Source organism: Vulpes lagopus, chromosome 11 (assembly GCF_018345385.1).
Source record: "Vulpes lagopus strain Blue_001 chromosome 11, ASM1834538v1, whole genome shotgun sequence".
Taxonomy (NCBI): Eukaryota; Metazoa; Chordata; class Mammalia; order Carnivora; family Canidae; genus Vulpes; species Vulpes lagopus.
In genome coordinates, this window is record NC_054834.1 from 75,832,198 (window position 1) to 75,952,791 (window position 120,594).

At 48.8% G+C, this 120,594-nt stretch overlaps 5 protein-coding genes, 1 long non-coding RNA gene and 2 pseudogenes across 23 annotated transcripts; 5 read left to right on the forward strand and 3 right to left on the reverse strand.

Annotated features, from left to right (window-relative positions):
* Positions 1-4,981: 4,981 nt before the first annotated feature.
* BATF2 (basic leucine zipper ATF-like transcription factor 2) lies at positions 4,982-17,895 on the forward strand. Of its 3 annotated transcripts, none has more exons than XM_041723458.1 (4): positions 4,982-5,307; positions 11,511-11,791; positions 13,075-13,176; positions 16,262-17,895. In XM_041723458.1, the coding sequence occupies exons 2-4, from the start codon at positions 11,753-11,755 to the stop codon at positions 16,934-16,936; spliced, it is 816 nt and encodes a 271-aa protein (XP_041579392.1). In that variant the 5' UTR covers positions 4,982-5,307; positions 11,511-11,752; the 3' UTR covers positions 16,937-17,895. The 3 variants fall into 3 exon arrangements, with proteins under 3 accessions (XP_041579392.1, XP_041579391.1, XP_041579393.1); XM_041723457.1 differs by having other exon boundaries at positions 4,990-5,307; positions 16,259-17,895; XM_041723459.1 differs by lacking the exon at positions 4,982-5,307 and having other exon boundaries at positions 11,777-11,791; positions 16,167-17,895.
* Positions 17,896-25,709: 7,814 nt separating this feature from the next.
* LOC121501508 lies at positions 25,710-26,158 on the reverse strand (annotated as a pseudogene).
* A 6,994-nt stretch (positions 26,159-33,152) lies between these two features.
* MAJIN (membrane anchored junction protein) lies at positions 33,153-70,748 on the forward strand. 15 transcript variants are annotated; one of them, XM_041722229.1, is made up of 12 exons: positions 35,752-35,903; positions 36,411-36,588; positions 45,351-45,468; positions 55,068-55,113; positions 62,467-62,542; positions 62,713-62,838; positions 63,673-63,704; positions 64,023-64,108; positions 65,287-65,350; positions 68,885-68,957; positions 69,895-70,012; positions 70,612-70,748. In XM_041722229.1, exons 3-12 carry the CDS (start codon positions 45,368-45,370, stop codon positions 70,655-70,657), a joined length of 768 nt encoding a protein of 255 aa, XP_041578163.1. In that variant the 5' UTR covers positions 35,752-35,903; positions 36,411-36,588; positions 45,351-45,367; the 3' UTR covers positions 70,658-70,748. The 15 variants fall into 15 exon arrangements, with proteins under 15 accessions (XP_041578171.1, XP_041578163.1, XP_041578165.1 ...); XM_041722231.1 differs by lacking the exon at positions 36,411-36,588 and adding an exon at positions 38,905-39,025; XM_041722232.1 differs by lacking the exons at positions 35,752-35,903; positions 36,411-36,588 and adding exons at positions 37,660-37,754; positions 38,905-39,025.
* LOC121471450 lies at positions 49,628-50,993 on the reverse strand (annotated as a pseudogene).
* Positions 70,749-72,909: 2,161 nt separating the features above from the next.
* On the forward strand, positions 72,910-74,433 carry GPHA2 (glycoprotein hormone subunit alpha 2). Its single transcript, XM_041722245.1, has 4 exons — positions 72,910-73,012; positions 73,535-73,657; positions 73,820-74,004; positions 74,116-74,433. The coding sequence occupies exons 1-4, from the start codon at positions 72,910-72,912 to the stop codon at positions 74,215-74,217; spliced, it is 513 nt and encodes a 170-aa protein (XP_041578179.1). The 3' UTR covers positions 74,218-74,433.
* On the reverse strand, positions 74,430-84,677 carry PPP2R5B (protein phosphatase 2 regulatory subunit B'beta). Of its 2 annotated transcripts, XM_041722227.1 has the most exons (14): positions 82,453-84,677; positions 81,526-81,981; positions 80,579-80,775; positions 79,883-79,984; positions 79,652-79,744; positions 79,392-79,522; positions 78,276-78,335; positions 78,067-78,175; positions 77,474-77,527; positions 77,351-77,401; positions 77,110-77,229; positions 76,126-76,253; positions 75,800-75,901; positions 74,430-75,220 (listed from the first exon to the last, which is right to left on the reverse strand). In XM_041722227.1, exons 2-14 carry the CDS (start codon positions 81,722-81,724, stop codon positions 75,073-75,075), a joined length of 1,494 nt encoding a protein of 497 aa, XP_041578161.1. In that variant the 5' UTR covers positions 81,725-81,981; positions 82,453-84,677; the 3' UTR covers positions 74,430-75,072. The 2 variants fall into 2 exon arrangements, with proteins under 2 accessions (XP_041578161.1, XP_041578162.1); XM_041722228.1 differs by lacking the exon at positions 81,526-81,981 and having other exon boundaries at positions 82,453-84,673.
* Positions 84,678-87,402: 2,725 nt separating this feature from the next.
* Positions 87,403-107,271, forward strand: ATG2A (autophagy related 2A). The gene is made up of 41 exons (XM_041722789.1): positions 87,403-87,682; positions 89,824-89,986; positions 90,101-90,253; positions 90,409-90,511; positions 90,914-91,049; positions 91,188-91,286; positions 91,563-91,659; positions 91,748-91,912; positions 92,019-92,159; positions 92,681-92,918; positions 93,002-93,146; positions 93,243-93,335; positions 93,766-93,924; positions 94,029-94,272; positions 94,659-94,755; positions 94,881-95,040; positions 95,688-95,830; positions 95,936-96,075; positions 96,242-96,402; positions 97,093-97,243; positions 97,338-97,537; positions 97,641-97,721; positions 97,931-98,037; positions 98,119-98,211; positions 99,216-99,286; positions 99,500-99,576; positions 100,081-100,251; positions 100,396-100,522; positions 100,609-100,820; positions 101,364-101,572; positions 101,834-101,969; positions 103,272-103,478; positions 103,676-103,777; positions 103,862-103,946; positions 104,036-104,168; positions 104,254-104,326; positions 104,534-104,616; positions 104,872-104,993; positions 105,143-105,297; positions 106,367-106,519; positions 106,599-107,271. Exons 1-41 carry the CDS (start codon positions 87,512-87,514, stop codon positions 106,833-106,835), a joined length of 5,793 nt encoding a protein of 1,930 aa, XP_041578723.1. The 5' UTR covers positions 87,403-87,511; the 3' UTR covers positions 106,836-107,271.
* A 1,227-nt stretch (positions 107,272-108,498) lies between these two features.
* LOC121501452 lies at positions 108,499-111,431 on the forward strand. The gene is made up of 2 exons (XR_005990610.1): positions 108,499-108,536; positions 108,862-111,431. It is a non-coding gene; the product is annotated as an uncharacterized LOC121501452 (long non-coding RNA).
* The last annotated feature ends 9,163 nt before the right edge of the window (positions 111,432-120,594 follow it).

Genomic DNA, 120,594 nt, shown 5'->3' on the forward strand with positions numbered 1-120,594 from the left:
CATGAAGTAAAGGTAAGTAATGTTCGTTGAAAAATCCAGATATTTATATGTACATGGGTACTTCTTACTGAGAGTCCTAGTCATGAAGGTTGAAAATCACTGCATTTTGAGGCACCTGGGTGGCCCAGCGATTGAGTGTCTGCCTTTGGCTCAGGTCATGATCCTGGGATTGAGTCCCCCATCAAGCTTCCAGTCGGAAGCCTGTTTCTCCCTCTGCCTATGTCTCTGCCTCTTTCTGTGTGTCTCGCTTGAATAAATCACTGCAATTCATTTTTTTTAATTAATTAATTTATTTTTTAAATTTTTATTTATTTATGATAGTCACAGAGAGAGAGAGAGAGGCAGAGACACAGGCAGAGGGAGAAGCAGGCTCCATGCACCGGGAGCCCGATGTGGGATTCGATTCCGGGTCTCCAGGATCGCGCCCTGGGCCAAAGGCAGGCGCCAAACCGCTGCACCACCCAGGGATCCCAATCACTGTAATTCAATTGTTAACTCCGGAGTAGGTTGAGGGAAACTTAAAATTATTACGTTAAGCAGATCTGGATCAATTCTCTTTACTACCATCACTAGTATAGAAATCCTTGTTTAAATGTCAGGATGAAAGCCCTGCCCTATGCAAGCTGTTGTAGCTTCCCAGGACCCCCAGGGTAGGATTATAATGAATAGCGATAAAAACAAACAAATAGCGTGCAAGCTCTGTGCACATTTAACTTTTGAATAGCAAATGCCTGGGAGCACCTGGGTGGCTCAGTTGATTGATTAGGTATCAAACTCTTGGTTGGGGCTCCTGTGAGATAATGTCGGCATGGAGTCTGCTTAAGATTCTTTCCCTCTCTTTCTCCCCCTCTGCCCCCCACCTCACACATGGATGCTCTCTCTCTTTCTCTAAGATAAATAGTAAATAAAATCTTTAAAAAGATAATAATTGCCTATAGCTAGAAATCTAGTCTGGAAGGTGAAGAGGAGGGGTGAAGGGGCTTTTAAAGACAAGTGCAGGGGTCTCGTGAGTGACAGGCAATGTTTTCATTTGCCCCATTTAAAGGAGGAAAGGGTGCTCTTAAGTAAAATCTTTAGGGAATACCTTTGGAAGAAAACTGGGAAAGATCTATAGAGCTGTAGCTATATATAACTGTGAATATATATATATATATATATATTCACAAGAGAGCTTTGGGAAATTGAAATACCAAAGCCTGACAGCTGTGAAACCTGCTTTCGAAGGGAGAGTTTCTTGAGGCTAAGTAAGAGGATTGTAACTTGAGGATACAGTTCTAGATGCCTTTTTAAAAGGCATATGTGTTTACCCAGTCTGGAGAGGAAATTCTGACATAATTTTAATTTTAAGAGGAACAGCCTTTCTGATTCAGCTATACATTTTGTGTATTACCTTTATAATTGTCAAAGAAAAGTAACAGAACTCTTCATCCTGGAACAACAGCAAGCAGGGGAAAAAACCTTGCTTTTTTTTTTTTTTTTTAAGACTTTGCTTTAATTAAATTGCTGTTCATTAAGCAATAAAATACTAAGTATTTTATTTATTTGCATATATAAATATCTGTTTTTAAGATATCTAGAGGACTTTTCTATTTGATTCTTCTAAAGTACAGTGTTAGTTGAGATTGTTTAAAGTTACTGTTTTGATAAGAGAAGTCTTGTTTTTCTCCCTGGTGAGATACATTTTGTCATGCATATGACAAGAGCATCAACTAGCACTTGGTGGCAGCATACCCAAGTGTAGGCTTTGTCCTACTAATTCGTAAACAAAGAACTGGAAGGTTGAGGGTGCCACCCAATCACTGGAATGGCCACGGCCTGCAGACCACAGTTCTGCGCTGGCCTGTTCTAAGACTCTCACCCCTTATCTTCCTGTAAACCTTACGTATCCAGGAAAGGCCTCGTCCTCAGTGGGTGTGTACAAGGTACTGGCCACAGCCAGATGCCTCACATGTACAAGCATCCTCGTTCCAGGCCTCAAGTGGGAGGCAGAGGAGGTATCCTCTCTGACAGATGACAAAACAAGCTGTTTACACACGCCTTTGTCATCCATCCAAGGGCACATGGCATCATCAGCCTTGTCCAGAATCTTAGGGGTGCAGGGAAGGCTTTGAAAACCTGAGCATTTCCAACAAACATGTCCACGCCCACCTCACCTGTGCCTGTGGTGTCCTCAAGAGCCAGGCTGTGCCTAGGCTTCTTGTTTCCTGGCAGGGTGAATGGGGTGGTGAGGAGCATAGTGGCTGTTCCTTTACTTGGCAACCTGAGAGGCAGGTCCACTCTTTTCACTTCATTAACAATAAACAATAAACCATTAACAGTAAACCAATAAACAATAACTCCACCTGCCCAATCACTACAGCAGCCTCTCCACCCCCCATTTTCCTATTCCTTCTCCCCAAGGCAGAGGGACTTTTTTTATCCTATGCTCAGATTTTGTCCCTCCTCTGCTCAAATCCTTCCCCTGCCTGCTGGATGCTCCCTGTATCTTCCAGAGTTAGAGCCAGAGATCTCCAGGGGCTTATAAGCTCTGCATGAGTGGCCCACGAGACTCTCTGCCCCCATCACCTACTCCTCCCCTGCCCCTATCAATCCCCCAGCACACCAGCATATTCCCACTACCCCTAACCCATTCTTTGCTGTCACCTTCCTCTCTTTGATTCTTTGTTCAAATTCCCAATGTCTCAAAAAAATTTTTTGTTGCTGTTCAAATGCCTTATTAAGGCCCACCCCAACCACACTTTTTAAAATTGAAACTCCTTGGGATGCCTGGGTGGCTCAGCGGTTAAGCGTCTGCCTTTCGCCCAGGGCGTGATCCTAGAGTCCCGGGATTGAGTCCCATGTGGGGCTCCCTGCATGGAGCCTGCTTCTCTCTCTGCCTTTATCCCTGCCCCTCTCTCTGTGTGTCTCTCACGAATAAATGAGTAAAATCTTAAAAGAAAAAATTTGAAACCCCTTAATCCCCACCCACATTCCCCAAATAATTTACTTAGCTCTGCATACCCCAAGACAGTTAAGGCCTTCTGCCAGTCCGTGTGTGTGTGTGTGTGTGTGTGTGTGTGTGTATTTTTTTTTTTTTAAGATTTTATTTATTTATTTATTCATGAGATACAGAGAGAGGGAGGCAGATACACAGGCAGAGGGAGAAGCAGACTCCATGAAGGGAGCCTGATGTGGGACTCAATCCCAGGACCCCAGGATCATGCCCCAAACCAAAGGCAGATGCTCAACCACTGAACCACCCAGGCGTCCCTGCCGGCCTATATAATTTTCTTAAGTTGTTACATTTATTCTCCCCTACCCCTCCTTCCATCCTAGGATGGAAGCTTCACAAGGACAAGGATATGGATTTTTTTCCAGTTTTATTGCAAAAAATTGACTGTATATATAATAATTCACAGTGTAAGTTTCTGGTATATAGCATGAGGGTTTGATTTATGTATCTTCCAGAGTTAATAATATCCATCTAATATCCGTCTTCTCATTTAAATACAATTTAAAAAAAAAGAAAAGGGAAAAGGAAAAAAATTCTTCCTGTGATGAGAACTCTTAGGATTTATTCTCTTAACTTGCCTATATCTCATGCAGCACTGTTAGCTATAGGTCTGGGGTCACACATTACATCCCTAGTACTTAGTTATCTTGCAACTGGAAGTTGGTATCTTTGGACCACATTCCTCCATTTCCCCCTCCCCTGATCATCCACATCTGGTATTGGATCTGGATTTTTTTAAAATGATTTTTTAAAAAATATTTTATTTAGGGGGTGCCTGGGTGGCTCAGTCGGTTGGGCATCTGCCTTCGGCTCAGGTCCTGATCTCAGGAGTCCCACATCAGAGCTCTCTGCTCATCAGGGAGTCTGCCTCCTCTGCCTCTCACCCCTGTACCCCCTCATGCTCTCTCTCTCTCAAAGAGAGACGAGCAGACTCCCTGCTGAGCAGGGAGCCTGATGAGGGGCTCAATATCAGAGCCCCAAGATCAGGACCTGAATCCAAGGCAGATGCTTAACCATCTCAGCCACCCAGGTGCCCCTATTTTTTTTTCTTTTTCTTTTTTTTTTAAATTTTTATTTATTTATGATAGTCACAGAGAGAGAGAGAGAGGCAGAGACACAGGCAGAGGGAGAAGCAGGCTCCATGCACCGGGAGCCCGATGTGGGATTCGATTCCGGGTCTCCAGGATCGCGCCCTGGGCCAAAGGCAGGCACCAAACCGCTGTGCACCCAGGGATCCCTTTTTTTTTTTTTTTTTTAATTTTTTAAATTATTATTATTTTTTTTTCTTTAAACAAATATCTCCCAGAACCTAGAGCAGGGCTGCCACATAGTAGATACTCAGTAAATATCTGCTGAGTCAAAGAGACAGAGGTGGAGGTCCATTAAGTGCTTCCTAGCTGTTATTAGCCTTGTTCTTAACTATCAGGCTTCTTGACCTCCAGACCAAGGCAGGCTTGGCCCCCACCTCTGCTGCTGAGATCTGACAGATACCAACTCCCAGACCAAGCCAACACTGAAAAGGGCATCTCCTGTGTACGTCCCTACCCCCAGTTGTGCAGCGGGGGAGCTGAGGCCTACAATGGGAGCCGGGCAGATGGCAGGGCCAGGAGAGGGCCAAGGCCTCCCGTGCCTGGATACCCACCCTCAGTTCGAAGTCCCCTTGCCTGATAGAAAGCCTCCTCTGTTGTCTCAAATGGCAGTCTCTGGCTACAAGGTGATCATCTCCCGGAAGGCCTCAGGCTGGCCCCAGCCTCCAGCCACAGCAAGAGGGGCCCAGGAAGATGGGTTATCACAGTCTTTCACTGGCTATATGGGAAAACTGGGCCCCAGGGCCTGAGTGGCTTAGATGTTGAGTGCCTGCTTTAGGCCCAGGGTGTGATCCTAGAGTCCTGGGGTCAAGTCCCACGTTGGGCTCCCTGCATGGAGCCTGCTTCTTCCTCAGCCTGTGTCTCTCTCTCTCTCTGTGTGTCTCATGAGTGAATAGATAAAATCTTAAAAAAAAAAGAAAAAAAACTGGGCCCCAGAGAGGGCACCTGGCTGCCCAAGGCCTCGTGCCTGTGGCACATGAGCTGCAGATGGATCCGGTTTTCTTGGGAGCCTTTCCTGACCATTGTTCTGCATGGGGATCCCCTTTCAGCCCAGGACCTGTGGGAGGCCCCATCTTCATAGGTGCCTCATTTTTCCCCCCTCAGACCCATAGCAGGTTTCCTCCACAGGAAGGGGGAACGTGCCTTGTCCTCCCGAGGGTACTCTGTGCCCTCATTATTTCTGCTCCGGAGCCAGGAGCCGTGAGTTGGATCCAGAGGAGTGTGAAGGTAAGAGAACCTCTCAGCCTGATTCTGCCATGTCCTTGCCCCGGGCCGAGTCCCTTCCTCTCTCCGAACCTTAATTTCCCCACAGATACAGCAAAGAGACTGGATGGCCAGTCTAGAATCTTCTGACCATGACTTGTCAAAGATCTTGGTGCCCTTGGTGCAGCACCTGGGATGGGTCAGCTAGGCAAGCACTCTCTCGTCTTCTGTTTGGGAGACACCGGCCACACTGAAGTGGGCTTTTGTGTCCTACCCCTCTCCAGCCCTCCGGGCTCTTGCTCGTGACCCTGGCTGGCTGTTTCCCTCCACCAGCCTCCAGGTAAGGCCTTCTTGCCTCTCTGAGCCTTTGTAGGAAACCACACCAAAGCCAAAATGAGGGAGAGCCATTTGAGGAGTGAAAAGCCTCCCTCAAAGGTCAAGGTGACAGTCCTTCCTCTCCAGTATCTAGGATCTTAGCAGGGTACCCAGCCTGGGCTTCTCTGCCATCTGCAGTGGACAGTGGAGTGGTGACATCACAAGGGAGAGCCAGCCAGGGACACTGGGCCAAGAGGGAACTTGCTGATGGCTGCTTTCTCTCTTTCTTTTTAAAAAATATTTTATTTTTATTTATTTTGAGAGAGAGAAAGAGTGTGTGTGTGTGTGGGGGGGGTTGGGGGAAGGGCAGAGAGAGGCAGAGAGAGAGAGAGAGAGAGAGAATTTCCAGCAGACTCCTCTCTGAGCACAGAGCCTGATGTGGGGCTTGATCCCATGATCCCAAGATCATCACCTGAGCCGAAACCATGAGTTGGACACTCAACCCACTGAGCCACCCAGTGGGTGACTGCTTTCCATATGTGGTTTCATCGAGACTGCTCTGGCAAAAGAGGGTATTATCCTCATTTTACAGACAAGGAAACTGAGACCCAAAGAAACCATGGGCCATGTCTAAGGTCGCACAGCTGGAAGTGGCAGTGCAGGGATTTGAACCTTAGACTGCCTGGGACTAGGACCACCTGGAAAACCCAGGAGCTGTGGTCACCAGGGTCACATCCTGCAGAACCCTGGGCGGCTTGCTGACTCTAGACTCTAGCACTCAGTTGTTTATTATTTATACTCCCTGACCACTTCCAAAAGTTTGAATCAGTTTCCTGGAAAGATGTGTATGTGAAAGGAATAGCCGAGAATCAGCAGCACAAGGCTTTGGGGGCAGCCGAGGGCCCGGCAGGAAGAAGGATGGACACATATAGCAGCTCCTACTAACAACCGATCAGTGACAGCGTCACAGAACCCTGGGGAAGTCACCTGGTTCCTGGGAAGCCTGGATATTTGCAGATTGCAGCTTGTGGAGCACTCACAGGGTACTGTGCTGAAGTGAAAGTCAGTCCTTTCCTCCCCCTGCCCTGGGGAGTCCCCACAATGTCACGGCCCTAATCCCTGCACAGCATTCATTTCATCTGGAGTCTTCCCCTTGCCCAGCCTCTGCTTTCTCACCCATGGGTCCCTGTGAAACAATGGAAAGAGGGTGTAGGGTCGGTGTCAGAGACACATGGGGGCATTGAGTCCATCCCACCTGGGGATGCAACTCAGCGAAGGGATATACTATAGTAGCAGCTTCCTCATATCCGAATTTGAGCCAAGGTGGTGGCATCAGCCCAGTATCCGTTCCCTCTTCTCCTGCCAACAGCCTTTGGGGGTTGCCCTTCCCTCACCCCTAGTCCCTAGGGCTGACCCTTCCTCCTAGGCTCCAGGATGGGCCGGGGACCCCAGCCTTGCCTATCTTACTTTATCTCCTGGCCACAGTAACTGATCAGGAATAGCTACATGATTTAAACCAAACCAAGTTCTGGCTCTTTGTTGGGAAAGTGGCAGAGGTGGAGGGATGCACTCTCCTCATGGTCATCTTACTAGAACAGTGAGGATGAGACACTGGCTCTTGAGGAAATTGTTTGGGCATTGTGATCCAGCTGTACATGAAGCTGGTACACTCTAGACTTGTCTGTCAGTAACTTAAGCTTGAGTTTAGATCATTTAGAAAACAAAGAATTCTCCTATTGATGATACTCCTTTATAAGCATGAGAAATTTTGAGCAATTTTCATCAAATATTAAGTGCTTCTGCTTACACATGGGCACCAACACTCTTTTCCCACAAAAAATATATTATATTGGAAAAAAAAAAGTCATCCATCATGTACTCCACCATTTTTTTTTCTTAATAATGAAATAAAATACAAGCCTTTGGTTGGGTGAACAAAAATTTATCAAATATTTATTGAGTGCCTTTGTTAGAAGTTTAACAGATGTTTATGTGACTCTCTGTTGCCGGGCACTGTTCTAGCCCTTTGCAACTACTACTTCATCAAATCCTTATATTATTATGCCCATTTGACAGAGGGGCATGAAGAGTTAAATGACTTGCCCAAGATCAAGTTCCAGGTCCCAGGATGGAGCCTGTCCACCCTCTGATGTCCTTGCTAAAGAGTTTCTTCAGTGGAAAGATCTCCCCAGTAGGAAGTGCCCTCTGGGGCCATAGACTCCCTGTCCCACCCTGCCAGCTGACCTGCTGGGTGTGTGTCTTATACCCCGGTGGGTTGTGGGCTTGTACCAGCTGAGGTTTAGCTCTTAAGTTGCAAGTGGGAAGTCGATAGCCTCAGTCCCACCAGCAGCCTCTTGGCCTCTTTCTCTGCTATACACCAGCTGAAGCTCCCCCGAGAACACCAGGCCTCAAATAAGGGGTACACAGGGTGGGGAGACCTAGAAAGAGAATCCTCATTCCTGGACATCTGGAGATCCCCAGCATCTCTCCAAACCTGGAAGGTGTGGAAAGGAACTGGGATGGGGCTTCTCCCAACCAGCTGTGTGACTGCATCCTCACTGTGCCTCAGTTTCCTCACCAGTAAAATAAGGAGGTTGGTCAAGGAGAGATCCCCCCACCCCAGGAAGCCAGGGCAGGCCCAGTAGGAATGAGTAATTCAGAAATTTCTTTACTCATCAAGAAGGCTTTTGGGGTTTCTGGCAAGCTGTCTGCAGAACTTGTATTCATTTATTCATTAGCTGAACACCTATTATGCGGAGGCAGTGTTTGAAACCCTGGGGATACTTCAGAGGGTGAGAAGGGTAATGACTTTATTGCCCAAGAGCTCACTCTGTAACTCTGGTTTAGGGAGGCCTCCCAGCCTTCACCCTTGGGGGCTGCTGGCTTTAAACTGGATGATCAGGAGCACCTGGGTGGCTCAGTGATTGAACATCTACCTTTGGCTCAGGTCATGATCCCTGGGTCCTGGGATCGAGTTCTGCATTGGGCTCCCCGCAGGAAGCCTGCTTCTCCCTTTGCCTATTGCTTTGCCTCTCTCTGTAGGTTTCTCATGAATAAATAAAATCTTAAAAAATAAAAAATAAAAAAAATAAACTGGAGGATCAGGCCCTTCCGCACTGCCTGTGGACAAGAGAGGTGTGTCCTCCCTCTAGCCCTGCCGCCTCCCTCCAGGCCACCTGGCTTTAGTCTCTCCAGGCATTAGTCTCATCACCTTCTAAGTAAGAGGTTGGACCGCATGACCCCGAAGCCTGCCCTGCCAGCATGGGAGGCTGTCCACCCCTTGGGGAAGCCATGCACAGCCATTCATGGTTAAACATTACCCATCCCGTGTCCCTCATCCCTGCCACTCCTCAGGGAGAGCAAGCCATAAACGCTGCCTCCTCCAGACTTCCTCCAGGGCTGTAGCCTCCTGAGAGGGGCCACAGGCACACTTGCTGACTGTGTCCTTTCCACCCAAAGCTAGAGTCTGCAGAGGAAAAGACGGGAGGTCCAAGCCTGGGGCTGGGGGCTGAGGTGGAGAATAATTGGGCCCTAGCCACTGGCCCCCTGCCACACAGATTCTTTTTTTCTTGGTTGTATCGTGTGTGGCTTCTCCAGATCCTTCCCTGTGGAGCTCATGGACTGGTTTAATGAGTCCCTTAGGTACCTGCCTCAGGCAAGATGACCTGGCCCTCTTGGTTTCCGAGAAACAAAAATCATCCAGAGAAATCGAGGCAGCCCACTGAATGGGGGTGCTCCACTGTAGTCTCTGCTCCCAGGCTCCTTTCAAGCAAGGAGGGCCAGGCCCAATTGTTATGCCAAATCCACCCACCTGGGCATTTAAAATGATGAGCCTTCGTTAATCCTGTGTTCCCACAAATCTCACTACTGGGAACGGATTCTAGGGGGAAGCACTTTACAATATACAAAGTGCTTCTTCTCAGCTCATTTTTTTTTAAAGATTTTATTTATTTATTCATGAGAGACACAGAAAGAGACAGAGGCAGAGACACAGGCAGAGGGAGAAGCAGGCTCCATGCAGGGAACCCGACATGGGACTCGTTCCTGAGTCTCCAGGATCATGCCCCGGGCTGAAGGTGGTGCTAAACCGCTGAGCCACTGGGGCTGCCCGACTCATTCTTTTCCATCTTCAAAACAACTTTGTAAAATGGGTACGGTCTCTTTGTCATCTACAGTGTACATGTGACAACGTTGAGGCTCCTGGTCATCGACCTTTAAGTGCCAAGTATCAAAGTCAAGTCTGACTCTAAAGCCCAGAGCAGTTGCCTGCCCAATTCTAGGCAGAATAAGCCAGTGGTCACTCTCCATGCCCTGCTCAGGACAGACATCACTAATCAATCATGGCATGGCAGATGCTGCCACTCACCTGCAGGGCTCTTTCCTAAGAAGCTCCAACGCAGCAGCTGTGAACTCCTCCACATAACATTGCAGGACACCATTACCTATCGGAAGATCACATCTACACTATTTGCCATCCCTGTGATCTCACAGCATCAGCCATGAGCCCTGAGGATTCAGGCACTATCCCCAGGTGCTCTAGTCACCAGACCACGGAACCCTGGGCACTGCACATCTAGTTACTATGTTCCAACTGGGGTTACTGGCTCCTCTGTCTCCCAAACAGATGTCCCGTCCAAGCATGGTCTCTGTTAGAGAAAACACCATGCAGGTTTGCCGGAGGTTTCAGGCCTTGCTGGGTCGTTAATAGAGGTTTTTATTAGGAAACAGTTCAGGTATACCCCAACATGTGGATAATAATATTACCATAGAGTTTAAGCTACAAAACACCACAGACATAACTGAAATCCCTGTGTGTCCCCCTTGGTGCACCCTGCCCCACACCACCACATTTTGAATTTTGTATTTCTCATTCACATGCATATTTTTAAGACTTTTATTACATATATACATATCCATATTACTAAACCCTACAGAAATGATGTTGTTCAGATCTCGTTGCAGCTTGTGATTTTCAAACAACTGGACATGACAGACTCTCAGGCATGATGCTAAGTGCACCTTTGAATTGCCCACCAGATCAAAATTGCAAATATTTGTTGAATTCTTTTTTTTTTTTAATTTATTCATTCGAGAGAGAGAGAGAGAGAGAGAGAGAGAACATAAGCAGGGTGAGCAGCAGAGGGAAAGGTAGAAACAGACTCTTTGCTGGGCAGGGAAGCCAATGCAGGGCTCCACCTCAGAACACTGGGATTGTGACCTGAGCCCTTTGCAGGTCTAGACTGCAGCCACCCAGGCGCCCCTGTTTGTTGAACTTTTATTTTGCACCAGGCATAGTTGCAAGTGCCTTGCCTGCCTCAACTCACTTCATGTTCACAACAGAATTATTTTCATCCCCACTTTATAGATTTGAAAACAAAGGCATAGAAAGGTGAAATTATGTACCCAAGTCACATAGCTTGGAAGCTGTTCTCCTAACTGCTAGACATCACTCTCTCTACTGCTGCGTGGTCTGTTGAATGAAAACACAGTAATTTATCCATCTGTTCTCCTATTTAAGGGGCATTGCTTATTTTTGCACACTCGCCTCAACATGGGCTCAGAGGGTTTGGAGGTGGTTGTATTATCTTGCTTGGTTCCTACATGAAGCTGTGAGTAGATATTTGTGCCATCCCCCTACATCCTTCAGAGATGAGGAAACTAAGACTCAGGTTGAATCACATTCTCAAAACAGCACAGCTCCAACGGGCCAGAGATGGGCTGTGAACCTGGATTCCTATAATTCCAGAGCCCAGAGGCTCTCCCATGTCCCACATGAGCCCTCGGTTCCCCATCAGCTTTGCCTCTTGGCTCTGCACCTGGCAGCCTGCCCTCCCTCCCCCAGAACACCCTCCTGGTAACAGGATTTTGGTGTCCCCTCCCCTGGCCATTCTCCCTTGTTGTTCTCCTTTCAGAGAAGGGGCCCAACCGGAAGGCCAGTTCGTGTTAGGAAATTCCAGCCACGTGAGCCAACCCGAGCCAGGGATTCTGAGCAGCCAGTGGCTTTAGAAGAAACTGAAACTGGGTTTGCTGGGGGCGGAGTGGTCACCAGGGATTTAAAAGAGCTGCCACTTCCTTGGGCCCCCAGAGGGCACTGGGAGGTCACAGTGACAGAGGGATACCTGAATCGAGCCTCTGCGCACCCCCTGCCTGAGCCATGCACCTCTGCAGGGACAATGAGCTTCTGCCCAGGACGGTGAGTACAGGGAACCAGGGACAGGGGATGAGAAGGGGCCAAATATCCCCAGTTCCCAGGCAGGGAGGGATGTGGTCAGAGCTAGTCCCTGCTCTGTACATAGAGGCGGTGTGACCGTGGGCTCCACATACCCCCTTTCTGGGCTTCAGTTTCTCCAGGTGATTGAAATGAGGGCTTTCTGGCTCTCAAATTGCATAGCCAGCCTCCAGTGTAGAATGCAGTCTCCTGAATAATGTGTCTCCTAACCCTAACCCTTCCCTCATTGCCCTTATGGGAGCATTCTCTCCCCTCCCCAAATTCTCCATCTTGGCTCCCCTTGGAGGCCCTGCTCCTCATCTAGGACCCAAAGACCAGAAGCCCACCCCTTGCTATCCACTGCAAGTCTTTCCCCCAGACTCTAGTGTCTTGGCACTTCCAGCACCTGGAATGGGCCTGTTGTGACCATGAGCAGCATAGGGTTTTCAGCCAGGGAGGTCAAGGTCTTGCCTGAGCTCCCTACAGTCAGAATACAGCCCCAGAGTGACATAGAGGAGGGGGATTTGGACTGTGACGTCTCCAACATTCTCTCTTGCCTGACCTTCCAAAACTTTGGGCATTTAGGTTAAATATTTTGTGTAAGTTTCATGGATCTCCTAATGTGGGGTCCTGGGAATCGGGAGGGCACTGCTGGGAAGCTCTGAGTCCACTCATGCATTTTTGCCTGTTTTATTTGCTCTTCTGTCCCCCTAGCTCAGCACCTGGCACATAGTAGTTGCTGAATAAATATTCATTGAGTAACTGAATATCAGCTTTGGGTCAGAGCTGAGCACGGGCTCATGGAGCTGAACCAGACCATGGCCCTACCCTTAATGATAAGCTCGTGGCTGCTTTATGGCTCGTGGCTGCTTTATGGCCCGTGAGGAAGGCACCAGTGCCTCTCAGTACAGATGAGGCAGCTGGGCTCAGAGAAGGGAGTGATTTTCCCAGAGCCAGATGGCTGCTAAGGAGAGTGTGGGTGTCAAGTCAGTTCTGTCTGCGTTCCCATTGAGCCTTTGGGCTTCTCCGTTTGTCTTTCCCCATCATGAGCTGTAAGCAGGACGTGTGGGTGAGGCAGGTGTTTCCACAAAGGTGTGCCACGCGAGCGATGCTGCATGTGGGTGCCCAGGGAGCCGCCAGAGGAGACCTCTAGGAGAAAGGAGACCTTCAGGGAATTGAACTGGGAAGGGTGTAGCTTTACAGATGGCTTGGAAATACGGTGCAAGCACCTGCCAGGACCCCTGAGCCCTCTGCCTCACACCCTGCAGGACCCTGAGGAGCATCAGAGGCTGAAGAAGAAACAGAATAACCGCGCAGCCGCCCAACGCAGCCGGCAGAAGCACACAGACAAGGCAGATGCCCTGCACCAGGTGGGGTCCTTTCCCTACCCTGTCTCCCCTTACCTGGCCTGGTCCCCTCTTCTCCATCCCTAACTCCATGTGAGCAGCTCCCCCTCCATTGCTGTATGTTTCCAGGTCACCTGAGTTTGAGAGAGGTGCTGACATGCACTGGGCTCTGGGGACACAGAGGTGTGTCTGCGGCCCAGCCCTGTACTTGAGGCGCCCCAGATCTAGGGAGAGGAGACAAGCATGCACCTTATGAGAAACTGGTTCAGGTTAAGATGGGCTGGCTTTAGAGTCCCAGCCGTGGCACTTGTAGCTACAAGTCACTTCCTTCGCTGAGCTTCACTGTCCTCATCCAAAAAACCAGAACAATAATCCTTGCCCACTGGCAGGACCCTCATGGAGGCTAAAGGAGGTAAAAGAGCCCAGTGGGGGCGCAGGAGGGCTCCACTATACTTGCCTCTTAACCTTGTATGGTAACTTGACCTTGGATGGTAACCTGACCCTTGGAGCTTTTCTTCTTCCTCTGGGCAGAGAGAAAGGACATCACTGGTTCCATCCCAGGGAAAGGATTAAGAGCTGGGCTTAGGACCTGGCCCTTGGGAAGGCTGCATACGCCTTAGCGCCTTAGTTTATAAGTGAAATTCCCAGCCCTCCATGCCTAAGGCTCTGTGCTGTCTGCGAGGCCCCCCATCCACCCTCCTCCCCTAACAGCCCACTTCCTCTTCTCCCTGTTCTTTCACTGAGCAAGCACATCCAGCCCAGGGCCTCTGCAGAGACTCTTCCCTCTATCCTCAGACCACAGTCTGGCTAGATCCTCCCTTCTTTCCAGCTGTTTGGTTTAAACATTACCTCTGCAGAAGTGCCTTTCTAAGCCACGTGATCTAAAGAGCTGGGTACTTATTACTCTGCTCTACTTTTCTTCTTAGGCCTGAACTTTGATTACATGTGTAGAGGTCCGTTGCTTGTCTTCCTCACCAGACTGGAAGTGCCATGAAGTCAGGGAACTATCTGCTCCTGCTCTTTCCTTTTCCCCATTACCTGAAACAGTGCCCAACAAAGAGAAGGAACTCAGTCATGCCCTGTGGAGCAGATGCTGGTGTCAAAAGAAAGTGCTCTAGGAGCACATAGGTGGGGCAACACACAGGTAGTGGCATCAGAGTGATGACAGAGAGGGAGTCTGAGCTGGTCTTGAAGGTTGCATAGGAGTTTTCCAAAGGATTGAAGGTAAGAAAAAGCATTGCCAGCAAATGAAGTAGGGTTGGCCTGGACACAAGGAAGCAGCACCTGGTACACTGTATGAGTGAGGACCAGGATAATGCCTGCCTGGCAGGGGTAGAGACTTCATGCATTCATGTGATCATTCCTTCTGGAAAGGCCTATTGAGTGTCTCCTGTGTGACAGGTACAGTTCTAAGCATCCGTGATACATCTGTGAACGCAGCAGACAAAAGCGTACCCCACACTCTCTAGGGCTTGTATTTTCATTGGGGAGCCAGACAGACAAATAAATTATCCATGAGGGATTGGGGAATGTCAGCTGGTGATAAGTGGTGTGGGGCCAAAATGCAGCAGGGACGAGGCAAGGGAGGGAGGAGAGATGGAAACCTAACTGGGGGGAGGCCTTTCCTGAGGAGGTGACCTGTGAGCAGCCTGGAGGTGACAAATGAATGAAGGAGGGAACCATCAAGTGATTCCGTTTCTGCAGGTAAATTGAAGCCTTTGAAAAATTTAGGTGATTGGTGACCTAGTGATAATGTTTTAAAAACATCATTCCCCTTGCAGAGACCAGCCTGGAAGTTGGGCTGCTAATGGCTTTGAGGCCTGTTAGAACTTTGAGTTAAAAAAAAAAAAAAAAAGAACTTTGAGTTCATGCCCTAAGCAACATTTTTATGTAAAATACCCTTGTGGGTTCTCTGTTTAAAAACTGTCCTGGAAGGGCTCAGTCAGATAAGCATCTGGCTCTTGGTTTCGGCTCAGGCCATGATCTCATGGCTTGTGAGGCAGAGCCCCGCATGAAGCCTGGAGTCTAGGGCCCTGTGCTAGACAAGGAGTCAGCTTGAGATTGCGTTTCTGCCCCCCCCCCCCCCCCCACGCACGCACACACGCAGTCTCTCTCTCTTTCTCAAATACATGAAAAAAATAAAAAAATAAATAACAATTGTCCACAAAAGGGATGAGGTTGGGAAGGGAACCAGAGGAAGTCATTCATCCTTAGTTGCTGTGGAAAAAAAGTTCTTTCATTGCTGTCAGTATAAATGGTTGTTTTGAGCTGCATGCTAACTCTCAGTGGGTTCTCAGAACCTGGAGTCCAGAAGAACAGAGCTTACCAGATGCTGATTCAGGGGTGCCAAATAGAACATACCAGTGCTGCCACCCTGTGAAATACTACTCTGGGCTCCTCCCACAGTGCCTCAGTGAATAAGTTCTGGGCACTGGGGAGGTCTGATAGTGGCATGAAGCAGCCTAAAGGTGTGCAAGACAGAATGACCTCTAAGTTATGACAAGGTCAGGATTAGGCCAGGGGAGAAGGTGCTGGCAGAGTGTCCAGGCAGAGGAGATGGGAAATGTGGTGAGGAAGCAGAGTTCATTTGAGGGACAGAAAGTTAAGGGGAGCTGGAAAAGTCAGAGAGATCAAGCTGGTGGTGTGAGCTGGGGCAGCTGTGCCCAGGGAGGCGGGGAAGCCTTTAAAGGACTTTAATGTTCAGTTGATGATATAATTGCCAAATGGTTCCTCTGGGCCAAGAAAACAGAGTGGTTTCAAAGGCGCCCCAGTTAGGAGGCTGGTGGGGTTCTCAGGTGAGTGGAGTTGGCTGGCTTGGTAGAGACCAGCTGGCTTAGGGAACTGGTGGCAAGGATGCACAGCAGGCCAATCTGAGCCCTGGTAGAATGGCCTGGTAGAATGGCCTCAGGGGTAGAATGGACAGGGTGGGCTGGGTAGTTGTGCAGAGTTGGCCAGAGAGGAGTCAAGGGGCCCTAGTTCAGACATTTGGATGGCAGCAGTATCTTTCCCCCTAGGTTAAGGACTCTGGAGACAGGGGACAGGACTCATGCTGGGCTCTGGATGCTGGCTGACATCCCCTTCCCCACCCATCTGCTTCTGCCCCCAGCAGCACGAGACACTGGAGAAACACAACCATGTGCTGCGGAAGGAGATCCAGGCCCTGCAGACGGAGCTGCTGTGGTGGAGCCGGACCCTGCATGCCCATGAGTGCCGGTGCCGGATGGACTGTGCCACCTGGCTGGCTCCAGTGACCCCTGGCCGCTGGGCCCAGACCCAACAGCCCCCGGACCCTGTGCCCCATGGACAACATGGCTGCCAGGAGCAGCTGGGCCTGTTTCAGACCCCAGTCTCTTCTCCCTTGGCTCACCGGCTCTCTCCAGATCCACAGCCTCATAGTTCACCTAGCCTCCCCCTGTCCCCTTTGCCCTCTCTGTCACTTGGCTCCACTGAGCTCACCGCACCTCCTGCCCAACTGTCCCCTAGCCCCATCCAGTCAGCCTCATCCACTGGCTCCAGCCTGCTGAGGCCTTCCTGCAATCTCGATACTCTACTGCCCAGCCCCTCAGCCCAACCCGCCCCTCTACAGCCCCCTGTGATGGAGCACCCCACCAGAGGGAAGCTGGGCCCTGACAGCCTCTCAGCTGCTCTGGGGCTGGCCTGCCTGGAGGGTGGGGAGCACAAACCAGCGTTATTGGCAGCAGACCAACAAGGGCTGGGTGTGGATCCCAGCCCCCACCTACTCTTGACCTTCCCCCTGCTCTCCTCTGCTCAAGTCTACTTCTAAGGCATCCCTGGGAGCTGAGCTAGCCCCTTCCTTGGGCTGAAGTGGCAGCCTCAGCACACAGGCATCTGCTCCCTTACCATTGGCAGTTGCCTTTCTTGGCTGACCAGCTGACCTGGCATTTCACCAGGAAAAGAAAGTCCTCACTGCTGCCCAGCACTATACCAGGCCCTGTCACAGCCATTATCTTATTTTGACTTCATGGTCATTCAAAATCCGGATTATCACTCCACTTTTTAGATAAAGGAGACAGTGGCCAGAGAAGCCATGTGACGTGCCCAAGGTCACACAGCCTTTTTTTGGACCTGAAATACTACCATCTCCTCCTCCTCCTGGTAGGATACCCTAGGAGTATCTCCTGGTCTAGGCACCCTAGGAGTTGAAGTCCTAGAAATTGGGGGCTGGTGTGAGAAGGTTTAAGTGCTGGGAGTGGGGAGGAGCTTTATCTTCTGGTTTGTGATTCCCAGGGCCACAGAGCCCGGCAGTTCCTGAAACCTCGCCCTAGCTGGGGCTAGTCCAGAGTTCAAGCCTGGATGGGGAGAGGCCAATCAGGAGCCCAGAAGTGGACTCTTTCTTCCCTAGCAGTGCTTTCAGTGCCAAGGAACTGAACCTGTGGGTTGGATTTGCTTAGAAGCCTGGAACAGTCTCCCCAGGGATTTCTGCAGGAGGGGCACCCATAGCCATACCAAGACCTCTGGGAGATTCTCCAGGGTCAGCTCTGAGGGCTATTTCCAAAGAGCCCCCTCCTTCTCCCAGGCTAGAGGTCAGCAGCAGTATCTGGTGGGGTGGGGGCATGGGGGACTGAGTTCTTTATAAGGGACCAGAGATGAGAAACTCTAATTCATCACCCAGATTTTCATACACCTGTAAACAAACACTATGCTAGTATTTGATACACTCCAGGATGCTGAGGACAAGTCTCAGCACACATGTTATAGCAAATAAAGTGTTTTCCAATTCTTTTTGCTTTGGTCAGTTCTTTAAAGCTCTGGTTGTACTCTGCACGGTTGAAACTGAAGAGCCTTTGAAAAAAGAGGGAATAGTCTAGAGTTTAGAGGTGGGCAATAAACTCTAGGAGGCCCCCTTCGTGGGCCTCCCAATCTAGGCCTCTCCTCATATTGCAAATGAGGAAGCTGAGGCCCAGAGACGGGATGGACGTGCCCAGGGCCACACAGCTAGAGCAGGTGTGATGGTTGCAGGATTGTGGAGGAAGCCAGAGCCAGGGTTACCACAGGTTCATGGAGAGCGGACTGATGGGAGAAAAGCCAAGGTGCTTTTGATTGGAAGTCAGCTGGAATCTGGGACAAGAGTTGATATAATGTACCATGGACCAGGACCCAACGAGGAGCAGGGTGTGTGTGTGAGGATATTGTGGTCTGGCTTGTGTCCACATACCCTAAAATTTATCAGATACTGTACTGTTTTACTTGGATTAACTCCAGGTTATGCCTCTACTCTGTGAGGTAGGTGTGGTTACTATTCCCACTGTTCAGGAGGGGAAACTGAGGCCTAGGAGTGTTAAGCAACAAGCCTAAGGACACATACCTAGGAAGTGGTACTGACATCAGGAGACTTAGACACAGATGATCCTGCCTTCTACCTACCTCATACTCCTACTGTAAGCCCAGCTTGATGGGGTCAGGAAGTGCTAATAGACATGACCCAAGGAGTTAAAACCCTCCCTTAAGCTCAAAACATAAGAGAGAGGGGTGACTAAATTAACGTGGGTACACTCCTATCACGGGCTGCTGAAGAGGTGCTAGGAATAAGGAATGCTTTGAAGAATAGTTAATGAGATTGGAAATGCTCACAACACAGGAGGCAGAATAAAATAGAAAGTGTAACTGTCACTATAGTTTGATATTATGTTTCCTTAAAATATAAAAGGAAAAGGAGTGGGAGGAGATGTTGTAGGTTCTTGAGAAAGGATATGAGCTAATATCTGCGAATCCTCAAATTTGTAAATAGCATGAGGCTTCCACATGGTTGAATATATCCTAGGAATTTATATCTGAGTGTATCACTGCAAAACAAATTGCTCCAAAACTTAGTGGCTTAACTGACAAATGTTTTACTATCTCACAGTTTTTGTTGGGGAAAATCTGGGTGCAGCTTAGATGGGGGCATCTGATTCAGGATCTTCTTCTACAGGCTCCAAAATGTTGGCCAGGAAAAATGACAGCAAAAACAATAAAACAAAGTGGTGGCCAGAGCTGCGTCATAAGAAAGCTCAACTAGGGCAGGGAGGTCAGCTTCCAAGCTCACACATATGGCTGTTTGTGGGCCTTAGAAGGTCCACTTCCAAGCTCACACACAAGGTTGTTGGCAGGCTTCAGTTCCTTGAGGACTGCTGGACCAAGGACCTCAGGTTCTTGTAGGCTATTGGCTGGAGAGATTAGTTCCTTGCCACATGGGCCTCCCCACAGGGCAGGTTGACATAGGAGGTGGCTTCCCTCAGAGCAAGGAATCTAGAGAGTGAGAAAAGATGAACAATACAGAAGCCATAGACATTTCAGAAATAACACCTTGACACTTTTACTGTATTGTATCCCTAGCCCATGCCTGAGGGAAGGGGATGATACAATGGCATAATAACCAGAAGAGGGGGATCATTGGGGAACATACATTGTAAAGGCTGCTTACCATCCTTGGTAAGAACCAGCACTTTCTTAGATCCCTTCTTTTTCCTTTTGTCACCAGCAGAGCAAATAGCTAGCTAGCTAGCTCTCTTTGGGGAGGTCATTTTTCAGAAGGAAACTATTTGACCCCTTAGTAGCAGTGGCAATACCTCTATCAATGATCTGGTGGGTTTGAGGTTGCAGCAAGATCGCTGGCTAAACTCACAGCCCCAAGTTAGCCTTGCAGCAAGCACAATGCAGACACTCCCTCCTCCGAATGACCTTTGAAGTGACGCATGGACAGTCAGTGCTGAGATAGCAAGTATGTGCAGGCTAAGAGTCTTCTATGCTTTGAAAAGTAATCACTCACTGGAGGACTAAAGTTAAAACTCAATTTAAACTCTTTTAGCTTCTGAGATTCACCTCTGTACCCAGTTGAATGATGATTCCATAAAAGATATGTCCACCCAGGACCTATGAATGTGACCTTATTTGGAGAAAGGATCTTTGCAAATGTAATTAAGTTAAGGATCTTAAGATGAGATCATTGTGGATTATCCTAAATTTAATGACCAATAAAAGGAGGTCATCAATAATGGGAAGAAAAGGTGCAAGAGGAGGCCTTGTGGAGACAGAGGTAGAGATTGGGGTTAGGAAGCCCTAAGCCAAGGAACATCTGGAACCACCAGAAGCTAGAAGAGGCAAAGAAGGCTTCTCCCTGTGGCCTTCCAAAGTAGCGGGGAAGCAGGGAGAACAGCAAGGAGGCTGTTGCAGCTGTCCATGTGAGTGATGGTGGTAGTCATGACCAAGGTGGTAGTGGGGAGGTGCTAAGGAGAGTATGCTTTGTAAATATAGCTGGTGGGACATGTTCATGGATTGGATTAGGGAAAAGGGAGTGAGGAAGGATGATGCTGTGGTTGGGGGCCTGAGTAGTTGGTGGCTGCTAGTTCCAAAAAGCAAGAAATATTGGAAGAGGAGCAGTTTGGAGAGTGTAGGGATAAGATCAGTATCCCTGTCTTGGCAATGTTAAATTTGAGATGCCTATTTGTCATCCAACTAGATAGAAAAGAGTTTAGAGATCAGGGTAATGGTTGAGACTGGGTATATAAATTTGGAAGCCAGCAATGTAAAAATGGGTGAGTGGACAATGGAGACTCAACAAGGTGACCTCTGAGGATCCTTGCAGCTGTGACTCTATGAGGACTTCTTCTTATGCCCCCAGACTCTCTCACCCTGGCATACCTTCCCTCATCACTCTGGCATGCCCAGAATCTGCCACCCATCTTTTTACTTTAGATGCTTTTTCCTCTAGGAAGCCTCCTGTGATCTTCCAAAGTAAAAATGACCCCCTTTTACTCAGGTTCTTTATCACACCCATCTATCATTTTCTTTCTTGCATGACTGAGCCTTCCTATCTTTTATCTCCCTCGATGGCAGCAACCAGTCTGGCACATCATGAATTCTTTTTCTTTCTTTCTTTCTTTCTTTCTTTCTTTCTTTCTTTCTTTCTTTCTTTCTTTCTTTCTTTCTTTCTTCTTCTTTGATTTTATCTATTTATTCATGACAGACACACAGAGAGAGGCAGAGACACAGGCAGAGGGAGAAACAGGCTCCCAGCAAGGAGCCCAATGTGGGACTCTATCCCAGGACCCCAGGATCATGATCTGAGCCAAAGGCAGACACTCAACCACTGAGCCACCCAGGTGCCCCTACTTTTTTCTTTTTAAAAGATTTTATTTTTAAGTAATCTTTACACCTCACATGGGGTTAAAGCTCATAACCCCAAGATCAAAAGTTGCATGCTGAGCCAGCCAGGCACCCCAACATCATGAGTATTTTAAATGGCCCATGCATTGGGAGGCAGTAAAGCATGATAGTTATTGAAGCTTGAGCTCCAACACCACACAGGATGGAATTCATGTCCCAGCTCCACTACTTCCTGGCTTAACTTCTTCAGGCCTCAGTTTCTCAACTGAAAAATGTACCACATTCCACCCAGTGTATATATGTATGTGTGTATACATATCCATATATACATGCATATGTAATATATATAATGGAAAGGCATATGTTCATCTAAAGCTATGAGCAAGAATGTTTCTTATCAGCAATATGCATAGTGGCAGAAAACTGGAAACAACTCAAATACCCTTCAGCAGTAGAATGAATAAATTGCAGAATGTTTTACACAGGGTAATGATATATCGCAACAAGGGTAAATAAACTACAGCTATCTAGAAGGATACAAAAAAACTTCACAAACATAATATTGGCCTATAGAAGACAGACACAAAAGAGAAGGCAATTTGTATGATCCACTTATATAAATTTCAAAAGTAGGAAAAAAGTAATCTATGCTGTTAAAAGTCAAGGCAGTTGGGGCCACCGAGGTGGCTCAGTGGTTGAGTGTCTGCCTTTGGCTTAGGTCATGATCCTGAGGTCCTGGGATCGAGTTCCGAATCAGGCTCCTTGCAGGGAGCCTGCTACTCCTTCTGCCTGTGTCTCTGCCTCTCCTGTGTGTCTCTTATGAATAAATAAATAAAATCTAAAAAAAAAAAAAAAAAAGTCGAGGCAGTGGTTACAATGGGAGGATAGCACCTAGAAGGAGAGATAAAGGGCCTTCTTGGGTGCTAATAATGTTCTATTTCTTGATCTTCATTTTGGTTCACTGTATGAAATACATTCACTGTATGTATCATTAAGCTGTATGTTTATGATCTGTGCTCTTCTTCATCATGTCTGGAAGACTTCAGTAAAAAGAAGCTGAATATAAGGGATCCCTGGGTGGCACAGTGGTTTGGAGCCTGCCTTTGGCCCGGGGTGCGATCCTGGAGACCCGGGATCGAGTCCCACGTCGGGCTCCCGGTGCATGGAGCCTGCTTCTCCCTCTGCCTGTGTCTCTGCCTCTCTCTCTCTCTTTGTGTGACTATCAAAAATAAATAAAAATTAAAAAAAGAAGCTGAATATAAGGAGCATATCACAGTCTCTGGCACTTATTAAGTGCTCAATAAATGCTAGTTATCACAAACGAATGAATGAAATAACCCAAGCCTTGCCTTCCAGTGAAATCTATTAACAATCAGAACCATGGACAGATCAGAGTCTGCTCTCAAGGAAAGCTGAAGGGAAAGAAAATTTATCTTAGGTCGACTACAAAGGACTGGAAGCAGGAGAAAATCTGAGACCTTTCCTCTTGGATTAGTGCATCAGTGCCTTCTGGGTGGGGGGCATCTTACAATGCAGAAAGGAGACTATTCTTAGGGGACTGTGGGTATCTGTGTGTGCGCTCATGCAGAATTTTGTTCCATTTTTAAAGGTCTGCAGCCTCCTGCTTTTCTAAGCCAGTGAATACTGAAATCTCCCTAGAAAAGACATTCCTGGATCTAGCATATCCAATGGCTTGCTCAGACTCTGCAGGCTTTGCTCACTGTCATGGGCTTGTGTTTACCTGGTTAGGGGAGACAGGGAAGAGACCCCAGGCAGGGTAAAAATAACTTGTGACAGAAGATCTTCTCTCAGTCATGCGTAGGCTCTAGGAAGAAAGGCACATTTTGTTATCAATTTAATGAGCTGCTTTATTTGATAGTGAGTTCTCTGTCACTAGGAATATCCACACAAAGGCTGCACAACTACCTATCAGGATATTGCAAGGAGGACACCTGCAAAATGAAAAACTTACATAGGTGACTGCCAAACCTAAAATTTCTGTTATTTAATTCAACACAATATTTCCTTGAAGGCATGAATTGCTACTCTATTCATTGCACTCCCCGCCCCCTGTCAATACTTTTCTTTTTTCCTAAGAATTAAAATATTTCATGTTTAGTAGGAACTTTGAAAATTGTGTGTGTGTGTGTGGGGGGGGGATTATCCATACTGTTGAATACTACTCAGCAATAAAAAGGAATGACTACAGATATACCTGATAACTTTGATGGATCTCGAGATCATGATGCAGAGTGAAAAAAGCCAATCTCAAAAAGCCACATACTGCATGATTCCACTTATGTAACATTCTCAAAATGATGAAATTATAGAGATGGAGCACAGATTAGTGATTGCAAAGGGTTAGAGATGGTGGTGGAGATGAATGTGGCTATAAAGGGTTGCATCTTTGAGGATGGAACAATTCTGTACCTTGAATGAGATAATTACATGAATTTACACACCTGATAAAATTATTCTGAATCACACACACAATTTATAGCAATGACGTTTTTCTAGTTTTAATATGGTACTAGGTCATGTAAGATGTAATCATTGAGGACAAACGGATGAAATGTATAGGACTTCTTTATACTACCTTTGCAACTCTTGTGAATCTATAATTATTTGTAAAAATAAATAATATAAAACTAATTAATAAAAACAAGGTTTTAGAGCATAGCAAAGCCCACTTTAACATTTTAGCATATTTACTACAAATTATTTTTTTCACACAGTTAGGATCATATTGCATATAAGTTTTCTATCATGAAATGTTTTCTTAATAGAATAGCGTAGGCATTTCTTATGTCATTAGCTACTCCACAATGCAATTGGTGTAATAGTTATGGCTATCAATTGGAAAAATGCACAAATGAACTGTAGTGTATTCATACAGTAGCATATCATTTAGGGATTAAAAGGAACAAACTGCACTGATATGAATAAAGCTCAAAAATATGCTGAGTGGAAGAAGCTTTATGCAAAATAGTATACACTATATGCTTTCATTTATATAAAGTTCTAAAATAAGCAAACAATTTATGATAGATAAAAATTAGGATAGTGGTAACTTCCAGGGGTGGTGGTGGTGGTGGAAGTGAGGGCAGGGATTGACTGGGAAGGGGCATGAGGGAGTTTTCTGGTGTGTTGGTAGTATTCCATATCTTGATAGGGATTTGGATTACATAGGTGTATGCATTTGTTAAAATGTAGCAAATGTACACTTAAGATTTAGACATTTCAGTTTATGTAAATTTTATCTCAAAAGAAAAAACTCATAAATCAATATGATTCTTATTTAATGAAGTACATGATAAAGTATTTATGGGAAGTATACCAATATCTGTAGCTTCTTTGAAATTCTCAAAAAATAATGGCTTGATAGATGGCCAAAGGATGGGTAGATGAAAGGGTATGAGATGAAGCAAGTAGAGTTAAATAAGAATGATAGTCCAGGAAGGTAGGTGTATAACTTTTCTATATGTTTGAAGATTGTCATAATAAGTATATATTTTAATTTAGACAAAACCCATTTAGAATCCTTGGTACAGGAGCATCTGGGTGGCTCAGTGGTTGATCGTTTGCCTTTGGCTCAGGTCATGATTCTGGGGTCCTGGGATTGAGTCTCTTATCAGGCTCCCTGCAGGGACCCTGCTTCTCCTTCTACCTATATCTCTGCCTCTCTCTCTCTGTGTCTCTCATGAATAAATAAATAAAATCTAAAAAAAAAAAAAAAAAGAATTCTTGGTACAAATACAGAGTGCTGCCCAGCCCCCAGCAATGTGACACCCTGGACGGGGCCTGGGACCTAGTGTCTAGATTAGGTTCTCTGGAGAAATCTTGGCACACTTGAGCATCTAAGGGCTCAGTCACCCAGCTAGGTCCAAACACAAAGCCTTTCCAAGGATAAGTCTTCTAAAGGGGTCTCTCCAGAGTCTCTCTCACCTCCTTTTTTTAAAAAATATTTTATTTATTTATTCATGAGAGATACAGAGAGAGAGGCAGAGACATAGGGAGAAGCAGGCTCCATGCAGGAAGCCTGATGTGGGACTCGATCCAGGGACTCCAGGATCACATCCTGGGCTGAAGCCAGCAGTGCTTAACCGCTGAGCTACCCAGGGGTCCCTCTCTCTCACCTCCTTGCTGGAGTTCTCTGTTTCTGTCTTGTGGCAGCCACAACTGGCAGAAATTAACTCTCTTTACTAAATCCACAAAGGCCTCCAAGGTCTAAGCTGAACCTAGAAAGATTCTCTTATTTTGGGGTGAGGGGCTGAGGGGGATGAAACATTTTAATCTGATGGTAGCACATAATACTGAACAGGGAGCACTCCCAGTTATCCTCCTGTTTATAAGGAAGTTCTCAAAAATAATTGGATTTGTTAGAGCCTGGCCCCCTGCCCATAAGAGGGAAAAGGAACAGAGTGGGCAAAGCACTAAGGTCTGCTCTCTTGTCACTCATAGAACCAGTTCTGTGCACATTTCTTCTAATCCACCAACTCTTCAGGCCAAAACCATAAGCCTTTTTTCTGTACTCTACATGGAATTGTTGCCGTGGGTAATGTTCTTGACAACTTGGATGCAGAAGTCCCCAGGGATGGTCCCAGGCTTGGAGTACGAAGGGGTGGTCTCCCTGAGCATCACTTGGCCTGTCTTCAACACATTCAGCCCTTCCCAGGCCATGGCAACCACAGACTCTGACTGCAAGTACTTTACCAGGACGGCAGAGAATGAATGGTCCTTCAAGTCGGTGTTCTTTGAGAAGGTCTTTCGAAGCCTGAATTAATTTCATAGCAATGAGGAATAATCCCTTTTGCTTAAAATGCTTGATGATCTCTCCAAAGAGGCTGCACTGGACTCTATCAGTCTTGATGGCAATGAAGCTGCATTCACTGTTGGCCATGGACCTCGAGATAGACAGCCCACCAGCTTCTTGGGTTGCAATTCCATCTAGGGCTACTGGCACTGGAGGAGCCAGGAAGGATTCTGAGGCCTCTTTGAGCAGACCTAGCCCAACGCATTGCATCCCTGAGCTCTACAAGGCTCACACTTGAGCAGTCTCAGGGTTTTACAGCCTTGCAGAGAACCTAGACAACCAAAACGCAAAGCAGAGAAAACCAGCCGATCAAATGAGTTTCCCTTAGGAAACCTCCCTGCTCCTACCCCCAGGACTGCCTCTCTGCACTAGTCAGTTTTCCTGTGGCCCTGCCAGGCCAGTCTCTGGCCTCCAGCCTTCCCCAGCTGAGGGTTGAAGACGTCACCTGGCTCTGGTAATTGACTTGGGAAGCCCAAAGAGCCCAAAGGGAGGTGGCAGGAGCTCAGGGGAGGGGAAGCCCCAGGTGCTGCAGGAAGTGGAGCTGTTAATTAAGCAGCTTCTTCCCACCCAGGAAGAGGGAGATGGGGAGCTGCCAGAAGCCCAGGAAGCAGGGCTCTTAAAGCGGACAAGACCCCTTTCTGAACCTATTAGGAAGAGCCATGATATATCCCAGGCTTCTTCACAGGTCACACTCGGGATTTGTCCTGTCCTCTGGAGCTCACTGGTGAACTACTCAGTGGGAGAGAAGACTGTTAAGGAACCCATGTGACGCCCTGGGAGAAAAGGAACAGGAAAGGGCACTGTAATGCCCAGCTCCAGCTCTAAGGGATGGAACAGAGTCAAGACTAAGGAAATCCTGTGAAGGGATCCTCTGAAAGGTCAGGTGGTCAGACAACTGTGATAAACAGCAGCGATGAGGGCCCCATGACAATGCCTGGCTTAGGGCTTGGCTATGAGAAGCACGTGAATTGTAACCACAACCGCATCAAAGATTCTCTGAGTGTGGTCCTCTCCAGCAGCATCATGATCACCTGGGAACTTACTTTGCTTGTTTAACATGCAAATTTTTAGGCCCCTGAAACTTGGAGACTAAGCTTAGCAATCCACAAGCCCACTAGGTGATTCTGACACATGCTCAAATTTGAGAAGCACTAGTATAATCTGACAGATTCTGGAGCTGGGCTGCCCAGAAAACTTCCTCCATTCACAAATTCATTCACATTCATCAGATATTTATTAGCACCTTCTATGTGTTGCCCCGTGTCAAGTGTCATGAGGAGCCCGAAGTGGGACAAATTATAGTCCCACCCTCCAGGCAGACTGATTAGTAAGTACAAAGTGGGCAAAGAGCCCTAGGAAGGAGCCAATCTTTCTGGTTAGGGGGATTGGAGAGGACTTCCCAGAGGAAGTGGACTTTGAGATGTGCCTTGAAGGATGAGTTAGCAAAATGGAAAAGGAAGGCACTTCTAAAACCAAAATCTAAATTTTATTTTAATTCTTATTATTGGTGGCTCAGCGGTTGAGCATCTGCCTTTGGCTCATGGCCTGATCCCAGATTCCCTGGATTGAGTTCCACATCGGGCTCCTTGCATGGAGCCTGCTTCTCCTCCCTCTGCCTGTGTCTGCCTCTCCCACTCTGTGTCTCTCATAAATAAATAAAGTCTTTAAAAATAACAGTAATAATAATTATTATTTTTGAGAGAGAGTGCATAAGTGGGTGGAGTGGGGGCTGAGGGGGAGGGAAAGAGAGAATCATAAGCAGGCTCCACATGTGGAGCCCAATACGAGGCTTGATCTCAAGACCCTGAGATCATGACCTGAATCGAAATCAAGAGCCAGACGCTTAACTGACTGAGTCACCCAGGCACCCCACGCCAAATCTAACTTTCAAAAGTACCTTACAGCTTTGGGGATAAATTAAAGATTGTCAGCACAAGCTTCTCCATGCTCTAGCCCCTATCTCCTTCATTGTCCCCATCTCCTGCCATGCCACACCTCCACACAGAGATCTGAGGAAAGCTGAACTTCTCACAAAAGTGCACACACAGCTTGCTATTTCTTATTGCTAGGCCTTTGCGCAGCCTGTCTTTCCGCCTAGAATGTCCTCTTTGTGTCTCCTAGCCCAAGAGCCACCCATCCTTCAGGACTCCTTGCAGCTGTTTTCTCTTCCAGGAAGCCCTCTCAACTCCTGGCTGGTTAAGAATCATCCTCTAGGTCCCCAAAGGCCTGGAACACTGATGTATCAGTGCCCTTACTGCACTGCATTTACAAATCTGCTTTATGTCAATCCCCCCATTAGAATGAGAACCTACTGTGAGTTGGCATCTTCTTCAACTTTGTGATCCTAGAGCCTAGCACAGTGCCTGGCATGCAGTGAGCTTCCAATAAATAGTTATTTAGCAAAGGAAAGAAGAAAGGGAAAATGTTAAATAGGAGGCCCAAGAAAAAAAAAAAAACCCACAAAACATTGCAGTGATGATGTAGAGTCTGACAAGGAGCACATCCCAAAGGCAAAGGCAAAAAATATCTTCCTCTACTTAAAACCTGGAACAGAGGAGACAGTGCTAGCAGCCAGGAGCCTCTTGCCGCCTGCTTGTTGGCTTGACAGATCTGGCATGTGTGCTTTCAAGCCAATTGTCATCTGCTAAGCATTGCTGCTAAAATGTTCCAGTATGCCAGGCCAAATATGAATCCATATAAGTCTCTGGTCAGCCTGGGTGGCTCAGCGGTTTAGCGCTACCTTCAGCCCCGGGCATGATCCTGGAGACCTGGGATCGAGTCCCATGTCAGGCTCCCTGCATGGAACCTGCTTCTCCCTCTGCCTGTGTCTCTGCATCTCTCTCTCTCTCTCTGTCTCTCATGAATAAATAAATAAAATCTTAAAAAAAAAACAAATATGAATCCATATAAGTCTCTTTAGCACTGTAGGTTGGTTTGTGAGTTGGGGTACAGGTTTATCAATTCTCAAGAATCCCAAGAACACATGAAAAGATGCTCAACGTTAGTCATTAGGGAAATATGAATTAGATCTACACTAGATACCATTAACATCTATTATAGTGGGCAAAAATAAAATAAAATTAACATACCAAGTGCTGACAAGGATGCACAGCAGTGAAAACTCTCATACTCTGCTGGTAAGAATGCACAACAATACAGCCAATCTGGAAAACAGTTTGGTAGTTTCTTATAAATCCAAACACACGCTTGCCATACAACCCAGAGATCCCCATCCTAAGTATTTACTTGAGAAATATGAAGACTTAAGCTTAAACAACTGGTATGTCAATCCTTATAGAAGCTTTATTCAAGATTGCCAAAAATTTAAAACAACCCAAATGTCAAGAGGCAAATAATAAAAAAGTGGTGGAATATCATGCAATAGAATACTTCTCGGCAGGGGTGCCTGGGGGGCTCAGTGCTTGAGTGTCTGTCTTTGGCTTAGGTCATGATCCTGGGGTCCTGGGACGGTCCTGCATCGGGCTCCCCACAGCGAGTCTGCCTCTCCCTCTACCTGTGTCTCTGTCTCTGCCTCTCTGTGTGTCTATCATGAATAAACAAATAAAATATTTAAAATTAAAAATAATAAAAAAGAATACTTCTCGGCAATAAAAAGGAATGAGCTATGGATATATACAACAGCATGGATAAATTTAAATGTGTCGCCCAGAGAAAGAACCCAATTCCAAAAGGTTAGATCCTGTATGAATCCATTTACGTGACATGCTGGAAAACTAGGAATGGGGGAACAGGTTGCCAGTGATTGGGGTAGGAGGAGGGTTTGACTACAAAGTGGTAACCTAAGGTAATTTTTTGAAGTGACAAAACTATTCTTTCTCTCTCCTGATCTACCCTTGAATTTATGCATATGTTAAAATAACAGACTTAATACACCAAAAACAGTGAACGCTACTACAGGGAATTTTTTTTTAAGATTTTATTTATGGGGATCCCTGGGTGGCTCAGTGGTTTGGTGCCTGCCTTTGGCCCGGGGCGCAGTCCTGCGGTCCCGGGATCCGGTCCGCGTCAGGGTCCCAGCGTGGAGTCTGCTTCTCCCTCCTCCTGTCTCTGCCTCTCTCTCTCTCTCTCTCTGTGTGTCTCTCATGAATAAATAAATAAATAAATCTAAAAAAAATATTTCATTTATTTATTCATGAGAGACACACACACACACAGAGGCAGAGACTCAGGCAGAGTGAGAATCAGGCTCCATGCAGGGAGCCGATGTGGGATTCGACCCGAGGCCTCCAGGATCACGCCCTGGGCTGAACGCAGGCTCTAAACCACTGAGCCACCCAGGGATCCAGAATTTTTCTTTTTAACGTAATGCCAGTTTGGGGCACCTGGGTGGCTCAATCAGTTAAGTGTCTCCCTTCAGCTTAAGTCATCATCCCCAGAGTTTTGGGATCAAGCCCCACGTTGGGCTCCCTGCTCAGCAGGAATCCTGCTTCTCCCTCTCCCTCTGTTTACCTCTCCCCCTACTTGTGCTCTCTCTCTCTCTAATAAATAAATAAAATCTTTAAAAAAAATAAATGCAATACCAGTTTAAAGTAAAAAAGAATATCAAGGTACAAGGCAGCCCTCAAGCCCACAAGCGTTGCCCCTTCCACTGTCTTGTCTATGGTGGCCAATGAATGGGCCACCTGTAGCTCTTTAAGCAAGGTCAGTCATACAGCCCTCCTGGGTAGCTCACGAAAGCAAGCTACGATCCTCCCATCCAGTTTAATCTCAGGGTTATCTCCATAATGACAGTTAATTTTGTCTTCTTCACCAAGGTATCCCCAAAGTGCTAGAATAGTGCTTGCTAATAGTTACTCAAATAAATATTTGTTGATTAAATATTTGTTATCCCTTTATCTGACTGGCTCCAAATTCCGGAATCCACTCTCTTAATGGAAATACTGCAACCTCCCTTCTCTAATAATATTACTTGCTCTAAGTTCCTCCTGAAATTCTGGGCACTTAACATTCCTGCTCAGGTGTCAGCTCTGCCCCTTCTCTGGCCCTTCTCTGCCCCTTCTCTTCTTAATTCAGGTAAGAATTCCTCCCTCTAGCTGCATCCCATTAAGGGCCCTCAGCCACAGCCCCAGTGGAAGCAGCCTTGGCCTCATCATAAAAGAAAGTGCCCAACATGTAGTTGCTACCCTGTGCAAACAGGAAGGAAATAACAGTGGACCACGTAGGCTGGGAAGCCACCTCTGGCTTACCAGGTGCTGCTCCCAAGCCTCAACAGCAGTGTGTGGGTCTGCCAGGAGACACTTCAGTTCCATCTTACTCAAAGTGTCAGTGTGTTCCTTTTATTTCATTTGGCACCTCATAATTGTAGATGGCAAGAAGTGGGATGTTTGGTCATTTGGGGTTGTATTAAGTAAGGCTTTTGGTTAGAATCCCCTGGGTTTCTGCCTATTTCCCTTCCGGCTGGTTGTAAATAAAGAGTATTTGTGTCCGGCGATTATTTCCTCTGTCCTTCACCCTTGACCAGGGTCATCCTCCATAGGAAATCATGTACATCACAAGTGGCCATTTAAGACTCACAACCTTGTTTACCACAATCTTAGGTACAAGTAATATCCAGGTTGGTGGATTATAAGTAAACAGCACAGGTACAGAATAGTTTTCTCCAGCCTCACCAGAATCCTGATTCCTTTACCCTGCATGGACCCCATCCCCACTCTGCCCAAAGAAGGGTCTTTCTCTTGGTTCCCCAGCATGGATTGTGCAAGGGATGTGTTCACAACAGCTGTCAGAAGGCTGCCCTGCTCTGGGGCTCACCTCCAACTAACTTGGTCAAATTCTACTCTTTGCCAAACAAGGTCAGAGTCACAAATGCGTGGCTTAAGACCTGTGCACACAAATGTGTTAGTTTCAGTCCACAAATCAGCTGCCAACATTTTTAAATTGGGAGATTTCCCATGAAAATCAGATCTGGCATTACCAGTCCACACTTCTCAAAAGGCCTCCCTTCAGTGGGACACTGGGTAACAGATGCCTTATTTAGGTGGGGCAAGTGCCTACCTGAGATCTATTTTCCTCTTCCCCCTGCCTTCCATCCACTTCTTTCTTTTCCTGCCTTGCTTTTCCAGGTCTTTGCATGTACTACCCAATAAATAGTAGAGGCTTAATTTCTTGTGTATAAAAAGATGGACAAGACTCAGCCTTCAAAGAGTTGGGCATGTGAAAGAGTTTTTAAGTGGGGTGAAGGAGGCATTCCAAGCATGGGAACAGCAAGAGCAGTGAAGAGGACCATTCCCGGGACTCTTTAAAATTAGGAGATATATATATATATATATAATTTATTTATTCATGAGACAGAGAGAGAGAGAGGCAGAGACACAGAGGGAGAAGCAGGCTCCACGCGGGGAGCCTGACGTGGGACTCCATCCGGGTCTCCAGGATCACACCCTGGGCTGAAGGCTGCGCTAAACCGCTGAGCCACCCGGGCTGCCCTAAAATTAGGATACTGATGACTGCTTTACAACATGGCGGTCAGGGTAGAAGGAGAGCGAGTATGGAAGTGCCTGCACGACGTTTGACACGTAGTAGGTGCCCCGCAGGAAGCAGCTCCCGACCGGACCACCCAAGGGACAGAGCGTGCGCTAATCCAACAATTGGTGGACAAGCTGCGTAAAAATAACAATCGGCAGACAGGCTGCGTAGCGACCAAAGAAAGCGCCCGGGGCCGGTGCTCCGACGGGTGGGCCAGAAGGCCTCTCCCAACCCCGGCTTCGCGCAACCCAAGGGCGGTGTCGCCACGCAGCGCACGCGCACATCGTGGCCAAGCCTGCGCGCGCGTGCGCGCTCCCGCTACGCGAGGCGAGGAAGCGCGTTTGCGCATGTGCAGAACGCCCGGCTGGCGGGGAGGAGGAGCGCAGCGACGCGTGCGCAGAAGGCCTGGCGGGCGCGCGGCAAAAGCCAAAGCGCCCGCGGGGGTCTGAGAGAGTCACGGAGTCGCGCTCCTCGGGCCGTGGACGCCCGCCGCTTTTGGGGGCGCTCTCTAGTGGCAGCTTCGGCTGAGGCCACTTTTACGAGGCGCGAAGAACTCTAAGCCTGTGTAGGAGCCTGGCCGGGCCTGGGAAGTTCTTGGGTCTGAGGTAATGGCCCACAGAGGCCTGGTGCTCCCCTGAAGTTGGCGCTTTCTTGCCTTTATTTTCCGAGGGAGAGTTTGAGGCCCGGCGCCACCGTCCCGCAGATACCCCCAAGGGCTAGGCGGGGTGGCCGCTTGCGGGCCGCGGGAGTGCGAGAGAGTCCGGGGTCGGTGGGGTGGGGGGCGCCTCGTACAGACCCGCTTCCCGGGCTGAGCGCCCCGGGGGCCCCAGCAGTCCTAGGCCAGACCCTGGCCGCTCGGCGCCTTAGAACGCCTCCGCCTCCCTTTTGCCCCCTCCCTCCGCCTCCCCATCCCTCCCCCCCTCCCATTTCCCCTCCCTCCACCTCTGTCCCCTTCTCCCCTCCCTGCCCTCCCTCTCTGTCCCCCTTCGCTTTCCCCCACCAAGGAAAACACTTGCTCTGGTCTGCAGCCTTCCCTGGACCCAGGCATAGCGGTTGCCATGAAAGCAAGGCTAGTCCCTTTGAGACCTTTCTTGTCACATCATGTTTTAGTAATCTGTGAGTTTCTGCTTTTGAATGCCTGACTGAACCTCGGAGGTGAAGAGTTGAGTCCTGGTCCTTGATGAGGCTTCTCCGGGTTTTGAACCTCGGCGTCTGAGAAAGCGGGAAGATGCACACGGGCATCTTGTAGATGCACATCTACACATCTACATCCTTGGTTTTTCTGAACGTTAGTTCCTTCATTTGCACCTGTGCTGGTAGTAAATCTACCACAGTATCCCAACAGTCTACCCAAAATCTTTCTCTGGGTATCTCATGGGGCACCTTGAAATTGAGCATGTCCCAGTAAGGACTTCATATCGTCCCCTCAAAAATTTACTAAGGCTACCTTTTCCAGGAAGTCGCACTTTTAAAAGTTTTATTTAAATTCCATTTACCGGGCAGCCTGGGTGGCTCAGCGGTTTAGCACCACCTTCAGCCTAGGGTGTGATCCTGGAGACATGGGATCAAGTCCCATGTTGGCCTCCCTGCATGGAGCCTGCTTCTTCTTTCTTTTTTTAAATAAATTTATTTTTTATTGGTGTTCAATTTGCCAACATATAGAATAACACCCAGTGCTCATCCCATCAAGTGCCCCCCTCAGTGCCCATCACCAGTCACCCCTATCCCCGGCCCAGCTCCCCTTCCACCACCCCTAGTTCCTTTCCCAGAGTTAGGAGTCTCTCATGTTCTGTCTCCCTTTCTGATATTTCCCACTCATTTTTTCTCCTTACCCCTTTATTCCCTTTCACTATTTTTTGTATATTCCTCAAATGAATGGAGTCTGCTTCTTTGTCTCTGCCTCTCTCTCTCTCTCTCTCTCTCTGTCTCTCATGAATAAATAAATGGAATCTTTAAAAAAAATAAGTAAAAATAACTTCCATTTGCCAACATGTAGTGTAACACCCAGTGCTCATCGTATTACCTACCCTTCTCAATGCCCATCACCAGGTTACCCCATCCCCCCACCCGTCTCCCTTTATGCAACCCTTTGTTTCCCAGAGTTAGGAGTCTATGGTAGTTTGTCTTCCTCTCTGATTTTTACCCACTCTGTTTCCCCCATTTCCCTTAAGGTCCCTTTCACTATTGGTTCTATTACACATAGGAGTGTCACCAAAGGATAGTTGTCTTTCTCTGATTGACTAATTTCATGCAGCATAATACCCTCCAGTTCCATCCACATTGATGTAAATGGTAGGTATTTGTCCTTTCTGATGGCTGAGTAATATTCCATTGTCTTTATCCATTCATCTGTCAAAGGACGTCGTGGCTCCTTCAACAATTTGGCTATTGTGAACATTGCTGCTATGAATATTGGACTACTATGTCATTGCACTACATGTGTATCTTTGAGGTAAATGCCCAGTAGCGCAACTGATGCATCTTTGGAAAGCTCTATTTTTAACTTCTTGAGGAGCCTCCACACTATTTTCCAGAGAGGCTGCAAAGTGGCACTTTTTTCTCTTCAGTAAGTTGCTCAAGCCACTAGGAATCATCTTTGTTCTTTCTCCCAACCCCCCATCAAGTCACCACATCATAACTAGAACAGCCTCATAGGCATCTTCCAAACCAGTCGACTACTTATTAACTTCTGCTTCATACCACGGGCTGGTCCTGGTCCTTTTTTATCTGCTCTTGTTCTGGATTATTTCCCACATTACAACCAGAAGTATAATAGTATACTTTGTTTTTTTTTTTAACTTTTTTTTTTATGCAGCTCCCGACCGGACCACCCAAGGGACAGAGCGTGCGCTAATCCAACAATTGGTGGACAAGCTGCGTAAAAATAACAATCGGCAGACAGGCTGCGTAGCGACCAAAGAAAGCGCCGGGGCCGGTGCTCCGACGGGTGGGCCAGAAGGCCTCTCCCAACCCCCGGCTTCGCGCAACCCAAGGGCGGTGTCGCCACGCAGCGCACGCGCACATCGTGGCCAAGCCTGCGCGCGCGTGCGCGCTCCCGCTACGCGAGGCGAGGAAGCGCGTTTGCGCATGTGCAGAACGCCCGGCTGGCGGGGAGGAGGAGCGCAGCGACGCGTGCGCAGAAGGCCTGGCGGGCGCGCGGCAAAAGCCAAAGCGCCCGCGGGGGGTCTGAGAGAGTCACGGAGTCGCGCTCCTCGGGCCGTGGACGCCCGCCGCTTTTGGGGGCGCTCTCTAGTGGCAGCTTCGGCTGAGGCCACTTTTACGAGGCGCGAAGAACTCTAAGCCTGTGTAGGAGCCTGGCCGGGCCTGGGAAGTTCTTGGGTCTGAGGTAATGGCCCACAGAGGCCTGGTGCTCCCCTGAAGTTGGCGCTTTCTTGCCTTTATTTTCCGAGGGAGAGTTTTGAGGCCCGGCCGCCACCGTCCCGCAGATACCCCCAAGGGCTAGGCGGGGTGGCCGCTTGCGGGCCGCGGGAGTGCGAGAGAGTCCGGGGTCGGTGGGGTGGGGGGCGCCTCGTACAGACCCGCTTCCCGGGCTGAGCGCCCCGGGGGCCCCAGCAGTCCTAGGCCAGACCCTGGCCGCTCGGCGCCTTAGAACGCCTCCGCCTCCCTTTTGCCCCCTCCCTCCGCCTCCCCATCCCTCCCCCCCTCCCATTTCCCCTCCCTCCACCTCTGTCCCCTTCTCCCCTCCCTGCCCTCCCTCTCTGTCCCCCTTCGCTTTCCCCCACCAAGGAAAACACTTGCTCTGGTCTGCAGCCTTCCCTGGACCCAGGCATAGCGGTTGCCATGAAAGCAAGGCTAGTCCCTTTGAGACCTTTCTTGTCACATCATGTTTTAGTAATCTGTGAGTTTCTGCTTTTGAATGCCTGACTGAACCTCGGAGGTGAAGAGTTGAGTCCTGGTCCTTGATGAGGCTTCTCCGGGTTTTGAACCTCGGCGTCTGAGAAAGCGGGAAGATGCACACGGGCATCTTGTAGATGCACATCTACACATCTACATCCTTGGTTTTTCTGAACGTTAGTTCCTTCATTTGCACCTGTGCTGGTAGTAAATCTACCACAGTATCCCAACAGTCTACCCAAAATCTTTCTCTGGGTATCTCATGGGGCACCTTGAAATTGAGCATGTCCCAGTAAGGACTTCATATCGTCCCCTCAAAAATTTACTAAGGCTACCTTTTCCAGGAAGTCGCACTTTTAAAAGTTTTATTTAAATTCCATTTACCGGGCAGCCTGGGTGGCTCAGCGGTTTAGCACCACCTTCAGCCTAGGGTGTGATCCTGGAGACATGGGATCAAGTCCCATGTTGGCCTCCCTGCATGGAGCCTGCTTCTTCTTTCTTTTTTTAAATAAATTTATTTTTTATTGGTGTTCAATTTGCCAACATATAGAATAACACCCAGTGCTCATCCCATCAAGTGCCCCCCCTCAGTGCCCATCACCAGTCACCCCTATCCCCGGCCCAGCTCCCCTTCCACCACCCCTAGTTCCTTTCCCAGAGTTAGGAGTCTCTCATGTTCTGTCTCCCTTTCTGATATTTCCCACTCATTTTTTCTCCTTACCCCTTTATTCCCTTTCACTATTTTTTGTATATTCCTCAAATGAATGGAGTCTGCTTCTTTGTCTCTGCCTCTCTCTCTCTCTCTCTCTCTCTCTGTCTCTCATGAATAAATAAATGGAATCTTTAAAAAAATAAGTAAAAATAACTTCCATTTGCCAACATGTAGTGTAACACCCAGTGCTCATCGTATTACCTACCCTTCTCAATGCCCATCACCAGGTTACCCCATCCCCCCACCCGTCTCCCTTTATGCAACCCTTTGTTTCCCAGAGTTAGGAGTCTATGGTAGTTTGTCTTCCTCTCTGATTTTTACCCACTCTGTTTCCCCCATTTCCCTTAAGGTCCCTTTCACTATTGGTTCTATTACACATAGGAGTGTCACCAAAGGATAGTTGTCTTTCTCTGATTGACTAATTTCATGCAGCATAATACCCTCCAGTTCCATCCACATTGATGTAAATGGTAGGTATTTGTCCTTTCTGATGGCTGAGTAATATTCCATTGTCTTTATCCATTCATCTGTCAAAGGACGTCGTGGCTCCTTCAACAATTTGGCTATTGTGAACATTGCTGCTATGAATATTGGACTACTATGTCATTGCACTACATGTGTATCTTTGAGGTAAATGCCCAGTAGCGCAACTGATGCATCTTTGGAAAGCTCTATTTTTAACTTCTTGAGGAGCCTCCACACTATTTTCCAGAGAGGCTGCAAAGTGGCACTTTTTTCTCTTCAGTAAGTTGCTCAAGCCACTAGGAATCATCTTTGTTCTTTCTCCCAACCCCCCATCAAGTCACCACATCATAACTAGACAGCCTCATAGGCATCTTCCAAACCAGTCGACTACTTATTAACTTCTGCTTCATACCACGGGCTGGTCCTGGTCCTTTTTTTATCTGCTCTTGTTCTGGATTATTTCCCACATTACAACCAGAAGTATAAATAGTATACTTTTTTTTTTTTTTTAAATTTTTTTTTTATTTTTATTTATTTATGATAGTCACAGAGAGAGAGAGAGAGAGGCAGAGACACAGGCAGAGGGAGAAGCAGGCTCCATGCACCGGGAGCCCGACGTGGGATTCGATCCCAGGTCTCCAGGATCGCGCCCTGGGCCAAAGGCAGGCGCTAAACCGCTGCGCCACCCAGGGATCCCTAAATAGTATACTTTAACTCACAACTATGTGGTCATTTACCCTTCAGTACCTTCCCATTGCTCTTAGGATAGACTCCACAAATCATAACCTGGACTAGAAATAAGGCCTTCATCCCTTCTCTGGTTATACCTTCTTAGATGATCTCATCTGTTCACTAGCCTTAAATACTGTCTAAACACTGATGACTTAAATTTGTATTTCTGGGACCCCTGGGTGGCTCATGGTTGAACATCATCTGCCTTTTGCTCAGGGCATCATCCTTGGATCCAGGATCAGGTCCCACATTGGGCTCCCCGCAGAAAGCCTGCTTCTCCCTCTGCCTGTGTCTCTGCCTCTCTCTGTGTGTCTCTTAGGAATAAATAAAATCTTTATTTTTTTTAAAATTTATTTATGATAGTCACAGAGAGAGAGAGAGAGAGAGAGGCAGAGACACAGGCTGAGGAAGAAGCAGGCTCCATGCACCGGGAGCCTGATGTGGGATTCGATCCCGGGTCTCCAGGATCGCGCCCTGGGCCAAAGGCAGGCCCCAAACCGTTGCGCCACCCAGGGATCCCAATAAAATCTTTAAAGAAAATAATTTTATATTTCCATCCTGATTTCCATCCCTTGCATACTAGGTGACCATCCTCTTGGTATATCCACTGAGATGTCTAATGGACTTCTTGGACTTAACCAAAACAAAATGACTGAGTTTCTCCACAAATCTTTCTCTAGAATCCTTCCTCATCTTAGTAAAGGGTATGTACCATTATCCACCTAATATGATAGCAAAGGCTAAAAACATAAGAGTCATCCTTGAATCCCACACTTAGTCCATCAGTCTCAAATATATCCCAGATTCAACTATTTACTAACCACTGAGACGTTCCAGTCAAAATCAGCAGCATCTTTCTCTTGGACTACTACAAAAGCTTCCTGAGTGGTTCCCTGCTTCTACTCTTACCTTTGTACAGTTCATCTTTCTTTTTTATTTCTTTCTTTTGTTTTTAAGACTTTATTTATTTGAGAGGGGGAGAGAGAAGCAGACTCCCCACTGAGCAGAGAGCCTGATATGGGGCTCACTCCAGGATGCTAGGATCATGACCTGAGAGCCAAAGGCAGACGCTCAGCCAACTGAATCTGCCCTCCCAACTTCAATAGAAGTTTTTTGATCTTGTGAGATAGGGATAGGAAAGCATTATACACACTGAATGTGCATTTAAATATGAGGTTTTTGTTAAGGCTTGTTCACCATTAGATCCCAGTGGTTTTGATGGTTTTTCAAAGTACAAAGCTTTATGTTTCTTAGCAGTTATAATTTATTTCATTATTTTAGAGCTAGGCTTAGGTGGTAAAATATAAATAATTGAAGCTAATATGGAGTCTAGGCCAGTTCATAGTCAGCTGGACTATCTTGCTTTAGCAATACATATGAGTTTTAATCTTATCCTGATGTATGACCTTTGCCAAGATGATGATCTCAAGTCAGGTATATCTTTTTGTAAATACAGTTCTTATCTTCCCAGTATCTCAACAGAATTGATTAAAGTTAGTAAAATATTTCAAATTTCCTCTGTGAAATTTTCTCTCTTTACATAAAATGTAATTTTTTTTTAAGATTTATTTATTCATTCATGAGAGACAGAGAGAAAGGGGCAGAGACAGAGTCAGAGGGAGAAGCAGGCTCCTCACAGGGAGCACAACGTGGGACTCGATTCCAGATCCCAAGACCACGACCTGAGCCAAAGGCAAATGCTCAACCGCTGAGCCACCCAGGCATCTCCATAAAAAGTAATTTGGTTTTCTTATTAACTTAATTTCTTCAGAATCTGCCATTGTTTCATGGCAAGAACACAGCTGTATATTTTAGAAGCTTTCTTTTTCACACTTGCCTGTATCAGCCTAATGTCACTAAGACCCATGACATATGTACATCATGGACTCATAGAGTTTTTAGCTCAAAATTGTGAAAGTCATTCCTTTCTCTCTACCTAAGGATACTCTCTCCATAATTTGCCCTTCTGAAACTACTGATGCTTTTTACGCTGATTTAACTTTTTCTTCCTTACATGTACTGCTTCAGGGCAACTCACCCAGTGGTATAACCGAAAAATAAAACGTCCTTTATTGCCTGCAGTTTTACATCCAAATGCTTTTTGGGGGATCCCTGGGTGGCGCAGCGGTTTGGCGCCTGCCTTTGGCCCAGGGCGCGATCCTGGAGACCCGGGATCGAATCCCACGTCGGCCTCCCGGTGCATGGAGCCTGCTTCTCTCTCTCTCTCTCTCTCTCTGTGACTATCATAAATTTAAAAAAAAAATTTAAAAATGCTTTTTGGGTTCTTGGGGGTGGTAGGATGTTTAGAGTGCTGCAAAACGATGTGAATTCTAATAGGTTGGTTGTCATTAAACAAGCCCTACTACTGGGAAGGATGGTGAAATGAGATACCATTCTATTGCTTTTCTAGAATAAGGTGCACAGTCTGGACCTATTGACCAATGGTAGTTTTTCCGATAGCTTTTAGGATGGTTAAGATGTAGGTGGAAGAGGTACTTAGGTGCAAAGGGTAGCTTAAGAGATTAATTTAGTCTCCTTTCTGGTCTGTTAAGTTGTCCAGTAGGCCTTTTGGGTTGATTTTAGTGCATCTTCTTACCTCTCTGTTAGGTTTAGTTACTTTTCTCTCAAACAAAACAAAACAAACTCTGATACAGTTCCAAAGGCAAATCTATTCCTGAACAAATGCCAAGAGCATTTTAAAGATTGTATCTAAAGAGTAGGAAGAAACCTAATGAGAAAGAATGACATCAATAAGCATGAAAGTATCCTGGGTAGTCTTAGATTAGTCTCTTCTTGTCCCATATCTTAACTCTTTGTTTTGTTTTTAAATAAAGAATAACCTATGTGTAGAGCACTACAATAAGCAATTATACCTGCATTATTTCATTAGCCATACTAGTCACCCTGAAAGGTGAAGAAACTGAGAATAGTTCCTTTTGAAAAATAGAGCTTGAAGACAAACAAATGTGAACGTAACCCTTTAACCCCAAGAAGTAATTCTAAAGCTTACGTTTTGGTTTTGTTTTGTTTTTTATTTTTTATTATTTTTTATTTTATTTTTTAAAAATTTATTTATTTATTTATGATAGTCACAGAGAGAGAGAGAGGCAGAGTCATAGGCAGAGGGAGAAGCAGGCTCCATGCACCGGGAGCCCGATGTGGGATTCGATCCCGGGTCTCCAGGATCGCGCCCTGGGCCAAAGGCAGGCGCCAAACCTCTGTGCCACCCAGGGATCCCTGTTTTTTTTTTAAAGATTGTATTTATTCATGAGAGACACACGGACAGAGAGAGAAAGGCGGAGACACAGGCAGAGAGAGAAGCAGGCTTCATGCAGGGAGCCCGATGTAGGACTCAATCCCAGGACTCCAGGATCACACCATGAGCCAAAGGCAGACATTTAAACTGCTGAGCCACCCAGGCATCCCTTACATTTTGGTTTGATGCCTTTGTACCCAGGTTGAGTTTGTCTTGAATTATCCACAATTACAAGAGTGACCAGGGTTACAATTTAATAAAGTGACTGACAGGGTGCTGTGTTGTAATGGAAAATATGTGGGCCAAAGGAATCAACAGTCTTGAGGAGTGTTAAACCTGGTTCCATACTGAGTTCCACATGACCTTGTGGAAGTTATTTCCTCTTTGGTGAAATCAGTTTCTTCTCGTATGAGAAGAGCGAACTTAAACTTCTTCTCGTACCCTAAAACAAAGGGCACTTCAGGCTATAGGCAACCATGAATCTCTAATTGGAAATATTCTCTAGTATAGAATCTCTAGTCTAAATATACTTCAGTAGACCCAGGCAGACCTCTGAGACCAAAGATTTGTGAAGGTGGAAGGAAAAGCTAGTCATTTGTCTTCAATCTCAGTTCTGAAACTTGGGTAGTAAATATCAGTGAGATTTCTCTATGTTGTTGCCCATACTCTATGGCCATACTCTATGTTGCCCATACTCTATGCCCATACTCTATACTCTATGTTGTTGCCCATACTCAGTGGTCACAAAGCCTGTCATATTAGATCTGCCCAGTAAATGTAATTTGAATAAATGCTTATGAAAGTCTTTTATTCTTTAACTGTGGAGGATTTTTGCATCAAATGTCACCAGATATATTTAGTGACAGTACTTCCTCATCATATCCTTCCATCTCAGTAGTCAATATCATTATCCTCATATAACAATCAGCCCTGGTTTAGATTCTATGCACTGACCCAGATATTTCTTTATGTGAAAAAAAATTACTAAAAAACTTTAAAAATTTAACATCATTGCCTACATGTCATTTAAATCTAATTATTGGGAATTTTCAAAGAAAGGTTCTTGATTGGGATTTGCAGACTTTTTGCACTGAGATTAAATATAGTTTTCTTCTTAAATTTGCTTTTTTTAGTGAAGCATTAAGAGAGAAACGTCAAATCTATCAAAACAGCTAATGTTTATACAATACTCTAGAATGTATGAAGTGCTATTTACAATGTAATCTTATTTAATCCCACAGTAACTCCAGGGGTAGATGGGATTCCCATTTGTTAGTGAAGAAACTGAGAAATGATGAAGCTAAGTGACATGCTCAGGGTCTAATGACGAATAAGAGGGAGAGCTAGGACTCACACCTTGATCCTCCAATTCCAAATCTTATGTCTTTCCAACTGTTGCGTACTGCCTCTACACTTTTCTTTTTTGTTTTAAACCCATCTTGTTTTTTGATCATCTAAAAATGGGTTGAGAGTCTGACCCTTCATCTGTTAAGATTTCATAGTGTCATCATGACTACAGTACTCAAGTTGGAAAATAACCTTGTGAAACCTCTGAACCACTACTACTATGTGGTTCTTTTGGATTATGCTGTCTAATCTTTATTTTCAAGTGAGGGAATTAGTGTGTGGTGTTTGTTTCTGAAGCAGGCAGCCAGCAATTAACAGGCAGGCCCCAGCCAGAGAGGGCTGTTTTTACCTCTTTCAGACAGCCAGCTGTGGCCCAGTACATGAAGTTTCCTTGCTGGATTGTCATTTCCAGCAAATGTTCTTCATTTCCTTTGCTCTGATCCCCCAGACTTCAGTCTGTGGTCAGAGGTGACTGCATTTTAGGAGAACCCTCTGAATAACTGAAAGCTAAATTTTTGTGGCAGCAACCTAAGTCTCACCAGGTGGGCTCCTTTCCTGCTACAAAAGTCACCTTGGCAGCAAAAACAATCAAATCTAGCTGGGTTCTTGCCATGCTTTGGGCATGGGAAACAGCAAACTTTTTTTTTTTTTTCTTTCAGGATATGAACAATATTTCCCCTCTGGTAACTTTGCAATTGGCACCAACTATTCCTTTTCATTTTTGACTGCAATTCTAGTCTAAATAGTCTCATGGGTTCTGGCTCCAACCTCCTGTCATTCTAATCCCAAGTAGCCGAGATCAGACACTGGGATATCTCTTTACTGGCAGCCCCAGACATGAACTTTGGAAATTATGGGAAATTCCATTCTTTGGGCACATAGATCTCCTGACTCCACCATACAAGAGATTTCCCTCCTGAGTAGAAATGGGACTAGGGTAATATGAAGGAAAGAATAATGAAAATAGTCCTTTATTTGTATATAATATTTTAGTACTTACAAAATGATTTTATATTCATTGTATTATTTTTTTGTACTAACCCCCCCCCCCCCCCGCCCATAAAAGCAGAGTGGAAAAGTGGATAAGAGCATCAAGTCTGGCCTTATATTACCTCATTTTGAAACTTGATTCCAGCATTCATATAGCTATGGAGAGGTTACTTCATCTCTCAGTACCTCAGTTTCCTTATCTATGAAATTTAGACTATTGATTTCAGGCTTATTCTGAGGATTGAGTGAGATATATATATAAAGCACTTTGAATAGGGCAAAACAAACAGTTGTTACTGTTGTTATTATTGTATAAGTAAGAAAACCAAGGTTCAGAGAAACTAAGGGATATTTGAGCTTAAGTTCAAACCTAAATTATTCTTTGTGTCTGTTCTGTCTGCCCCATCTTAGCTGTCTCAGAAACCAATACTTTGTGTTTGTGTGTAGGTAGTTTTTATCCTTGGGAACTCTGGATCTCTAATCTCATTATTTATTACTCAAACTTTCATATGAAGAGACAGAACATATAGGGCTTATTATCTCTTCAAGTAAAAAGGCACAGAAAAGTCCTAGTGACTTAGAAAATCACGAATCACTGTGCTTGATTCTTCTGAGTGTACCAAATGCCCTCTTGGAGGAGAAGAGACATGCCATTCTTCTTTTTTCATCTTTCCCCTTTCCTGAGTTTCCCTCAGAACCTTAAGTGAGCAGAGATTCTAGAATAGGAAAAGTAAAACTAGTAAGCTCTAGGAGGATGGTAGGCACTCTTATGGCACAGGGCAGTCTCAAGTGGTGAAGAGGAAGAGTGGTTGAGAGGTAGGAAAGAGTGTTCCTCAGCAGAACTGGGAAACATTAGTGTACATCCTTATTTGCTGTATTAGCTGTGGTAAGAAATTGTGTTTATCCCTTAACTTTATCTAAAATTAACAGCAGAGGTCTTCCTAATTGTGCCACCTATTGGTGCATTTGGATTGTTTCAGTATTTGACCTGAGATCTCTTCACATTGGCCTAGGTTCCAGGGAAAGTGGGGACAAGGGAGGAGAATAGATTCAAGAGATATTTGAGAGATAGATTTAATCCTAACAAAAACCTTGTGAGTCGTCAGATGTTAGTATCAGTCAGTAGTCTTATGGAGAGAAGTGATTTGCCCAAGGTTGTAAGATAAACTAAAACTTGAACTCAGGTCTTTTGATTTCAAGTAGAGAGATTACCCACCATCTATCATCCCCAAGTAGGTAGGAAAATGGCCCAGGTGATTAATATAGATGATTAGTATAAAAACTGAGCCTAGGACATAGGCAATGGTGCTGAGTGTTGGACATTTTACTCATGAAGAGAAGCTACAGATTGGGCAGGCTGTCTTTCCCATACCATAAAGTTGGTAAGGAACCATCTTAACTTTTTAATAATTCTCTAATATTTCTGTTTTATTTAGGCTATCATTTGGGAGCAATGAGTTTAAAACCCTTCACCTACCCGTTTCCAGAGACAAGATTTCTTCATGCAGGACCCAATGTGTATAAATTCAAAATTAGATATGGCAACAACATCAGGTAATTTTAAGGCTAGGAGAGTAGTCTTTTCAAATACAGGTTAGTACATTTCCACAGGTCATCCCTTCTCTGCCTTCACTCAGTCCATGAGACTGGCTAAAAATAGCATCTTGTAGGACTCTCTTTCCCAGGTATTTTATATTCCATATGTTATTATTCATGTAAGTTTCTAAATTAGTGATGGCATACCTCTGGAGCAGTGGTTCTCAAGATTTTTTATCTCAGGATCCCATTTTACTCTTAAGATTATTGAGGATCCCAAAGAGGTTTTGATTATGTGGGTTATACCTGTCAATATGTATCATATAAAGATTTTTAAAAATCGAAATAATATATTTATTAATCTAAAATAATATTAAATGTTAACAAATAACTCTTTATTAAAAATAACTATATTTCTAGGGGCATCTGAGTGGCTCAGTTGGTTAAGTGTCTGACACTTGATTTGGGCTCAGGTCATAATCTCAGGGTCATGAGATGGAACCCCACATCAGGTTCTGTATTCAGTAGGGAGTCTGCTGGAGATTCTTTCTTTTCCTCTCCCTCTGCCCCTCCCCTTGTTTGTTCTCTCTCTCTCTCAAATAAAAAATCTTTAAAAAAAGAACTGTATTTCTAAAAAAATTAATTGGCATTAAAACAATTGGCATTGTTTACATGCCTGGGATTTACCCCAGGAATGCAATGATGGTTCAACATACAGAAATCAACCAATAAAAAAAAAAAAAAACAAACAAACAATATAATACACTGCATTAATAGAATGAAGGGGGAAAAAACACATGATCATCCCAATTGATAAAAGGCATTTAAGGTAGATGGCTTCTCCTTTGCTGTCCTGCCTGCTGCTCCCTTTTTATGTATTCAGTAAACTTCTACCTACTTAAAAAAAAGAAAAAAGAAAAAAAAAAGCATTTGACCAAATCTAGAACCCTTTCATGATAAAAACACTCAGTTAACTAGGCATAGAGGGGAACTTCTTCAATATGATAAAGGCCATATATGAAAATCCCACAGCTAACATCACTCATTTATGAAAAACTTCAAAAGTTTTTCCCTTAAGATCAAGAACAAAACAAGGATGCCCCCTTTTACCACTTCTCTTCATCATAGTACTGGTTTCTAGCCAGAGCAATTAGGAAAAAGAAATTAAATCATACAAATTGGAAAGGAAGAAGTGCAGCTATATCTGTGGAAGACATGATCTTACACGTAGAAAACCCTAAAGAATCCATATATGCACAGAAAAAAACCTGTTAGACCTGATCAGTGAATTCAGCAGTTTCAGGATAAAAAATCAACGCACAAAATCAGTTGTATTTGTATGCAAAACAATCTGAAAAAAAATTGAGAAAATTCTGATTACAATAGTATCAATAAGAAAAAAAATAATTAGCAATGAATTTAACCACAATGCAAAACTTGCACACTAAAATCTGTGAAAAGTTGCCAAAAGAAATAAAAGACTTAATAGATTTATGTTTGTGTATTGGAAGACTTAATATTATTAAGGTGACAAAGCAATCTACAGATTCAGTGAACTCTATCAAAATCCCAATGGCATATTTTTCAAAAATGGACAAGTGCCCTCTGAGGAAGATGTGGTTACACCTACAGTGGAGCCTTGGACACCCCACTCCTGCTCCTAACTCACCACTGTTCACTCTGGCCAAGGAACAAGTCAGTCAGGAACCACGCCACAGCCATGGCTTTTAAAAACACCAGGGAGAGGGATCCCTGGGTGGCGCAGCAGTTTAGCGCCTGCCTTTGGCTCGGGGCGCGATCCTGGAGACCTGGGATCGAATCCCACGTCGGGCTCCCAGTGCATGGAGCCTGCTTCTCCCTCTGCCTGTGTCTCTGCCTCTCTCTCTCTCTCTGTGACTATCATAAATAAATAAAAATTAAAAAAAAAAAAAACACCAGGGAGACACTTGTGGAACCAGAGGTGGCAATTCACTGAATTAGAATTACACTCACCAGGGGAACCTGAGTGGTTCAGTGGTTGAGTATCTGCCTTTGCCTCAGGTCGTGATCCGAGGGTCCTGGGACCAAGCCCTACATCGGGCTCCCCTTGGGGAGCCTGCTTCTCCCTCTGCCTGTGTCTCTGTATCTCTGTGTCTCTCACGAATAAATAAATAAAATCTTTTAAAAATGCCAGAATTATGGACGCCTGGGTGGCTCAGCGGTTGAGCATCTGCCTTCTGTTCAGGATGTGATCCCACAGTTAGGGATCGAGTCCCACATCAGGCTCCTTGGGGGAAACCTGCTCCCTCTGCCTATGTCTCTGCCTCTCTCTGTGTCTCTCATGAATAAATAAAATCTTTTAAAAAAATTATTCTCACCAGCTACAACAAAAAATCTCTGGAAAAGGTATATGCTGACTTGATCAGAGGTGCAAAGGAAAAGAACCTCAAAGTAGAAGGACCAGTTCAGATGACTACCAAGACTCTGAGAATCACTACAAGAAAAACTTGTGAAGGTTCTGAGATTTGGGATCATTTTCTGATGAGGATCAGCCCTTCTGAGATTGTTAAACAGATTACTTACATCAGTATTGAGCCAAGAGTTAAGGTTGAAGTCACCACTGCAGATGCTCAAGTCAAACTTTTTAATAAATTGTTTATAAGTTACTTAAGAAAATGGATAAGCTCATCTAAAAAATTGATAGGGAATTTCAAGAGACCCTGAATAGCCACAATAATCTTGAAAAAGAACAAAATTGGAAGACTAATACTTGGGCAGTCCTGGTGGCGCAGCGGTTTAGTGCCGCCTGCAGCCCAGGGTGTGATCCTGGAGACCCGGGATCGAGTCCCACGTCGGGCTCCTTGCATGGAGCCTGCTTCTCCCTCTGCCTGTGTCTCTGCCTCTCTCTCTCTCTCTCTCTCTGTGTGTGTTTCTCATAAATAAAAATAAATAAATCTTTAAAAAAAAAAAAAAAAAAAAGGAAGACTAATACTTCCCAATTTAAAAACTTACTACAAAGCTGCAGGTAATCAAAAAATATGGTAATGGCATTAGGACAACTTTATAGACTGTAGAATAGAATTGAGAGCCCAGAAATAAACCTTCACATCTATGGTCAGTTGGTTTTTTACTAGAATGCCAAGACCATTCAATAGAGGAGGAACAGTGTCTTTAATAAATGGTTCTGAGAAGAGTGGATATTCACATTCAGAAAAATGAAGTTAGACCCTTAACTATACTGTATACAAAACTTAACTAAAAATAGATCAGAGATGTAGGGGTACCTGGGTGGCAGAGTTGGTTCGGGGACCAACTCTTGGTTTCAGCTCAGGTCATGATCTCAGGGTCGTGAGACTGAGTCCTGTGTTGGGGTCTGTTTTTCAGCAGGGAATCTGCTTAAGACTCTCTCTCCCTCTGCTCCTCCCTCCTCTAAGTAGATAATAAATCCACCCCCCCTTTTTTAGCTAACCTTTTGGCCTATTTATTGATCTTGGGTCATTTACTTGACTTGGAAACAATGTACAATAAATAGTTCCAATTAAGATGCCACAAACTAAATTTTTCTTCCAGATTTCTAATTGCTCATGGAGAACCAACTTCCATGGTACATGGCATACAGCATAGATTTGAGAGTCAATCCCACAGAAAATATTCATGTAAGCCAAACAAGAAAAATGCTATTTGTTTCTCAGTACATAAACATCACCTGAATTTATCTAACCAACAGACTTATTTAAAAAAATTTTTTTAAAGATTTTATTTATTTATTCATGAGATACACAGAGAGAGGGAGAGGCAGAGACACAGGCAGAGAGAGAAGCAGGCTCCACGCAGGGAGCCTGATGCGGGACTTGATCCCAGGACCCCAGGATCACGCCCTGGGCCGAAGGCAGGCGCCAAACCACTAAGCCACCCAGGGATCCCCTAAAATTTTTTTAATTTGAAAATAATAACAGGAATTACAGGATTCTTCTTGTTTTCTTTTTTTTTTTTTTTTTACTTTTTTTAAAATTTTTATTTATTTATTTATGATAGTCACAGAGAGAGAGAGAGAGGCAGAGACACAGGCAGAGGGAGAAGCAGGCTCCATGCACCGGGAGCCAGACATGGGATTCGATCCCGGGTCTCCAGGATCGTGCCCTGGGCCAAAGGCAGGCGCCAAACCGCTGTGCCACCCAGGGATCCCCTCTTCTTGTTTTCAAGAGAACTTCCCAGAAGGAGGTGGAGGACCAAGAAACCACCTGCCTGCTTGGTGGCAGCTCATGAAGGGGCAGGACCAAGAATCTTCTGGATGTTCTGTCGAATTGACATGGTACAGAAAATATACAGAAAGATGAAGGAGGGATCCCTGGGTGGCGCAGCGGTTTAGCGCCTGCCTTTGGCCCAGGGCGTGATCCTAGAGACCCAGGATCGAATCCCACGTCAGGCTCCTGGTGCATGGAGCCTGCTTCTCCCTCTGCCTATGTCTCTGCCTCTCTCTCTCTCTCTCTCTCTCTGTGTGTGTGACTATCATGAATAAATAAATTTTAAAAAAAAATTTAAAAAAAAAAAAAAAGAAAAGAAAGATGAAGGAACAGTCTGTGGTGTCATCCCCCAGCAGGTTTTGATAAGGTAGATCTTGGATATAGGAGAGGGAGGTGAAAAGTAGTTTTGCTGCCACTCTACCATCAAATATGGAATTGAACATTCCCATTAGGGCAGTAAAACAAAAGCCAATTGCAAACATGGATTTCATTCGGATAGGTCCCTGTTGTTATTTTTCAGTTTTGTGTTGTCTACCAAATGACTGTCATTGTTTCCTTCTTATTTCCATTTTTAAAAATATTTTATTTATTTATTCATGAGAAACGGAGAGAGAGAGGCAGAGACACAGACAGAGTGAGAAGCAGGCTCCATGCAGTGAGCCCAATGTGGGACTAAGACTCGATCCCGGGTCTCCAGGATCACGCCCTGGACTGAAGGTGACGCTAAACCATTAAGCCACCCAGACTGGCCCCGATTTCTTTCTTTCTTTCTTTCTTTCTTTCTTTCTTTCTTTCTTTCTTTCTTTCTTTCTTTCTTTCTCTCTTCCTCCCTTCCTCTTTTCCTCTCTTCCTCTTTTTCTTTCTCTTTCTCTTTCTTTCTCTTTCTCTTTTCTTTTCTTTTCTTTTCTTTCTTTTTTCTTTTCTTTTCTTTTCTTTTTTTTCTTTTCTTTTCTTTTCTTTCTTCTTTCTTTTTAATTCATGAGAGACAGACAGCAAGAGAGGCAGAGACATAGGCAGAGGGACAAGCATGCTCCCCGCAGGGAGCCTGATGCAGGACTTGATTCCAGGACTCTGGGATCACCACCTGAGCCAAAGGCAGATGCTCAACCACTGAGCCATCCAGGTGCCCTTCTTTTCCAAGTTTTTACTCTGTTTTTCCACCTCCGCTTTCAGTCTCTTGTACTTGTCTGTCCTGTAAACCAGGACCCAAGTGATACCCTCGGCAAGAAGAGCCATACACACAGAGATAAAAACGATGAGCACTGTGTCTGCAAACATGATGTTCATCTTGGACTTTCCTTTCTGCAGTCTCACCTGTCGGGGGGGAAATGCTTGAGAGCTCCCAAAAATGAAATGACAACAACTTCTCTGGATTTCTGGACCACCAAAGAACATGCTAGCAGACTGGGCAATAATAAAATCATTTAAAAAATAGATCAAAGAGGGATGCCTGGGTGGCACAGGGGTTGAGTGTCTGCCTTTGGCTCAGGGCATGATCCTGGGATCTGGGATGGAGTCCTGCATTCAACTCTTTGTGGGGGACCTGCTTCTCCCTCTGCCTATGTCTCTGCATCTCTCTCTTTCTGTCTCTCATGAATAAATAAATGAAATCTTAAAAAAAATAGATCAAAGAGCTAAAACTATAAAACTGTTAGGAGGAAACAAATCTTCATGACTGAATTTGGCAGTGGTTTCTTAAAATACAATACCAAAGGCATAGGCAACAAAAGAAATTAGATACATTTGAACTTCACTAAAAACTGTGCATCAAAGGACACTATCAATAGAGTGAAAGGGAACCCACAGATAGGAGAAAATACTTGTAAATCATATATATGATAAGAGTTTAATATATAGACTACAGAAAGAAGTATAACTCAACAGCAAAAAATAAAATCAATTTAAAAATGGACGCGGGACTTGAATAGATGTTCTTCAAAGGAGATATTTGAATGGCAAACAAGCACATGAAAAGATGCTCAATATCATTAGTAACTAGGGAAATGCAAATCCAAATCACAATGAGATGCCACTTCACACCTACTAGGATAGCTATATTAAAAAAAAAAAGCAAAATAGCAGTTGGCAAGGATGTGGAGAAATTGGAAGCCTTGTATAGTGCTGATAGGAATATAAAATAGTGCACCTGCCATGGAAAACAATTTGGCAGTTCCTCAAAGTTAAACATAGAATTACCATATGATCCAGCAATTTCATTCCTAGGTATATGCCCAAAAGAATTGAAAATGGGGACTCAAGCAGATGCTTGTACAAACAATGTTCAGGCCTGTATTATTCACAGTAGCCAGAAGGTGGAAACAACACAGTGTCCATCAAATTGGTGAATGGATAAACAAAATGCAGTTCGTATGTGTGGTATATACATATATACAATAAAATAGTATTTAGCCATAAAAAGAATTGCAAAAGCAATGAAGTTCTGATACAGGTACATAGATGAACTTTGAAAACATTATGCTAAGTGAAGTAACCCAATAACAAAAGAAAAAATGTATGACTCTGCTATGAAATATTTTTTTGCTTCTATGAAATATTAAATAGGAAAATTCATAGACACAGGAGACTAGGAGTCACCAGGGGGAAGGTGGAAGGCAAAATGGGGAATTATTAACTAATAATTACAGTGTTTCTGTTTGGGAAGATAAACTTTGGAAATAATGGTGATGATTGCACACCATAGTTATGAGTGTAATTAATACTATTGAATTGTATACTTAAAAATGGTTACAATGACAAATTTTAAGTTATATGTATTTTACCACAATTTAAAAATAATACATCCATTAAATGTTAACACATTTTTATTTTTTTATTTATTTTTTTAATTTTTATTAATTTATGATAGTCACAGAGAGAGAGAGAGAGGCAGAGACATAGGCAGAGGAAGAAGCAGGCTCCATGCACCAGGAGCCCGATGTGGGACTCGGTCCCAGGTCTCCAGGATCGCGCCCTGGGTCAAAGGCAGGCGCCAAACCGCTGCGCCACCCAGGGATCCCTTAACACATTTTTATTAACAATAACCATATTTTCTAAGAGAAAATATTAATGAGAAGATTGGCATTGTTTTAAATTTTTGCAAATTTCATTAGTGTCTGGTTTAAAAGAAGGCTGCTAGATTATATCTGCTTCTGCATTCAATCTGTTGTGAATTTTTTTTGGTGGGGGGTTGAGTTATATGAAAAAAATCCAGCCCCACATAGATTTGTAGTTGGGAAGCATAGAGATTTGGTAATAGATTTCACAAATCATTGTGAATATTCTTTTGACCCTGCATCAAAACTTAGCAAATGGTAGTTGTTTTGTTTTAACATAGGTGTTTTGTTTTTTTTTTTTTTTTGAGAGAGAGAGAGCAGGTGGAGAGGCGGAAGGAGAGTCTTTAAAAATTTTTTTTATTTATTTATTTTAGAGAAAGAGAGAATGCATGCCCATGCATGAGCAGGGGGAGGGGCAGAGGGAGAGAGAGAGGAGACAAAGAATCCCAAGCAGACAGCACGGAGTCTGGCTGGGGGGCTCTATCTTATGTCCCATGATATCATGACCTGAGCCAAAAACCAGGAGTTGGACACTAAACCACCTGAGCCAACCAGGCTTCCCTAATGCAGTAGGTGTTTGTTTGTTTAAAGACTAGAGAGAGGGATCCCTGGGTGGCGCAGCGGTTTGGCGCCTGCCTTTGGCCCAGGGCGCGCGATCCTGGAGACCCGGGATCGAATCCCACGTCGGGCTCCGGGTGCATGGAGCCTGTTTCTCCCTCTGCCTGTCTCTGCCTCTCTCTCTCTCTCTCTGTGACTATCATGAATAAATAAATAAAATCTTAAAAAAAAAAATTATAAAAAATAAATAAATAAATAAAAGCCATCGATCTGTCTTGTTCTGTGAATGAATCTTTACCTAGAATGATTTTGTAACATGATGTGATTTGTGGTCATTTGAAAAATACTGGTTTACTGACATATAGATCATTTAAATGTCAACATATTTCATTATACAATATCAAAAAATCATATTTGCTAATATCACTACCAATCTTAGAAAAACATTAAAATATTTGAAAGTTGTCAACCTCAGTGTGGTTGATAGAAATTTTTCAAAGTTTAAATTTTTGCTTGAAATTTCAAAAGTAGGGATGCCTGGGTGGCTCAGTGGTTGAGCATCTGCCTTTGGCTCAGGGTGTGATCCTGGAGTCCCGAGATCGAGTACCACATTGGGCTCCCTGCATGGAGCCTCTCTCTCTCTCTCTCTCTCTCTCTCTCTCTCTCTCTCTCTCTGTCATAAAATCCCAAAAAGTTATCATTGACACAAACACTTTCAGTTGCTTTTCTTGAATTGATAAGGTCACTGTTCATTTTTGAGAAAATGTCACATTCCTAAATCCAAATAACAACTATAGTTTGTCTGTTAGCTGGCCATTGAAGTAAAATAACATTCCATGAAAAGACCAGCTAGTTCAGTTTGCAATTTAAACAGTTGCACAAGTGCTTTTCCTCAAGACAATCATCATATTTCAGTTTGCAGCAGAAGTGCTTTATGAGTACTTTCTACTTTATCATGTAATGTATTAAAAAGGTACTTAAGGGTTGAGATTTTATAAAATTATTAATATATTTGATTTATTTTTATATTTATATTTAATTTTTTTCCCCGTGTGGCAGTAAGGATTACCACAACTGCTAGTACAGTTTAGTGCAACTGGCTAGATTTGCACAAAGGCACCAGCAATTTTGCCTCCCATTGCTTTTGCAGTAATGATTGAAATGTTAAAACAAGGAAAAAAAGGGCAAATAACATCTACTATAAATCTACTATAAATTACTATAAAAATAGTTTTACCCTTCGAGATCCCTTGAAAGGGTCTTGAGAGGGATCCCTGGATGGCGCAGCGGTTTGGCGCCTGCCTTTGGCCCAGGGCGCGATCCTGGAGACCCGGGATTGAATCCCACGTCGGGCTCCCGGTGCATGGAGCCTGCTTCTCCCTCTGCCTGTGTCTCTGCCTCTCTCTTTCTCTCTATGTGACTATTATAAAAAAAAAAAAAAAAAAAAAAGAAAGGGTCTTGAGGATACCTGGTGGCCCACAGACTACACTTGAGTACGACTAGTCTAACAAATTATTAATTCTCACAATGGGAATTTCAGGTCTTGGATGGTTAAAGAAGATACTTTGGTACAGCCTTCTACCAAGTCTCAGACCACACCACCTAGGTGATCTCTTTTTCCCGTGAGCCCTGTGTCAACACACACAACTGTTACTTAGTCATGTTTCTGTAGCTCACTGGAAGTGTCATTTTTGCTCTGCTGTCTTCTCTACTGACAATAAAGTCTACTGTCTTCAGAGCTTTCCTTCTTGGTTTACTTATGTCTTGTCTTTTTACCTTCTAGAGGGGAAGAAATAGAGGATAAGGAAGTCATCGTCCAGGAGCTTGAGGTAGGGAAAGAAGCAGATGACTTCTGGGAAAGTTATTCTTTAAGCCAAGGATATGTCCATATTCAGATTTTAATTATTTCCTGTGAACTGAGTCACAACCTCCATTTGATCACTTGGCTTCTCCCTGCCATGTTTTCTCTGCAAAGAAACTTCACTGTTTTTCCAGGGAAATTAAAGCCTGTATCCTTTCTCAGTTCTCCTAGTTGAAGTGTCAGCATCTTTGAGGCTGAGTTCTATTGTTTCCACCAGAGTTCCCAGCCCTCTGCAGCTCTCTTTTGTGGCAGCTGGCGTAGAGAAAGCTTCTGGAGGACTGCCGCCTTCCAGGGCCCTGGGAAACCTCACCCTCCCAACCACCGCCTGGTGGCTTGACGTTCAGGAAACTCAACTGTAAATAGACAAGACTGCTGTGTCTTCACTTTAATTGGAAACATTTGCAATTTGCTTTATTCCCACTTCATTTTCATTCCTTTTCTACCCAGCTTTAGGTTCTCCCACAGGAAGAAGACTGAGCAAATGAACAGCTTTGTAAATTGATAAAAGCATTGCCCAAGGAGTTAGAGCTCTGAGTGCTGGCCCTGGATTCCATCTGTGTTGAGCCACTGATTAGCCATGCGACCCCTTGCAAATAATTCTCTCTTGTGGTCTTAATTGCTTCATTAGTAAAATGAGAGTGCTAAACTAGTTTATTTCTTTTCTAACTTCACAACTCAGTGATTTATGACTGTTCTAATTTATGAAGACATATACTGCTGTATTTCAAAGAATTTGAACACAATGACATATACAAACAAAACTCCGTGAAACTAAAATTTTGAGTCATAGCCTTAATTGTATTTATGTATAGCTCTTTGGTTAAGTGTTGAAAGATGCACTAGGTTCTTACAGGAGCTCACAGACATTGCTATAAATAATAATTATTTTAATATAAGACCCTAACAGTTTTCTGCTTATTTTAATTGTGAGTAGAGCAGAGTTTATTTCACTTTGCTTCCATTAATTTGGGCAGAGAAAAGCTCAAGGCACCATAGTAAAGTGGAAAGCGTGTAAACTTAGAGCCAGTCACACCTGGATTTAAGTTCTGCCTTCACACTGGGATTTTGGGCAAGTCACCTACTTTCTCTGAGCCTGTTTGCCTACCTGTCAATGCGGTTGATAAATAATACCTATTTCCAAGATTCTGGTGAAGATTAGAAATAGATGTGTGCAATGCCTACCACACAGTAAGTAGCTCAATAAATAGTAGCATCTGTATACATTTATAATCCTACCAGATTTTTCAAAGAGCTTTTTATACATTCTTACTCTCAGTTTTGAGTCAGATGTTATCATCCTCTTTTATTTTTTCAGAAAAGGTTTGTTGATAGGCAGTGAGCCTAATGGTTAAAAGAGTAAGCTCTGGAACCCCACTGGGCCTGGGTTCATATCTTGGCTCTACCGTTACTAGCTGTGTAGCCCTCAAAAAATTATTTCACCTCTCGTTGTCTCAGTTTCATTGTCTGTAAAATGGAGATAGTAGAAGTGCCTATTTCATGAGGTCTCTGTGACTGTTAATGTAAAAACAATAACACTTGCTATTGTGATTATCAATAAATATTAGCTATTAAAATTATAAGCCAGGGGCAGCCCTGGTGGCACAGCGGTTTAGCGCCGCCTGCAGCCCAGGGTGTGATCCTGTAGACCTGGGATCGAGTCCCATGTCGGACTTCCTGCATGGAGCCTGCTTCTTCTTCTGCTTGTGTCCCTGCCCCCCCACTCTCTCTATGAATGAATGAATGAATGAATGAATGAATGAATCTTTAAAAAAAATTATAAGCCAGGGGCTCCTGGCTGGATCAGTCAGTGGAGCATACAACTCTTAATCTAAGGGTCATGAGTTGAAGCCCCATGCTGGGCATAGAGATTAAAATAACTAAATTTAAAATTATGGGGAGTAAAAAATTAAGGAAATACATGGATAATGACACCTTTGTGAATTAATACTAGAATTGATACAAGAGGTTAAATGACAAATTTTAATTATATTATTTTACACAAAAAAATCATCTTTATGTTACAATTTTTATTTTTTTATTTATTTTTTTATTTTTTATTAATTTTATGATAGTCACAGAGAGAGAGAGAGAGGCAGAGACCTAGGCAGAGGAAGAAGCAGGCTCCATGCACCAGGAGCCCGATGTGGGACTCGGTCCCAGGTCTCCAGGATCGCGCCCTGGGTCAAAGGCAGGCGCCAAACCGCTGCGCCAACCAGGGATCCCTTAACACATTTTTATTAACAATAACCATATTTTCTAAGAGAAATATTAATGAGAAGATTGGCATTGTTTTAAATTTTTGCAAATTTCATTAGTGTCTGGTTTAAAAGAAGGCTGCTAGATTATATCTGCTTCTGCATTCAATCTGTTGTGAATTTTTTTTGGTGGGGGGTTGAGTTATATGAAAAAAATCCAGCCCCACATAGATTTGTAGTTGGGAAGCATAGAGATTTGGTAATAGATTTCACAAATCATTGTGAATATTCTTTTGACCCTGCATCAAAACTTAGCAAATGGTAGTTGTTTTGTTTTAACATAGGTGTTTTGTTTTTTTTTTTTTTTGAGAGAGAGAGAGCAGGTGGAGAGGCGGAAGGAGAGTCTTTAAAAATTTTTTTTATTTATTTATTTTAGAGAAAGAGAGAATGCATGCCCATGCATGAGCAGGGGGAGGGGCAGAGGGAGAGAGAGAGGAGACAAAGAATCCCAAGCAGACAGCACGGAGTCTGGCTGGGGGGCTCTATCTTATGTCCCATGATATCATGACCTGAGCCAAAAACCAGGAGTTGGACACTAAACCACCTGAGCCAACCAGGCTTCCCTAATGCAGTAGGTGTTTGTTTGTTTAAAGACTAGAGAGAGGGATCCCTGGGTGGCGCAGCGGTTTGGCGCCTGCCTTTGGCCCAGGGCGCGCGATCCTGGAGACCCGGGATCGAATCCCACGTCGGGCTCCGGGTGCATGGAGCCTGTTTCTCCCTCTGCCTGTCTCTGCCTCTCTCTCTCTCTCTCTGTGACTATCATGAATAAATAAATAAAATCTTAAAAAAAAAATTATAAAAAATAAATAAATAAATAAAAGCCATCGATCTGTCTTGTTCTGTGAATGAATCTTTACCTAGAATGATTTTGTAACATGATGTGATTTGTGGTCATTTGAAAAATACTGGTTTACTGACATATAGATCATTTAAATGTCAACATATTTCATTATACAATATCAAAAAATCATATTTGCTAATATCACTACCAATCTTAGAAAAACATTAAAATATTTGAAAGTTGTCAACCTCAGTGTGGTTGATAGAAATTTTTCAAAGTTTAAATTTTTGCTTGAAATTTCAAAAGTAGGGATGCCTGGGTGGCTCAGTGGTTGAGCATCTGCCTTTGGCTCAGGGTGTGATCCTGGAGTCCCGAGATCGAGTACCACATTGGGCTCCCTGCATGGAGCCTCTCTCTCTCTCTCTCTCTCTCTCTCTCTCTCTCTCTCTCTGTCATAAAATCCCAAAAAGTTATCATTGACACAAACACTTTCAGTTGCTTTTCTTGAATTGATAAGGTCACTGTTCATTTTTGAGAAAATGTCACATTCCTAAATCCAAATAACAACTATAGTTTGTCTGTTAGCTGGCCATTGAAGTAAAATAACATTCCATGAAAAGACCAGCTAGTTCAGTTTGCAATTTAAACAGTTGCACAAGTGCTTTTCCTCAAGACAATCATCATATTTCAGTTTGCAGCAGAAGTGCTTTATGAGTACTTTCTACTTTATCATGTAATGTATTAAAAAGGTACTTAAGGGTTGAGATTTTATAAAATTATTAATATATTTGATTTATTTTTATATTTATATTTAATTTTTTTCCCCGTGTGGCAGTAAGGATTACCACAACTGCTAGTACAGTTTAGTGCAACTGGCTAGATTTGCACAAAGGCACCAGCAATTTTGCCTCCCATTGCTTTTGCAGTAATGATTGAAATGTTAAAACAAGGAAAAAAAGGGCAAATAACATCTACTATAAATCTACTATAAATTACTATAAAAATAGTTTTACCCTTCGAGATCCCTTGAAAGGGTCTTGAGAGGGATCCCTGGATGGCGCAGCGGTTTGGCGCCTGCCTTTGGCCCAGGGCGCGATCCTGGAGACCCGGGATTGAATCCCACGTCGGGCTCCCGGTGCATGGAGCCTGCTTCTCCCTCTGCCTGTGTCTCTGCCTCTCTCTTTCTCTCTATGTGACTATTATAAAAAAAAAAAAAAAAAAAAGAAAGGGTCTTGAGGATACCTGGTGGCCCACAGACTACACTTGAGTACGACTAGTCTAACAAATTATTAATTCTCACAATGGGAATTTCAGGTCTTGGATGGTTAAAGAAGATACTTTGGTACAGCCTTCTACCAAGTCTCAGACCACACCACCTAGGTGATCTCTTTTTCCCGTGAGCCCTGTGTCAACACACACAACTGTTACTTAGTCATGTTTCTGTAGCTCACTGGAAGTGTCATTTTTGCTCTGCTGTCTTCTCTACTGACAATAAAGTCTACTGTCTTCAGAGCTTTCCTTCTTGGTTTACTTATGTCTTGTCTTTTTACCTTCTAGAGGGGAAGAAATAGAGGATAAGGAAGTCATCGTCCAGGAGCTTGAGGTAGGGAAAGAAGCAGATGACTTCTGGGAAAGTTATTCTTTAAGCCAAGGATATGTCCATATTCAGATTTTAATTATTTCCTGTGAACTGAGTCACAACCTCCATTTGATCACTTGGCTTCTCCCTGCCATGTTTTCTCTGCAAAGAAACTTCACTGTTTTTCCAGGGAAATTAAAGCCTGTATCCTTTCTCAGTTCTCCTAGTTGAAGTGTCAGCATCTTTGAGGCTGAGTTCTATTGTTTCCACCAGAGTTCCCAGCCCTCTGCAGCTCTCTTTTGTGGCAGCTGGCGTAGAGAAAGCTTCTGGAGGACTGCCGCCTTCCAGGGCCCTGGGAAACCTCACCCTCCCAACCACCGCCTGGTGGCTTGACGTTCAGGAAACTCAACTGTAAATAGACAAGACTGCTGTGTCTTCACTTTAATTGGAAACATTTGCAATTTGCTTTATTCCCACTTCATTTTCATTCCTTTTCTACCCAGCTTTAGGTTCTCCCACAGGAAGAAGACTGAGCAAATGAACAGCTTTGTAAATTGATAAAAGCATTGCCCAAGGAGTTAGAGCTCTGAGTGCTGGCCCTGGATTCCATCTGTGTTGAGCCACTGATTAGCCATGCGACCCCTTGCAAATAATTCTCTCTTGTGGTCTTAATTGCTTCATTAGTAAAATGAGAGTGCTAAACTAGTTTATTTCTTTTCTAACTTCACAACTCAGTGATTTATGACTGTTCTAATTTATGAAGACATATACTGCTGTATTTCAAAGAATTTGAACACAATGACATATACAAACAAAACTCCGTGAAACTAAAATTTTGAGTCATAGCCTTAATTGTATTTATGTATAGCTCTTTGGTTAAGTGTTGAAAGATGCACTAGGTTCTTACAGGAGCTCACAGACATTGCTATAAATAATAATTATTTTAATATAAGACCCTAACAGTTTTCTGCTTATTTTAATTGTGAGTAGAGCAGAGTTTATTTCACTTTGCTTCCATTAATTTGGGCAGAGAAAAGCTCAAGGCACCATAGTAAAGTGGAAAGCGTGTAAACTTAGAGCCAGTCACACCTGGATTTAAGTTCTGCCTTCACACTGGGATTTTGGGCAAGTCACCTACTTTCTCTGAGCCTGTTTGCCTACCTGTCAATGCGGTTGATAAATAATACCTATTTCCAAGATTCTGGTGAAGATTAGAAATAGATGTGTGCAATGCCTACCACACAGTAAGTAGCTCAATAAATAGTAGCATCTGTATACATTTATAATCCTACCAGATTTTTCAAAGAGCTTTTTATACATTCTTACTCTCAGTTTTGAGTCAGATGTTATCATCCTCTTTTATTTTTTCAGAAAAGGTTTGTTGATAGGCAGTGAGCCTAATGGTTAAAAGAGTAAGCTCTGGAACCCCACTGGGCCTGGGTTCATATCTTGGCTCTACCGTTACTAGCTGTGTAGCCCTCAAAAAATTATTTCACCTCTCGTTGTCTCAGTTTCATTGTCTGTAAAATGGAGATAGTAGAAGTGCCTATTTCATGAGGTCTCTGTGACTGTTAATGTAAAAACAATAACACTTGCTATTGTGATTATCAATAAATATTAGCTATTAAAATTATAAGCCAGGGGCAGCCCTGGTGGCACAGCGGTTTAGCGCCGCCTGCAGCCCAGGGTGTGATCCTGTAGACCTGGGATCGAGTCCCATGTCGGACTTCCTGCATGGAGCCTGCTTCTTCTTCTGCTTGTGTCCCTGCCCCCCCACTCTCTCTATGAATGAATGAATGAATGAATGAATGAATGAATCTTTAAAAAAAATTATAAGCCAGGGGCTCCTGGCTGGATCAGTCAGTGGAGCATACAACTCTTAATCTAAGGGTCATGAGTTGAAGCCCCATGCTGGGCATAGAGATTATAAATAAATAAAATTTAAAATTATAAGCCAGGTACTATGATAGTACAGAGAATACAAAGATAAATAAGGCACCTTCTGTGAGCCCTAATACAAGGAAATTGAGGCTTAGAGAGATGAAATGACAAAGCTAAGACTGAAATTCAGATGTTTTCCCCATAGAAATCCAGTAGTCTTTTTATGATACCAAATTGTTTAATTGATATATACTAATAAGCATGGATTAATTAGAGACTAATCAATTAAGATTTTAAGAGAGTGGAAGAAAAGATTGGGCTTAAGCTAAAGTAAAATTATATATCAATAAATACCAGTATTATTCATTCATTCAGTATACATTTACTGAGGATGCTAAAATAGAAAGGATGCTAAAATAAGTCAGGTATATATTCTAGCTCAAGGAGATTTCTTCATAAAAAATAAACATAAAGTATGGATAGAATGTAGTAAAGACTCAAGACTAACTACTGTGAAGTTTGAGACTAATAGTTAATTTCCAACTTGGGGAATCAGGGAAAACTTTCTGGAGGAGATAGCTTTTGAACTGGACCCTAAAGGATAGGTAGGATTTGGACATAGGCTGATTAGTAGAAAGGGCATTTCAGGCAGAGGGAACAGACTATGCAAGAACACAGAAATGAAGAAGCAGAAGACATGTTCAGGAAACAGTAAACAGTTCAGCTTTAATAGAATATAGAGCATGTGAAAAGCAGTGACAGGTATAAATGGAAATATTGGCTGGGACCAAACAATATTAAAGTTATTTCACTTTTTTTTTTCAGGATTCTATTCGTGTAGTCTTGGGAAACGTGGACAATTTGCAGCCATTTGCTACAGAGCACTTCATTATATTTCCCTGTATCCTTTCATTTCTGGATAGAAATGAGTGGCAAGTCACATTGTAGATTCAAATGGAAGAAGCAAACCCACAGGGCAAACCAGGGAAAGGAGATGGCCTTATCCCTAAAATAGTACTGAGGGATTCACATGACTAACTTCTTTCCTCATTCCTTAGCACCATTTCCCAGATAAAAGCAAATGGGAGAGCATATCCCACCTGAAATTCAAACATGGGGAAATTGTCTTGGTCCCCTATCCATTTGTTTTCACTCTGTATGTGGAGATGAAATGGTTTCATGAAAGTCTGTCACCAGGTAAGTAGAATGATGGAAGTGTTAGTGGAGAGAAGAAATAGGGAAGGTTGAATGTCCATGGGTTAGCAATGCAAGCTCAATATGGCAAAATGGTCAGCCAGACTGGGCCCCAATACCACACAGTGCAGAGGTTAGGAGCAAAGTGCTCCAAGCCAGACTGCCTGGTTTAAATCCTGGTGGATTTTCCACTTAATAGTTGTATAATCTTAGATGAATTAGTTTATCTTTCTGTGTCTCTTGTGAAATGGTGAAGAAGAATAATAGCACCTATCTTGTTGGGTTCTTAAAAGGATTAAGTATATATAAATACTGGTAGATGGAAAGTAGTAAAAAGTCTGACAGTAATCACTCAATTAAAGTGATCTATTATATAAAAATACTTCCATTTTAGAGTGTGCAGTGACTTTCACCTTATGGGTATCTTAAAGGTGTCTCCCAGTTTTTAATCTCTGAAGGCTATGGCTATTTTTATTCATAGAGGGACAAATAGATGCCTGCCAGTTTGATTTGAAAAAGTGCAAATGCCTTGCCTCAAAATATCTCCCCAATTCATTTGTCACTGATATCTGAAGTTCTATTCCCTTTTAAGTGGCATATCATTAGAATACAGTATGACTGTAATACTTCTGAGCTTGTAGATGACAATAGTTCTAAAATAGGGGAGGAAGAGAATTTGAAGACACTGTATCTCTAGCAAAAGTGGTACCAGACAGAAGGGAGAAGGGCAGACACAGAGGTTTTTGTCTAGAACCAGTTCTGAGAAATAAATGATAGCCAGAAATCCAGGTGAAACAGCATCTTGATTCATTATGACATTCAAATTTCCTGTTGTAGGGAAACCAATAAAAGACAGTCCTCTTGGATTGGTAAGTTTGCCTTTTCTGTACAAGATGAAGATTGCCTTTATTGCCTTGTATTGATCAAAAGGTCCTGCTCTTATCTTTTCCTCTTACTTTGCTCTTTGGCCGCTGCTCAGATGCAGTCAGAATTGTATATATGAGACCATCTTTTTCTTCATAGCCAGAGTTCTGAGCTGGTCTCTAACAGAATATCTATTCTTACTTGAAAAGCGGGTGTTAAATGTTGCTCTTGGCAATTTAAAGATGGGGAGTTGTCCTCACTGCCCTCATGAACTGTGAGCAACTCTGGAAAAGGAGTCACAGGAGTGTGGTTCTTCTCTGAAGGTCCTCACAGAGAGGAAAGCAGCAGGAGCCAGGAAACGAAAACGAGTGGAAGTGCTCAGCTCCCCCAGCAGGCCAGGGCTCGACAGGTCAGTGGTGTTGAGAGAGTCTAAATCCTGCACTCTTGTTAGGCTTTGCCAGCTATTGCTGCCAGTTGATTTTATCCTTTAGTGAGTCACTTTTTGTCTTGGGGCTTCATTGGTACCTGCCTGTTTCTCTGGGGTGGACTACAATTTGAACACAAATCTTTCCTCAGCAAAGTAGGATTCTTCTGTTCATCAGACAATGGCTGGGAGGAAATGCAATCATATCTATACAATTGAATCCAATCCATATTCAGTGAGTATTAATATGGTCATACTACCAGAAGGCATATGACTTAAGGAATCCCAGTATATTATACAAGAATATAGAGAAACCCTCAATAGAGTGGGGAAAAAATAAAGTATAATCCTACTTTAACTAGTAAGCTAACTTTTGGAACTCTACCTTAAGAGATAGAATAGGCTAAATGTAAATGTCTGCAAGATTATTGCATGGAATGCTGCAATATTAGGGGCAATGTTGAACACATCCCTAACATGTTGAAGTTGCTATTGTGGAGGCTACTTATTTTCTTCTTTTGAATCTCTGTCAGGGACAGAGTGAGTCAGTAAGGTAATTCAGTCGTTCTCATTAGCCCCAGAGAAGGCAGCTGGAATAATCCAAGATGTGGTTTGCTCCCTAGCCCAACATGCTTTTAGCCCATGTTCACAGAGCAACTGCTCCTTTCCGAGGACCATGTGGGCACACAAGAGCAGTGAGTGTGAACCATGAGGGAGCTGACCCCTCTACCCTCCAAATGCACATGTCAGGGAAGAGTTAGGAAATTTCTTTCCCAACCAGGTGGAATGTGAAGGTACTTGGAGGTGTGAAGCTTTGCTCAGTTCTATTTGATTGAATTTTCCATGGGGATGAGGCCTCACAGCTTTTCTTTCTCTGGGTTTTGATGTAGTCAGATATTTCAAAATCTGATTACCTGATGTCCATCACATTTTCCCTTTCTCAACCCCTAGATCGCTAAATGTCTCAAATTGGGATTCTGCTGTGAATTAAAGCAGCACCCAAAGAGAATTTGGCCACACAATTTATTCTGCAGGCCAGGAGTGGTATAAAAATAGCTAACCTGCTGAAATATTCATTTGGGCCATATTTGCTTAAAAGTGGTGATGTTGCTGCTGCCAGTAACATTTCCTGGGCTTTCCACCCCCCCCCCCCCCCACTTCAGGGCCAAGATCGGGATTTCCAGCCAAAGCCCCAGCAAAAAGAAGCCCCTTATGGAAACCAGGAGGGTAAGCACCAAAATGGAGGCTTCAAGGCTTCTGGCTGTTCCTGCTGTGTTCCAGTCAGGATTTCCATTACCAGCACATCTTCATCCTATGTACAGCCTGAACTGACTGAATTCATTCTCAAGTTTCACCATCTGCAGAACATCCAACCATTCCATCCTTGCCACAACCTGTCCCAAAAGTGGCCACGTACTATACACATCAATGAATCCTTTTGTCGAAAGGTCTTTTCTTCTCAACTTAAAAAGCTGCTTCTTATACTCTGCAGTAAGATAAGAAAACAGGTCTGTTGAATTGTGGTGTGATCCAGTAGAGAATTCCTTCATTTTAGAAACCTTTTCGCCATCATCTACACTGGGGTCTGAGCCTGGGAACATGTAGTTTGTGTGTGTGTGTGTGTGTTTGGAACATGTAGTTTTTATAGATGAGGTAGGCATGTATCAGCATGGGATACTGGTAAGAGAAAACTTCATTTAGGGCAGTGATGGGCTGGCCCCAATAGTATTTGATTTCATTTGTGATATTTATTCCCCTTTTAGATATTCCTGTATCTGCTGCTCCTCCATTTCAGAGCTGCTTTTCCAAAGTAGGCTCTAAAAGAACACTTTTTAAATTTTCTTTTCCTCTTGAAATAGCTGTTATTTGTGCCTTTTTCGTACTTATTACTTACCTCTCTAAAGTATCTCTGACCTTAAGTATTTAAACATTCCCAGTTAGCCTCCCTCACCTTCCCAAGACCCATAACATGATCAGTTACAGAGCAAGCATCTATGTGTGCATTTATTTATTTATTTATTTATTTTATGATAGTCACACACAGAGAGAGAGAGAGAGAGAGAGAGAGGCAGAGACACAGGCAGAGGGAGAAGCAGGCTCCATGCACCGGGAGCCTGACGTAGGATTCGATCCCGGGTCTCCAGGAACGTGCCCTGGGCCAAAGGCAGGCGCTGAACCGCTGCGCCACCCAGGGATCCCCCTATGTGTGCATTTATTCAACAGACTTACTGCGTGCCAAGTATTAGCAATACCATGCTCTCCTCCAGGATGCCGACTGTATGAAACTAGGCAGACAGTTATTGATAGATGTGCTCTATGTGGGAATAAAAGAAGCACCAGGAATGAAGGGACCACAACGGAGAGCCTCACCTAATTTAGGTGGTTGTGAGGGAGAGTTCCCAGAGCAGTTCAGACAACTAAGGCCAAGAGGAAAGAGTACATACAGTGAGTGCATTTGGTGCCTGCAAGCCAGAGCACCTGGAGCTTAGTTAGAGTCCAGTGCTCAGACATGTTACTGAGGAGGTCAGCACAGGCTGGATCATGAAGGACTTAAGGCCACCTTCAAGTTCACAGGATTTCCCCAAAACATTTTTTACATAGAAATACAAAGCAATTTTCATTTCTAAGTGATTATTCTGCCTCCTGTTTGCAAGGTATCATGTTAGCTGCTGAGGTACATGCTAACACATAGTTGGGGGAAGAGGGAACCCTCAGGGACTCACACTTCTGCTCCTGTGGGTAGAGGCAGGGTAGAGGACCCATTGTACCAAGGCCAGCTGGCCCACTGAGTGGTTATAGGCTGATGATTGCCCTCTACTATACTCCCATCCTTTCAAGAAGGAAGATAAAGAAATGAGAAAGTACAGGAGTACATGAAGATCTGAAGAACAAAGACACTTTATACAACCAAGATAATTACTATTAAAAGAACATTTCCCTCACTCTCTATCCTTCATACCTTCCTATTCTTAGTTTGACACATCATCTCCCTGAAGAACAGTACCCACGGTTTCTTACTCAACATAATTACCTTTCAACCTGATACTGGGTTTAGAAAAAAAAAAACAGAAAAAAAAAAAGGAACATGTTTATTGATTTTGACTCAAAGCCCAGTGATGGTCTCCACCGTAGACCCTATTCCCAGAGAGAGGATTTCTCCTGAATTAAGTGATCACAGTGACTCTCAGTGTAAGTCACTTGAGCTGGAAAAATTGAATTTCCTCCTATGGTCCAGTGGTTAATATTTTCTGTCCCCTTTGGGGAACTCCCAGTATAGGTTCACAGTCAGTGTGGACTGTCATGTCTGAACATGACACCACTGGGAGCTGGTACAAGGAAAGCTTAGAAGAACACAGCACATGTTTGAATAAGGTCTCTGTTTCATAAGAGGTGTTTTGGGGAGAATGGAAAGGAAAGGCAGACCCATTCCTTTTATTACTTCAGGCTTCAGACTAGAGATCTGGACTTTGTAAGGATAAAAAAGTGGAGGAGGGCAGATGAATGGTTCAGAAGTAAAACAGACTGTCATGTGTGTAGTTTTTTTGTTTTTGTTTTTTTGCCACCTCTCCCTGAACTGTACTTCCAAGCAGATCTGGCTCTGAACATACAGAGAACAACCTTGTGTTGGGTTGTAAGTTTATAATGTCTTATTGGATGTCCCAGATGATACTCTCAGTCTTATTTCAGGCTGTGTTTTTCCTTTCTTATGACACTTGTCTGAAAAGACACCTGTCAAGATTTCATAAGAGCACAAACGCTAGACTATTTTGTGAGGGGAATCTCCCCTGGTTGGGAAATCTTTACCTCTGCTCTGGGGGGCCTCTGCCCTTCTGTTTCCCTCTGCCGACCTAAGTAGAAGCTTTCATTAGGGCCAATGCAGCAAAATTTAAGCTCTAAATCATAGTTTCATTAAATTTGTAAGAATCATTTCTTCAAACCACAAATCAGAGCTGTACCCCTGTAAGCCAGTACACCTGGAGACTTAGAAGAGGTAAGAGATGGTTTCCTTCCTCCCCAGAGTTCACTTTCTATTTCACAGGAATCTGGCTTAGGTAGCAGCCTGTGTGTTCTGAAATTTGAGGGTTTGTGGAAAATCTTCTCTTAGAAATACAGCTTTTGCTTTGGATGGGGGCTATATCCTAACTTTCCTAGAGGCTCATCATGCCTCTGCCTGCTGACCTACCTTGACAGTCTGTAATCCTTTGCTATAGAATTCTTCACCAGCACAATGGCTCAAGGAACTTCCCAGCACTGCTGGGTAGTCAGGCCCTCAGGTTGTTTCTAGGGGAGGGTAGTGGCCAGTTGGCAGAGAATACTAAATATATGAACCATGATTCTGAATATCAGGGTGTCAACTGAAAATGTTGTGGGCTTGGAACCAGATTATAGGATGTCCCCTTCACAGTACAAAAGAAGCTCTATAAAGGAGTAGCACAGGGAGAAGATTGAGTTGTACTGTGCTGGTTGCTTAGGCCGTAGTCATGTTTCCACCACCCCAGCTCTAGCCATGCTCATCACATTTACTTGTTAATGGTACTTTGCCTTTGTACATTATATCCCTATCAAGAATGCCCTGTTCTCTCTGACCATCTCCCTGCCTGGAAATTATGACAAAATCTCACTCATCCATCAAGGCCCCATTCAAATACTACTTCCCCTGTGAAGTCTTCATTGACTAACCACCAACCATCAAATAGCATTCAGACCACCAAGCTATATAGGAGTAAAGTTTAAAACTTTTCTTGATCTTCTTTTGATCAGAACAGGGAAGGAAAAACCCATCAGGAATGGCAAGAGACCCCAGCATTTAATATCACTGATGTCCAGGAACAGGGTAGGTTCTGAGAAATTTATTCTCTTTTAATAATTGTCCTGTCCTCTTTAGTTGTCTGATGAGCAGAGCAGCATAGAGTCTGAGTCTGGGCACACTTGCTGGGTGATGTGCCTTGCTCCCGTGGAGATGCCTGTTGGCCATCCTCTGGTCTTGGGGCCTGCCTTTGAATAGTAAAAGCTGACCCAGCACCCAAGAGAAGTGAAGGGAAATAATGCATGTCCTTCCCATGCTTCTAATGGTGAAAATGATGCTCCTGCTATTTGAAACATTTCCATGTGGGATAATAAGTTTAACACAAAGGTTGGGAGGGATGTATTTCACCTATCTTGTTGGAGAATAATCTTCCTACAGGGCATTAATGTTAATATTGAAGGTGCAGTGGATATTTGGCAAGGGCTAGGAATGCATGTTAAGGTGTTGTCTAGCATAAGGCTTCAGTATGGACTGTAGATATCAGATTCAGGGATTTAAGCACATGACTTCTTCAACAAGTCATCATTCCATGATAAGACACCATCCGTGGCAGGTGGCTAGGACTTGAGCAGTGTAAAAATCTCAGGGGCCCAACTAAAAATACTCTAAGGTCAGAATAGCATCTCAGAACTGAGCTGAGGGATCCCTGGATGGCGCAGCGGTTTAGCGCCTGCCTGTGGCCCAGGGCGCGATCCTGGAGACCCGGGATCGAATCCTACGTCAGGCTCCCAGTGCATGGAGCCTGCTTCTCTCTCTGCCTCTCTCTCTCTCTCTCTGTGACTATCATAAATAAATTAAAAAATTAAAAAAAAAAAAGAACTGAGCTGAGATGAAACTGGGAAGGTCAGAACAAACAATTCACCTGGCTTCAAACCAATCTTGGTATGAGGCTGCCCTTGGCTCATACTGGATGTCACATGAAAGTAGCCCACAGACTAATACTTTTCCCCTGTTTTCCTTGCAGATTCTAAGTCAGAGGACAGCCCATCAGGGCAGATCATCCCCCCACTGCAGCAAAACAATCCACTTCCACCTAAAGGACCCACAGAGCTGGCAACTGGTGGCTTCTTTGGGTTTCTAAGGTAGGACAGATGTCTCTCCTACCATCAGTCTGAGACTCTGGCTCCAGAGTCTGCCTCATTGAGTCTCCCAGGGAAATTAGAAAAGAAAGCAGATTACCTGCATAATCTCTATTTTCCCCAAGACACATGACGGAAATGAGACTCAGCACAAGGGCCCTAACTGAATTTAATAAAGACTTTGTATGTCTTGTTCATTTTTATCCAGCCCACCCCAGTGGGCCTAGCAATTGGACCTCGTTCCATAAATACTGCTTGGGCAGAGACTATTCTTATTGTTGGGTCATTCAGATGCTTTGGTTATCAAATGCTTCCATTCTCCCCTCTGAATCTTGGCTGTGTTTTTAGAGTCCTTTTTGCAAAAGACAGTTAGCAAATCCCTTTATCTCTCTAGAGCTCAGCTCCCCCATTGCAGTTCTCCTTCTTCATGCCCCACTCCTAAGTATAAGCTAATTTGGGTACCTTTTCAAATGCTGCTCCAGACTTGAATCCATTCAGTGGTTTCCCCAAAGCAAAAATGCCCTAGGTAATGGAGCCCTAATGGGACTGGGAGAAGGGAGGGACCTTTAGAAACTTAACCCATTCTGCTCTCCTTCCCACAGCTCTCTCTTCCCCTTTCGCTACTTCTTCAGAAAGAGCAGCCAGTGAGCTTTCCAGATGCAGCAGTGGGAGAGTGTGCTCTTGCAGTGACTCTTCCCATTCCATCCTGTGTATGACATTTCAGTCTTGGGCAATGTGGGCCCCAAGCTCCCAGAGTCCTCTTGCTGATTTGCCCTGTTCTTTGCCCCTTTACAATGGATTTTTTTTTTTAATTTAAAACACTAAGAAAAAAATAAAAATAAAAATAAAAATAAAACACTAAGAAAAGAATAGAACTTCCTAAAATGTTCTGGTCTGAGAACTGTACTGCTCTGAAGGCCAGTTTAGGTCTTTCATCTCCATTACTTAGGATCTCAATGAAAATAAATTATTTATGAAGAATTATTGACTGAATTTCATGAAGTAGAGAGAAAGCAAACTCTTTCCTGAAGATACAGGGAAGCAATGCCTGAAACCTCCCTTGGGTCTACCTGGTTATTGTTGGCAGGATGCTTTGGGAGAGTGGGATCTGTACTTGACCTCAAACCTTAGTCTTAGCCTCCTTGCCAGGGCTTAGGGAATGGGGTCTTATAATGGGGTCTTTCCTGAGCCCTGCTGACCCTCAAGATATCATCTATTCCCAATTCACCCAGTTTGACCCCAAAGCACACTCTCAGTAGGTAAATGCTTTCCACTCACCTATCCCTCTGGCTTTTAATAGTAACTTAGTTTAGTTTCTCATATTAACTGCAAGTCAGCCCAGGTTAGGGTCCCTAGGGAGAAGACCAGGGCACCTGAGCTCTGACTTCATGTAACCCAAGGGCTGACCTGGGACAGACAGGTTAGACTTCTGTTGTGTGGCCACAGAAGATCAAATAGGTGGGAATTTAGGGAAACTCAATTAGCTCAGAACAAAGGAATCTGTTATAAATGTCCAGTATTAGAATGGGCCACCTTGTAAGATAGTCCTTGTCACTTCTAGTCTTTAAACAGAGCTGATGGTCTGTCACATGCTGGAAGGTTCCCATGATGAATGGCAGAATTGGGGCTGGGATGTTGAGGTCCTTGGAGTCCCCTTGTTTTGGTTGCCTTACCGTGAATAGGGAGATGTGGCTGCTGTAGACAGGCCCAGGTCCTGAGAGGAATTGGGCTGAAGGGGAACTGGAGGAATAAGGACAAGTTGCGTTCGTTGCCTTTGTCCTACTGTCCCAAACAAGGCCTGCTTTACAAAGCCACTGAAAGGTTCAACTCCAGAATCTAGAGATCTGCATGCCATTTTGACTCTGACTAGCTTACAGTGAAGCCTTGACAAAGTCACTTTCCTCTCTGGTTCTGATTTTCTCTTCTGAAAAATGAAGGGGTAGGATTCAATGAGCTCTTAGGCACCTTCAAGCTATAGTGGTGTATGTGGCCGGTTCTGCCTCTCTGAGCAAATCAGTGAGGCAGTGGCCCTGGTGTGTGTGTGTAGCAACTACCATAGACTTCTTTCTGATCTGATCTCTGGCCTGCCCTAGCCCATGCAGCTAGTACTGACAAGGGGAATCTTTTCCAACTTGCCACATTCTTGCCCCAAGTGTAATTTAGCACCATGTATGGAGAACAGATTTGGCCTGACATTAACTCTTTTACCTTTAGTAGCTTTCCTTCTCTAAGCCTTAGATGCTTTACCTGTAAAACCAGAGCCAGAGCTAGATGAAATAATGGGATTTACTGGGGTTGACAGCTTCAGACAGTTCTAGGAGTCAGGTCCCTGTTATTCCAGGGACTAGGAGGAGCCCCACTCTGTGCCTGACCCCCAGGATGAGTCATCTGCCTAACAGTGAAAATGAAGCTCTGAAATGGACTTAGAACCCTCCATTCTCCCCAACTCCGCCACTAAGCTTATCTCAGGAGGCTCTTACTGGTGTCATTTCCCTTGTCTAAAAAAATATCCTCCCCACACTTTTCCTATATAGTGGATAAAGGACAAGCAGGAATGAGTTTAGTAGCTTCAAGGTTGGGGTAGCAAGGCCCTGAACAGGGGAGTGTCTTGGCCCAAGGTCACACAGCAAAGAAGGGAAGAGCCCTGGTGGCCAAAACGCAGCCCAGCTGGTGCAGTCTCTTTCCCCAGTCACACATATGCTTACCAGCTGCACCAACTCCCGGTTTTTTTTTCCACATCTCACTTCCCCCAACCCTGGACCTCAGGCAGCAAAAAACAGAAGCCTTTCTCTGAGGACCACACCTCAGAGAAGAGCTGGATCTCCCAGGTGGGATTGCTCTGAGGCCTCTGGCAGGGAGGCAGGCCTGTAAGCTGATCTCCAAGAGGGCGTGGCTCCAGAATGCTGGCAAATAAAAATCCAGAGAACCAGCACTGTCAGGAGACCAGCAGAAGACCTGAGGAACCCATTCAGCAAACCATTCAGTTCCTGGGCCTTGGAAGTGGTAAGCCCCCTGAGGAGGGAGAAGCTCTGGGAGGCCCTGGGGCCTACAAATGGGGGAGATGGAGGTAGATGTTTGTGCTTCAGATAGTAGAAGAAATTCCAGGGAAGAATCACTGCAGTGGGCTGACAGCTGCTCACACTCACACCCATCATGAGAGATACACAGGCAAACACAACATGCACCCAAAGGCAGACACAGGGAAAAGACATCCCCACTCACAGGCTTGCCTCACCCCAGTCAGAAAGACCAGCCTAGGGGCACCTGGGTGGCTCAGCGGTTGAGTGTTTGCCTTTGGCTTGGGTCGTGATCCCAAGGTCCTGGGATTGGGTCCTACATCCGGCTCCCTGCAGGGAGCCTCCTTCTCCCTCTGCCCGTGTCTCTGTTTCTGCCTCTCTGTGTCTCTCATAAATGAATAAATAAAATCTTAAAAAAAAAAAAAAGATAAGCCTAACCCTGGCTCATTCACCTGGAGGCACACAGTAAGGAACTCCCCCTCCCACCTGCACACTTATCTAGAGATAGGTATCCACCCACTGTTTCAGATACCCATGGCATCTCCCCAAACGCTGTTCCTCTGCCTGCTGGTCCTGGCGGTCACTGAAGGTTGGGGTCGGCAGGTGGCCATCCCAGGCTGCCACTTGCACCGTGAGTAACCCTGAGAGCAGACAGCTGGGTGGGAGCAGAGAGTTAATGGACAGGTCCAGAAGGGCAGGCAGCACCCTCAATGGACCCACACTGAGATTCCAGTGACAGAACTAGGTGAGGCTTCGCAGAGGCACGGTCTCCCACTCGCCTGTCTCCTTCTAGCCTTCAATGTGACAGTGCGAAGTGATCGCCAAGGCACCTGCCAGGGCTCCCATGTGGCACAGGCCTGTGTGGGCCACTGTGAGTCTAGTGCCTTCCCTTCCCGGTACTCTGTGCTGGTGGCCAGTGGATATCGACATAACATGACCTCCGTCTCTCAGTGCTGTACCATCAGTGGCCTGAAGAAGGTGAGAGGGCCCAGCCCGGCAGTGGCTCTTTGGCGGTGGGGAGACAGAAGAAATGGGAATCTAAGATGGCCCAAGGAAGGTGAGTGAAACACGGATACTTCTCTCCCACAGGTGAAGGTGCAGCTGCAGTGTGGGGGGGACCAGAAGGAGGAGCTGGAGATCTTCACAGCCAGGGCCTGCCAGTGTGACATGTGTCGCCTTTCGCGCTACTAGCTCATCCTTTCCCTTCCTCCTTTGCCTTGGTCAGAGGGTTTGAGTTGGAGTATATCTTGTATATCCCAAGCCTCATTCAGGACAATTCCAGCTTCCTTAAGATTCTGTGATTGTCGCCAGTTTCTGCCTCCTACCTCTGCCTGGCCTCCTAACCAGACTGTCATCATTTCACTCCCCTCTTTGTACCTACCCCTGAATAAAGCAAGCAGTTCTCAAGTTTCTCTCTTTATTAAGTCTACCCCCAGCCAGGGGAAGGGGGAAAGACCATGGTAACTGTGACACCCCCCCACCCCAGGACACGGGGAATCTCTTCTGCCTGTGCCCTCACCCCTCCCCCTGCCCAATAAATAAAAAGGGGACAAGGAAGTACAGGGTGAGGGAGAGGAGGGAAAGAGGATGCCCCAGGCCCAGGACAGTGTCTGTGTTGGGGGTGAGCTGGGGAGAATAAATAGACCATGGATCCCATGGTAGGGTGAGGAAGGACCTCATGCTGGCACGAGGTGGGGCTGGCAAAGGGTTGAGTCCCCTTGTTCTAGGCAGGAGCATGGTGGGAACCTGCCTGCAGTCTGGAGCCCAGCTTCTCAGGGCAGGTACAGTACCCAGTGGCAGCTTCCTGGTCAAGCCTGCCCTGGTCAAGTCCTGCCACATAGGCCTGAGAGTTCTGTTGCCAGGACCACCATCTCCTCTCCTCCTCTCCCCACAGTGAAAGCTGCCCACAGTGGGCCATACAGGGTGCCCTCCAAGCCCACTCTGGCAAGGCCAGGGGTAGGTGTGTGTCTCTCTGGGCCCCTGGGTAGGAGAGGGGATGGAGGGGCTGATAGCTCTGGATTTAGCTCCTCCCCTTCTAGGGGATCTCTAGCTCTGACCCCCACTGGTGGCCACCTGGGGTGTAAGCCGTTGGAGAGGTGCCTCTTTGGCCCCTTGGGTCCCCTGTAACCGGCGTAGCCGTAGCTCCTCCAGGCCTTGCCATAGTTCCTGACGCTCCCGGGCCTTCTGCTGCTCCCTGGGGAGAGAGAGTGAGGCAGTTCCCCTGCCCGGGCCCACCCACAGTCCAGCCTCCCTCACCACCACCCAAGTATAAACAGACTCTAGGGCAGCCCTGGTGGCCCAGTGGTTTAGCGCCGCCTTCAGCCCGGGGCGTGATCTTGGAGACCTGGATTGAGTCCCACATCAGGCTCCCTGCATGGAGCCTGTTTCTCCCTCTGCCTTTGCCTCTGCCCCTCTCTCTCTCTCTCTCTCTTTCTGTCTCTCATGAATAAATAAATAAAATCCTTAAAAAATAAAATAAAATAAACGGACTCTATGGGATCCTCCACTTAGGGAAGAGAGCACAGGGAAACTGTCCCCTGACCGCAGTCATGAAGCTGAAGGGGAGGAAGTTCCATGCCTGTAAGAAGACTTGGGAGCATGACTGGAGGGTGCAGTGGGGAGCCGGGCATGGATGGCCCAGCAGGAACACAGGGAGAGACTAAACTTCTGATCACACAGGACATGGGCCATCCTCCTAGGCTCCTTCCAACCCCAAGGAGCCAGCTCCTCCCTGCCTTTTCCCCTCTCCCCCCATGCCCAGCCCAACACTCACTGCTGCTTTTCAAGCTTGTAGGAGGCTGTGAGCTCATCAAACAGCTTTCCATTCATCTCCATGAACGTCTTGAGCACATTGTAGATCAGAGACACGATGGTTCTTGGCAAGGTCCAGGGAAGGGTGAGGAAATGGGAACCACTTCAGTTTGGTGCTGCCTCCCTACCTTGCACTCTGCCTACCCCTGTTCCCCCAAAACACATGCAGCTCTGAACACCACAGGCACTGCTCTCTCCCTGCTCCTTTCCCCTCCCTGATCCTCCCAGGTCTGAACTGCCTGGCCTGGACCCAGCTTCTGTGGGTTAGGTCAAGGCCTAGGCACTCACTGATTCCAGTGCTCCTTAGAGACTTGGTAGAGGGTCCCAAACACAGCAGGCAGCACAGTGTGGCAGTTGTCCTCGATGAGGCTCAGGATATACTCATTGTTCCAGAAATACAGAGCCCGCTCTGCAACCTGAGGCAGCAAGATGGCAAAGGGAGTGCCTCCTCGTAGGGGCTTCCCTGAATGTGCAAGGCCTGGTATCCACGCCCACCCCTAAACCCAGGGTGCCCTGCCCCCAATCCTCAGGGCTCATCTGACCCACCACAGGAGGCAATGTAGTGAAGAGAAAAGAGCTGGATTTGGAGTCCAATGCTCAGGGTTGAATCCTAGTTCCACTACACACTGGACATATGACCTAGGGTGAGGCATTTTAACTTCCCAGCCTCAGTGTTCTCAGCTATAAAATGGGGCTAATAGTAGCTATCTCCCTAGGGCTATTGTAAGAATCAAACAAAGTGTTTAATAAATGTAAATGCCAGAGTCACCATGAGGAAGACCTGACTTCCACCACATTAAGGCCCATAAGAATGGGCAAAAGTCTGCACACATGTATAGGAATATGGCAATTACAGCCAGCCTGAGGAAGTGGAACCAAAGGCTGGGCACTGGAGGGGGACTAATGAAATCAAAAGCCACTAAGAAGAGGGGAGCAGAGATAACAGCTCCTCTGGAGCACACTTCAGTTTACCAAACAGGCTAGCACTACACTCATCACCACCTTGTGAAGAGGTCACTGTGGTCCACTTTACAGACAAGGAAGCTTCTATCAGATTGAAGTGGCAAAGTGATTGCCCAGGGCCCCTCAGCCCATGGGGAGCATGTCTGAGGCCTGACCCTAGGTCTCCTGATCTTAAATCCAGCATCTCCCCCATCAGACCCTGGTGAGTCCAGAGGAGAAACTGAAGGTGAAGAGAGCTGTGTTAGGTGGACTGGTCAGCCCTCCTAGTCCATACCCCAGCTCCCACCCTTCCTTCTTCCCACCCCATACCTGGAAATGGGGGCTGGAAACACACCGGGCCACCTGCTTAAAGAGGGGCTCCTGGATCTTCACAAACTGGGAGGGCTCAATGACATCAAGAATCTCTTCCATCTCCCCCAGAAACATCACCTGGCAGTAGGGACACAGGAAACAGCTGTTCCCATTTCCCCCCACACACATTTGACTCCTCTCCAGAAACGGAGCCCTCCTGACCCCCCCCTCTGGAGGACATCAGAGCCTTTCCTCATACCTCTTTCTGGGTACAGGTTTTTGGCCAGTATTTGAGCAGCCCTCGGATCACCTGTGGGAGTTGAAGTAGAAAAGAGTCAGACCTGAAGGGATGGGGCCTACCTTCCCCCCCAGAGGTACTCACATGCTCTGTCAAGGTGGCATCCTTCTCCAGGAACTGCACCACACAGTATGCCAGCTGAGGGGGGGTGGGGGTAGGGGGAGAGGAAGACCAAGGTCAGGAGGGGACCATGACAGGACAGATGTTTGCTCACTTACTGTGTCTCCTCTCTCATTCACTGAACATTTACTGACTGACTACCTAGGATGTACCAGGCACATGCTCTGTGTGCAGGGACACAACCATGTTCTCCCAAGGGGAATATTCAGCAAACTAGACCTTGTAAATTTTACAGAAGTTTCCATAATTGAAATCTACACCACAATCTGTGGGAATATGGAAAGAGAAGAGTTTAATCTTGCCTAGGGCAGGTCAGGAGGGAAAAGGCTGGGAAGGCTTCACAAAGCTGATGTCCAAGATCAGCCTTAAAACATCATGGAAATTCTCTAATGTAGATGACGTATATGGAACAGAATTAACAAAGAAAAAGAAGGTGAGGGAGGATCCTATGAATTCATGACTTAGTGTGGCTTGGAGCAGAGTGTTGGACTGACTGAATGGATGCCCTAACTCTCTCAGGATCTCTTTGCTGTGGCAGGGCCAGGCCTGGGCCTTACCTGGGCATGAAAAACAGACAGTGACTTGACAGAGTGTAGGGGAATCAGGACCCGGACCAGGAACTGCTTGTGCTCAGTCTTCAGGGGCAGTGCAAAGCCATTGATAATGCTGAGAAGGGGACAGAAAAGAGGAGGAGGGCTCAGATGACTGGGCCTCAGTCTTTTCTCCCAGAATCCTGATGCTCCAGCAGAGGCCCAGAGACAGTCACCTTCCTAAGATCTCCAGCAGTTCAGCCACACCATTGAAGTGTTCGAATTCATAGATGAATCTGTGAGAGGAACAGGAGGATGTGGAAAGGCTCAGAACAATGATAGCAGGCCCAGGCTCCTCTCAGCCATCCTGCCTGCCACCCCACCCTGCACAGTAATCCAACTCTCTCCCCACCCAGAGACTGAGCTCCCTTCCCAAGCCAGGCCCCACTGAGATCCACACCCACCTCTGAATCACCCTCCTCAGCCTAGGCACTGGTGCTCAAACCTCTCTTCTATGAGGCATTCCAACCTCTTTCTCCCCTAGACCCTAACTCTCATTTTCTGGCCCCCATCCAGTCAGCAGACACCTAGCCCGCAACCTTTGTTCATGCCTCTCAACCAAAAGAAGGACAAACATAGTATCTACTCTGCATTACGAACTTCCCAAAATTATCCTGAAAGATATGGCTTATTAGATCCATTATACAGATGAAGAAATCGAGGCTCAGCAGTTCAATGACACCCGCCCCAAAGTTAATAAGCAGAGGATCTAATGGACTCTGAGATCCTGGAGGACAGGGATCATGTATCACCTATTTTGTAGCTAACAACCACAAGAGCTAATGTTTTGGAGTCCCAGCCTTGGTCAAGAAGCTACATACTGTATGCTTTGGAGGCACTGTCTCATTTCACCCTGATGACTGTCCCTGGGTGAATACAGCTATCATTCCCATTCTAGAGATGAGAGAAAATTTGCCCACATTCCCCTAAACATTTGAACCAAACTCAAAAAGGCCAGTGAGCTCCAAAGCCAATCTCAACTATAAGGCCATATGAGCCCCTATGCCCATGGGGCACTGCTGCTCAATACACACCTGCAGGAAGAATCTCTTTATTTGGGTTTTTACGGCCTGGCACATCAAGGGTCAGAAGATTCGATCCCAGGCCCCTAGGACTGACCTAGTTAGTCCCTGCAAACCAGTTCATCTCCCTCAGTCTATATTTCCTCATCTAGAAAATGGAAATAAATACCCTTCCCCTGCTGACCTCATGGGAGCCTCTGGCTCCATCTTCTCCCCTCCAGCTCTCCCCTCCCTCCCCAGGCCTCAGCTGGGCAGGCAGCAGGCACCCACCGGAGAAAGATGTGGCTGCACTGTTTGCGGATGTAGGCCCGGAGCCCCAGGAACTTGCCATAGACCCGGTGCAGGATGGTCTTGAGGTACTCACGCTCCCGGGGGTCCTCACTATCAAATAGCTCCAGGAGCTAGGGGACCCAGGGTCAGGAGGTCAGGGGAGAGAAGCCAAGCCCAGGTTACTTCCATCCTAGCCCAACACCCCTCAGAGAGCTTGCCCCTGTCCCATGGCACCCCCCAGCCTGGGCTCCCCACTTCACCATCAGGACAAACTTTTGATCCACATATCTCTTGGCCACGGAGGGTTGGAAATCTGGACTTTCCAAGAAACGCAGGAAAAACTCATATACCAGCTGGGAGTGGGGACAGACAAAAAGGTGAGTTCAAGAACAGCCTCCTTCTTCCCCTTGCCCTACTGCCCCCCTCCTCCAGTCTAGAGACTCTCTCCCATCTCCTGAAATCCAGCTCCCTGCCTTCCCCAGTCCCCATACCTGCAGATGTGGCCAGGAAGGCTCAAGGTTGGGTTCATCCTCTTCAGGATCAAATTCAGGGTTCTCACTGGGTGGTAGGGTCCGGAAGATATTCACTGAGATCTGAAGAGCAGGAGCAGGGCTCGTTTAGGAAAAGTCCTCAAAGGCAGAAGCCAGGAGGTCCCTTATCCAAAGTTCTAATGAGCCTCAGCACCTGCCCCAGCAAGCAATTCACTCGTCAACAATCACTACCTGAACACATGGAAGCCCTGGGCTGGGGGCTGGGGACCCAGGAGTAAACAGGATACATCCTTGCCCTCTACTGGGCACAGTCCAGCAGGGAAGACAAGATGTTAAGTGGTAAGGTCTATCGACATTCTAGTCAGCAAAAAGGAGAGTTCTAGCTTGAACACAGAGAAACTTCATGGAAGAGGCAGCACCTGAGCCAGACCATTGAACTAAGGGATGTGGGGTAGTACACGCCAGGCCTTGGGAGAGCATAAACCAAAGTGCAGGGTGGGATAGGCCCAACAGGCACGGAGGTGCCTACTTGGGCCAGATGCAGTGGGGCTGGGGGCAGGAGGAAGAAAGATGCAGGCCTTGAGGCTAAGCCAAAGAGTGTGGGGTTAGTCTTCATGGAAGAAGGGAGCCCTGAGCAGGTCAGTGGGGTTCCATGTCCCCCAATCCTCCCCCAGAGGTCAGGGGCCAGGTGCTTACCATGCGAATGATGTCTGGGTAGACAGGTTCAATGAGGACTCCCCGGGTGCTCCCCACACACTCCACCAGCTCATTGAGTGCTGCCCGCTTCACCTCCTTCCCCTTCAGGTCAGCCACACAGTCCAAAAAGTCAAACATCACCCCACATTGGGCCAGCTTCCGGCTCAACAGCTCATGCAGCTCAGAGGCTGGCACATCTGGGGAGAGGGAAGGGGGCTGAGCCTGTGCCCCGGTGCCAGACCTCTGGGCATGGACGTACCCTCCTAATCCATAGAGCAGCCTCCCCTGCCTCCAGGCCCACTGCCCTTGTGTCATCCCCCTCTCTCTGCAGAGACCAAATCCTCCATTCCTGCAGGGTAAAGGAGCTGCATCTCTTCTTCCTAACCCAGGCTCAGAGAGCATGATGGCCTGATTGAAAGCAAGGTAAGAGACCCCAGATGCCCGGGCTTTCCACAGGTGCCTGAAACAGCCGTGCCTCCCTCTCAGAGCTGGCACGCTATTCTAAGAGCCAGAAATGGGAAGGAGGTTGGGGGCTGAGGATCTCTTGGGTGCTCTTTGACTCAGCCGGTCGGGGGCCCTGTGGCCCAGAGATGGGGAGACTACATAGGGATCCACAGGGAGCCATGCTGAGTACCTGCTCCAGGACCCAGGCAGTGGCCTCCTGGAACCCAGGCTGTGAGCCCCACCCTTGGCCCTAGTCTGCCCCCCAGGGTGGCGCCACTTCCACATGCCCCACCTCCAAGGATGACAGGCCAGTCAGGCCATGCGTCAGCAGAGAGGGCTGGAGGGCTGGGGGGTGGGGGTCATCTCCAGTGCCGGAGTCCCTCATCTGGATGGGGCCATCTAAACCTTCTAATTGCAACTGCCAGCTGCTGGTCACCACTCACTGCAGCTTTGCTTGCCTTCCCTGGGACACAGGTACCCTGGTAGCCAGCAGCAGGGCTCACCTTTGAGCAGGGGCAGTGGAGTGAGCTCTTGCTGGTTGCTCTGATAGCGGAACTGAGAGGAGCTATGGGAGCGCCGGGGCCGGGCTCTGCGAAGGGAACGGCGGGAGAAGCCATCCACCTTGTCGGGTGGGGGCACAGGCGATAGCCCTGGGGAAGAAGGGCTGGTGGGGGTGCTTGCAGGGGGCAGTTTTGTCTCCATGGTGGCCAGGTGGTGGGTCAAGCCTTCAGAGCCCCAGGGGTTCCCTCTGGGCCTGGAGGATGCCAAATGAGGTGAGGCTGACTAACTTGGGCCCATCCTGGAGGGGGGGGTGCAAACAACCACAGTCCGGCCCCCCCCCCAGGGCCTTTGGCAACTGCCCAGGCCTGGGGGGCAGGCAGAGTAGAGAGAAGGATGGCTCAGGTCTCAGGTCCTTCCTGGGGGTCCCGAAGAGTCCAGTTAGGGTTCTCACCCTGGACCTTTTGAAAATGAAGTCAGGGCAGAGAGACCAGCAAAAGAAACAGAGAGAGCCTATCAGTTCTTCCAGGAGAGACTGTGTAGGGCTGCTCAAGTCTAAGTGCTGAAGTCTTCTTTTTCCTCCTACCCGCACCCAGACCCTAAATACAGGCACAGCCCCTTCCCACAGAAGCATGTTCCACCCTTCTCCCAGACTGAAAAGCCCCAGGTTCCAAAACAATCCCTCTTGGAATGGGGCCTATTCCCCAAACCAGCCCCTACCTAGAATGGGGAACCTCGTCCTCATCCCTGGCCCCTAACAGAACGGCCCCCTTCGGCTCCACTAATCCAAGCTAACAGCGACTTCCCCAAGAATGGGGGGCTCTATCTCCAAGCACCCCTCCCTCCTAAAATCTAGCAACCTCCCCCCACCTCAGCTCCTCCTCCTTGGCTCCCCAAATCTTATCTGCCTCCCGGTGGGGGGGGACACTCACTTCTCAGAAGCCCAGACTTCCGTCCCCAACCACCGGGGGCTGCGGGTGGGGAAGGGGCGGCTGGCTGTTCAGGGCTCTTTCGCAGCGGTTCCGCTCCGGGCGCTGGCGCTGGGTGGCGGCGCTCCTGGGTTCTCTCTCCGGCTCCGCGGGCCCCGGAGCATGCCCCCAGGTCAGTCCCAGGTCGGGGTGCGGGTGTCCGGGGCGCTCTAGGCTGCCCGGGCAGCGTGCGGACCTCTCCTCAAGTCTTGGGGCCAGACCGAGCGCGGCGCTGCGCCGCGGGAGCTCCGGCTCTGTGCGCACCGGCACCCGCCGCCCAGCAGCTCAGGATGACATCAAGTCACCTCCCCCCCCCCCCCCAACACGGCCCGCACCTCCCCGAGGGCTGGGAGGCGGAGGCGCTGCGTCAGGAAGTTCCTGGGGCCGCTGGGAGATGTAGTCCCTTCGCCGCTTAAAGGGGGCTGTCAAACCAAAGAGGTAACCCCTGCAGGGGCCTGGGGTCAAAGCTTAAGCAGAGTGGGATGGGGTCCACTGGGGCTAGGCCCCCGCGATCTAGAAGGGAGACTGCTTGGAAGAGAGGACTCAGGACTCTGCACCAGGAAGATGGGGGTGATGCCAGGACCCTGGCAGGAAAGAAGCTCAATCCTATACCAGGCCAAAGATGTAGTCGGCTTCATCTGTGCCCCAGACATTCACCCGCAGGGGAATCCCACCCTTACCCCAGAACTGTGGACACTTCAGAACCCATTTGGATACTGGCACGGAATTAGTTAATAGTCTGCAGTGAGCCAGTGCTTGCTGGGAGAGGTGTGGTGCACCCAAGACTGCTGGGAAATGCAGTCCGCCCTCAGGCCTGCAGTCCCCCTCCCATCCTTCGCTGTCTATGGTGACATCATGGTCTGGGGTTTAAAGAGCCAGCCTTGGAATGGCAAAGCATCAGAGCAGGAGGTGCTCCCTGATGGTGCTGCCATTCCACCCCAGGCAAGCTGGCCTCTCTGGACCTCTTTAGCCCCTCTGGGCCCTCAGATGTGATAGTGGGGTCTCTTGTTCAAAACCTTACTGCAGGGTATCCAAGGTACAGGTGGAATTCCAGGAGTTTGGCATTCTGGACAAAAAGTTCCTGGCCTCCAGTCGTGGGTCTCCTTTATAGGACCCTAGACCTCAACAACGGTTATTTCTCTTAACTCCATCCCCCACACTACACTGTGAAATCTCCACCCAGGACATTGAGGTCAGGGAGGGGTCTAGGGCCATTTTCAGAATCTTCTCACTCTGCCTTACACCTTCGTGACCACTCAGCTATCTTCCCTGCTACAGAGGGAACCTGGGTGCTTCAGTGATGCCCACCTGCTGTAGCAACAGAAAGCGAAGACCACAGTTTAGCCAGGCTGGTGTACAGGGCTATACGATTAAAGAGCTGGCCAGCAGCCTCCCTGCTCAGAAATCTTCAACATGCCTTGTCCACCTGACCCTGGATGTCCTCATCTGTCAAAGGAAAACCCATAATTTTCTCCTTGCCTACATCCCAGGCTCAGAAAGTGAAGCCCATCCGGCATCCCTGCAGAAAAAGCTGGGGTAAAGCAGGCCCACAGAGCCTTCTACACCCAAGGTGAGGACCCCCAGGCCCAGAGAAAAGAAGTGCTTTGCCCACAGTCACAAAGCTGGGGCCACAGGCCTTCCAGCCTAAGTTAGGAGGGCACCAGCTCCCACCTCTACCCTACGCTCCCTAGGGGCTAGTGCCCTGAACTCTGAGTCTGAGGGTCTCAAGGCCAGAATGACTGTAGAGAGTTCATGTTTTACAGAAAGGGTGTGTTCTGTTTGAGGATTTGGGGGCCTGAATGGTGGAAGACATAAAACTTCCTATAAGTGGTACTGGAACTGGGTCTCAAAATAGATACAATGTCACCTGGGGGGTACAGGGTAAAAATTCTTTTTAAAAATCATCATTATTGAGATGTCATTTACTTACTATACAGTTCACCCATTCTGGCATTGTTGTTTGATGAGTACAGAGTTTCGGTTTTGCAAGATGAAAGAAAAAAATTCTCGAAATTGGTTGCCCAACAATGTGAATATCCTTAACACTACTGAATTGTACACTTAGAAATGCTTAAGATGGGCAGGCCAGTGGCTCAGCGGTTTAGCACCGCCTTCAGCCCAGGGTGTAATCCTGGAGACCTGGGATCGAGTCCCACATCAGGCTTCCATATTCCAGGCAGGAGCCTGCTTCTCCCTCTGCCTGTGTCTCTGCCTCTTTCTCTCTCTCTCTCTCTGTGTCTCTCACGAATAAATAAATAAAATCTTAAAAAAAAAAAAAAAGAATTGCATAAGATGGTAAAATTTGTTATTTGTATTTTGCCACAATTTAGACAAAATGCAAAACCCAGGCCCTCCACCATGGACCAAGTAAAAAACCACAGCCCCCAGGCTATCTTCCATGATCCCTTCCACACCTATCCAGATGCCACTGAAGGAATTCCCAGAGGAGCTTCTGGGAGGGCTGTCTCTGGGAAAGGGACAGCCCCTGCCCCCTCAGGACCCTTGAGGCCTACAGCACCTGGTTTGCCTGATGAGTTTCTACCTAATCTAATAAGGAGAGGCCCCCAAGGAGCCCCACAAAGCCTGACCCTCCCCCTTTTCTCTCTTTGGAATGGAACTATAGCCTGAGCCTTCATACCAGAAATACCCCTGTGGGGCCCCCACACCACCTTCCCTCCCAAGAGTATACCGTCTTCTTTCCTCTGTATTTTTATTCTTCCATTCAGCTCCTGCTCCAAGGCCCCGGGCCAGGTTGTGGAGTGACTATGTCTTTGGAATTGGTCTTTGGTGGATCTCATGGAGCATTGAGGGACGCAGTGAGAAGACTTTTGTGCTCCCCTGAGTCCTATTTATTCCTCTACTATGATGCACACACAGTGGTATGTCACAGATATGAGTACAGTCTCACTGGAGGGAAGCTGACCCAAGAAGCAGCTACCCCAGATTGGGGGCCTGGATATTGGGAATGGCTCTGTGTTCCCAACTTTTATACATAATGCACCCTGTTTTCACAGCAGGGGAATGACTGCGTCTCTTAGTCTGGACATCAGGACAACTTTTCCTAGACTCCAGAATACACTCTTCCATTCCTACTCCCTTTGGGAGAAGTGATGCTTGTTCGTTCACAACAAGCTCTTGGACACACAGCCTCAGTTTTCCTGTCCTGTAAAATGGGGATGTTAGTAGTACCTCCCTCCAAAGGTGTGGTGAGGAGCAGATGAAGTAATGCCTATAAAGTGACAAGCCTATGGCCCAGGACATCACACAGGCTCAATTCATGGTGTCTATCACTTTAATAAACATGTGATGAACACAACACTGCCCCTGGCCTGTCATGGGGAGAAGCTGATCTCTCAGTTCATTCCAAGGGCATTTTCCTATTAGCCTGCCTCCTTTTAGGGAAACTTCCTTCCCAGTGCTTCATGAAATTCTTTGAGGCTGTTCCTTAGCACCCTCCAGGTAAAGAAGTGCACCACCTACTAACCCAACCCTAGGTTACAGGGGATGGCTCCCAGAGGAACAGTGACTTGCCTGAGGCCACAGAAGACTGGAATCCAGGTTCCTGCCCCTCAGGCCAGGATGGTTGCCCTTGCTTCAGACTGACTTTTGGCAGTAGATTGCAGTAGAGGCCACCTCCCTAGTAAGGCTAAAATAGGATTATAATTACCTGTGGGTATCCTTTAAGTCACCCATGATGCAAGAGGGCTTGGGTGACCAACCCTGTTGAGCAGGAGTTGGCAAACTTTCTGTAAATAGCCAGAAAATAATAATAATTGTTATTATTTTTATTTATGATAGTCACAGAGAGAGAGAGAGAGAGAGGCAGAGACATAGGCAGAAGGAGAAGCAGGCTCCATGCACTGGAAGTCGGATGTGGGATTCGATCCTGGGTCTCCAGGATCACGCCTTGGGCCAAAGGCAGGCGCCAAACCGCTGCGCCACCCAGGGATCCCCAGAAAATAATTATTTGAAGCTTTGCAGTCTCTCTCTTCCCCTGCCAAGTGCTCGATTCTGCTACTGTAACAAGAAAGCAGCCCAAGACAGTACTCAATTGAGTGTGGCTGTGTTCCACCAAAACTTTATGGATACTCACATGTGAATTTCATAACATTTTCATGTGTCAGGAAGTCTTATTCTTTTGATTTTTTTAAAAAACTACTTAAAAATGTAAAAAATGTTGAAAAAAATAACAGACCCCTGTATAAGGGATTTGGAATCCATTCGTTATTAACTTTAGGTTAGAGATGAGAAAAACTTTTTTTTTTTTCCAGAGAGAAGCTGGAGGGCTGACCAAATGCAGAGAAAGGGTGGGGGGTGGGGTGGGTAAATCTCCTGATCAGCACTTCCAGGTGAGGGGTGGTGAAAAAGACTTCCCTGGTGATGGACTTACAGCAACCTTTATAAATTTGTTTTCTTACTTGTAAGATGTTTTTCTTGACTGTAAAATCGCCACCTTAGAGGGCTACGAGAATTGAATGAGATAAAAGATGGTAAAGTGTTTCGCAAAATGCAAATGCTTACTCACTTAATTGTTTCTACGACGCGCCGGAGCTCTCGGACTCTCTTCCTCTGGGAAGCTTCCTATTAAGTTTGATGGGACACTGTCCCTTTAAATCTCGCCAAGCCCCTCAAGCGGTCGGACGCGCCGGCACCTGCGCGTTCCTCTGCGGGGCAGGCACCTCCAGTCCCAGCCATCCCAGAGCCCCTCCGCTGGGAGGCTAAAGGTCCTCCCACACAGAATTTTTACGCAGGCGTAAATCAACCTTGGGAGCACTATGTCATGCACCGAGCCCAGTCCCTTTTTCATGCTCGAAGACTCCGCCCCCCGCGGCCAATCAGTAGGCCTCGCCCTTTACAATGGCGAATGGCAGTGAGCGTGGGGGGCGTGGCTGAGGGTCCGGGGGCGCGGCCTGGCGCTGAGAGAAGCGGCGGGGACAGCCGGGGGCTCTGTTGAACAGCGAAGCCGGACGGGGATCGCCGGCGGGCGGCGAGCGGAGGCGGTCTGGGCCCGGCGGTCTCCGAGATGTCACGATGGCTGTGGCCATGGTCGAACTGTGTCAAAGAGCGGGTATGCCGCTACCTGCTGCACCATTACTTGGGGCACTTCTTCCAGGAGCACCTCAGCCTGGACCAGCTCAGCCTCGATTTGTACAAGGGCAGCGTTGCCCTGCGGGATATCCACCTGGAGATCTGGGTGAGGAACCAGGCCTGACATCGGGGAGGGGGCCGTGTAGCGCGCAGAGACCTGAGGATCCTGGCCAAAGGGTCGGGCTGGGGAGACTAGGCGGAGGGTGTGGAGAGGCCGTGGGAGTCAGGCCCTTTCCAGGCGACTGATTGGCTTCAGAGCCAGAGCTGGGTGGGAAGGGGGTCCTTGCCTCCACTTCACCGTAGGAGAAACTGAGGCCGAGGAGGGGGTTGTCACTTGTGTGGAGAATGCCAGAACAAGTACATCGAGTTTGGGGCCTGAGTTGAGAAGTGTGGTCCTCAGGGGCTAAGGAGAAGGTGAAGAGGAAGTGGAGGAATTTGGGGGCTCTGATAGGACCAGGCCAGGGCAGTGACAGAGTTGGGGCCTTGCAGCTAGCCAGTCAGGCAAGGCTGGTAGGGGGTCCGGAGTCCTGCTGAGAGCACCTGTGGGAAAGGTGCCCTGACCTCCTGACCCTCCGATCCTGGGCCAAGTGGGTGGGGTTCACCTCCGGACGTGGATGTCAACAACCGGCGTCAGCAGCACCCGTGTTGATCAACACCTCGTGTGACTGCTGCAGCTGTCTACTTCCTGCTTTTGGGAAAGTGGGATGGACCCAGTGGTGTTTGGGGAGGGGCTTGGGAATCCTGTCTCTACCTGCTTGGAAGACTCTGAGGAAAGTTGGAGAGGTTTAGCTTCAGGCAGGGAGGAGGCCACGGGAGATGCTGGAGAAGCTGGGAGGAATAAGGTCTGGATCAGAAGCCTGAGGCTGGGGGCAGTGAGGGGCAGTGACTCACAACTCAGCCAAACTGGGAAGTTGCAAAGGAGTCACCAGTTAGAGGCACCAGCCCCGAGCTGGCACTGGGTCAGCCCCCCACTCCAGAGCAGCAGGGGTGGGCATGGGGTCAGGGGCTTCTCAGTTTTCTGGCTGGGCAGACAGGGTGCTTGGCCTAAATGCAATCTGGGGCGGGAAGAGCTAAGCTTTAGGGGTAGGCCAGGACTTCCTGAGGACTACCCCAAACATAGGGGTATAGAGGGAGACATCCAAGCCCAGAGGTGGGGACACTTGCTGAGAGCCTCTTGTCTAGGAATCCTAGTAGAGGCCTTTTCTGATCTCTGACTTTGAGGCTGGCCTGAAAGAAATGGCCAAGACCTCTAGGCTGCCTCTTTCTACTTCCAGTCCCAGGAAACACTCCCTGCCCTACCCTGCCCTGCCCTGCCCTCTTGGTGGGGATTGAAATGGCTCCTAGCTAGGCTGCGTTTGGGCTGGCCTCCAGGGAGGAGTTATCCCTGGTGGAAAGCAGGTACTTTCCCCATAGCCAGCCCCTCCCCCAGCTGCTCACCCTGCAGGTCTTGTCTAGAAGACCCCAGAAGAAGCCGAGTGCCTGGGGATCCTGGGATGGGGTAAGAAGAGAGGTCTGTCTCACAGTTACACTGAACCATTAAACTGGTTTCTTCTGTCTAGGCCTCAGTTCCCATCTAGCGACCTCTGGGTAAGGAGTTTCAACTTGCTCTCTGCAAGCCTTCTGGTTCTGCCATGTGTCTGTTTATTCTTGGTTCTAACAAGAATTTACTGGGAACTATTCTGGGTGATACCACACAGCACCTGGGATCACACAGAGCAGGCAGGTGGGCTCCTGCCTTCAAGGAGCTTCCTGGATGGTGCTGGTGCTCTTTCCCCATTTGTAACCTGCGGCTCTCAGCCTTGTACCTCAGAGAGGCACAGCTATATCAAGTGTTTGGAGTTGGTGGGAGGGGGTCCCCCCTCTCAGCTGAGCCCTCTGCCAGCCTCTCCTGTACACTCCCCTTGAACTCCATATTTGCCCAGAGAGAACATGGGTGCTGCCACACTCTGCTGGGCCTTGCCACGTGCTGTTCCCATGCCTGGGTCATGCCACCTTCCATCCTCTCCGCTTGGCTCCTTCTTTTTCATCCTTCAGCTCCCCCCTTCTCTGGCATTAAGGATGGAACACATTTGGGTAGACCAAGAGTAGGAATCAATTGGAGCAATGGTAGCACTCAGGTAGCACGGGGAGGGGCAGGGAGAACGAGGGAGCTCTCCAAGGTCAGAGCAGACCAAGAAGTGCGGCCGCCAAGGAGACAGCCACATGTGGAGTTTCCCTAAGCCGGATCTGTCCCTTCCCTGCTCCCAGTCTGTGAACGAAGTTCTGGAGTCCATAGAATCACCCTTAGAGCTGGTGGAAGGCTTCGTGGGCTCTATCGAGGTGGCCGTGCCCTGGGCTGCGCTGCTCACCGACCACTGCACCGTGCACGTGTCAGGCCTCCAGCTCACCCTGCAACCTCGCCAAGGCCCGGGTGAGGGCAGGGCAAGGCTGGGGTTGGGGGTTGGGGAGCAAGTGGTAGGAGTAGGCCTGGGGACTCAGTTGCTGACTAGACCTGCCTCTCCTGAGACCCTCTTCCTACTCATAGGGCCAGGGGCTGCCGACTCGCAGACCTGGGCCTCATGCATGACCACCAGCCTACAGCTGGCTCAGGAGTGCCTTCGGGACGGGCTGCCTGAGCCCTCTGAGCCACCACAGCCCCTGGAGGGACTGGAAATGTTTGCCCAGACCATTGAGACAGGTAAGTGGGCCTCTAATGGCTACCCTGCTCTCTATACCTCCGTCACTCACAAGACGGGCCCCAGACAACAGGATGGCCACACTGCTGCCCCAATGGGGAAACTCTGCCTGCCCCTTGCTGTTCCACCTGGCCTGAGACCCCTTTCTACCACTTAGTGCTGCGAAGGATCAAGGTGACCTTCCTGGACACTGTCGTGAGGGTAGAGCACTCGTCGGGTGATGGGGAGCATGGCGTGGCAGTAGAAATCCATGTACAGAGGTAGGGGCATGCCAGGCGGGGTGGGCTAGTATGAAGAGGAAGGGGAATGAGGGACTGCTGAATGGTGTTGACCTTGCCCCTGCCCCTTACCCCTGCTCAGGCTCCTGGGAAGTAACAGGGCAAATCTTGGGTGGGCCTGGGTGATAGTGGCTATGGTGGTAGAGAGACCATATTGTGGGAATGGAGTCTAGGGGCCGAATTGTTGCGGCCCCAAGGTTCAGGTTACACACTGAGGGTCTGAAGAGCAAGGGCTGGCCATGGGGGTCCATGATGGCCTGGCTATGCTGGGGCAGCTCTGCTGGCCAGACCCTCTGACCCCAGACCCCTAGAACACAATGCTGCATAGGGAGAGGGTCTCCAGCCTGGGGTGGCTGGGGTAAGGGCTGATCCTACACTCCCCAGACTGGAGTACTGTGATGAGGCAGTGCGGGACCCAAGCCAGGCACCTCCAGTGGACGTGCACCAGCCTCCTGCCTTTCTGCACAAGCTGCTGCAGCTGGCAGGAGTCCGCCTGCACTTTGAGGAGCTCCCTCCACAGGTGGGCTGACTCTGATCCCTAGTTTCTTTCTCCTAATCCCTGTCTTCTCTCCTGTCTGCCCCACTGCACCCCATCCCTTCTGACCATCTGTGACCTCATCTTCTCAACCCTTTCCCTCCTGTATCCTCTTGCCTTCAGGAAGAGCCCCCGAAGCCCCCCTTGCAGATCGGCAGCTGCTCAGGGTATATGGAGTTGACAGTGAAATTGAAGCAGAATGAAGCCTTCCCAGGCCCAAAGGTGGGTCCCCAGCTCCTGTGGAGGAGGCAGTATGCCCCGTTTCAGAAAGTCCTCAGCAGTGGTGATCCCCACTAGAAAGCAGGGTCATTGTGTGGAGGAGATTACTGACTTCTTGGCAATAGAGAACCAAGCTCAGTGAACAAGTTTTGGCCAGGGTCACACAACTAGTTAGTGACAGAGCTTATCCTGGGAACTGGCATCCCGAGGAGGTGAGGGCAGGTGGGTGGTGGCTCTCAGAAGGCCGCATTGTTGCCCCCTGGTCCCTTTTATCTCCAGCTGGAGGTGGCTGGACAGCTGGGCTCCCTGCATCTGCTCCTGACCCCTCGGCAGCTCCAGCAGCTTCAAGAACTGCTCAGTGCCATGAGCCTTGCAGGTGAGGCCTCTGGGTGCTGCAGGGGATGGGATGGCTAGGGAGGGGCCACCCAAGCTGGTCTGACACAAAGAAGTGTCCTCCTCCATAGACCCAGAGGGCCTGGTTGGCAAGCTGAACAAGAGCCGCCCACTAGGTGCTGAAGACCTGTGGCTGATTGAGCAGGACCTGAACCAGCAGCTGCAGGCAGGGGCTGTGGCTGAGCCCCTCAGCTCAGAACCCCTTACCAATCCTCTTGTCAACCCGGACAACACTGGTGGGTGTGGGGCCAGACCTGGCAGTTGACTGGGCAGCTAGCCTGGGTGCAGGAGTCATGGGGGCCAAGTACAGCTTTCCCTGACCTCCCTTGCCCTGGCCCACAGACCTCTTCTTCTCCATGGTGGGTCTCACGAGCAGTGTGGCCTCAGCCCTCTCTGAGCTCTCGCTCTCGGATGTAGACCTAGGATCCTCTGTGCACAGCGACATGGCCCCCCGCCGGCTGTCTGCTCATGCCCACCCAACTGGTGAGTGCTCCCAGGGCAAGAAGAGCTGGAAGAGGCCTCAGTGCCCACGTGATGGCATGCACATGCAGGAGGCCTCCATCGATGCTTTGAGGATCACTGTGGTGACTTGGTTCCCTTTGGACGCTTGGGGAACCTGATGGATAGAGGCTAGGTTTCAAAGTCAGTGATCCTGGGCCATGCACTTAAATTCTTAGAGACTCAGTTTCTCCTTCCATAAAAAGGGCATAAGATCTGACCTTGCCAGGCTATATGTTTCTGGCCGATGTTTATCGCGAGATTATGTATGTCAAGTGCTGGCCTGAGTGCTTTATCACCTCTAATTCTTCCAGCTCCTTGAGAGAGTGGAATTGAGCCTAGGCTCAGTATCTGGCATAACGAGGCTCTGCATCACGCCTGACCAGCCACGCCCCATGCCAGAGTCACATAGTCCATCTGGGCCAGGGCTTCTCCCAGCCCCCAGCCCAATATCTGGGGTACTCATGAGCTCTGGGAAGTCCCTGGTGAAACCTCTGTCCTCTCAGGCAAGATGGCCCCCACGCCCCTCCCGGACACCCTGCGCCCTGACTCGCTGGTGAAGATGACCTTGGGGGGCATGACCCTGACTTTGCTTCAGACGACTGCCCCATCTTCTGGACCACCTGACCTCACCACCCACTTTTTTTCGGAGTTTGATGCCACCAAGGATGGGCCCTTCGGCTCCCGTGACTTCCACCATCTCCGACCGCGCTTCCAGAGGGCCTGTCCCTGTAGCCATGTCCGGTACAAGCCCAAGGCAGGGGCCCAAGGAGAGACTCCCTTAGCCCCACAAGCCCAACCCCTGATGCCCAGCTTCTTCCTTGCAGACTAACGGGCACAGCTGTGCAGCTGTCCTGGGAGCTGCGGACAGGCAGGGGCCGGAGGACTACCAGCACACAAGTGCACTTTGGTCAGCTCGAGGTGCTGGAGTGCCTGTGGCCCAGGGGTACCTCAGAGCCTGAGTACACAGAGGTGAGGGCTGAGAGCCAGTGTGTATGTGGCAAGGCCTGCAGGTACAAGTGGGTGTGGAGGCTCAACCTGACTTTTGTCTCCTGTATCCCATCCCAGATCCTGAGCTTCCCCAGCAGCCTAGGTTCCCAGGCCTCAGCTCGGCCCTGTGCCCACCTGTGTCATACACAGACTCTACGCAGGATGTCCAGGGTAATCCACCCCCTCCTATGCCTGACCTTTGGCTATTTCCCGTGGTACATTTACCCCTCCCCACGTCTCAGCCTCTGCTGGTACCTCCCTGTTCCTACCTCCTTCCCCCTTTGCCTATGCTCCAGGTAGAGCATACCTCCCAGTCTGGGCCCTACATAAGGCATCCTCTTGGCCTGGTGGTCTCTTCCCTGGCTCATCTTGGCAAATCCTTGCCAGTTTCCAAATATTAGGTGGCTTTTATTAAATAAACATGGTCATCTTTCTCAGACAGTGTGGTGAAGATTTCCCGGTCCCCTGTTCAAATTTCCCTTCCCACTGCCACGGAGGACTATGTGTTCTGTTTTTGCTTAAAGGGGGGAGTCCCTTCCCATCCTACCCTCATTGACCACCCCACCACAGCCCTCACTGACCTGAACACCTTCGCCCCCAGAGCCGAGCCCGGCGCCCAGCTGCCTGCCATTGCCACTCAGAACTGGCCCTAGACCTAGCTGACTTCCAGGCAGACGTGGAGCTGGGGGCCCTGGACCGGCTTGCTGCCCTGCTGCGTCTGGCTACCATATCCCCTCCTGAGCCACCTGCCGGCCTCCTGGTAAGATACCCAGCTGGGACAGGGATCTGGCATGGCCCCTCTGGCTCACAGCCACGGTGGTGAGGCCCCTGGCAGCGGCTCTGATGACCACCATCCTCTCACAGACAGAAGCCGCACCAGCTGCTGAGCAGCAGACAGTGGTGCGGCTGTCAGCACCCCGGGCCACACTGCAGCTGCGCTTCCCCATTGCTGATCTGCGGCCGGAGCGGGACCCCTGGGCAGGCCGGGCTGTGCGGACCGAGCAGCTACGGTTGGAGCTGAGTGAGCCCCAGTTCCGGTCAGAGTTGAACAGTGGTCCTGGTCCCCCGGTCCCCACCCGCCTGGAACTTTCCTGCTCCGACCTACATGGTGAGAGCTCCCCAGGGGACAATACCCAGGACAGGGCCCCAGGCCTCTGGGAGAGGTGGGCTCAGGGTTACAGAAGGGACTGAGTCTCAGTTAGGACAGACTTTGGCCCAACCCTCACCAGCTCTGTGAGGAGCCAGCATTGCCTGTCTCCAGGCTTGTCTGAGAATGATCAGAGTGGACCCTTTTTCGCTGGACTGCTACAGATTGTGAGTGTGAGCGAGGGCACGGACCTGTAAGCAATAAGGACAGTCACCACAAAAAAAAAAAAAAAAAAAAGGACAGTCACCACAAGGGAAGTTCCAGGCCCCTACTAACCCCATCTGACACTGGGGAAGAAATGGGGAAAAGCAGCAGTGACAACACCCCATTCCTCCTTATCCTCCCAGGTACCTATGAAGATGGAGAGAAGCCACCCATCCCCTGCCTGCGGGTCTCCAAAGCCCTGGATCCCAAGAGCCCTGGGCGCAAATACTTCCTGCCCCAGTAAGTGGGGGGGCTCTAGAAGGGACAGACAGGAGAGGAGCACTTTGCTACTGAGAGTGGCTACTGAGGTGGGATCAGGGGCTAAGGGGGCCTTGCAGGCCAGTGACAGGCCTGTGCCCTGGCAGGGTAGTGGTGACCCTGAACCCCCAGCTCAGCAGCGCACAGTGGGAAGTGGCCCCTGAGAAGGGAGAGGAGCTGGAGCTGTCGGCTGAGAGTCCATGTGAGCTGCGGGAGCCTGAGCCCTCACCCTTCTCCTCCAAGAGGACAATGTACGAGACGGAGGAGGTGAGGCCCTGAACCAGGGGAGCCACTTGGTAGCTGTGGGACAGGAGGACAGGACCACCTGGGGCACCAGCAAGAGTTTCATCTCTTCCATCATCTTAGACCAATGGAGAATCAAAAGTACCCCAGCTCAGGGGGCTTGGGGGTGAGGACACTGGTGAGGGTCAGCCCCAGGAGGCACAGGTCCCTGGTTGGGAAGATCAGGACCCCATCTATTGGCTGTGTACATTTGAACATCACCTTCTCTGAAGGTGAGGAGGTTTGAGTGAGAGACAGTTAAGGGCCTGGCCTCTGGGGCAAATGGTCTGGGTTTGAATCCAGGCTCTTCTATTCAGTGGTTTCATCCTCTTAGAAGTGGTCTAATCTCAGAGAATTAGACACAAATGAGTTTCCTTGTCTTGAAAGTGGATACAATGACCTGCATCATAGGCTTATCATGAGGATAAAGGAGTTAAAATATGTGAGACTCTCATAGCAGGTTTGGCATGTGATCAGCGCTTCACATGAGCTGGCTGTCATATATCCCAGCAGAGAGAGGTTCCTATGAATGAATAAATGATAGGAAGTCAGGGTGTAGACCAGGGTCTGATTCCTGAGCCAGCAGCAGACCCTGACATCTCTCAGATGCCTTTCCCTGCTCCCCTGTCTAGATGGTGATTCCTGGAGACCCTGAGGAGATGAGGACCTTCCAGAGCCGGGCTCTGGCCCTGTCCCGCTGCAGCCTGGAAGTGGTCCTGCCCAGCACCCACATCTTCCTGCCCAGCAAGGAGGTCTATGAGAGCCTCTATAACAGGTGGTGCCTCGGGCGGGTAGGGGGAAGGCAGGCCTCCTCACTGTTGCTGTCCATCTGCCTGTGCTGGGCCAGGCCACCCTCACTGCTGCTGTCTATCTGTCCCAGGATCAACAACGACCTGCTCATGTGGGAGCCTGCGGACCTGCTTCCCGCCCCTGACCCCGCTGCTCACCCCCCAGGCTTCCCAGGCCCCTCAGGCTTCTGGCACGACAACTTCAAGATGTGCAAGTCAGCCTTCAAGCTGGGTAGGAAGGCTGCCCCAGCAGGGGTCCCAAGCACCTCCCCCCCCCAGAGCTGGGCAGGGCTGGGGCAGCAGGGAGCAGGGTTGGGCAGCCCCCCCTAGTGCTGGGCAGGGCTGGGGCAGCCCTCTCAGGTCTCCTTCCCACTTCCACTCCTTCCATCTCACCCCAGACTCAGACTCGGATGAGGAGGATGCCCACTTCTTCTCAGTAGGGGCGTCAGGCGCTCCCCAGCCCCCTCCCCCTGAGTCCCCAAGTCCTCGCTCCCAGAGTACCGTCTCTACATTGGTAACAGTGCTGAAGGGTCGGATCACAGCCTTCTGTGAGACCAAGGTGAGGGCAGCCTGGGGAGGTGAGCCCCGCTGACTGCAGTGCCCCCCACCCACCACTACAGGAGAGCAAGACCAGTATGAACAGCTCCAATTTGGGAAACTGGGAAAAGAAGCCCCAGTGTGACTGAGAGTGGTCTGTTTGGCCGGCAGCACCCACCCACCACCCACGGACCCAACATGCCACTCCAACGATCCCATCACACCCCATTAGTACCTGTTGTGTGTAAGGCGCAATGCTAGGGATCCAGATGGGCACTGTCTCATGCTGGATGGCAGATAAGGCAGGGATGACTTCCCTTCTGGCAAAAGAGACAAGTGATGGGGCACCTGGGTGGCTCAGCCATTTAAGGGTCTGTCTGACTCTTGATTTCAGCTCCGGTCATCTCAGGGTCGTGAGATCAAGCTCCACATCAGCCTCCACACTGCATATGGAGCCTGCTTAAGATTCTCTCTCTCCCCCCAAAAAAAGATTCTCTCTCTATCTCTCCTTCTGTCCCTCACCCTCTCCCTCTCTAAAAAAAAAAAAAAAAAGAGAGAGAGAGAGAGACAAGTGCTGTCCTAGGCCTTCAGTGGAGTTCTGATAGAGCTAGAGCTGGTGCTAGTCAGGCCAGGGCTCCAGGAGACAACCCCTCTGAGGGAGTGGGGGCTGCTGAGTGCTCTGGTGAGGCCACGCCACATCCTCTTTCCACAGGATGAGCTTGGGAGGCGGCTAGAGACATCACACGGGGAACTAGTGTTGGATGTGGAGCAAGGCACCATCTTCAGCGTCTCCCAGTACCGAGGCCAGCCGGGACTTGGCTACTTCTGCCTAGAAGCGGAGAAGGCAAAGCTCTACCACCGAGGTGTGAGGGGAGGGGGCTTGAAAGAGGGATATGGGCCCTGGGTGGAGGGGACAATAAGCCAGCTCAGCAGGGGGCTCACCAGCTGCCTCCCCAGCGGCTGTGGATGACTACCTGCTGCCCAGTCACCTGGAGCTGCCCAGCTTTGCTCCTCCGGCCCAGCTGGCTCCAACCATCTACCCATCAGAGGAAGGGGTGACTGAACGGGGAGCCTCAGGCCACAAGGGCCAGGGCCGGGGTCCCCACATGCTATCCACTGCTGTGCGCATCCATCTGGACCCCCACAAGAATGTCAAGGTACAGCAGTGTCTGCTTCTGATCTACCCACTTGGCTGGGGCAACTGCCTCCCTGGTGCTTGGTAGGCTGGGCCCCACTATGCTGACTATGCCCCACCTCCAGGAGTTCCTCGTGACACTGAGGCTCCACAGAGCCACCCTGCGCCACTTCATGGCTCTGCCAGAACAGAGTTGGCACTCCCAGGTGAGCATAAGTGGTGTGGGCAGGCGGGTCTCTGAGCTGGGGGGAGGCCAGTGTGAGGGACCTGGGCTGGGCCAGAGCTGACTTCCAAGTGAAGCCCCTGAGCAAGGGGTGCGTAGCAGGTGGGGGGGGGCATGCTGTGGTGGGGGCAGGGGTTAGAGGAAAGAGGAGGCCCCTGATCCTCACTGCCCCTCCTGTCGTGGCCCCCAAAGCTGTTGGAGTTCTTAGATGTGCTCGATGACCCAGTGCTGGGCTACCTGCCCCCAACCGTCATTACCGTCCTACACACTCACCTGTTCTCCTGCACCGTGGACTACAGGTACCCAGGCTAGGTGGGCTAAGAGCGAGGGGCAGGCTCTCATGTGTAAGGAGCCTGCCCTAGTGCATGTGTACCCCTCAGGCCCCTCTACCTCCCTGTGCGTGTCCTTGTCACCGCTGAGACCTTCACCCTCTCCAGCAACATCATCATGGACACCTCCACCTTCCTACTCAGGTATGTACCACCCTCACCCGTCACAATTTCCATTCCCCCTCAAGCTGAGCTGCAGCTGCTACTCCCCCAGGGTCCCACCTACATGCTGTGTGTCCTCAGGCTGGTCTCTGAGCCCTCTGTACACTTGGGTGATGATCCCTCTCTCAGGAATGGGAATTGCTTTCACCTTCCTGGATGACAGTTGTGCCTCTGCATCAGAGCCTTCAAAGCACTGGTGCTCTCTAACCTGATGTCTCACGGAGGTACTTGTTCTAAGGATACAAGGAAAACAGGTGGAATGCGATGCCTTAGTAGTATAATTTAAAATTTATAAACAGTCTAAATGCCCCCAAATGTCAACTTGAGTCAGTAAACATGGCTTACCCAATGATTAAAGTCAAGTCAAAGAGTGACATTGAAAAATATGGAAAATGCAGTAATGCAACACATCCTGAAGAATCTAAGATACAAAGTTCTATGGAGCGTTGTTTTCTTAAAGATTTATAAGGGTTTATTTGTATATATGTCTGTGGCTTCACAGAAAAGTTGAAGAAAATATATATGATGCTTTTCTAAGAATTTGAGATTAGAGAATATGATAAGAGATTATTTCTTTTTTATTTTAAAATGTCTTAAAGGAGCTTGTGTTGTGTTGCCATTAGAATAAGGACCTAATTTGAAAGAACAATGAATGCTGTAGCAGGGAAGCAGGACACTTGCCTCCTGGGGCCACTGTGAGGCCTGGATGAGGTAGAGAAGCGGGAAGTACTTGGAGAGCACTACCTGCCTTCTGACCTAAGCGAGCATGCACTGTTTTGGGCCTGCAGCACAGGAGATAGGACCAGTCTCCCCAGTGTACAAACAAGAACACTAAGGCCAGAGAGGACCCAGCGCTAGTTTCCTGTGGGCTCGGGACCTCTTGTGGCTTCCCCTCTGCCTGTCTCTAGGAGCCCCACCCTTCTGGCTCCCATGGAGCTGCAGCCTGCAGCGGCTCCTGGGCCCTTCTCAGCCCTGTTCCCCACCAGGTTCATCCTCGACGACTCAGCCTTATACCTGTCCGACAAGTGTGAGGTGGAGACCCCGGATCTGCAGCGAGGTGGGCAGGGCCTGGACTGGGCTCCCTCCCCTCTGAGGGAACACAGCCCCCGGCCACACTCAGAGCAGCCAGGTGTCCTCACCTAGCTGCACCCACACATTTGTGCACGCACACAAGGGCTATACTCAGATAAAGCCCAGATTCTCCCCTCTGGTGGTGGGCCAGGGGCTGGGTGTGAAGAAGCAGTTGGAACTTCTCTTGCTTCCTGCTCAGATTACGTCTGTGTCTTGGATGTTGACCTGCTGGAGCTTGTGATTAAAACCTGGAAGGGGAGCACTGAGGGCAAATTGGTGAGTGTTGCCCAGAATCCCCTGGAGCCAGAGCAGAGCCAAGGGCCGAGGGAGCCTTTCCCCTTGCACTCTCCTCCCTTCTGCTCCCTGGGCCTGGGCTTAGGTTACAGTCACTAGCTGCCCTTTGTGCTGGGCTCTGGTTAGTGGCCCTCCTGGAAAGGGCCCGGCCTACCCTGGGTGTCCCATAATATGAACCCCACCACTAGAGGGCGAAAGCAGGGCCTAGGGAGTCAGATAGCCTTTGTGGGACCAGGCTCCACCTGGCCAGGCTGAGGTGAGCAATAAAGGACTGGGCACTTGAACACTTTCACACGGGGAGTGCACTCCTGCTTCCTTGAGTGACTCTGGACGAAGTCCCTTTCACCCTCTGGACTCAGTTTGCTCCATAATTCAGTGGGTTTGTTGGGCAGCAGGCTGAGCAGCCTGGGGAAGACCTGGCCAGGTCCTACGTGTGTGTGGCGTGGATAGAGCCTGAGCTGATGGCGCCCCACCCCTGCCACTCAGAGCCAGCCGCTATTCGAGCTGCGTTGCTCCAACAACGTGGTACACGTGCACAGCTGTGCAGACTCCTGCGCCCTGCTGGTCAACCTGCTCCAGTACATAATGAATGAGGGCGACCTACACCCCCCTCCCCGGCCCCCCAGCCCCACAGAGATCGCCGGCCAGAAAGTACAGGTGAGGCCTAGCCCTACAGGCTGCTAGAACTCTGCCAGGCCCACTCCTCTGCCTCAGCCCCCAGGGGCCTGGCTTTGGGGGAGAGGTGCCCCTTCCTCCTGTGCTCCTGTGACTCATTCATCACTCCTCCTCGGCCTGGCCCAGCTCTCCGAGAGCCCTGCCTCCCTGCCCTCCTGCCCCCCAGTGGAGACAGCCCTCATCAACCAGCGGGACCTGGCCGACGCCCTCTTGGACACTGAGCGCAGCTTGCGGGAACTGACCCAGCCTTCAGGTGGGGTGGGGCGTACTTTGGGGCCAGGGGATACAATCAGGCACCCAAATCAGACATCCCCCCAAAACTGACATCTCTCTCCACAGGTGATCCTCTCACTCAGGCCTCGCCCGTGTCAGTCTATCTATTCCCAGGGGAACGGACTGGGGTCCAGCCCCACTTGGCCCCTGCTGTGACCCCTGCTGGCAGCTTGGGGTCCTGCTCAGAGGCCAAGGAAGGTGAAAAGGAAGAGGGAGATGGAGACACTCTGGACAGTGACGAGTTCTGCATCCTTGATGCTCCTGGCCTGGGCATCCCGGTGTGTGGGGGGCAGGCTGGGCAGGGCCACAGAGTGGTGGGAGAGGGTGGCTCCTTTCTATGCCCCTTCTAGAGCTCCTGCTGTTAGAGGAGCAGGTGCACCTGGGTCTGTGGCAGAGTTTGGGGGTGGGGTGGGTCTCTCTGACTCTGGGCTTTGAAGGAGCAAGTTGATTTTCAGAGGAAGAGAGAAAGAATGGCATCTAGGACAAAGGGAAGGACATCAAGGGGAAGGAGAGGGAGGAGCAGGGTGGTTAGCAGGAGCGGGAGGAGAACTATTTGACTGCAGGGGTGATGACCTGCTGGCCTCCAGGAGCCAATGGAATGTCACATGCAAGCGAGACCCAGGAAGATAGGGCTGGCGAGAACAAGGGGCACTTTGGTCCCCCCTGGACAGAGCACTGTGATATAAGTTCGGAGGAGGGAGTGGGCAGGAGACTCATCTTTTGTAAGAAACAGGAAGGGAAGTGTGAGGATGGGGAAGAAATTGGGCCTAGACTGGGAAAAGTATCTGTGCACATGTGTTCACTTGGCCTCCTGCCTACAGCCCCGAGATGGAGAGCCCGTGGTGACACAGCTGCATCCAGGCCCCATCATCGTGCAGGATGGGTACTTCTCACGGCCCCTGGGCAGCACAGACCTGCTACGGGCGCCTGCCCACTTCCCCATGCCTAGCAGCCGTGTGGTGCTACGTGAAGTCTCCCTTGTCTGGCACCTGTATGGGGGCCGAGACTTTGGGCCCCACCCTGGCCACAGGTGAGTAGGACAGGTGCAGGTGGCAGCTGTGGCAAGGGGGCCCACCCACCTGGGAGATGGGATGCAGCCCAAGGTCCAGCTCTGACTTCAGCCACTGATAACCTTGAGCAGGATCCTTGCCTCAGTGGCCTCCATTCTTTCTCTTCCCCACCCACCTCCCACGGCTGAGGCTGGAGAGGGTTTCCTGCCTCAGGTAGAAGGGTCTACTCTGAGGTGAAGGGGGTTCCCCAGAGTCACCTTGTCCCCTGTCCCTCTTTCCAGAGCAAGAGGCAGCTTCATGGGCCCTAAGGGCTCTCCTTCTCGTTGCTCTGGCCCCAACCGGCCCCAGAACTCTTGGCGTACACAGGGGGGCAGTGGGAGGCAACACCAAGTCCTCATGGAGATCCAGCTCAGCAAGGTGAGCTGGGGGCTCAGAGTGCAGAAAGCCACCTGGGTGGGGGACAGGGCAGGCTATCCCATCCCTGGCACCCAGCCAGCACTTCACCATGACAACTTACCTCATGGTCCCTAGTCATGCACCAAGTTACAAGTAGTGTTTGCAGAGTGGCTGCTGCGCTGCACACTAGGTGCTGTTGTAGATGTTAGACATAGCAATGAGCAAAGCGGACAGAAGCCCTGCCTTCCTGTCACTTGTGCGGTAGTGAAGGGAGCCACAGATCTATGCTGTGTGGAATGCAATAAATGCTTGGGGAAGGTGAGCTGGGGAGGATCAGGAAAGTCTTGAAAAGATGTCGTTGGTACAAAGATCTGAGGAAGGGGGGCAGGAGGAGGGCAGTCGAGGCCACTGGGAACTAGGCCGCATACAGCCCTGCAGACCACAGGACAGTTTTGGATTTTCCTGGAGTGAGATGCAGTCAGCAGGCTGGTAGCTGCAGAGCCAGTGACAGCAGTCAGATTCTGGAGAATGTGGATAGGGAAGAACCACAGGTTGGGTAGGCTGCCGGGCTGACCTGAGATGGTGCAGGCAGAGGTGCTGCTGCAGGCAGAGGTGCTGCTGACTGGGAGTGAGTCCATGTGGGTCCTCTCCTCAAGCACACAGGGCTGTTGTGCCAAGAAAACTGGGGCTCTCTGCAGCCCACTGGGCAGGGGAGCCAGCACTGGGTGTGGGAGAGAGGGGAGGCCAGGGCAAAGTTCTGAAGATGAGAAAGGCCTTGGCCTGTTTAAGGAGCAGAAGACAGGCCAGTGGGGCTGGCAGGTCAGAAGCAAGGTGGAGGATGGGCTTTGGAGGGAGAGGCTGGGCCTCACCAGGCCAGGGGGAGGTTTTTGCAAGGTGCAAGGTGGGTGGGCATGTGCTTTATGAAGATCCCTCTGGGTGTGTGGAAAAGGGCCTGAGGGGCCCAAGCAGGGAGGCCATCCAGGGGAAGAGGGGACAGCAGCCCTCAGACCAGGTGGCAGCAGTGGAGATGACACAAGTGTAGAGGGATTGGAGAAATGTGCCGAGGAACCAAGCCAGATGGCCTTGGTGATGGAGAGGCTAGAGGGCGGTGTTGGTGCTTGGTGACAGGCAGATGGTGCCTCTTAAGTGACAGGAAGGGAATGGGAGCAAGTAGATGCAGGGGAGGTCAAGAGTTCAGTATGCCAAGTAGAGTTTGAAATGCATATGGGACAACCATGAGGAGGCAACCAGGTGGGGGGCTGAGGTGTGGCTGGGAGAGACAGGGCCCTGCCTATCTGGCTTTGGCCTCCATCCAACCCGCAGGTGAGCTTCCAGCATGAGGTGTACCCAGTGGAGCCAGCCACAGGCCCCGCAGCCCCTGGCCAGGAATTGGAGGAGCGGCCGCTGTCCCGTCAGGTGTTCATCGTGCAAGAGCTTGAGGTCCGAGACCGGCTCGCCTCCTCCCAAATCAACAAGTTCCTGTACCTACACACGAGCGAGCGGATGCCACGTCGCGCACACTCCAACATGGTACCAGCTGCCCCCACTGCCCACCCTGGGCAGGGCCATGTGTGCACATAGCAGGTGGTTTGGGGATGCTGGGAGAATGCTGGGGCTCAGGCAGGCCCAGCTGGGGGAACAGTGTATGCAGATGCAACACCAGCTGGGCACAGGGTGGGGCAGGGCTGAGGCCCAGCAGCTACCCAGAGCTTGCCCTCTGCCCCCAGCTCACCATCAAAGCACTGCACGTGGCCCCCACAACCAACCTGGGTGGGCCCGAGTGCTGTCTCCGTGTCTCTCTGATGCCCCTGCGGCTCAACGTGGACCAGGTGAGTAGGCCAGGTGGAAGCAGAGCCTACAGTGAGCCCCACTGCCTCTGGGCCTCTGAACCTGACCTGCACCTTCTCCTGTAGGACGCCCTTTTCTTCCTCAAGGACTTCTTCACCAGCTTGGTGGCTGGCATCAATCCTATGGTCTCAGCAGAGACATCCGCTGAGGGTGAGGGGCTGAGCTGGGAAGGGAGGGCCCAGGCCTCCCGCCTCCCAGCCATCCCTGGACCCATCCTCCATCTATGTCCCCCACCCTAGCTCGCCCTGAGACCCAGGTCCAGCCCAGAAGCCTCCAGGAAGGCCAGCTTGAGGACACAGAGATGACTGGCTCCCGGGAAGCCGCAGGCAGTAGACACAGCTCCTCTGCTGAGCAGCAGCCTATCTACTTCAGGTAGGGCTGAAGACTGGGGTCTTTGCCCAGGCTGCAGGGGGCTGGGTCAGTGACCAAAAGCCCCCTCTTCCAATTCCCCCTCCAGGGAGTTCCGCTTCACGTCTGAAGTACCTATCTGGTTGGATTACCATGGCAAGCATGTCACCATGGACCAGGTGGTAAGTGGCGCTGTCAAACAGAGTTGCTGCATGTGCCATCCCTCTTGGGGGGCCCCATTCTGCCCAGGTGTGGCTTAGTCTTTTGGAGGCTAGGGCTTGCGTCCAGGCAATAGTGGCTGCTAGTCAGCCTCCAATGGCTCCTGGGTGCTGGGGCTGGGCCAGTCCCTGTCCCGAATTGTGAACCCCAAATACCTTCTCCTTCCCCAGGGCACTTTCGCTGGCCTCCTCATCGGCCTAGCCCAGCTCAACTGCTCCGAGCTGAAGCTGAAGCGGCTTTGTTGCCGACACGGGTAAGCCCTCCATGCCCTCCAGCATTCCTAGCCTCTCTTCAGGGTTCCCTATCTTCCCTTTACTGCATTCCTGACCAGTTGTGTGGCCTTGGCCACACTCCTCTGGTGCCTCAGTTTTCCACTCCATAAAGTGGGCACAAACATCCTTCACACTGGGCTGGGGGGCTACTGTGGACAGTGTTGGGGTGCCTCCGGTCCTGGCCCTGTGACCCCTCAATGTGTGGCTCTGCCCCTGTACCCTCCTCTCCTTCCCAGACTCTTGGGTGTGGACAAGGTGCTGGGCTATGCTCTCAACGAGTGGCTGCAGGATATCCGCAAGAACCAGCTGCCTGGCCTGCTGGGGGGCGTGGGCCCCATGCACTCAGTTGTCCAGCTCTGTGAGTGGCTGGCTGGCTCTGGGGGCTCTGGAAATTGCTCTTACTCTTGGGAAGCCTAGAGGCTGCCCTGGAAATAGGGAGAAGGTCCTAAGTCAGGGTAGGTGTGGGCAGCACAGCCTTGGGCTTCTCTGAACTCCCTGTTCCTGCAGTCCAAGGGTTCCGGGACCTGCTTTGGCTGCCAATCGAGCAGTACAGAAAGGATGGGCGCCTCATGCGGGGGCTGCAGCGAGGGGCTGCCTCCTTTGGCTCATCCACGGCTTCAGCTGCCCTGGAACTCAGCAACCGGCTGGTGCAGGCTATCCAGGTGAGTGGGCATCTGGTTCCAGGCCTAGTAGGGCAAGGAGAGTCTGCTCCACAGCACCTGATCTGTTCTCAAAGCTCTACTAAGGATGGACAGTCTGGGTACGCGGTCTCACTTTTATGAGACACAGTCATGGACAGGAGAGGCCCAGTGACTGGCCTGGGGCCCACAGCAACTCCTTGGAGGGTAAGTGCTCTCCAGGCTCTACAGCCCACTGGGTGACTGCTCATGGCCACCTCTTAAAGAGGAGAGAAGGGGGGCTATGGCTCTGTTTACAGACAAAAAAACTGACACACAGACTGGCCCTCACTCATTTAAGCCCCATACTTTGCTAGGCCCAGACAGATCCCCAAGGAGGCCAGGGAGTTGTCCTGTAAGCAGCTGTGGTTCATGAACTCTAGTAGAAGGGCTAGGATGGGCAGGCCCTTGTGGGGCAGGCATGACAGAGGAGGGTGAGCGTGCAGATGCAAGGGGAGCTCACTGCTTTCTGGGATCTGCAAGCCCACCCCCTTGCAGGCTGGAGGCAAGATCTTTAGAGAGGAGGCTAAGGATAAGCAGGCCCCAGAGAGTCCCCCAAAGACACAGCTAGGTGAGGCAGCTGGGTGAGAAGTGAGGGGGCAAAAGGAACAGAGACGTCAGAGTCATAAAGTAGATCAGACTCAGAGGGGGTAGCCAGGGGAACCCAGCACTCTGCCCGGGCTTCCTCTGGAGCTGGCAAGGCCAGACCAGGTGCAGGGTGGGGAGACGGCACAGTCTCAAGAACGCTGCACGTGGGGCACCCCACAAATGGGACAAGGGTGTACATGTGGTCCACACAAGGAGGGCTTGGGGTCCAGAGGACATTAGGAGAATCCCCTCAGGAGGCATGCACTCCACCTGACCTGGGTGCTGGAAGCCTCCCCAGGACCCCAGGAGTAGCACCATAATATACAGCTGTGGGGGAGGCAGAAGCGTGATGCCCCCTGCCCCCCGCCACCCAGGCTGGCTGTCTGGGGCTGGCTTGGGGGCCATGGGGCTGGGTGTGTGTGCCCAGACTGGCTGTCCTCATTTGGTGTCCTCTGTGTCCCCTCAGGCCACAGCGGAGACAGTGTATGACATCCTGTCCCCAGCAGCGCCCATCCCCCGCTCCCTGCAGGACAAGCGCTCTGTGCGAAGGCTACGAAAGGGCCACCAGCCTGCTGACCTCCGGGAGGGTGTGGTGAAGGCCTACGACACGGTTCGAGAGGTGATGAGGCCCTGCCCTCCTTCCAGTCCCACACCCACCTCCCCACCCAAACCCCTGCACTGACCTCTGACTTCCACAGGGCATCCTGGACACTGCTCAGACCATCTGTGATGTGGCATCTCGGGGCCATGAGCAGAAGGGGCTTACAGGCGCCGTGGGGGGCGTGATCCGCCAGCTGCCCCCAACCGTGGTGAAGCCCCTCATTCTGGCCACGGAGGCCACGTCCAGTCTACTTGGGGGGATGCGAAACCAGATTCTTCCTGATGCACACAAGGACCACACTCTCAAGTGGCGTTCGGATGAAGGCCAGGACTGAGCACCAGACGCCCAGGACCCAAGGCACTGCTGCCCGCCTCGCCCAGCCAGCCCCAGTGGCATCATGGCTCATGCGCCTCCCCAGAGCTTCGGCCTACAGCCGGGTGGGCCCTCAGGGGAAGGACCTGGAAGGACCCCGCCTGGCCTACCCTGCCAATTGCTGTGAGAATGAGGCCTCCCCGCCTAGGGCCTCGGCCCCATCTCTGCACTTTTCTTCTGGGGAGAAAGGACACTGCCTCCACTGCTACCTGGGCCCACACTGCCGCCTTGTCCCAGGCGGAGGCTTTTGGACCCTCAGACCCCAACCCCACTCAGCTGAGTGTCTCTGTGTCTGCGGGAGGTGGGGGGCAGACACTGTGGTTCAATGTATTTCTAAGCTCCTTGAGCGTGTGGGTCAGTGTCTGCATGGAGTGTAGAATAAACTGTGCCCACCGCCAGCCCCCTTGTCCTGTGTACCTGTGCTGCCCCGGCCTCCACCTTAACCACATCCCACCTCTGTGCCCAGCACCTCTGGTGTTACCACCAGTGGTCACTGCACCCACCAGCAGGTTCAAGCTGGCCTCCAGCTACCTGCCCACCCTGTACTCCTTCCCCTGGCTGCCCTGTCTCTGCTCTGTGCTCCTGGCCCTAGTCTACCTAGTTGAGTGAACTGGGAGAGGAGGAGGCCTGGAGCTGACTTCACCCCCACCATGTTTCTTGGCTCTGTCCCTGCAAAGCCCAGGATCCAGCCTTACCTGGGGCCAGATGTGAGGGGACAGCTATGAGGACACTGGACCAGAGCAGAGGGTTGGGCTGTGGAGTGCCCCAAGAAGGTTCAGACCCTGACCATGTGGTCTGAGGCTGTGCCCTTGGTTTCTGAGCTTTGGGTCCCTCCTGGTAATTTCTACCTGGGATCTGGAGGGTCAGTCCAGGCCATTCCTGGAAGGCTGCCTGCCACCTGCCCCCCACCAGAGGCTGCTCCTGCCACCTGTAGCAGAAGGCTTTTCAAGTGACTAGAGCCTCTGCCCTGGGGTCCCAGCTCCAAGGTACTAGATGGGGAGGGCGCTGGGGGTAGCACTCGCTAGCAGGGGTCAGGCATTTGCACATAGACTGACATGGGGGTAGGGAAATGCCCATTGTAAAGCCCCCCCCCCCAACACACACACACACACACACATAACCTGTTCCTTCAGAACAAGGGACTAATCTGTTCATCCCCTACCCCATCTTGTTCCTCAGTAGCACTGCACTGAAACAGGTAGGCCTGTGGGGAAACAGGCTCAGGTTAAGAGGCAAGACTTAGAGAACCCTCACCTGCTGGGGTCATCTGCAGACCTCTTCCCCCTCCCCCAATCCCCTCTGTGTCCTTGCTGTCCCCTTTGGGCACCGAATAAACAGCAAAAGTTTTTCCGGGTTGGTCACCTGGGGCAATAAGCCAAACAGAGAGAGGGGGAGTGGAAGAAGACAGACTGCAGGTGGCTGGGGTCTGATGCTACCAGAAGGAAACATATGGAGGCCCAGCCTTATGCTTCCTAGAAGTGCCCCACCCTGCCTGGGCACAGTCCAGGGTTTCATGCCCTTCGAACCACACTTGTGATCGGTATTGACAAGCAGCAGGATAATCATTAACCACCACCAGGGGCTGGGCCAACGGCTCAAAAGGCACTGGGCCCAGGGCGTCCCTGCTTCCTCCTTGTGCCCAGAGGGCCAGCCAGGCGCCCAGGTAAGAACCTGCCCAGACAGTCAGACCCCCGCAGCCCCCCTGCCTCAGGGCTCTCCTGAGCCTGGCCACCTGCAACAGGGACCCCAGCCCTTCTGACAGGGAAAGGAAAGGGCCGAGGCAGCAGCTGGGTAACCCAAGCAAGTCCCTTCCAGCCCCGGGGCCTCCATTCCCACCTGTGAGATGAAGGAGCTGGGACTTCTGCTTGGGGGGCCACCACTGCTGCCTCCACCAAGTTTGGTGCTTGGCCTTGCCTGCTGTCTTTGGGAGGGCCTTCTGGGCTTTGGAAGGGGGGAGGTGTCACCTGCTCTGGTGTCTTCATTCACAGGCCTGTCCTCCCGGGCAAAGGACTCCTGCCCAGGGACCTCCCATCCCACCTTGACTGCATCCCAAGAGGAAGGAGGCCACTTCAGAGAAGCTGCCAGACAGAAACAGACCTCATGGCCCTGCTCTGTGACCTTGGGCAGCCTCCTTTGCCTCTCTGGGCATTTCCACTGCCAGGAGAGGAAGGCATGGCCCAAGTCTACTCTCGAAGCTCAGAATCCTAGGTCCCCTTCCTTTCCAGAAGCGTGGGTTCTCTAAAGTGTCCCCTTGGTGGGTAGGACTGGCATTGGAGCCTGTCCCTGAAGCCTCTTGAGCCAGATCCTATCTGTGGGATGGGAGGGTAGGTGAGAACACACTTTGCAGGAGAAAAGTCTGCTCCCTCAGGGGTCCTGAGCCAGCTCAGGGACCAGAAGCAGAAGTCCCTTCCACTCCCCACAGCAGGAAGGGAACCAAAGGTTGAAGGGAGAGGGTGGCTTCCCACCAGTCAAGGCCAGAGTGCAGGACAGGCCCATATTTGCATGTGAGGAAGCAGCAGCCACTCAGAGAGGTTAAGCCAAGTGCTCAAGGTCACTCAGCTCTCAGACCCCTGCTGGCTCTCAGGCCACAGAGGTGCTAAGTGTTCCTCCAGATGGCGGTTGCTGACAGCCCTGTTCTTAATACTCTGCCAGCAGGTTTATGTATCAGCATCTTTTCATGGTTCCTGTTCTCCCTCCCCCCATGGCTTTTTCTGTCCCTCTTTGCTCTATTCCTTTCCAATCCTCTCTTGTTCCACATCTGCTGCTCTCCTGGCCTCTCTGCCTCACTCTCCTACTTTCTGTGTACCCCCCTCCACAGCCTCTGTCATGTCTCCAGCTCCTCATCTGGGGCCATCCTCGGGAATCTGAGTAGTGGAGTGGGGGGTGGGGGTCCCTGCCCTGGAGGCCGACCAATGCCCTGCCATCCCTTGCTGTCCCTCTGTCCTGTGTCTGCGGCAGGAAGGGTGGGCAAAGGGCAGAGGGTGGAGGCTGTGGTGGCCCAACCTGGGGCCCAGCTCTGGTTGGGAAAGAAAGGAGGAAAGAAAGAACTTGGGGACTGAGGGTGTGGGGGTGTCAGTGGGCAAAGGCTGCCCAGGAGCTGTAAATTGGAGCCACTCCCGGCTTTATGAGCAGAGCTGGGGCTGAGCCCGGACTTCACCCATAGAAGGAGGGCTGGTGTGGGACTCTGGGTGTGGGCCCTGGATGATAAGGAGCTTCAATAAAAAGACCATGGACCTCGAGGTGTTAGGATCCAGGAAGCCCAGATGGATGGGCATGAGGTCCTCCCAGACTTCTGCCCAAGGGGAGATACCAGGCAGGCAGGGCCAGGCCTCCAGTTGGTTCCTACCCCCTGTAACAGCAACTCCATGTGGAAGTGCCCACTGGTTCCAGTGGGGCTGCTGTTATCGGGGATGGGGACCTGTACCCACGGAGGAGGAGAGGTAGCTGCCACCCAGCAGACCAGCAGGGACCTCCATGGCCACGCTCCCGGGCCCAGGATGGCAAAGGGTGGCGGGCTGTCAGCAGGCTGCTGAGATCGAGTGCACAGGGCTCTGACCTATGAATTGACAGCCAGTGCTCTCATCTCTCCTCTGGCTGCCAATTCCATAGGTCACAGGTATGTTCGCCTCAATGCCAGCCACCAGGATCTGCGGGGGAAGGGACGGGGCTGGGGTGTCCAGAGGGCAGTGAAGACTTGCTACCCCAGTGCAGCGCTCAGGCCCAACTCCCTCCTGTTTCATTCCTACCTTTCCTCCTGTGAGCCTGCACTGCTTTAGGTCCCCACCTAGACAGACTGTGTGTGACATGCCTCTGTGCTTTACCCAACCTGTTCCCTCTGCTTGGAACACCCTTCTAGCTTTTTTTTGCCAGGTTCACCCTTACTAACTGTTCCAAGATCTGCCCAAGCATTTGCTGCCTCCAGGAAGCCTTCCTGAAGCCCACTTGATCCCTACTGCCCACCTGGGCACTCCCAGCACCCGGGGCTTCCGCAGAGGACTGAACTCCCCCGGTGTTTCCACCCTCCCCACCACCTGTGAGGTCAGCTTCCAGCCCAGGCTGAGCCCAGGTGCGTGCTCAATAAATGTCTGAACAGATCCTAAGCCTTCATCTTGTACCCCGGAAGCACCACCAATGTCCTGTGTGGCCAAGAGGGGGCCAAGGGCCCTGGGCCCCAGTCTGTGTCCTGCCCCCACCCCCGGACAGGGACCCAGAGCTGCCTCCCGTCCACTTATCCCCTTTCTCTTCCTTCTCTCCTCCCACTCTCCTCTCTCTCTCTCTCTCTCTCTCTCTCTTTCTCTCTCGCCAGTCCCCAACCCTGCAGGCTCCCCCAGCCCAGCTAGCAGTTGTGGTGGTAGCAGAGAAGGCACCTTAGGGGACAGGACTCCGACCTAGCCCCCGCTCCAGCTTCCCACACAGCCTCACCCCTGCCTGGCTTTAATATGATGCAGCTCTGGAGACATCCTCATTGGAATAAGAAGGCTTCTGCTGCTAAAAGATAAACTTTTCAAACCTGGAAACACAGACCTAAGAATAAAGTTCGAATTGCTTAATAACAGGATCCGGTTCTTGTGTCCTCTCTGTGCACTGGGCACTTGCACACATTGGTCACGTGGAATTAACTTGACAACCTTGCAAAGCAACTGTCATGAGCCTGTGCAGGAGATGAAGACAGACTCAGGGGGTGAGCATCTTGCTAAAGTCACAAAGTCATTGAACCTTCCCTCTCCATGGGCTATGCTGCTGACAAGCCTCTGGCCACCCTCTCTGGCTCTTGGTGACGCTGTCACTTAACCCAGTGTGGCTGCTTTGCTCATGCTGCCCCATCGGCTCCGGATCCCTGGGCCCCCGTCCCTATGGAGGCCCAGCTCAGATGTCCCTCTCATAACTGCTGGAGCCCACACCTTGGGCTCTGTGAGCCTCTCCCACCACCCCCTTATCTTATTTCTGCGGGGTTGAGAGCTCTGTTGCACTTATCTTATCCTTGTGCTGGTCTGAGACTCCTTGAGGGCAAAAGTCCACTATTCACTCATCCTGCCTGAGCCCCCCCACCCCTGCCACCGCCCCTGCATGGTAGGTGTTCAAGATACACCAGCCAAATGGCAAGGAGTTGAACTCTGACCCTCTTAGGGGTTGTCAGGCCCCAGGCCCAGAGTACAGGCTTAGGCTGGAAGGTGGTGGCAGGCAGCCACCCCTGCCTTGGGGGTCCACCTCCATCAGCCTCCGCAGAGCCTCTGCCAGCCCCAGCTCCAGCAGATCAGATCCCAGCTCCCAAGCAAGGCAGACCCAGCTGCCTCTGACTGGCTCCTTTCTCTTCACTGACTGGTGGCCGTTTTTGGACAGGCCCTGGGCCTGTGCATGTCTTGCCTAGCCTAGGTCCTGCTCCCTTTCTCCTGAGCCCTCCGGGACAGGAGGGCTCCATCCTCTCCCTTGCCGGCTCCCAGGATGTTCTGTGACCTATCTCTTTTTTTTTTTTTTTTAAGATTTTTTTTTAAAGATTTTATTTATTTATTCATGAGAGACAGAGAGAGAGAGAGAGAGAGAGAGAGAGAGAGAGAGAGAGGCAGAAACACAGGCAGAGGAAGAAGCAGGCCCCCTGCGGGGAGCCCAACATGGGACTCCATCTCGATCTCCGGTCTCCAGGATCAGGCCCTGGGCTGCAGGCGGTGCTAAACCGCTGCGCCACCGGGCTACCCTCTGTGACCTGCCACCGATGCCTAGCTATTTCCTGCCCAGCTCTGAACACCCCCCCCCCAACACCCCGCCGCTGCCTTTTTGTTTCCTGTGGCCTCAGACTGGCACAGAGTAGCGTCTTAATAAATGCATGCTTAAGGGCTGACCCACGGGGGGCGAGGGGAGGGGGCAGGCGGGAGGCCCGCAGTAATTGCCGCCCGTGGGCTCCATCTCCAGCACCACACATTTGTGAAACAATAGGATGCCCAGCAGGCATCCTGAGAGTATATGCAAATCCACTGTTCAACAGCAGAGAAAGGCTAGGGGATGGAAGGGTCAGAGTACCGGCTTTGAGGGGGGAAGTCTCCCTTAGAGGGGAGTCTGAACTTAGCGTTTGCTGAGGTGAATAACGGGGAAAAAGCGCAGAAAGGAGATGGGGCTGGGGGCTGCGGGCAGGGGTGGGGGGCCTGGGGGCCTGCTCTTCTGCGAGCCTCACTCCCTGCGGCCACCACCAGGGGGCGCACTGGGCCGCATCCCTGCCTCCCAAACTGAGTGGGGCGCGTCCTCCCCATCCTCCTCCCCAGCCCTTCCGGGAGCAGGCCCCAGGCTGGTGAGGCTCTGTCTCTGTCTGTCTGTCTGTCTGTCTCTCTGTGTGTCTCTCATGAATAAATAAATAAAATCTAAAAAAAATTATAAAGTAAATTATAAAGTAAGAAAGAAAATCTCTGGGGGCGCCCTGGTGGGGCAGTCAATTAGGCATCGGACTCTTGATTTCAGCTCAGGTTAGGATCTGGGGGTCCTGGGACCAAGGGAGGTTGGGGGACTCCTTGCTCAGCATGGAATTTGCTTAAAATTCTTTTTCTCCCTCTTCCTCTGCCCCAACCCCCCTGTGCACTCTTGCTCATTCTCTCTGAATAAATAAATAAATCTTGGGGCACCTGGGTGGCTCAGTGGTTGAGTGTCTGCCTTTGGTTCAGGTCATGATCCCAGTGTCCTGGGATCTGGTCCTGCATCTGGCTCCTCCTCGCAGGGAGCCTGCTTCTCCCTCTGCCTGTGTCTTTCTGCCTCTCTCACTCTGCATCTCTTATGAATAAATTAGAGGCAGAGACACAGGCAGAGGGAGAAGCAGGCTCCATGCAGGGAGCCCGACGTGGGGCTCGATCCCAGGACTCCAGGATCATGCCCTGAGCTAAAGGCAGACACTCAATGGCTGAGCCACCCAGGGGTCCCTCAATCAATCTTTCTTTTTTTTTTTTTTTTTAACATTTTATTTATTTATTCATGAGAGACACAGAGAGAGAGACGGAGACACAGGCAGAGGGAGAAGCAGGCTCCATGCAGGGAGCCTGATGTGCAGGACCAGGCATTCCAGGATCATGCCCTGGGCCGAAAACAGGGGCCAAACCACTGAGCCACCCAGTGTGTCCCTCAATCAATCTTGAACAAAGAAAATCTCCGTGCTGCAGGGCCCCCTCACATGGTCTTTCCAGGGGACCTCTTCCCAGGTCAGCTCAATGGTGCTCTTAATGATAATCATTTCATCGCCCTTCACTGCAGTTCACCACCCGTGTACACAGCCTAAAACAATATGTGTTCATTTTGCCTGCATTTGTTGTTGCTGTCGTTGTGTGTTTTTTTTTTTTTTTAATTTTTTTTTAATTTTATTTATTTATGATAGGCACACAGTGAGAGAGAGAGAAGCAGAGACATAGGCAGAGGGAGAAGCAGGCTCCATGCACCGGGAGCCCGACGTGGGATTCGATCCCGGGTCTCCAGGATTGCGCCCCGGGCCAAAGGCAGGCGCCAAACCGCTGCGCCACCCAGGGATCCCGTGTCGTTGTGTGTTTATCAGACAAGTGGAACCCTGCCCCTGGGTCCAGCTGTCTGCATAAGGTGGCTGGAGCCATCGTTGGTTCCCATTCATTCACTGCTGTGCGGCATTCCATTGCATGAAAACCGTTGGTTCCTCCATCGTTTTACTATAAATGGACTTTGGCACCGCTGGATGGTGCACGGGACAGCAAATAACACGGGACCAGGCTGTAGGGTGCCTGAAAGGAGGAGCACCTAGTCACAGGCCTTTTGTTGTTGACAGTCCTGAAATCTTCAGAAAAGTTGCAAGAAAAGTAAGAGGAACACCCGCATACCCTTCACCTGGATTCACCAATAGTTAACATTCTGCAACATTTACTTTCTCTTTCTCTTTCTCACACAGCTCAGGAATTTCTTCTGAACCATTTGAGAGAAGGTTACATGGGTTATGACCCTTCACCCTTAAATATTTCAACATGTATCCCTCCCCAAAATGACATCTCTTACACAACCACGATACAGTTACCAAATTTAGGTCTGGCAACAGTGAAGCAATTCTGTGATTAAACTGAACGTGCTACCCACTTAAAAAAATTAAGATTTTATTTATTTCTTTGAGAGAAAGAATGAGTGCAACACTTGAGAGCAGGGGGAGGAGCAGAAGGAGAGGGAAAGAGAGAATCTCAATTGGACTCTGTGCCCAGCCTGGAGCCTGACGTGGGACTTGATCCCATGACCCTGAGATCATAACCTGAGTCAAAAATCAAGAGTCAGATGCTTAACCGACTGAGCCACCCAGGTGTACCTGCCATCCACTTTCAAATGTCACCAGCTGTCCCAATAAAGGAGGTCACACTTCACATGTGGTCGCCAGGTCCCTTCAGGCTTCTTAAGTCTGAAACTGTGCTCAACCTTGCTACGTTTTTCATGATCTTGACATTTTTGAAAAAAGAAAAAAAAAGATCTTGACATTTTCCAAGAGTACAGGACAGTTGTTTTGTACTGTGTCCCTTAGCTTATTCCCTCCTCCCCCCAATTAAGAAAATCAAATATGTCCATTATATCAAATTTGGGCAAGAGATAAAAATAAACAAAAATTGCCCCAGGTTCTATGATGCAAGCATAGCTCTGTAGACATTGCCTGTAAGCACTCAAGTTAGCTGACTTTGTCATTCTATGCACTCTGTACGTTAACTCATTTAAGCTGAGAGGTAGGTGCTTTCCTTAGAGCTTGCCCCAGAGACCTTAAGTCTTGCTGAAGATCACATGGTTGGTAGGACTCGAGTCTGCCCTTGTACTTGGCCCTTATGGTGCATTGCCTCTTGACAGTGGCTGGGTGTGAGTGGATGAGTCTCAAACTTCTATCAACTTTTGGAGCTGGATAATTCTCTGTTGGGGGCCGTCCTGTGCATTGTGGAATGGTAAGCAGAATCCCTGACTCTGGCCTGCTACATGCCACCAATGCTCCCCAAGTTGTAACCACCAAGAATGTCTCCAGATGCTGCCAGATGTTTCCTGCGGAGCAAAACTGCCTCTGGTTAAGAATTTCGCGTGTGGGGCGCCTGGGCTCAGTCGGTTAAGCATCTGCCTTCAGCTCAGGTCATGATCCCTGGGTCCTAGGATCGAGCCCCACATCGGGCTCCCTTCTTAGTGGGGAGCCTGCTTCTCCCTCTGCCCCTATACCCTCATACCCTCATTAGTTTCTCTCTCTAAGTAAAATTAAAAAAAAAGAAGAACCTCGTGTGTGTGTGTGTGTGTGTGTGTGTGTGTGTGTGTGTCAAGCCAAGCCACACTGTGTTCAGTTCAGTCTTACAATCTGCTTTTTCAGTTATTGATTCCACCATCACTTTAGTTTTCCTTCCTTTTCTTCTCATCAACAGTTCAATGGCCACCAGATCCAGGTGCTTCCCATCAAATAAATCATCAATTGACCAAAAGACACATCCATTGCCACAATAGTCTTTCATGGCTGTGCAAAAAATTACCACAAACTTATTGGCTTTAAACAACCTGCTCATGGTTCTGCAGGTCTGAAGTCCAGAGTCTCAGATGCTGAAATCTGGTGTTAGCATGGCTGAGTTCTGAGCTGGAGGTTCAGGGGTGGAGGGAGTCTCCCTCTACCCTTATTCTTGTCCCTTGGCAGGGACTGGGCTTCCTTGCTGGTTGTCAACTCTGGGTTCCTAGAGCCCACCACATTCCTTCCATGGGACCTCCTCCATCTTTAAGCCAATAATGGCATGTCAAATTCTCCTTGTGCTTTGAATTTCTGACTTCCTTCCTCTGCCACCAACTGCAGAAATCTCTGCTTTTCAAGAGCTTATTTGATTACATCAGATCATTGGGAGAATCTCCTATTGAAAGTCAACTATGGGGGGCACCTGGGTGGCTCAGTCAGTTAAGCATCTGCTTTTGGCTCAGGTCATGATCCCAGGATCCTGGGATCAAGCCCCATGTTGGGGTGGGGGGGTGTCCCTGCTCAGCAGGGAGCCTGCTTCTCCCTCTCCCTCTGCCCCTCCCCCCTTCTCTCAAATAAATAAAAAATATATATTTTAAAGGTTTTATTTATTTATTCATGATAGACACAGAGAGAGAGGCAGAGACACAGGCAGAGGAAGAAGCAGGCTCCATGCAGGGGAGCCCAATGTGGGACTCGATCCCAGGTCTCCAGGATCACACCCTGGGCCAAAGGCAGGCACTCAACCGCTGAGCCACCCAGGGATCCCCTAAAATCTTTAAAATAAATACACAAACAAATAAAGTCAACTGTGCCATTGAACATGACCTATCCCAGAGTAAACCCATCGTAGTCACGATCGTAGGCTCTATTCCAGGTATGTGCACCAGAGTGGGGAATCCTGCATACAGCTGAGAATTCTGTCCACCATGAGGACTAAATGGTGATAGGGGTGTTTCAGGGCAAGCTCTTAGAACCAAGGAGCCAGAGGCCAGGCTAGCTGAGCAGGAAGTGGAGACTCAATGCCAGCTCTCAGGAGGGTCCTGCTGCATATCCCTGCCCTTGGAGAAATCCTAACATGTATTTCTGGGAGCAAGCATGGAGCTTGGGCAGACCTGGGTCCTCTCATCTCCCCAGCTGCCAGTCCCTTTTCAGATGACTCATTTTCACTGCCTGTACTTAGGACAGAATGAAGACACAGGGCAGGGAATGTTCCAGCTGGGCTGGAAGGGAAGTGAGAGGCTGACTCTTGGCAGAGTAGGTTGCCTGGGGCAGCTGCATGGACCCCCCCAGCTCAGTGGGACTTTTGCAGAGACTGATGTGGGGAAAGGAGGGAGCTGTAGGCCAGTGGAGGGGCCTGGTGGGTGGCGTTGGGCACAGTGTTTGACCCCCACACTGAGGTATGGGTGTGAGGGGCTGGGCCAGAAGCCAGAGGAGCCAGGCTTGTGCCCCGGTAGCCAAGTGTGACACACTGTTGAGCACAGAATTGCTCCCCAGCCCCCAGCCTGTGAGGCCCACAGAGTGGCCCAGGGTAGCCCCCAGCCACAGGGGAACAGGAGCTCAAGACTATGATGAGAGAGAGTCAGCTGGAGCAGAAATGCCTGCCTGGAGGGGACGTGAGGAGGGCAGCGGCCTGCACTCCTACAGTGACCAGTGGTCACTCAGCAGCCACCTCGGAGCCCCTATGTGTACTCTCCAGCTGCTGAGGCCAGACCTCCCAAATCTCGTCTTGTCTCAAACTTTGCCACGAGCCCTGGGAGCCTGTTGACTGGCGAATAGATCCACATCCTGTGTCCCCCGCTGATCTCAGCATCTTCCTGCCATTTGTCCTCCCACACCCTCCATTTCCACCAGTACAGAATAAGGAGACCCCAAGACCCTGCCATAGGACCCCTGACAGTATCACGCAGAGGGCAGAATTCTCACGTGCCAAATAATAAATGACCATTGGGTCCCCAGACCCGATGTGTCCACCACAGCAAAGACCTGGAGGGCAGCACAGGGTTGGTGCCTGAGCGCCCCAGGGAGCTGAGGGTAAACACTGCATCCTGAGCTCAGCTGCAGCTCCTGCCTCGGCAGCCCCTGCAAGACGGGGCGCTGGGAAGCCCTCAGTGGGTAGAGTTTCTACCACAAGTACTCAGGGGCTTCTGTGGCTCAGATCTGCAAAGCACTTTCAGGTTCTGTACACACAGCACCCTGGTCAATATGCAGGCTGGGCTCCCAGGCTGCTGAGCTAACGGGTAGAGTTCACCCCAGCCCGCACCTGCGAAGGAGGTGCTGGAAACCCCTCCTTCTGAGTGGCCACTGGCCCGACCTTGCAACTTCAGGATTTGAGCGTGAAGAGGGCAACGTTAAGATTCCAAAGGCTCAGCTTCTTATTCAGCCTGAGTGACTCCAAGCAAGGCACTCACCATCCCTGTGCCTTGGGCTCTTCTCATTGAGAGTTGAAAGCAGAGATCCTGAAGAGCCCCGACTCTGTCACCTCCAAGCTGGGCCTATCCTTGCTCCTGGACAGCTTCTGAGGCCCCTGAAACACAGCAACTGTCGCCAGGACCCTCCCCCGTGGCCATGTGCCTTTTAAGGAGAGAGGCTTCTTTGGGGTGCCAAGGATCCCCTTGTGGCTGGTGCTGGAGACCCCAGGCTGCTGAGGAACAGACGTTCCCCTTTCTTTACTTTGATAAAACTCATCTGTTGGCCAAATTTATTCCTCTTGACTGCAAGAAAAGCTGCATCTGCACAGACTTTCTCCATAGTCTCATCCCAGGGACAAACCTATGGGTTTTTGGTTTTTCCCAGCCTGACTCTTCTGCCATATTTGAACACAAGTTATTTTCTTCTTCTTTTAAATTCTATTTATTTATTCATTAAAGACAGAGAGAGGTAGAGACATAGGCAGAGGGAGAAGCAGGCTCCATGCAGGGAGCCCAATGCGGGACTTGATCCTGGGACTCCAGGATCACGCCCTGGGCCAAAGGCAGGCACTAAACTGCTGAGCCACCCAGGGTCCCCCCCCCTCTCTTTTTAAAGTTGTTTTTAGGGGCCTTGTACATAGACCCTTCTCTAAACCAGGCCATTATGGGACTGAGCAGACCGCCTTGAGAGAAAGGAGGTGACCCTTTTCTGCTGAGAGCAATCTCTGCAGAGACCTAGTGGCACAAGGCCAGGTTGCGCAGTGTGCGTTTCTGAATCTGAAAGAAGGAAACACTGGGAGTGGGGCATGGTTATCATTTCCACAATAAAGGAAAACATTTGAACTCTTAATCTTTTGTCAGGGCCCTGGGCAAAGACAGTGAAACAGAGAAACCAAAAGTGAAATGCTTCATTCATGTTTTACAAAACTCCCACTAAAAACAATCTACTCTGCTCCAAAAACAAGAAGAAAATTAGGACACTTTTACAATCTGGGAATTACTAGATAAGGAAGCTCCCCAGGACCTGAGTGCCAACTCCGTGAAATTGGGAAAACTAATTTCTGTCCCCTTGAGCCTCATGAGAGAAAGAGAGATCCCTTCTTTCAGTCCTTTGTGCTCCTTGGAGAAAGTCAAGTGGCCATATAGAAGAAACAGTGGCTGAAGTTTCATGTATAAATAACCCAGGAACATTTTGTTTTCAATTTTATTGGGCTGGCTATTCCCAGCACAGAGGACTCTGGGGAGATGTGAAGACCACGGCGGGTCAATGTGAATGCTGCCGAGAGGGAGCTCCCTGAAGCCTCATTCAGGCCATTGAACAACCACCTCTTTCAGGATCCTCAGCCCCAAGCCCTTCCCTGGAACAGCAGAAACTGCATCTCCGGGGTGGACCCCTCAAAGTGTCACAGAGGAGGCAAGTTCTTTGGCTTCTAAGGCTGGCCCAGGAAGTCTGGACTGGGGCCCACCCAAGGCTCCTGATCATCAGCTGGCACACAGCCTCTGGTGACAGCCCTGCCTAGGAGTCTCAATATGTTCTTTTGAGGAGTCCACCAAGAAAAGTCTTGTGGCTTCTGGTATACTGGTATTGATGAAAAGAATGCTAAGGAAATCCCAAATAAAAGCAGTAAGTTGGAGACTTACAAGAGTGCCAGCTGGCCGGGCTCTCCAATGATCAGGGAGGCAGAGGGAAGAGGGGAAGGCAACTGACTTAACATTTCTTCAGAAAGAACTGAGCCTCATCCTACATGAAGTGGCAATCAAAACCTCCCATTTTGCCCTCTCTGGCTCCCACTTGACCCAGCTCCCCAAGTAACTCTACTTGTTCTCAGATTTGAGTTCCCGCCTCCATCGTCTTAGACTGCCAGCCTGCTCTC

Coding starts and splice junctions, on each gene's coding strand:
- BATF2 (XM_041723457.1), top strand. CDS start 11,753: ATGCACCTCTGCAGGGACAATGAGCTTCTGCCCAGGACG. Junction 11,792..13,074: donor ATGAGCTTCTGCCCAGGACG/GTGAGTACAGGG, acceptor CACACCCTGCAG/GACCCTGAGGAGCATCAGAG. Junction 13,177..16,258: donor AGGCAGATGCCCTGCACCAG/GTGGGGTCCTTT, acceptor TTCTGCCCCCAG/CAGCACGAGACACTGGAGAA.
- MAJIN (XM_041722229.1), top strand. CDS start 45,368: ATGAGTTTAAAACCCTTCACCTACCCGTTTCCAGAGACAAGATTTCTT. Junction 45,469..55,067: donor AGATATGGCAACAACATCAG/GTAATTTTAAGG, acceptor TTTACCTTCTAG/AGGGGAAGAAATAGAGGATA. Junction 64,109..65,286: donor AGCAGGCCAGGGCTCGACAG/GTCAGTGGTGTT, acceptor CCCCCACTTCAG/GGCCAAGATCGGGATTTCCA.
- GPHA2 (XM_041722245.1), top strand. CDS start 72,910: ATGCTGGCAAATAAAAATCCAGAGAACCAGCACTGTCAGGAGACCAGC. Junction 73,013..73,534: donor GTTCCTGGGCCTTGGAAGTG/GTAAGCCCCCTG, acceptor ATCTAGAGATAG/GTATCCACCCACTGTTTCAG. Junction 74,005..74,115: donor CCATCAGTGGCCTGAAGAAG/GTGAGAGGGCCC, acceptor TCTCTCCCACAG/GTGAAGGTGCAGCTGCAGTG.
- PPP2R5B (XM_041722227.1), bottom strand. CDS start 81,724: ATGGAGACAAAACTGCCCCCTGCAAGCACCCCCACCAGCCCTTCTTCC. Junction 78,176..78,275: donor CTGCTGGAGATCTTAGGAAG/GTGACTGTCTCT, acceptor TCCCCTTCTCAG/CATTATCAATGGCTTTGCAC. Junction 77,528..78,066: donor TGTCTGTTTTTCATGCCCAG/GTAAGGCCCAGG, acceptor ACCCCCCCTCAG/CTGGCATACTGTGTGGTGCA.
- ATG2A (XM_041722789.1), top strand. CDS start 87,512: ATGTCACGATGGCTGTGGCCATGGTCGAACTGTGTCAAAGAGCGGGTA. Junction 94,756..94,880: donor CGCAAATACTTCCTGCCCCA/GTAAGTGGGGGG, acceptor GTGCCCTGGCAG/GGTAGTGGTGACCCTGAACC. Junction 99,287..99,499: donor GACCCCGGATCTGCAGCGAG/GTGGGCAGGGCC, acceptor CTTCCTGCTCAG/ATTACGTCTGTGTCTTGGAT.